The sequence below is a fragment of the Lissotriton helveticus genome, chromosome 3_1 (assembly GCF_964261635.1).
Source record: "Lissotriton helveticus chromosome 3_1, aLisHel1.1, whole genome shotgun sequence".
Lineage (NCBI taxonomy): Eukaryota > Metazoa > Chordata > Amphibia > Caudata > Salamandridae > Lissotriton > Lissotriton helveticus.
Window position 1 is genome coordinate 299925156 of NC_136061.1, and position 132158 is coordinate 300057313.

The 132158-nt window shown below is 48.2% G+C and overlaps 1 protein-coding gene across 1 annotated transcript; it reads right to left on the bottom strand.

The window, feature by feature from the left end:
- Window positions 1-28815: 28815 nt before the first annotated feature.
- SMG8 (SMG8 nonsense mediated mRNA decay factor) lies at window positions 28816-109788 on the bottom strand. Its single transcript, XM_078679845.1, has 4 exons — window positions 107800-109788; window positions 89349-89494; window positions 85725-86600; window positions 28816-29612 (listed from the first exon to the last, which is right to left on the bottom strand). Exons 1-4 carry the CDS (start codon window positions 109673-109675, stop codon window positions 29415-29417), a joined length of 3096 nt encoding a protein of 1031 aa, XP_078535971.1. The 5' UTR covers window positions 109676-109788; the 3' UTR covers window positions 28816-29414.
- Window positions 109789-132158: the final 22370 nt, after the last annotated feature.

Consider the following 132158-nt stretch of genomic DNA (forward strand, 5'->3'; position numbering starts at 1 on the left):
ATTGGACCACCTACTTCCTCTACGGCAGAACCCAGAGTGTCCGCCTCCCCCCATTCTGTTCCAAAGCCTCTGAGATCATCTGCATCGTACCCCAGGGACCTCCCTCAGCCCAACGCTGTTAAACATTAACATGGACCCGCTTGCACACGTAGCCCGACAGCACGGCCTCAACATAATCTCCTACGCCGATGACACTCAGCTGAGCCTTTCCCTCACCAAGGACCCCATCACCGCCAAAGCCAACCTCCATGAAGGAATGAAGGCCGTAGCCGATTGGATGAAGACCAGCCGTCTGAAGCTGAACTCAGACAAGACGGAGGTCCTCATCCTCGGCTCCAACCCTTCAGCCTGGGATGACTCCTGGTGGCCGACGGCACTGGGGGCAGCCCCGACACCCACCGACCACACACGCAACCTGGGAATCATCCTCGTCTCAACGCTCTCAATGACCAAGCAAGTAAACGCCGTCTCCTCCTCCTGCTTCAACACCCTCCACATGCTCCGCAAGATCTACAGATGGATCCCGACAGATACAAGAAAGACAGTCACCCAGGCCCTCGTCAGCAGCAGACTAGACTATGGAAACGCCCTCTACGCGGGAGCCCCGACCAAGGTCATCAAACGACTACAACGCATTCAAAATGCCTCGGCACAACTGAGCCTCGACGTACCACGCCACGGCCACATCACCCCCCACCTGAGAAACCTGCACTGACTCCCCGTCAACAAGAGTATATCCTTCAAGCTCCTCACCCACGCACACAAGGCACTCCACAAGACCGGCCCAGCCTACCTCAACAGACGGCTCTCTTTCTACATCCCCAACCGCCAACTGCGCTCTGCCAACCTCTCACTCGCCACCGTCATGCGCATCCGAAGAACAACCACCGGTAGGAGATCCTTCTCCTACCTCGCCACCAAGACATGGAACTCCCTCCCACTGAGCCTACGACAGACCCAAGACCTGCTGACCTTTAGGAGGATACTCAAGACCTGGCTGTTCGATCAATAGCCCCCCCCCCCCCCCACCACCCCCCCCCCACGCGCGCGCCTTGAGACCCTCGCGGGTATGTAGTGCGCTTTACAAATGTTTGATGGATTGATTGAGCCATTGAAAAATCGCAAGAATCTCCCGCACTACTGGAGAAACGGACAAGCAGGAGAAAGCAGCCACAGGATTGCAGCTGTCACCCTGCTGTCCAGAAGTGATCTAGCACAGACTCCACCCACCTCATCACCAAGGAGCCTGCCTCCATCAGAAGGCATGTCCATCAGGAAAGCCAGCAAAACTACACTTGTGCCCATGGCAGGGAAGCAGTCCAAAGCGTCCAGAGGAGTTCACAAACATACATGGCACAGTCTCCAACCATTGGGAAGCCTTCATGACGAGCAAGCAAATTCTCACACGCTGTATCCCACAGTGCATGGGTATAGCAGACTCAGCAATCAATAAGCAACCATTCAGCAAAGCTTCAGAGAACACAAGTTTAGCTAGGGTGTAAATTCGCTTGGATTTGCTGCCAAACGGAGCGGAAGGAAAATCGTTCAGGTTGACTTTGCTGACAGAAGCTTGGACCACAAGACTTACAGGAGCAGGATGTTGTATCAAAAAGAAAGAATCCAGAGAAGCAGGCCTGTTCTGGTGAGCAATCGGGTGGATTACTGGAAAACCGGAACAAGGCTTGGACCAAGCCACAGTCCTTTTGTTATTGAATAGAAGCAAGTGCTCTGAAGTCGAAGGCCAGGGTTGTAACATTTCCATTAACAGATTTCCATTAGTGCCAATGTATAGGCAGTTGTAAGTCCAGGATGACCACAGTCCTATGAACTACCACTGCAGAAGAGGCACTCTCCTCTATGCATGGACAAAAGAAAGAGCTACGGTTATTTTCGGTTGAGGTATCTAGGCCAGCAGGATTTTGTAAAACTAAAGTCGAAGCACAAGGGATGGGGGGCGAAGGGGGAGCAGACAGATTTTAGAGTAGTGTCAGAGAGCAGGGGAAGGGCCAACTGGCAGAATCCCACCTGGGGACCAAAGTTATGCCAGAAAAAACAGAAAGCTCTTTGAACAACTGCAGCATGGCCTCCCTGAAGGACTCAATGTATTGCCATGTCGACGAGGGGCCGGAAAAGTTGCAGAACATCAGGACTAGACTTAGGTACAAGGCTGATGATGCAGGTGGATTCGGCCCTTTGGCGTGCCGACTGGGTCACCCATGTCTGAAGAGGAAGCAGCGAGTAGGGGACGAGCTTCTTATGCGTCCATCAAGACTTATCCCCCGACTGTTTTGGATCTACCTGATGATGGTGAATGAGACTGGTCGGCGATCAGGAACAACCTCTAGACTTCAACCAGTCTCTCTTCTTGTGTTCTGCACAGTAATGCTTGGAGATGTGCTCCCTGGTGGCCTTCAGCTGCATCAAGAAGCATTTGGAGCTACCTTTAGAGAATGACAAAAATGGGGGCGAGGGAGCATACATCTATCAGAATCCCTGACCCATGAATATGGAATGCTCCTACACCAGTGCAGAAACCTGGATCTGAGCAGCTTTGATTCAGAAAACCTCAGGAAACAAAACTACTGAAGATTGCCTTTGAATACATTTAAAGGACACAGAAAAAGAATTGGTCCAAGAAGACTATGGGGCGTACTGCATCACAAACCTGGTAATCCAAAGTGAAAATGCAACAGATTGACATCCATCCACAGCTTTTTAACACGTGGCGCAATCCAGGAGACATGGATTTGTCTGAGAATCAATGCAGCACAAAGCAAACATTAAAGTGAACAGGCCTCTCCAAAAAGTCGTTCCACACACAGCTGCCTAAAAGGCAGTCTACAAATCTCCTGTTCTCCCTGCAGCCACAACAACCTGCCCTTGACCAGTGGACATTCAGTAAAACCTGCAGGGACATGGTGAACAACGAGGAAAAAGTCTTCATCTTTTGAAAGAGGGGAAAGTCGGAAAAAAAAAAAAAACGTAATGTGAAGTTTACTGGAGCCATGTCTCACCCAGAAGGAGATGCCGATAGGCTTAAAAACACGGACGTGGGAGGAATGGCAACCAAACGAATGGGTAGAAAACTGCAATAGGATCACCAACAGCCTTCCACAAAAGGGAAGCAATAGATATATAATGTGGATTTCATGTAAGAGACATACCTGGAATCTCTCGGACACGGAGTATCGATCAAAAAGGACAGACAGCATGAACACTACAAGCAAAGCACAGCAGACCACTCTGGCTCCAACATAACCGAAGCCAGGGAAGCAAGAGGAGCGCCACAACGGGGCAGGGGAAGCCAGAAACCACCAGGAATCTGCTTTGAATCACAGCTCATCTGGCGGCCCGAGTAGTCATCCCACCTCCACCTTGTGCGTTCCTGAACTATCACTATCTCCCTGGCCAGCCCGTCTGCGTCTGTAAACAATGGGATGGCTACAAAAATATATTTACTGGCTTGTTAACATAACTTGCAGGATGATCCGCTCAGCTGATCTTCTCCAGCTTCAAATATATTTCTAGGCAACGATATTGTTTCCCATATTGGTGCACCCAGAATTCCGGATAATATTTAGGTGAAAGAATTCTGCTCCCTACTGGCCGTCATATCATGACTTTTTTACCGAATACTAAAAGTCATTTGCACTCCCCGGGAATTTTAAAACAATGGGTTTGCTTGCTGTATTGCATGTTGTATTTGTAGCTGGTAATCCAATCGGATGAAAAGCAGTGTAATTAAATGAGCTCGCTCAAGTTATTAAAAAGGAGCCACTCGGCCAGTAACCTTTTCACTTCTTGAATTTAAAGGGGATAAGCACTAAAATAAGGTAAATGCAATTCATAATAATTAAGTTTCCTGTGACTCTACACTCTTTGCATGTATGGACTTTCTGCAGGTGCTTCTCACATTCTGTATAACACTCTGAAAAAAGTGTGGTGGAGTTTTCGCTTAATAAGGTAACACATAAAAGTATTTTAATATCAATGCCGGGGGGCGTGGCCAAGCAGCATGGCCGACAGGACGTGAGCTTCACCAGCTCCGTCCCGAGGACCCGATTATCCTGTCGAACAGATCCTTACAGGGCTTTCCGAGCGGGTGTGGATGGGCTGGATCCTTCCCTGACTCGTTCGGTACCCCCACATTGCTGAGACAACTTCAAGAACCCCCGCGATTGACGCCAGAGATCGGAGCGGCGGGCTGGGGGCTCCAGTCTGAACTACGCGAGGCCGCGGTCTGGCCTACATCCTCCGTGGGCCTGGGACGGTGCCTGGCGACCGGGCCTGAGAGGCTGACGGCTGACCTGGGGCCCGCAAAGCCGGAGCGGTGCGGGCTGAGGGCTCCAGCCGCATCTACGCGAGGCCGCGGTCTGGGCCTACACGGGAGTGTGGCAGTGCGGGAGGCCCGTCCGGAAGAGGTGCTTCCCTGGTCCGAGGCCAATTGCATCCTCCGCAGACCTGGGACGGTGGCTGCCGGACGAGACAGAGTGGCTGACGCCTGACCTAGGGCCCGGCGATTCCCGACGGCCCGTGAGGGGAGTTGCGGCGCCCGCCCCTCCCCCTCCGATCCATTGCTGCGCTGGAGCTGCGGGTTGGGCGGCATTGCCCCGGGTGAGTGCTTCCCTGATTCCTGGGGCCCTAGAGGACTGACGGAGAGCCGAGGCGGTGCGGTGACCGAGCCTCGCTTCTGCCCTTGCTGGTGGCCCTCGGAGGCCGGCTCTGCGCTAAAGTGCCCGTGCGGCCCAGGTGGGCTGATCCTCGTTGTTGGAGGGTGTGGAGCTTGCGGCCTCCGCCCTACCCTGGACAGTAGACCAGTGGCGGCTCCTACTCTGGGGTCCCGCGGTAGCGGTGAGACCTGCGGCGGCCTGAGGTGCTGTGCCCCGGGGGTCGCGAGTGGTTTGGCGCCCCTCCCCCTCCTGCACGCCGTTTTGTCTGGGTAGCGCGGCGCCTTCCTACATAAGCAGCAGCGACATATGGCCTGCGGTGCCCCTGGCCCACGTTGAACTGTACTTCTACGCTCTCCTGTGGGGGCACCTCTGGAGACTTGCAAATTCTTCTGCCGCCTTTTGACGGTGAAGGGACCCGCTCCGGGTGCGCTGGCTGGCCAGGGCACCTGTTCGCCTGTTTCGAATGGATTGTCGGCAATCCCGCCGCCTGGTCCGGTGAGTGCATCGTGAATTACTGCTTGCCCATTTCTGCACTACCGTGGGGGGTGCCGGACTCCCGCCCTTATAGGGGGGACTGCGCAGGGACTGCCTTGGCTCGCCCCGACTGCTCCCCTGCCTGGGTTGGACACCGCTCGGATTGCGACTGCCTGGGGCCACCCACTGTCCTGTCATTTCGTCTGGTCATCCCTCCTTTGGACCGCCACTGGGCTCTACACCTAGCCAGTGGGACCTGGCCGGAATTCTTTGAAACGCCTTGGGAGGGCCCACGGTCTACCCCTCTAGATGGCGACCCGCAAGGATAGGTCCGCGAAATCCTCCCAACCCAACACCATTGTCCAGTATACTACTCCACGTCTGCCATCTCAGAGGATCACGCCGCAGACGGGCCCGGAGGATGGAGGGGATGGCCCGCCAGAACCTTACAGAGCAGAGATCCTGAAGGCTATCCAGGGATCCCATTCTGCCTTGGAGAGGCAGATCGAGACTGTATCCATAGATGTTAATCTGCTCCGGACGGATCTCCGTAAAGTAGCGGACAAGGTTTCAGATGCGGAGGGCAATATTGCCCAATTACAAACTGAAGTGGCTTCCTTGCAAAAGTCAGTTGCGCACCTGACGTCCACTACCCGTGCACTGGAGAGAAGAGCTGAGGACGCGGAAGGCAGGGCCCGTCGGAGTAACATCAGGGTCCTGGGCCTGGAGGCGGGAAACGCTGAGCGCTTCTTGGAGACCTGGATCCGCACCCAGTTGTGCCCGACCGGATTGTCCAGTGTCTTTGTCATTGAACGTGCACATCGGGCCCTTGTTCCCCCTCCACGGCCAGGCGAGCCTCCTAGAGCCCTAATCGCAAAGATCCTGAACTACAAAGATCGTGACTGTATTCTAAGGGCCGCAAGGGAAATGGAGTCCCTCACAATCGAAAATAGCCGAGTTTCCATCTATCCTGATTATACTCAACAGGTGCAGGAGCAGCGGAAGTCCTACTTGGGAGTTAAGCAGAAACTTCGGGAAATGAAACTCCAGTACATGCTCCTCTACCCAGCCAAACTCAAGGTGCTCTCCCAAGGCCGCGCTCACTTCTTCGAGTCCCCGGCAGAGGTGTGGGAGTGGCTCGAGATACGGGGAGATGATCTACCCCCTGGTGAGCGGGGCGGCCCCCGCGAGACCTGGGGGACCCGGCCCCAGCGGCGCCGTCGAGGCAGAGGAAGACGCCGATCCCGATCCCGTGGTTCTGCTGAGCCTCGGGTGACCGTGGGGGAGGATGGAGCACTTCACATGAGAACATCATCAACGGGGGTCACCCCGAAGTCCCCTGGGGCACCTGCCCCTGGTGAGGTCCTGGTCCCGGATACTTTGCAGGAAACCTTGCCTGATACGGACTCCACTGCTCCGGTGATCCCGGAAACTGGCCTTTCTGAACCACAGCTTGAGTGAGCTCTGATCTCAGGTATTTATTTATTTTATTTATTTATTTATTGGTGTGGGGCCCACGAGTCTATGGCGGATCGTTGCCCAGCATAGGAACTGTATTCAATAGACATCCCCGGAGACTGTCCTGCAACATTGGGTCCTCGGAGAGCTGGGGGGGGAGGGTGGGTGGGTCTGATTGGTTGTGTGTGAGTGTGGGTTGAGTGGGTTGTATGGGGTGGCTGTGTACGTCCTTGCACTGGCAGGGGAAGGGCAGGGTAGCGTTTTTGGTTGTTGCTGTCCTTTTGCTCGCGGTGGGGGTGGGGAAACTGTTTTTGAAGGGGTTCTGAGTTTAGAGTTCGTGTGGTTGGGGGAGCTGTGGTGTTGGGGGGTTCTGGGGGGGAACTGTTCTTGGCATCGAGTGTACTGTGGTTCAGGCCCCTGGGAGGCTGCTTGCAGATGCTAGACTTGGTTGCCCGGATGGGCAAGCCCGATACTTATGGGATACAAATGTTTAACTTGGAACGTGCGGGGCTTGGGCACTTGCACCAAGAGACACAGGGTACTGTCCTTTCTCTGCCGCCATGGAGTCTCTGTAGAGTGCTTGCAGGAAACACATCTGAATGAGGATGGTGCCCTTAAGTTGGCAAAGAAGTGGAGGGGTCAAATGTTCCATTCCTCCTTGTCTACCTATGCTAGGGGGGTCCTGATCTGGGTGGCACCCGGGGTTCTCCTGGCGGTCCAGTTTGTTGAGGCAGATATTGAGGGCAGATAAGTACTTTTGCGGGTGAAGCTGGATGGGAGGGACTTCCTGCTGTTGAATTCTTATGCACCCAATGTAGATGACCCGAGTTTCTTTTCCAACTTACAGGAGCTTATAGTGTCAGATTTAGATGCCCCCCTCCTCTGGTTTGGAGACTTTAACTGTGTGCTGGATCCGCTGCTGGACAGGCATCCTCCCCGCGCAGGCACGAAACCTCGGATGGTGGCACGTCTCCGTGAGGTGATGGATAACCTGGGTGTGGTCGATCTGTGGCGCCTCAGTAATCCGGAACTGAAACTGTACACTTGTTATACCCCCACGCACAATACTCATAGTAGGCTCGATAGAGTCCTTGCTGCTAATATCGATGCTTCCCTTGTGTTGTCGGTTACTCATCAGGCTAGGTTTTTGTCCGATCATTCGCCCGTAACGTGCGTAATGCAATGGGTGACCGGTCCTCCCGTCCGCGGACCTGGAGGATGCCGGGAGATCTCCTACAGGATCCGGTAGGACGGGAACATGTGGAGACGACCCTACATACCTACCTGGATCTGAATTGGGGAGATGACAACGTGCCTTATGCGACCAAGTGGGACGCTCTTAGGCGGTTGTGCGGGGCGCATGTAAGGGCCTGACCTATGGGGTCCGGAGACAGCTGCTCCGTGAGCTCAAGTGTGCTGAGGAGCACCTCTGCCAGTGTCAATCCTTATCGGAGCCCGATGGGTCAGACCTAGACTCTGAAAGGACGGCCCGTGAGGGCGTTCACGATATCCTCGCCCGGCTGGATACGTTTACTCTCGGCCGATATCGCCAGCGACTTCACCGTGAAGGGGACAAATCAGGCCGCCTATTGGCCTGGATCCTCCGTAGGGAATCGGCACCTGCACGGATCGTGGCATTGAGAAACCCCGCTGGGGACCTGGTGCACTCTGAGGTGGACCTCCTTGCGGTGCTTCGCACGCATCTACAGATGGTGTATACCGCGGACCCCCTAGTGACGGAGGCGTCGTATCAGCCATACCTTCGAGGCTTGACTCTCCAGACCCTCTCTAGGGAAGATGCGGAGGAACTAGACGCGGCGGTGACGCTCCAGGAGGTCAGAATGGCGTTGGCCGCCCTACCAACGGCTAAGACGCCCGGTGGAGACGGTTTCCACCGGAGTTTTATCAGGCGTTCGCAGATACCCTCGCTCCCTGTCTCCTCCAGATTTACCATGACGCCCTGGAGCGTGGCACACTCCCACCCACCATGCGACAGGGTGAGGTTTGCCTGATTCTGAAGCCGGGTGGGGATAGCTGTGATTCAACGGCCTACCGGCCTATCACCCTAATTAACACCAATGCAAAAATCCTCACTAAGATCTTGGCCACGCGGCTGGCACCGCACATGACGCATTTAGTCCACCAAGATCAGTGCGGGTTCATCCCGGGCCGCAACACCGCCATGAACCTTCGGCGCTTAAACCGCGTTCTCCATGAAGTACGTGATAGAGAGGATCCCCAGGTCCTGGTGTCGAAAGACCTGGCTAAAGCCTTTGATACTGTCAGCTGGGGGTACCTTTTGGAGGTGCTTCGAATGGCTGGGGTGGGACCCCTCTTCTGCGCCTGGATCCGAATCCTTTATAGTGCGCCTACGGTCAGGGTCCGACTCGGAGCGGCCCGATCCAAAGAGTGGCAGCTGGGCAGGGGCACCCGTCAGGGGTGCCCCCTGTCGCCGCTCCTATTCGCACTGGCGATTGAGCCCCTGGCGGTGTCGCTCCGAGCGGAGATGGCCCCCTGGGGGATACAAGTGGGGGATACAGTGCACTTGGTCTCGTTGTACGCCGATGACGCGCTGTTCTACCTGACCTCCCCCCGGGAATCGCTGCCGCTCCTGTTGCAGCACTTGGATCCCTTTTGGTGCGGCCTCTGGTCTGAGCCTTAATCCCGCGAAGTCCTTGATCTTCCCCCTTGCGGACTGTGGTGAGCACCCAAGAGTGGGTTTCCCGTCCCTGGGACTTAGGTGGGAAATGGAGGCCTTCCGCTACTTGGGAATCCAAGTGGCCGTGTCTGATGAGCAGTTGCTGGCCCGGAACGCCGACCGAGTGCTCAGTTCCCTACAACAGTCCGTGTCCTTTTGGAATACGCTCCCACTCTCTCTCATGGGACGGTTGGCCGTCTCGAAGATGGTAATGTTGCCCAGAGTGTTGTATACCTTGCAGAATACCCTGTGCCCTCTCCCTCCTCGCATATTCAACAAACTCAATACGCTGCTCACCTCCTTGCTTTGGGCGGGCAGACGCAGCAGGGTTGCATTGCGCACGGTGGTCAGACGTTGGGAGGAAGGAGGCCTAGAGGCCCCGAGGTTTGACCTATACTATTATGCGGCCCAATTGCTACCAGCCGCGCGCTGGTTTGCGGATACGGACAACTGGGAGTTGAGACTCTTGGCGGGTAGAGCGGATGAGAGGACCCTACAGTTGGCCCTGATGCGGGGTAGGGGAGCGGATGACTCCCTGCCATATATTGTTCGACACACTGCCGGACTTTGGCAGCGAGTAGTGGAGAGAGTGTTGAGGCGGGCCCCATTTCATAGGGAGTTACCGGTGTGGATATTGGCACCGGTGACGTTGATGGAGGAACACATGTCGTTCCGGGAATGGCGTGAAGGCGGCTGTGACACTTTGGCGGATCTGTATCCCGACGATTCTTTCGTGACCCTGGAAAGGGCTATGGAGGCCTTTGGTCTCACTGGGGGGACAGTATCTACATTATAGAGCCCTACAGGAAATGGCGAGGGCGACCTGGCCGCAATATCCGGAGGCGCCCCAGGTGTCCCATACTCTGAATATCCTATTGTCATGCAGCGGGGGATGGCGACTGATAACGCTGCTCTATACGGCTATGAGATGTGATTCGGCCCCCCCCCCCCGTCCCCGTCCTGGGCAGCGGATCTAGGGGTTGCCTTAGACCCGGGACAACGCAAACGAATAGGGACACTTACCAAGAAGGTGTCGTGTAACGCACGCTTCAAACTGATTCATTAAAATTTTGTACATCGCACTTACATAACCCCAGTTGCCTTGCACCGCATTGCCGCAGATAAATTGGATGCCTGCCCTAGATGTGGTACAGTCAGAGCCGGATTTCTCCATTTGGCTTGGGAGTGTCCGCTGGTCGGAGACTTCTGGAAGGCAGTGGTGGTCCACATCAGGAAGATCACGAGCCTACTTATTGACCTAGCCCCACTTCACTGCTTGTTGGCCCTAGTCCCCAAGCCTAGGAAGAGGAACCTCTCATATAAAATGTTGCAATTGCTCTTGGTGTTGGCTAGGAGACGGGTGGCTATTATCTGGATGGCACAGAGGGCACCAGACATGTCATTGTGGCTCCGAGATGTGGGGGAATGGACATTGGCTGAGGAGACGCACATGCAGCATACGCGTAAGGATGAGCGACTGCAAGAGGACTTACTCGCATGGCGAATGATGTGTGCTGTGGGGTCAGTTGGCAGCGATTCCGATGCAACTAGTGCTGAATTGTTCTCCTCTGCGGACTCGGGACCCAAGGACAGGGAGGCGGGGGGTGGGGAGGGAGACTTGGTGTTGGGGCAATGCCCTGCTGACCACGCACAAGGTTCCTTATTGTCAGTTTTGTACGATTGCTTCGCATCCCAAGAATTTGACTCTTGTATCTACTGTTATATCTGCACCTGCCGGAGCTGTCCTGGGATTATGGAATGTGTATACTTGTTTTTCCTTTCTACCGATGCCAATTTTGGGGGGGGGGATTATGTTGTTCATTTAGCTGGAAAAATAAAGTTTAAAAAAAATATATATATCAATGCCAATTTTCAGATCAAGCAGCATCTTGAAGCACCCGCCTGCTGATGTCACTAATTTGACTGAATCAGTTAGGAAGTATAGGTGGAAGGTTGAGCTGGCCTTTAGCACAGCAGGCCGGGACATCGCTTACTTAGTGGGCTAGCTGGACTATTCCTTTAACTGCACATCCCACGATTCGGAACTAGATGGTCACTGCAATGCCATAGATTTGCGCAAATACTTGGTCTTCTTTTTCATTTTTCGATATTTCACCTGTTGTATCCCCAAGCAAATCCCGTTTGTGCATAACCGGAAAACCTGCATTCCCTAGTGATAATCCTTTTTTGTGTTATTTAAATACGGTATTCTCAAACAAGCATTGGCAAAGCCAATCAGTCACACCTATGCAAAAGCAGCTTTGCCAATATATTTTAGCCATGTTGTACACCAGCGTGGCTGCTGTTCAGCATTGCTAAAAGTTAGTGGGTTAAAGGAGAGTGACATGGAGTGGAGTGTCATAAAGTAAGGTGTTGTGGAGTAGATTGGAGTGTTATTGAGTGGCGTAAAGAGTTGTGGAGTGGTGTACAATAGAGCTGGGTGGATTGCCATAGTGTGTTGTGGAGTGTCATGGATGGAGTAGTGTATCATACAGTGGAATTGAATATGCTACTTACCAGTATGCATCTGTTCTTGGCATGTAGGGCTGCGGACATTCATATCTATAGCATAGATCGCCGCCTAGTGTTGGGTCCGGATGATTGCACATTGTTGTCCTGGAAGAGTCTTCGAAGTATCACGAGATAGGTGGCTCCTCCCCTGGACTACAGTGCGCATGGGCATCGACTCCATCCCCAGATTTTTTAGCCATTGTGGCGAAGATGGAGTGTAACAGTGTGAGCGATGACCATGCTAAGAGTAAGTTTGAATTCTGCAGCCGCTACAGGCGCCGGGGAGGAGGGCGGGCGATATGAATGTCAGCAGCCCTACATGCCAAGAACAGATGCATACTGGTAAGTAGCATATTCAGTTCGAGGCAGGTGGGCTGCTGAATTCATATCTATAGCATAGAATATACAGCAGTCCCTCCATTAACGGCGGCCGCCTGTGCCAGCTGCAGACGTTTGAAAAAGTGTCTTAAGAACAGCCTGCCCTACAGCTGATTGCTGCTTGGAGTGCACATCTACACAGTAGTGTTTAGTAAATGTGTGTGGTGTAGACCATGTGGCTGCTCTACAAATGTCTTCCAAAGGGATATTACCAAGGAAAGCCATGGAGGCCCCCAACTTGCGGGTGGAGTGGGCTCTGGGGGGGACCGTTAAAGTGCGCTTAGCCTTGTGATAGCAAATTTGAATACACTTAACGATGCACCTGGCTATACCTGCTTTGGAAATGGGGTTGCCTTTGTGCTGGGCCAAAAAGGCAACAAAGAGTTGTTGTGTTTTCATAAAATCCTTGGTCCTATCGATGTAGTACATCAAAGCTCGTTTGACGTCAAGAGTGTGGAGCATTCTTTCGGCTACTGTCTCTGGGTTTTGAAAGAACGCAGGCAGTTCAATGGTCTGATTGACATGGAACTGTGAAACCACCTTAGGAAGAAATTTAGGGTTAGTGCGCAGCACCACCCTGTTCGAGTGAATTTGTATGAATGGCTCTTGTACAGTGAGCGCCTGGAGCTCACTAACACGTCGCAGAGACGTAATGGCTATTAGAAAAGCCACTTTCCATGTTAAAAACTGAACCTCGCATGAATGCAGAGGCTCAAAAGGTGGGCCCATCAGCCACATTAAGGTTCCATACAGGAGCTGGCGGGGTCCGGGGAGGGATGACCCGTTTTAGTCCTTCTAGGAAGGCTTTAATGGCAGGCACTCTGAAAACGGAGAGATGCTGCCTGTTTTGGAGATAAGCCGCTATGGCGGATAAGTGTATCCGAATGGAAGCATATGCCAGATTGCATTTGTAAAGATGTAACAAATAACAGATGATGTTGTGAGTGGATGCATCTAGCGGGTTGATGTGTTCTGTACAGTAAATGACAAACCGCTTCCATTTTGCTGCATAGCAAGCTCTGGTGGTGGGTTTTCTTGCCTCCCGTATGATATCCATGCAGTCGGGAGGCAAGTTAAGGTAGCCAAATTCTAAGACTTCAGGAGCCAGATCGCCCAGGTTGAGCTGTTGCGGGTCTGGGTGCTGAATGTCGCCATGGCTCTGCGTCAAAAGTCTGGGCGTGAGGTGCAGCCTTTGATGCGGTACCACGGAGAGTTCTAGAAACGTGGTGTACCATGGTTGGCGCGCCCACGTTGGAGCAACCAGGGTGAGTGTCATCGAGTGTTGCTTTAGCTTTCGTGCCACCAGCGGTATGAGAGGTGCTGGGGGAAAAGCGTACGCAAATCTGCCTGACCAGTACATCCATATCGCATTGCCCTGCGACTGTGGGTGAGGGAACCTGGCGGCAAAGTGTTGGCATTTTGCGTTTTCCCTTGTGGCAAACAGGTCTATCTGTGGATGACCCCACTGCTGGAAGTACGGGTGGAGTACTGATGGATGTATCTCCCACTCGTGCATTTGGTGGCTGTACCTGCTGAGCAGATCCGCCATCTGATTGTCCTTGCCCGGGAGGTGTTCCGCCATGAGGAAGACGTTCCTCTGAATGGCCCACTTCCACATGCTCTGAGCCAGATGAGACAACTGTGGAGAGTGTGTACCTCCCTGCTTTTGAATGTAGTACATGGCTGTCATGTTGTCCGTCCGGATCAACACGACTTTGTTGCACAGATGTACTTTGAATGCTTTCATTGCCATGAAGATTGCCATCAGTTCTAGGTAGTTGATGTGCATCTTCTTTTGCTGCGTTGTCCATAGTCCCTGCACCGTGTAGTGGAGTACATGAGCTCCCCAACCCGGGAGAGATGCGTCCGGCGTCAGGATAATTTGTGGCACAGGCTCTTGGAACGGTCGGCCCTTGCAAAGGTTGTGTGGATTCCACCAATGCAGAGAGTTGTATGCCCGACCGGTCACCAACACTAGGTCTTTTAACTGTCCTTGAGCCTGATTCCACTGACGTGCCAAACACTCTTGAAGCGGACGCATATGTAGCCTCGCGTGCGGGACTATGAAGATGCAGGAGGCCATCATGCCTTTCAACTGCATGAACACTCTTGCTGGAAGCGAGTGTTGCGGTCTGAACTTCTGGATCAGCGACTGAATGCTGTCGATCCTCACAGAATTCGGCTGAGCCGTGGCTGCCTGAGTATTTATTGTTGCGCCCAGATACTGCCGCACATGGGCTGGCTGAAGGTGCGACTTGGGATAATTTAGTGAGAATCCCAGATTGTGAAGAAGGTGAATGGTGTGGGACATGTTGACGGCGCACTGCTGGGCCGACTTTGCTTGGACAAGCCAGTCGTCCAGATAAGGGTAAACGTGAACGTTCTGCCTCCTGAGGTGCGCAGCCACTGTCGCCAGGCATTTCGTGAACACCCTGGGCGCTGTGGTCACCCCAAAAGGTAGGACCTTGAACTGATAATGCCGACCCTGAATGGTGAATCTGAGGTATTTTCGGTGTGATGGATGTAGTGGAATGTGAAAATATGCATCCTTGAGATCCAAGGTTGCGAGGAAGTCTCCCTGGTTGAGCAACGGAAGAACTTGCTGCAGCGTCAGCATGTGAAAGTGTTCCGAGAGAATATACTGATTTAGGGGTCTGAGGTCCAGTATGGGTCTGAGGGACCCGTCCTTCTTCGGGATTAAGAAGTACAGGGAATACACTCCTGTGCCTTCTTCCTCCACTGGCACGAGCTCGATTGCCCCTTTTTGCAGCATGACAAGTACCTCCTGCTGCAATAAGTGCAAATGCTCCGTGGATATAGGACGGTGTTTTGGTGGCATGTTGGGTGGAGTGGATGTTAACTCCAGACAATAACCGAACTGGATAAGTTTCCTGACCCACCTGTCTGTGGTGATGGATTTCCAGACTGGCAGGAACTGCTGGAGTCTCCCCCCGACAGGTGTGGTATGGTCGGGGGGCAGCGGCAGGGCGTCACTGTTTGTTGGTGGCAGAGGAACGGGAGTTGTTATTTCCGCGGCCTCTGCCCTTGGCACTGTTGCCCAGATAGCCGCCTCTACTCTGCTTGGTGTAAGAGGACTGCGCCCCACCTTTAGTGTATTGCGTTTGATGGGACATCTGGCCTCTGGAAACACCTCTATTGCCTGAGCGACGAAAAGTACTGCCCCTAAACTGTTGGGACTGGAGAGCTCCCATGGACTTTGCAGTCTCGGTATCCTTTATTTTTTCCAGGATGGTATCCACCTCAGGACCAAATAACCTATCAGGGTTTACCGGCTGATTGAGGATGGTGGTTTGTATCTCTGGCTTGAAACCAGAGATTCTGAGCCATGCCGGACGTCTCAACATCACACTGGTGTTAATGGCCCTGGCCGCGGTGTCCGCCACGTCCAGTGCACACTTAATAGAAGCGTTGGAGATGAGCTTCCCTTCCTGAATGAGCATCTCCGCTGCCTCTTTATACTGATCAGGTAGATGTTGTAACAGTGCCTCTAGTGTGTCATAGTGTGCCCTGTCATATCTGGCCAAGAGTGCCTGAGTGTTCGAGATACGCCAGATATTGGCTGCTTGAGCTGCCACCCTCTTCCCTGATGCCTCCAGCACTTTAGATTCCTTGTCAGGGGGAGGAGCATCACCAGTGGTTTGCGAATTCGCCCTCTTCCGGGCATTAGACACGACCAGAGAGTCCAATGGCAACTGGCCCTTGATGTAGGTAGGGTCGCCAGGTGCCGGCTTATATTTCTTTTCAATTCTAGGGTTGATCACCCTGGCACGTGTGGGTTCTTTAAAAATGTCTGCAGCATGTTTCAGAACCCCTTTCAGCATTGGGAGAGTCTTGACAGTCTTTTCTGCCGTGGAAAAGGTATCAAAGAGGAAGTCCACTTCAATAGGGTCAGCGTGCAGCTGGACGTCATGGTTTTTAGCCGCCCTCTCAATTAGAGCATTAAATGCCGCAGAATCCTCAGTAGGAGAGGGTTTTACATTGTACACCTGAGTGTCCGGGGCAGTTTGCGGATCCCCTGGGTCCCCTGCATCTGCCCAAGAGTCCTGGTGATCCTCAGGATCAGTGTTGGCAGGAAAGTTATACTCCTCGTCATCACCTTCCCCAGCCTCCACATCTGAATAAGTGAGTGAGGGTGTAGCAACTCTTGGAGTCCGTGGAGCAAGTGGCTCAACCAGAACCGGGGAATCCGTAGAAGGCTTCTTGCGCTTCAAAGGAATCGTGTAGGACTCCAAAGGCTGTGTTGCCGTGATCTTTCTCTTGTAGAGGGTAAGTTTACCGGTGTCGGCGTCGATAAAGTGTTCCGACTGCTCCTCCATCAAGGGTTGTCGATGCTTCAAGCTCCCAAGCTGCTGAGAAGGCTTCGACCCTGCAGACCCTTGCACGGGCGCTTCGGCGACCGACCTTGGTGCGAAGGCCTTCGGTGCCAACTTCGGCGGCAACGTAAACAGGAGTGGCGTTGAAGACTTTGGCGTTTTGGCAGCCTGCTTCGGGTGGAAGCATCCTTCGGATCGACCGCTGAAGCCTTGTTCCTGATGCGATGCAGTGAGTCCGACACCTGCTTCGTAAAGGAAGCGGACGGTTTCGTCGACCCGACAGACGTCCTCGGCCCACCAGCGTGTGAAGACTGGAGCGTCCATGTCTTGGTCTTCTCCGGCAGAGGTACAGGATCAGCCCTCTTAGGTGCGCCGTGTCCTCCTTCTGCGTCGACGGCCTTCGGCGCCGACGTCTTTGGGTCGGCGGCCTTGACAACTGGGTTTGGGGCCACCGTCTTCGGCTCGACGCCCTTGATCGATTTTGGATCGACGCCCTTGACCGACTTTGGCTCGACGCCTTTGTTCGGCTTCACCGGGTCGACAGCCTTCTTCGGCTTCGGCTGCCCCGACATCTCGGAAGACGAGGAGGCGGCCAGAGGGACAGACGTCTTCTGTTTCGACGGCGTCTCCATCACTTTCGTTTGTCGACACCGAAGGTTTCACTTTCGGTTTCGTTTTGACCAACGGCGGCTCCGCAGAAGTGTCCGTAGCCGGGCCCGTAGGCGAGGCCGTGGATCTGGGTGTAAGGTCTTGGGTAAGGCCGTGTGGCGATCCCTCGACCTGAGCCTTAGTGATTGTTCAAACGGGGCATAGCTCTTCGTCTGAGCTATCTTCCATGGCCCCATAGGCCTCATTGTCGTCTCCTACCTCGTCGACGACTTCTTCTGCCTCGAGCGCTTCGACGTCCGCGTCGTAGTCGATCTCCTCCGCTGGAGGTGAAATCTGCAAATGAACTTCTTGTTCGTCTGCTTCTTCTCTCTCGAAGATGTCCACCGGTGCCGGGGCCGACTGCTGGGCCTACAGGCGCGCCACGCGCCGAAGTCGAATCGTCTTCTTCGATCGAAACCAGGAACAAGCCATACAGTTGGCTTCATCGTGGTCCGGCGACAGGCACTTGTTGCACACCGGGTGGACGTCGATGTGGGGATACTTCGATCCACACACGGGACATTTCTTGAACGGGCTCCGTTCCATGATGTGTCGTCGAAAGTCTTGTTGCGTCGACTGGGCCTCGAGCACCGAAGAGCCACGCGACTCCTCGGGATGTCCGACTCGGGAACTGAGCCGGAACAGAGCTGGGCACCGAGCGCAAAACAATACCGACGGTATAGGAAAAAAGGCCTTCAGGCCTTAAGAAAAGTCTATATCGATTCCGAACTGGAGATAACGAATATACATCCGAACCCAATGGCGGAAAAAAACAATCTGGGGATGGAGTCGATGCCCATGCGCACTGTAGTCCAGGGGAGGAGCCACCTATCTCGTGATACTTCGAAGACTCATCCAGGACAACAATGTGCAATCATCCGGACCAAACACTAGGCGGCGATCTATGCTTATAGATATGAATTCAGCAGCCCACATGCCTCGAACAGAGAGTTGTAGAGTTGAGGGGCATAGAATATAGTGTCAGAGTGGAGTGCCGTAGAGTGTTAGGGAGTAGTGTCGAATGGTGTAGAGGATATTGCTTAGAGTGGAGTAGATTGTCACTGAGAGAAGTGGCTTAGAGTAGTGGAGTGACGTGGCATAGATTGGAGTAGTGTGTCGTAGAACAGAATTAAGTAAAGTGGTATGGAGTGGCCTACAGGCAGAGACTCAGAGTTGAGTAGTGTCACATAGTGGAGTAGAGTAGAGTTTAATGGAGTAAAGCAACAGAGTGGAGCGTCATACAGTGGCGTAAAGCACAGTGGTGTAGAGTAGATTGGCGTAGAATGCAGTGGTTTTGAGTAAAGTGGTGTAGAGGGCATTTGCATAGAGTGCAGTGACAGTACAGTGGCGTAGAGTGCAATGGCGTAGGGTGGAGTGGCGCAGAGTGGTATAGAGTGGCGTAGTAGAGTTTAGTGGTGTAGAATAGATTGTTTCAAGTATAGTGAAGTGGAGCAGAGTAGAGTGGTGAAGGATAGAGTGAAGTGGTGTAGGGTGGCGTGTACTGGTACAGAGTAGATTTGGAGAGTGGAGTGATGTACAATAGGGTGGCGTAGAGGCCACTGGTGTAGAGTGCAGTAGAGTGGCTTAGAGTTGAGTGATGCAGATGCAATGACATAGAGTGCAGCGGTGTAGAGTAGCAGAGTTCAGTGGCGAAGAGTGCACTCTTGCAGATTAGTGTGTCAGAGTGCATTGCATAGGGTGCGGTGTTGCAGGGTGAAGTGACACAGAGAGCAATGGTGTAGCGTGCAATGGCAGAGTGGAGTGTTGCAGATTAGAGTAGAGTGGAGCAGAATACAGTGGTTTTGAGTAGAATGGCGCGGAGTGGCGTAGTGTGATGTAGAGTAGAGTGGCGCAGCACAGAGTCGAGTAGCATAGAGTAGATTATTTCAGAGTAGTGAAGTGGCAGAGTGGAGTGGTGCAGGGTAGAATGGAGTGGTGTAGAGTGCACTGGCATATAGTGAATGGTGCAAAGTGAAGTGGCCAAGACTGGAGTGGTGTAGAGTGCAGTAGAGTTGAGTGATGCAGATGCAGTGGCATAGAGTGCAGCAGTGTAGAGTAACAGGATTCAGTGACGAAGAGTGCACTCTTGCAGATTAGTGTGTCAGAGTGCATTGGCATAGGGTGCAGTGTCTCAGGGTGCAGAGAGCAGTGTCACAGAGCGCAGTGGTGTAGCATGCAAAGGCAGAGTAGCATATAGTAGATTATTTCAGAGTAGAGTGAAATGGAGCAGGGTAGAGTGCACTGGCATATAGTGGAGTGGTGCAGAGTGAAGTGGCCTTGACTGGAGTGGTGTAGAGTGCAGTGGCGAACAGTGCAGTTGTGCATAATAGAGTGCATTGGCATAGTGGGGCAGAGCAGAGAGGTGTAGAGTGAAGTGGCATAGAGTACAGTAGCGCACAGTAGATTAGAGTTGCGTTCAGTGGACTGACAGAGTGAGTGGCATAGAGTGCAGTGGCACAGAGTAGTGTCGGAGTAGAGTAGAGTAGAGTAGAGTGGCGTAGAGTGTTGCAGAGTAAAGTTGTATGGAGAGCAGTGGTGCAGAGTAGAATAGAGTGGCAAAGAGTTTACTGCAATGGTGTAGAGTGCATTGACGTAGAGTATAGTGGCGTAGAGTGTTGTATAGTATAGTATAGTAGTGTACAGTTTAGTGGCAAAGAGTGTATTTGTTTTGAGTAAAGAGGCATAGAGTGCAGTGGTGTGGAGTAGTAAAGAGTACAGTGGAACAGTGCAAGCTAGATTGCAGTGGCGTAGAGTAGAGCGTCAAAGAGTAGCTTGTTTCAGAGTAGAGTGAAGTGGTGTAGATTGCCACAGAGTGCAGTGTCATAGAATGCAGTGGTGCAGAGTGGATTAGTTTAGAGTAGATTGGTGTAGAGTGGAGCGATGCAGAGAAGGGTGGAATAGAGTGAAGTGGCATACAGTGCATCGACAAACAGTCCAGTTAGAGTGGCATAGAGTGGTGCAGAGTAGAGCGGCGTAAAGTTTAGTGGCCGAGAATGCAGTGGAGTGGAGCAGAGTGGAGTGATGCAGAGTAAAGTGGCACAGAGTGCATTGGCATAGAGTGGTGTGGTGAAGAGTATAGTGGAGTGGCGCAAACTAGATTGGAGTGGCGTACAGTGGAGCTGCATAGAGAGTACATCGTTCCAGAGTAAGAGCACAGGGGCATAGAGTGACAGAGTGTAGTGGTGCAGAGTAGATTAGAGTGGATTAACGTAGAGTGCAGTGGCATACAGTAGTGCAGAGTAGAGTGCAGTGGCATAGAGTGGAGTAGTGTAAAGTAGAGTGGTGTAAAGTTCAGTGGCGGTAGAGTGATGCAGGGCAGAGTGTAGTAGCATAGAGTGGGGTGATGCAGAGTAAAATGGGCGTCAAGTGAATTGGCACAAAGTGCAGAGTAGAGTGCAGCTGCAGAGAGTGCGAAGGCGTGGAGTGGCTTAGAATGAAGTGGTGTAAAGTGCGGTGTGCATAGTACAGTGTATTGGCACACTGGCTGCCAGCACGGATCGGGGCAGTGGTGGGAGGTAAGGGGGTGGAAGAAAAAAAGTACTGCAATGCAGTGTTGTGATTGGTCTGAGCACAGTGGATGGGCACTTAGACAGGTAGTGGGAGTCTGGGCATGTTCTCCACCCAGGCTGAAATGCAGCCTGGGTGGAGAACACGCGAAGTGCACATGACTGCTTGGCCGGCCCGAGATGGCCGGACAAACATTCATGCGCACTTGGCGTGGGCAAACCACTCCTCCGCCTGCACGAGCAGCCCAGTCCCACCCGCCCGCAAAGGTGTAGCAGCAGGAAAACATAAAATGATAACATGGAGTTATCATTTTATGTTTCCTTTATTTCCTTGTTGCAAAGCAGTGGGGGACGCTCCTCTGCCTTAGCGGACGAGGCGCCACTGCATTGGCATAGAGTAGAATAGTGTACAGTAGAGAGGTGTATAGTGAAGTGGCATAGAGGGCACTGTGACAGTGCAGTGGTGCACAGTAGATTAGCGGGACGTAGAGTGGGTTGATGTAGAGTGCAGTGGCATACAGTGCAGTGGCATAGAATAGAGTGGTGCAGGGGTATAGAGTGCACTGGGGAAGAGTAGAGTGTCGTAGAGTGCAGTGTGGTAGAGTGGCGTAGAGTGTTGCAGAGTAAAGTGGTATGAATTGCAGTGGTACCGAGTACAGTGGAGCAGAGTAGAATACAGTTGCATATAGTTCAGAGCTGTAGAGTGCAATGGTGTAGAGTGCACCGACGTAGAGTGTAGTGGCGTAGAGTCTAGGAGAGTAGGGCGTAGTGGCGTACAGTGCAGTGACGAAGAGTGTATTCATTTTGGGTAAAGTGGAGTATAGTGCAGTGCTGTAGATTGGTGAAGAGTACAGTGGAGTGGTGCAGGGTAGATTGTAGTGGCATACAATGGAGTCACATAGAGTAGATGTTAATGTTAAATAGTTTTATTAAGCATTTGAATACCCAGGGGTGTCTTTGCACTGGCTACAAATGCGGCATGAAGAGTCAGGGAGGAGGAATTTATAAAGAATTGAATAAACAAGTATTGAGGGCCTTCCTGAAAGTCAAGAGATTAGAAGAATTTTTGATATGCAGAGAAAGCTCATATCAGGCTTTAAAAGCTCCCAGCACATAGCTGCGACCACCCCAAGTCACACATTTGAATCTGGGCACAATCATGATTGGCAGAAAATTATCTCAAGGGTCTGTTAGTAGAATACCAGTTGAAATTAGTTTTTAAGAACACAGGCCCTAGATTGTGTAGTCGTTTGTATACGATGCACAAAGCCTTGAAAGTAATGGTCTGCCTGATGAAATGAAAATAGTATTTGTAGAGCGAGATAGCTACCCTGAGGCGTCCCAGCGCGGTAGACAAAACGTGTGCAAGGAGAAGGCAGAGTGTGGAGAATTAATTGAAGGAAAAGGAAGGTTTTTAAAAGTTTGCGGAAAGACAGCAGGTTGGACTCCGCTCGCAGCGAGATAGGAAGAGAGTTCCACAATTTGGCTGAATTATAGGAAAAGGAGCGCCCGCCACATCTAGCTCTCTTGACATTTGGGACATGGGCGAGATGGACTGTAGCTGATCGGAGCGGTCTGGAACGCTGATAGGGGGAGATCGGTGAATGGCAGATATCCGGGCCAGTTTTCCAGAGGGTTCTGTGAGCGATGCACAGGACCTTGAACTGAATTCGCTCCATGACTGGGAGCCAGCGTAGGCTTTTCAGTCCAGGTTTGGTAGATAGTGGGCAGGGAATTTGAAGAAGGGTTCGGGTGGCAGAGTTTTGTATGATCTGAAACTTGTGAACAGTGGATTGAGGAGCCCCCAGGTAATAAAGCGTTCCCGTATTGTAAGCGGGACATGATGAGCCCTGGACCATAATTTGTCTTGCCTGAAATTGGAGCAGGGGAAGGATTTTGCGTAATAGTCTGAGCAAGCCATAGCAGGAGGCGGATAGCATTACTGCTTGATGGTTGAAGTTGAATGATTGATCCAGCCAGACTCCCAAACTTTTTATTTTGCTTTTTGGGGGTGGAGGGGTCCGAGACAGGCAGGCCATAGCAAGTTAGTATTGAACGAAGGAGTGTGTCCCGGGAGCATTCAGCTCAGTTTTTTCTCTATTCAGTTTTAAGCAGGAACAGGTCATCCAATTAGCCACCTCCTCGAGACAGCCGCTTAGATTGATGATGCGGCATTTGGCTGGTTGAGAGCCACCACTAGCGGAGTGTCGTCGGCATAGGTGATAATTTTTATGCCTAAGGGACGGACGATCTCAGCTAGGGGGCTCATATATACGATGAATAGAGTGGGGCTCAGGGAGGAGCCCTGGGAACGCCACATCTGAGCGGGGGCTGGAGGAAACGGAGTCAGCCTCAAAGACTTGGAAGGAGCGATCTACTAAGAAGGACCGAAGCCAGGTGAAGCAATATATCGTGGTTTACAGTTTCAAACGCGGCATTTCGAGCTAAAAGAATAATTGCCGCGTTAACTTCCTGGTCAAGAATTCGTCTGGCCTCCTCCGTTACTGAGAGGAGGGCAGTCTCGGTGCCTGGCTTCGGACAGAACCCTGTTTGGGAAATATCGAGTAGATGGTTGGTCTCCAGAAATTCAACCAGTGTCACGTTAAATGTGCTTCTCCAAGATCTTACTCAGCCAGGGTAACAGGGAGATTGGCCTATATTTGCTGGGATTATCCTGGTCGAAAGTGGGCTTCTTTAAGACTGCCCTGACTATAGCATGCTTTCATGAAGGGGGAACAGTGCCTGATGAGATGGAGGCATTAAGCAGATCCAAGACGATTGGAAGAAGGTTATCTATAGCCAGCAGCAAGGCTCACGGAGGTACTGGGAACAGGATTTGACCTTGTGCATGAGGGAGGTTAGATTACTAGGGTCAAGAGGGGGGGGGGAAGGAGTCCAGGTTAGCTGCTAGTCCTGGTCCAGAACTTGTGGGGGACGCCAGGGCCAGGACACACTGGGAGAGGGGGTAGGAAGTATAGATACTTTGAATTTTGTGTAGGATAAAGTCTGCCAAATTGTTACAACATGTTTTGGCGTCTTTTGTATTTCGAGGTTACTGGGGAATTTTAAGCAAAGTTTTAGCAATACGATAGATTTCCTTAGGGGCACAGGCAGCGGCTTTAATTTTTTCTTCATACAATGTTGCTTGGGAAGCTTTGATATCATCCTTGTATATTTTTATTGCTTCCCTATACATGGTTTTACTGAGTGGGGAGTACTCGGTTCACCATTTTCTCTCCAACTTCTTAGTTGCGTTTCAGTTCCCGAACTTTGGGGATGTACCAGGGAGAGGATGGGCTGCTGCATTTGGCATGCGAACATTGCAGAGGGAGCACCGTGTATAGGGAGCTGTACATCCAGCTATTGTATTCATCATTTGCTTTGATGGGGTCAGGGTTGGTAGGAGGTCTGGAGGCTTCAAGGGCTGGGAGCCAGAGTTCCAGAGGGAGTTTTTACAAATTACGTTCTTTACAGGTGTTTGGGATGGAGGGAGAGAGCAGATTAGGGATAGCCCAGGAAAGGGGATCAGAAAGTGATCTATCCAAGGGAGCGGGCAGGGAGTTCCAGAGGAGAGTTGTAAGCAGTGGCTGAAGACCGGGTCGAGTAGATGGCCTTTAGCATGAGTAGCTTCTAGAATTAACTGTTTGAGTTGTAAGACCGCCAAGCTCGCGGTTAGAGCAGCCTGAGCAGGTTCCTCAAGAGTTTGAACACTGAGTGGTGTTTAGGGAGCTTGAGTAGGATACGGGCAGTGGCATTTTGCAAAGTTTGGGATTTGTTGAGCACATGTAGAGGTGCATTCAAGTACAGACCATTACAGTAGTCAAGCCTGGATAGCACAAGGGAGGTCAACGCTGTTTTCCGAAGATGTTGTGGGATGAAAGGAAGTAACTTCTTTATTAGCCCAAGGATGTAGAAAGCCTTGGATGTAACCACATCAGAGGATGACCATTTGTCATTATTCAGGACACCCCGTTTGCAAATTTTGCTGACAGGAGTGGGAAGCGGGACCTAGGTCTTGGGGCCACCAAGAGGGAGTCCAAAACAAAGGCTGAGATTTGAAGAGCAGGACGGTCTTTACTGAGTTAAGCTGTAACCAGTTCCCAGACATCCAGTAGCTGACAGCATGCATACAATTTCAGAAACTAGTCCCTGTGCCAGACTGCTCACTGGACAGGGAGACGACAATATATTGTGGAGGGCTGCCCCATGTCGTGATTACATGAGGCTTTGCATCTCAGCACCCTGCTATTTAATATCAACACTAGTGCTTATTTTCAAGGACAGCCTTTCTTTGCGCTCCGGCATTGGGAAGGCTTGAAGGCTTTGCATCAGCTACTGGCTGTGCTGCTGCCGGCCGATTACCATGGTAATGTATTCACACGCACTTTTACTCGAGAAAACATCAGTTCTGTCAAATTACATATTACGGAAGCACTGCTCTGTATACTTGCAAATATATACCCTCAGCCCCAATTTTGCCTGGTATAGTTATACGGTGCAAGCCAAGATTGAGTGCAACATAGCTAAATGATTAAACGAAAACATTTCTTAAAATAAATACTGCAGTATTCTCGTTACATTCACTCTTAGCTTAGAACAAGCACTGGCAAAGACAATCGGTCTGGTGTTGGCTGCCAGCCTTTAGGGTACGTCAATGCTTAGGTTGTATTGTCTGAGTTTGTAAATCTTATTTATTAGGGAGTAGCCAAGTCTCTTCGAATATAAAAAAAAATCGCCCTTGGAAGATGCAGCTTGAAATTTGGTCTCCGTTTTTGAACGTCCAGCTAACGTGACAAAATAAGAACAATAGTTTAAGGCCTGTTTACAGAAAGCGAGTGGGGAGAGTGGTCTGCATTCCTCTTTCCTACAAAGGCTCCCACTTTGAAGTCAGCGAAAGCAGAGTACAACAAGGTGCTCCCTGGAGGAAGACCGCCTGTAATTTCACCTCTGTCTTTGAATGCACAGTAAACGCAACATGATAAGAACAAACTTTAAAGGCCTGTTTACATAAAGAGTTTGTGGAAGAATGCAGTAAACACTGTTTAGGCAATGGGAGGGACAAAGTGAACCTGGAAAGCCAAAAACAAATAAAGCCTGCAAGTAGAAAGCCAGAATATGTGAGCTACAAACCACAAAGCCAATGATAATCAACGGGCAGAATGCATTACCAGTTGAACTTTCTGAAAGTCCCCAAGATGTCTTTAGCGAACCAAAAAGACAGCTTTTGTTTACTGTAGTAGCATTGGAGATTCCTGCATCACTGCGGTAAGAACCACCTATACACTAGTAGATACTATAGTTTGGTCAATGCGAGATTGTCCTTTAAAGAAGTCTCTTTTTTTGGTTACGGAACAGGATGAATTTCAGCTAATAACAGACACAGTTTACAGAGCACAGAGCCTGTGACTGCAGCGCTCCCACCATGCTTATTAGTTCTCTTACAGCTATCAGCCATGCAGATGGTGCAGACTGAATTTAGTGGGATAGACATCTTTCAAGATTCATTCCCTTCTGCAGAACAGAATCTGTAACTTTACCTATACGTCGCATCTCATGCCAGCTGTCTGGGGGAGACTGGAGGGCTCTTCTTGAAGTCCTTTCCTAGTCAATTTTGTATGTACTAATGCTTGCAGGTCTGGCTACATCCTGCGGCTTCCAATATTTCTCCTAAGCTGACGATACTCAAATCCTCTTTGGGCTTGAAGATTTCTTCCAATTTTATCAGTCAGTTTTCCTGTTATATGCCTCTTTTGCCCCTCATGCTGAGCTGAACTAACTGGCTTGTTTTCTGGACTAGCCCAGCATTTTCCCTTCAGTGACCTCAACAATCGTTAAAGTACACTGGCAGGCTCTGCCAACAGGGCGACGCCCAATGTGTACTTCCACCAGTCCTCAATCAGGTTATGTGGCAAATGGCAGTAGAAGCAATTACTAGTCCAAGGGAACAAGCCTTCATAGGTTTTGCCTGAGACAGAATCGCTTGCAAGACATTTTGTTTCTTTGTCACTCTCATAGGCTTGCTACTCTCTGAACTGGGGTGGCAGAGTGGGCTAAAGAACGATGATGGATCAAACCCAGATCTTTTGACTGGGTGTGAGTGTTTGATTGGTTCAGATGCTCCGTCCATCACCACCCCCTTTTGTACCGCTTTGTTCGCCATACGTTGTCAGGGTATGCTCAGACGTGAGTCCCTTGCTCACTTTGCCACTGGATTCAAGCAAGCCTGGCTAACGACGGCTGAAATGCCAGAAACCTGTCCTAGGAAGCTTGTTTCCGGTCCAGGGAAGGCACGGCCTGGCAGTTCGGGCTGGACTGTTCCCATGAGGCACAGGGTCAGACTGATTTGCATATGCCATGTCTGAACTGGGGTGGCAGAGTGGGCTAAAGAACGGTGATTGATTAAACCCAGATCTTTTGACTGAGTGTGAGTGTTTGATTGGTTCAGATGCTCCGTCCATCACCACCCCCTTTTGTATTGCTACTCTTTGGTAGGCACGCGCAAGCTTGACTTCCTTTTTTTGTGTTTGGCTTTTTCCTGGAACATGGCCCAAGTACTGGTCCCGTGGCCTGAGACCTTCCTGTGCTCAAGATTTTGAAGCTGATTTTTTCTTACTGCGGGAGCACTCCATTAGAGTGCATGCTGCTTGTCCCCTCCCATTGTCCTTGGTGCTGCTTTCCCCTCCCACTGTCTGTTGTGGTGCTTGCTCCCTCCCGCTGTCTGTCGTGTTCCTTACCCTCTATCCCCCTCTTACCATGGTCCCCATCCCCTCTAGCTCTGAATTTCTAGCCCTATCCCGCTAATGTCCTCACATTGTACTGTTTGCCCCGTCTCCCTCTAATGTTATGTTGCTTTCCGATTCCGACTTTCCTACGTTGTGTTGGCTGCCCTGTCCTCCTCACCCCATCTAGCGCTGTGTTTGCCTGGTCCCTCCTGCATTGTATTGCTTGCTCCGCCCTCCCCATCAAAATAAAAGTACTAACTTGCAGTCAGCATGCATAGGAAAGACCAATTAGATCAGGCAATGCTTTTTCTTTATTTGTACCTGGTCCCCTGTGCCATACTGGCTCTCCCTGGTTAAGGATCCATCCACTCCCAACAACAAGAGTCCCGTGGATTTGATTCTAAGAGGTGCCTTCTTTTCTAGGGCTCTGACAGAATCACCACCTCCTATGTCCCAATAACAAACCTAATCCTTAGGAAGGAAAAATCCCTCATCCTACATAGAGTCTGGTGAAAATATAAGATCAGTGTCTAGACCCTTTAGGAAACATTAGCAATTGGGCTGATGTTAAAAACATGTATATCACAGAGCACCATGGAACTACAAACGTGTGGGTTGTATCTCAGCTCCATAAGGTATGCAACTAAACCTAATCTACATACTGGTCACTAAATACATGTCCTTGAAGTGATAGCACTGACTCTGCACTGATAGAATTGTGTTATTGATTTTTTTCATGTTTTTTCTGTTTTTCTAACCAATACCACCTCTTAAAGTATTACAAGTTAGAACGAGACATGAGCCCAAATGGGAGCAACTTGGTTATCTAACTGGAGGGCGATAGTAGAGGTGGCCCAGCAATACCGATGGTAAACCAGAATGCACGCATTGAAAACTGCCTACTAACCGCTCACTGCCCTAGGAAAAGCCTCACAGTCTGGTGGCAATCACTTGTTTGTTCTTCACAAATAAAATGTTTTTCAGGTAATCAAGTTTTCTCTAAAAGTCTGTTAATAACTGGAATGAGCTTTCTACTGTGATTCAGGGCACCATTTGGGGTACTGAAGATCATCTTTACTTTTATGAAAGAGATTAAGACCCTCTTCGAAGTGACATTGTAATTGAAGCAGTAACAATGAAAGTGTTGTTCTGAAATGCCTTATTAATGCTTGGGACCCACTTGCAGCACAGCAAGATACACAAACATAAAATAACACGAAACAAAATACTGCCAAATTAATTGCCTCAGAGATGTACAGTTCCCACATGCTTCATTCTCCCACCAAGCCTTGCCCATGAATACTCATGGACACCTCTTTCTTCCCAACTGTGCACCCTTTTATAGGGCACTGCATCAACATCTCCCCCAAGCCAACAAAGCTGTGCACAATGAACAAAGCTGAAAATGGGTTACTATGCTCGTCAACCTAGATTCAATTCTTTTATTGGGTATATCTAAGCAGATAGCCCCGATTCTTTAACATTTTCTGTTCCTTGATTCAAGGGTATAAAACGTATTTGCCCAGCCACACCTGTTTAATTTGTAATTGAAACAAACTTGGCTGTAATGACGGCTTACAGATCTCAACAAGTCCTTCAATACTGACAACAAGTGCAAAGCTTCCCTGATTTCTGGATAAGCATAACTGGAAAAACTGGCTTCTCTGAAACTTCAGAAACATGGTAGGTCAAGTTAATGAGCGTCTAGTCATGCTGCTATGCGACATACTCCCTCAACATGTTCTCCATTGCTAAGAGCGAGCTCCAATACAAGACAGTGGTCAAATGTCAGATGACCGATATCAGTTTCAATGATACACAAAACTTCATTAACCGAAGTATTTTAAAGGAGTTCCCGTTCACTATGGTAATTTTTGATACTTTGACCCTTCGTCTACTTGTAATGGGGGTCAGCAGCAACCAATCAGTGATTTCTGTGCAAAAACATCAATCATAATCCATAATCTGGCTTATACAACCACAGCCAGTCTGCGCCATGACAGCGGGCAGGAGCCTCACTGGGTTATGGCCTTGACCACCCCACGGAGTAGCTTGCAAGACAGGAGATGCTGGTTATCTTTAGGCGGGTAGCACGGTCCCGCTTCAGTTACATAGGAGTAAGGGAGACGCAGCACCCAAAGGCCATCCGGAGGCAGTGTTATTTCTTGTTTTTCCGGGAAGAAGACCGGACAAGGCGGCGGTCCAGGCTGCACCTGAAAAAAAAAAGCACACCGTTAAACATCGAAGCCAAAGAAACAAAACACCTGCCCTTCAGAACAGCCCCCATTCTCTTAGTTGGAGCAGGTGCGTTTTAAATGAAGTCTCTTTCACCCAAAGTTTTTTTGAAGGTCTGAGGGCAAGAATGCTCTTTTATGCAGGATTCTCATGTTTACCAACTACACAAATGGCATTAATGCTAGAACTAATAACAATGCAACCAATTACATGATTGCCAAACATACAATTCTGGTTAGCTAGGCCTTACTAACGTGTAAAAGTATCCACACTGTGAATATCCAAAATAAGGAAAGAAGTTAATCTGAAGATTATCTGGAGTTCCTTCACTTTTGACACACACTCCAAGCCAGATATAAATGACAAATTATGTTAGTAATGGTCCATTACAGAGTGGCTTACGGCTGATCTTTTTTTTAAGCTTAAAACAAAGTTCTGCTATCAGCATGAGCTTCTTTTAACCACAGCCTGGCAACCCCCCTGTAATCAGTTAAGCTCCCCCTATGGGGGGGCAGCACCCAGTTTGAAGACCCCTGCCCTAGGGGAAGGTTAACATGCCCCGTAGCCAGTATTAGCTATTTCCATATGGCGTGGAGACTGCTAACCTCGCTACTCTAGCCCAAGGCAAGAGGAGCGTGATGGGCCGATTCAGATTCTTGGAGGGGGACAGTGTGGATGGGGGCCTCTGGGTACCCTAAGTGCTCATTAATAAAGCTTGGAAACAATGACCTGCCTCTTATCAAACATATATTCCTACAAACACTATATTCATGCCAGGTCTGTGTGAGGCCAACTGTGTGTGGCCAAGTATTTTTGGCTGCTAGTGGGCCTGTATTATGGTCTGGTGGGTCACTTTTTACTGATTGATTCACTGATATTACCCCAAATATAACCTACAGCAAGCACAAATGCATACAGTCTCCCAAAACTTGCAAAACACCTACAAACTGCCCCAATTTGCAAATAAAGGCCACTTTTATTAGCTATCTGGTTAACTATTGGGGCCACTTTTAATTAGATACCAGATCTTGTTCGCGCTATATAAAACTTTATAAATAGATAAAAATAAATAATCCTATTTTCTGTCCCAGTTTTGTCCTGCAAGTTCGTTAATGACCTAGAACTCAGTGACCATTTGTACTGAAAGGGCTCTACAAGTCCAACACATTTACATTTACATTAGCAAACAACCTGAAATATATATGTTTGAACGTGATCACTAGTTTAGAGAATGCACCAAGAGGTGCTGTAGGCCAACCAAAAGCTTTGAACTACCACTTACTGGCGAACAACAGAAAAAAGAAAGTACAAGCAATACACCTGGGACACTAAAACAAAGAATACATTGAGCTAGTAGACATACAAGAACCAACTTGTGCTCTGCTCGTCTGATAATGCTCATTTTGTACTCTAGTTTTCAAACAAAAACTGGGAACGTACAAAGGGACAGGATAAAGGAAATCACAACTCTAGAGAATGTTCACTGTGCCTCAGTCTAGTCAAACAGCAGCTACCGATGCTCAAAACATAACGAGTAATATAACTCCGTTCGGCAGGCCATAATCTAACAACCAAACCACAATCACGAGCACACACACAAAAAATTCATTTACGATTCAAACTAAAGGTAGATGGAGAGAGAGCACTTCGTAGAGATATATTGGTAACGCACAAGACATAGGATTGAAACCCGGCATTAATACTTAGCTTTTCCAGGTCAATAGAATGAGCTCCAATAAGTGAAAATTACCCCATTCATTAACGCATCAAGACAGAACTACACTTTCCAAACGTTAATCAAACGAACAAAACAATAGAATTTAAGATCGATATGGGCAGCACTGACAACCGAAGACCTGCCGCGCTATTCACCCTGACCGAGACTGCAACAGAACATGCTCCTTTGTGGTGTGTTATTATTTGAATGTTTAATGTGGATTCTCAACACCGACTACTTCTAGCAAAATAATCTGACGTGCACTTGCTGAACTAGTTTTCTTGGGAATTGGGGGATTCAGCTCAAGGAAAGGATGAAGTTACTTTTATGGTGACTTATTCACTTCAAGTGCATTTTTCATGAACTTTCAGGGATGTGGTATTCCTATAGCCTGACGCCCAGGACATATTGTTTGGGGTCAAGGGCAACCAGTTTTCATGTGTATTTTGTCCTTGGGACAAGTAGGCTCAACCACCTGCAGCACAAACACTTTGGCTGCCAGTTTGCAGTACCACATTATGGATCAGGGCAGGGCACTGTCTGCAGTTAAGATAATATTTTTGCCCATATACTAATGCTGTTCAAACATGTATTTATGGTCATTAATTGAAAGCCTTTATTATCAGGGTGAGCACTCAAAGTAAATGTAAGCTCCGACTGCACTACAGACAGTACTTGCAGTATAAAAATGTGTACACACGTTTTTAAAGTTTAGCAAAATAACGCTATGTATAATGCTCCTAGAATGCTCACTGATTTGATGCAAATATTTGCAGAATCTTGAAAGCAAGATTGATGATTCTTTGCTTTCAAAACAAAATGTTTATAAAAAAATGAAAGCAGGAATTTTGCTAAACTACTGTAAAATTTTAGGTACCATTTCTTTGCAGCATCATTTAGTAACGTGTTGATGCATGCTAGTATTTCCCAAAAATATTCATAATGGAAAGCCAGTGTAACCAGTTTCAATAAGATTATGGGAAACAAAAAGAAACAAGCATTGGCAAAGCCAGTAGGTCTGAAATTGGTGGTTTTTAGTTTTGTCAATGTGTGACTTGTTTTGGTATGGTTTTTGTAAAACCTTATTGGTGTAGGAGCTGCCGGGCCATCACCATTATAGCAAACATTGGTACAAGCAAAAAAGGTTTTTGGTCTCAAAAAGCACACACTGCCACAGTAGTTACTGGCACTGAACAAAACTAATGTGTGTGCTGATATATTCCTTGTGAAAGAGCAAAATGCTGTCACTCACAGTGAATCCAGCCGATAACATAGAGTGAGACAGATTTTGAATAAACACAAAAGGTCACGGTCAACCCCAGACCAAATTAGGGGCCCAAATATTAAAGAAATTCTCAAAAGTGCACCCATGGTATATGTCCTTGCATTAAGTGCAGCTATAGGTCTTTCGTGAATTCCCAAGAATTTACAGAAGTATGACAAGAAATAGTACTCTCAGAAAATATTTGTGAACTGCATTTTAGCATGAGCAAATATGCATGTTTAGATTTGCTCATGCGAACATCTGAGTGTCTGCAAGTTTACTTTCCCTCCAACCACTTTTTTCCCCAATTCTGGAAGAAGATTAATGTTTGCAATTGTCAGGAGTAAATTTCCAACATTTCTCAGTATGGGAAAAGATTAGATAAGAGTTGTCAAAAACCCTTAAAACATGCATGTTCGTAGGTTTGCACAGACTCAAAAGGGCATTCTAACCCCCGAACTATTGATTACCACTACCTTCAGCCCCATTATGTAGATCTGCGGAAACGTGGCAACATAAGGGGATTGCAAGTATTCAAACACTACTAGGGGATGAGCCCTGGCATAATCAGAAAGGCTATATCAGAGCTCTTTTATCACAAGAGTGCTGCCATAATTTGTTGTTGCACTACATGGCACCGAAGGGGCAAGTGGATTTTGTTCCTGGACAAGATTTATGAAGCAACCTGCCTCATGGACAAGTAGATATTTTCCACACCCCTGACTTTATGTTGGAGCAGGTAACTGCTTGGCAGTTCAGAAAGTAACGTGTACGTATGGTATGCAGTTGCGCTTCCCTTTCTTTGTGAGCATAAGAGTGCCCCTATCAGTTCGCTTCTTGTACTTTTTGGCCAGTTGCAGTTGGGCATTGACATTGTGGAAGAGGCAGCTAAGAATAGTGAATCACAACAGCAAGAATCATAGTGGCCAATTCATTGCAGCACAAAATAGAACAACGTACCGCAATAATAAGAAAACTGAAGTCAACAGAGATTTGCATAACCCGATCAATGGTGAGTTACGAGAATTAAAAATCATTTAATAAAGAATGCTATCAGGCAGCATGTTACCCTGTGCGGAGAAGAGAAAAGGCATGCAAAGAAATGAACAAAAAAATGTAAATTAGGAGATGCATACATGGAAAGAGTGGATAACTCCTGTTTGTCAAACAAGAATAAAAACAGGGCTTGGTGCACAGAAAAGAGAGTGAAGTTAAGGGACAGATGGAACTAATTGAACACAACACAAGAGTTAATACAAGCATTAGCAATGCCAATAGGTAATTATCTATGCACTGTCCAGCCAGATCTAAAGAACAAAATACTTTCCTTCGGTAACGCTTTATCTGGTAGAAACCATCTGGCCGCAGATTCCATACCTGGCGGCGCTGTTCAGCTCTGGGTTGGCATCCTCCCCAGAACAGATCAACACGTTATCACCCTGGTGTGCTGCAATCAGTTACTTTCTCGAATTTCCACAACAGGAGCACTGAACTATAATGAGCACTACGACTGGTGTGACAAGATAAAGCCCTGAGAAGGATGTCCCTTACACTGTATTAGGTTCATGGAGCGGGGAGGATGGGATGGTTAGCAAGCAATCTGCGGCTAGACAGTTTCTACGAGATAAGGCATTACTGAAGGTAAGTAATTTGTTCATCTGATAGACTTCTAGCAGCAGATTCATTACCTTAGATATATACCCAAGCAATACCTACCCGGAGGTGGAACTGCAAAGCCCGTTAAATTAGAAAGTCCTGCAGGGGTGAAGTGCCCGTCACAACGAACCTGACTGTCCAGCCAGTAGTGCTTCGTGAACGTGTGCAGTTAAGCACGAGCTCCGGCCTGACAAATGTCCAGGACTGGGACACCACACGCTAATGCAGTGATCACAGCCTTGGCTCTGGTGGAGTGAGCCTTCAGGAGGTTACTCTTTGGCTAATGCATAGAAGAGCTTAATGCATAGAATGATCCATCTCAACATGGTCTGTTTCTGCTCGCCTTCTCTTTCTTAACTCTGCGTAGCCCAGGAAGAGTTGATCGTCCACTCAAATTCTTTTGTGTGGTCAAGGTAGAATGACAATGTTCTTTTTGGTCAAGACCGTGGAGTCAATCCTCTTCCTTGGAGGGATGAGGCAGCACAAAGAAGGTAGGCATGGTGATATTCAAGCGTACATGGAAGAAAGTCGCAACCTTTGGAAGGAAGTAGGCACGTGTCCATAGAAGAAGAGGTTGAGAGGGCACAGGTCTAGGTATGGACAAAGTCCTCGTTCCTTCTTTGGCACTAGAAAGCAGCAGGAATAACAAGCACAACCTACTTCTGATGCAGGCACCCTCTCTATAGCTCCTTAGGTAAAGAGAGCCTGCACTTCTTGACAGAGAAAGGAGAGATGGGCCTCCGTAAGCCGACCGTAAGTGGGTGGTATGGATGGCAGGGTAGTCACAAAGGGAAGTAGCCCCTTTGGATAATCTGTTGGAACCAGCGGTCTGATATCACTGACCGCCAGTAGGGCAGATGGTGGCGTACCCTTCCTCCCACTGAGTGCCCATGATGGTCGGAGGGGAAACTAAAGAGGCTTGGAAGCTGCGATTGCTGTAGATGTGGGGGTTTGATTGATCCAACAGCTGGCCGCCTGTCCCACATTGTCTAAGGGACCCACACCCTCGGGACCAAACAGGCCGGGAAGCCTGTGGACTGTGATGGCTAGGAAGGAATAGGCGCAGCCGGAGACCCCTTTCGTGGCCACGGAAGTGGCAGAAGATGGCTCGGTGTTGGCAAGGGGGCATAAACAAGCCCATGGACCTGGCCATAGCTCTGCCGTTAAAGCAATCCAGCACTGAATCCGCCTGTGCTCCAAAGTGCATGTCCATGAGGGAAGCCTGGACATCACCCAAAAAGCCTCTTGTTCTGAGCCAGGCGTGGCTATGCAATGCCACAGACAAAGAATTCGCTCTGCCCAGCAAGTCGGTCAAGTTCGAGTCCACAACTTAAGGTGAACTTAGCTGAATCACGCCCATCGGCAATAGTCTGGAAAAGTACGGCTTGGGCCTCCTCCGAGACCATAGGCAGCACTTGCGCAACCAAGTCCCATATCGTATGGAAATAACGACCCCAATAGGCACGCATGCAGTGCTAGACTGGCAGAAGAGAAAATTCTCTTGTCAACGTTATCCAGCCTCTTGGACTCCTTATATGGTGGAGTGGTAGGGAACGCACCAGGATTCATTCTGGACATGGAGGCTTTGACCACCAAGCTCTCCAGGATAGGGTGCTGGGTAATAAAACTGGGGTACACAGCAGTGGGGCGATGGCAGAGGGCAATTATCCTATGCACAGGAGCCCATGTGCAAGGTTTGGACCAGGCCCTGAGTAGTACATCTGTACGGGCTTCATTGAAGGGTAGTTGTGGTTCAGAAAGGGAGACTACCAGCTAAAGAACCTTCATCAATATGTTTGTTTTTACTGCATCAGTGGCCAATTATAGGTCTAAGACCTCAGCCACGCAATGCACTACCATTGTAAAAGAGGCTCCCTACTTAGTAGCCACGGTAGGAGGTGGGACAAGGTAAGTGTTAGTTGTGGTGTCTAACCCAGTTGACTCCGCCAGTTCCTCATACCAGTTGATCTGTTCCTCTTCTAGGAGCTGGTAACCATAAGGGTCCAATGACCTGTCTCATTCGTCTCCCTCTCCAGGGCTATGAAACAAATAAGGTACCCGCACTGTTCCGGCAAGCCAGGAACCGGTCAGTGCTACAGTCGGTAACGAGTTGGGAATACTGATGGGGTTGCACCCCCCCACCCCTCCCCCCCAGAGGGTGTTGTGGAAGGTCTTTGTCTCACCGGCAGCTCCGCTCCAGATCCAGCAAAGGATTCATGTGGGCGAAGGGAGGTGAAGGCCAACCCACCAGCATGGAGATGCAACATCCGCATCCTTGGACTGCCGGAAGGTATTGAGAACTCGGACCCCCTGACCTACACGGAGTCATGGACCAGCTCTTTCACCCCCGAATCGGAACGCTCGGCATTCTTCTCTATTGAAAGAGCCCACAGGGTCCCCGCCCGGAAACCTAAGCCAGGTCTCCCTCCCGGTCCCATGCTGGCCAAGTTCCTACACTTCCGAGACCGCGATGCAGTGCTTCGAGCGGCCCGGGCAGCGGGTCCCCTGCAGGTAGAAGACCAACAAGTCATGGTGTTCCCAGACTATGCCCGTGAAGTCCAACAGCAGAGGTCCACATTTCTGGATGTTAAAAGACGCCTCCACGCGAACGATATCCAATACTCCCTACTGTTCCCGGCTCGCCTCAAGGTACTACACAAAGGAAAGGCCCTATTCTTCACCAATGCGGATGAGGCACAGGATTGGGCCGAGTTCCATTGCCCGCTGATCCCAAAAGCCAGGCCCCAACGGGAACACACCAGCAACTCGCGCCGATCCCGGCGACGAGGCACGAAACGTACCCAGGCGGGCTCGTCCAAAAGCCCAACTTCCTCCCCCTGGGGATCACCCGACCGTACGCAAATCATGCGGGAGAGACGAGACACTTTGAAAGCGGTGACAGATTTACATCTCTCTCCCCTAGCACCGGACCTTGAACGCCAACCGCATCTGTTCACCCCTGAGAAAGACCAAGACAGCGATGGCACAATGTCGGGGTTAGGCCCGATTTCTTCCCCTCTCATTGTCACACACATGGTGGACGCTACCCTGGTTGGACAACCTGGCGCCCCTTCTTGAAGGGAGGACTAACTACTACTGTATCCTCTTTTCTTGATCGCTCTATGTGCTATTTGTGGACCAATGCTGCATAATTGATTAACTGTGTGCGCTCGCGCGCGAGAGACACATCTCCTACAAAAGGCCGATCCGCGCACAAGCCCAGCGGTAACACATGCTGCCACCCCCGCAGAATCCGGTTATATTTCTCCCCTAGTGGGACATTGGTTTGGATATGCCACCCCGGTGATATATTCCTTGTATTGGGACGGTTTCCCACCCTTGTTTTTACTCCCGACAGTTCCCCTACCAAACCTTTGGAGGCATGGCGCGCAGGAGCATACACGAGACACACAACCACATTGCCCTCGGGGACTGCTACAGGGGGGCTCCGCTCGCAAACACAATCCCTTAGTAATGATGGCTCCACGTTCGGACGTTAATGTCCTCACACTCAATGTACGGGGCCTCCACACGCCCAGTAAACGTTACTCTGTCTACTCCTACATAAAGCGAATGTCAGCTAATATTGCTCTATTACAAGAGACACATATTAATGCTACTGAATTAGGCAGGTTACAAGCCAAATGGCGAGGGACCTTCTGCGCCACAACATACTCAGCATTTGCGCGTGGCGCCTTAATATGGATTAATATGGGTTAGGCCAGGAACCCCTTTCCGTACACTTAGACGGGTGGTGGACAAGGAAGGCAGATATGCACTACTGGAGGGGCTCTTGGACGGACAGGGGATCCTCCTGGGTAGCATTTACGCCCCTAACACTGAACAAGATAAATTTTGGGATCACCTCACAGGAGTATTGGCCCAGTTCACTACAGTCCCGTGGGTCTTAGGGGGCGACTACAACTGCACGTTGGACCCTTCTTTGGACCGTTCCCACCCCCCTCCTGCGCGTTCCCCAATCCCCAGGCTCAGAGCGTGGAACACACACTGGGCGCTTACCGACCGCTTGGCGACACTTATATCCCCATGCCCGCATTTACTCATTCCACTCGATACCCCACAACCTCCGGGTCTGCCTGGACAGATTCTTATGCTCTGCACCGATCCTCCCTAAACTAATCTCCTCAGACTACCTGGGTCGGATCATCTCGGACCATGACGCCCACATACTGCGCCTGACCTGGCGGCCCCCACACCCGCCCGTCCCCACTTGGCGACTCCCTACAGACTGTTTGACCGATCCGGTGTTCAGGGACTCACACAAAAACAGCATACAGGAATACTTCTCACACAATGCGAACACGGCAACATCGGCACTAGTAGAATGGGATGCGTTCAAGGTGGTGGCCCGAGGGGAATGCATCAAACAGATCGCAGGGGTTCGCCGCACATTGGAACAGACACTTTCAACCACGGAACAGCGTCTAGCTGCACTCACTAAACAAACCAATGACTCGGAGGAGCACGCCGTGCTCACAGCTAAGGCGAAGTCAACATATCAGGCAGCCTGTGCTGATCTCAGGAAATATAATTTCAGGGCCTATGCCGCCAGAGTTCACAAAGACAGGGACAAAACAGGAGCGTTGTTAGCCTGGATGGCGAGGCAAGACACCGAGATCAAACCGATCACGGACATCATCAACCTAGAGGGTGTGCTTGTGCGTTCTCAAACAGAGATCCTCCTGGCGTTCCAACGCTATTATGCACAGGTATACGGGGCCCCGACACAGCTCTCTCCGTTGTTTGTGGACCACTTCCTCGATCCACTGTCGCTGCCCACGATATCGGATGCAGACAAGCGTACGCTCGACGCTAAAATAGCACCCTAAGATTTCACCCGCGCATTACGAGCCCTGTCTCGTAATAAAGCCCCGGGCCTAGACGGCTTCCCGTTAGAATACTACTTGACATTCTCCCCCCTGGTGGTCCCTCGCCTGGCTCAGGTGTTTGCAACAGCCCTTGACCTGGGAGTGCTGCCCAGTTCCCTGCGAGAATCAGTGATCGTTACCTTCCCCAAATCTCAGAGACCCGCGCCACATGGGGTCGTATCGCCCCATCACGCTCCTATCAGCGGACTGTAAGGTCCTCGGGAAGATATTGGCCGACAGATACGCCCAGGTCATATGTCCACTGATCCACCGTGACCAATGCGGCTTCGTTCCTGGGAGAAACACCTCTCAGAACATCCGCCGGGTCTTCCATGTCCAGGACCAGGTGCGGGATAGATTTCCTCGCGCCGCCTGCCTCATTTTAGATCTAGAGAAGGCATTCGACACCCTCACCTGGCCGTACATTTTCTCGGTCCTACGCCGTCTCAACGTTGGCCCGATACTCACAGCATACACGCGCCTCCTATATACCGATCTGAAGACACGTGTCAGGATTGGGAAATACATTTCCCCTGCATTTGAGGTCCGGCGGGGCACCAGACAAGCTGCCCTCTGTCACCTCTACTTTTCGCCCTAGCAGTCGAACCGCTAGCGATTAGACTGCGCCAGGAGGGAATACATTGGGGCATCCCGCTTGCGGATGTTACACACTGCGTCTCGATGTACGCAGATGACCTCCTCATCTATGTCCAGGACGTCGACATGGATCTTACCCCCATAGGGGTGGCGCTCGCTGAATTCGCAGATGCATCGGGGCTCCGAGTAAATTGGGACAAATCTACCATCTACCCCTTCCACCCGGAATTGCCACCACGGGACGTTGAGCTGTGAACCCATAGACTTGCATGGTCCGCGGAGGCCCCCCATTACCTCGGTGTCCGTCTGTATCATTCTCCGACCGACATCTTCGATGGTAATCATCGTAGAACACTAGCTAGCCTCCGCCCGACTGTTGCCTTCTGGACCAAGATCCCGCTCGCCCCGATAGGGTGGATAGCCCTGGCTAAAATGATAATGCTGCCCCGGCTCCTCTATCATTTTACCAATTTACCGGTGGTGCCACCTGGGTCCTACTTCCGGGACCTCAACTCTCTCCTGGGCACCCTTGTTTGGGGCTCGGGTCGACACAGAGTGGCCCTGAAAACCCTCCAACTCCCCACGACACAGGGCGGACTAGGAGCTCCCTCCTTTGAGTCATACTTCCTAGTGGCGCAGCTCCAATGGCTGTCGTACTGGACGGCGGACCGACATACCCAGGAGACCGGCATCCCGAACGGTAGAATTACGAACCCGGAGCTGATCCGTCTTCTCCTCCCGGGCACCAAACCACGCCGAACATATCCCCTCCAAGTCACGATAGCGCGTCGATGCATGATGCGGATCCCCCGGATATCTCCCGGGAGGATTCCGTACTCCCCGTCACTACCACTGGTTGGCTGCCCCAGACGGGAACTCTATTTCTCGGCTCCTATGCTGGCGGAATGGACGCACTGCGACATCACGGACATGGAGACACTCTTTGAGGAGGGTCAACTGAAGTCGTTCGACCGGCTGGTCACTGAGTTCGAACTCCCCCCAGGTCAATTCCTCAGATACCGACAGCTGCTCGAGGGTTTCCGCCCATACCATAATCTTCAGGCCGGCGATCCAGTTATACACACTATCTTGCGCATGGGTGTGGGACGCCACTTAATCACCTGGCTCTATAAATCGATCAGAGAACTCTCGTACGCCCCCCCTGACAGCCCTACGGGCCACATGGGAGGAAGACATCGGACGCGCATTACACGACTCGGAATGGACCAAGGCGCTCGAGGCCCCGAAACGAGTCTCCAGGAACGCCCGTTTCAAAAACATCCAATATTACATACCACACAGGGCTTACCTCACACCGGCGCGACTGCAACAGTTTTACCCCACAACCCAATTCCTGTGCCCCAGATGTCATTCCCCCGATGCAGACTTCCGCCACATGTTTTGGAGCTGCCCTGACCTCCAGTCTCTGTGGCGGACGGTACACGACACACTGACAGATCTCACGGGCCACACAACTCTAGCCTCTTGGAAATCCAGCGCACTAGGTATTTTTCACATATCTAAACGGGCCCCAACGCACAAACGCTTTGTGTCCTTGGCGCTGCTATTGGCGAAAAGATGTATAGCTATGCATTGGCGATCCCCGGAAGGTCCCCCCATAGCGGCATGGACAGGGACAGTCTGTAAATGGGTGGCGGCCGAAGAGGACGCCCTCCGGGAAGAGGAGGCCAAGGGAGCGCGTAAACATCCCATTTCTTTGGAATGGGCCATGCTCCTCCATGGCTTCCGGCAGTCCATGCGCGCTGATGTCCCGCCTACGCCTACCCCCCTCTCCCCCTCCCTCTCGAGTGAGCCCATAATCCCTGACTGCCACTGCTACCATCTTTGCCTGTGCCGAACCCGGTACTCCACGCCCCCGTCGACACAGCCCCCCCCCATGCCGATCGTCCCGCTACCCCGGTACATGAGACAATTCCACCCTCTGACCGCTCTACCCCACTGTGAGTGAATACTGCGGACCCCCCTGCTACCCATTGCTCGACATCTGTCTCCTCCTGCTATGCTCTTGCTACCGCCTACATGCTCCCCCCACAGTTCTGTCCCCCCAGTTACCTGGCACCACCACTTTGCGAACTGTACAGACCCCGATCCGACGACCCCCATGGCGGGGACTCGCATGTCTACTGTTCATCTCCTTCTCCTATGCGGAGTTTAGTTCCTGTATCCTAGCCTGAATAATTGTTTGAATGGTCTGTGATGTTCGGTGGATGAAATGCCATATTGATTAGGTTTATACGCAGAAAAGTTGCGCGAATTGCTGACCGCGGCTGAATGTTGACGCCACGCCAGCTGATGATTCATTCTCTTTTCATGCTTGATGATGCAACAATAAAAAACAAGTTTAAAAATAAAAATAAAAAATGAAGGTTCTTTGCAAAATTGAACATTAGAGTAGTGCAAAATCAGAAATATTCAAGTCCAAGCGGGTGGCAAAACCAATAGAGACACTGACCGCAATCCTAGAAGCATAGGAAAGCCTTCTGGCACCCCCCCCCAATATCAAGGGTTTTTATAGGAAATCTTCATGTAGAAAGTGTAGATTCATTCTGGTGTGAGCAAAAATATCACATTATTAGTAAATCGAGGCACGGTTTTATTAAACGTCATACTGCCTTAGCACAATGCCACTACATGAATAATGATTCTCCTGCATGCTAATGTCGCCAGGAATGGAAGGACAGATTATATAAACAATACCTAACTATTATGAACGAATAGGGCACAGGGCTTAACTGTTTGCTGTAGAAATAACAAAAAGTGACATGTGCTGGGGAACACTCATTTTGAAAAAGATGGCCCAAGTTGAGGCCTAGTTTACAGGATCTAAAACCTACTTCTACATGTCACAGGAATTCAGTTTCAAAGACAATAGCACTATATGAGTGTGTACATGTATAAACGAAAGTAAATTCACATTAGGTACATTAAGAATGCACAAAAATATGAATGCACAAAAACTCTTACAGTAAAACTTTCAAATGATAACGTGTTTTGCAATATAAACTGTAGAGCAGTATAATGTTCCTCTAAAGTTTCATGTGAAGGAAAGAGGTAATGGGTTAAGTCGCTACAAAACTGAAGCGAAACAGAGGCTCTTCAAGGGTTGGACACGACCTCAAATATAACTGCAGGACCAATCCCTCAAGTCCCGCATAGAAATACAAAAGACTAAAACCTCAAAAATCGAGCCTCTTTGATGGAGTAAGTCGTTCAGGCAGAATTTCTAGCATATATACACACAAACAGTGTATCGATTTGTAAATCTGTTACACTTTCAGGTAAAGATATATTCCAAAGAATGCTACAGCGGTACTTTCTTTAAACATCACACATACGGAGTGTGATCATGGTACACCTGCTAGGGAATGTTTTACACTTGCATGATATATCTGAATTATTTTAACAATACATCTGGCAATGCTAACCTCAGAGATGGGTTTTCTCTGTGACAAAAGCAACAAAAAAAATTGTTTTGTCTTTCTGATATAATTAGTGCACTTAACCAATCCATTGAGCTATGAACCCTCTTCACCATGGCTTTAAATGGGCTGGGTCCCGTCGGTGCTGAGCACCGGCAGTTTTTAAAAGGGGGCCCAAAACAGGTCCCTATCGGGCTCTGTTTTATGGCCTAGAACAGGCAGTCCGTTATTCTCGTTTTGCTCACTAGTGCACTGTAGCACTCAGCCCACTGACACCCAGAGCCCACGTTCATTGTGAAGGAGCTCACTCCCAGGGCCCTGCCCATGGCCAGCCCTCCTCTGCTCTGTAACTAGGGCTGCGCTTCTCAAGTCCACTTACACACGTGTGAACTAATGACACTACACTGCTGCAGAAGTCTCAGGATTGTGCAGACATTCTGGAAGTGGGACAACACATTAAGAAAACATTGATGATATTATCACATTCCCCAAATATTTGGAAGAAATCCGTGGGCCTCGCACTTATACTACACTTACAAAGTTCATTTGACAAATCTACCCATCACCAATACATCTGGTTACTGATTCAACTGTTCATGTAGAAGAGAGCAGGGAACGCCTGGCAAACACACATCAGTCATTTCCAGGAACACAGGAACATGTGCCATTTTGGCTGAACTCCAAGATTGCTACATTATCTTCCAAGAAGGAGTCCAAAATAAGCATGCAAGCTCATTGTACACACGAGCATAGTCTAAAACATGTGGTGACAAACAAGCAGTGACAAAGCCAACTGCTCCCGCCTATACTAGAGCTATTAGATTTGGCAATGTTACTAGAGCTATTAGATTTGGCAATGTTACTAGAGCTATTAGATTTGGCAATGTGTTTTGAAATGAAATGAAAGAAGGTACTTATATAGCGCATGACTGTCACCCTACGGGTATCCTGGCGCTTAGATTGGAGAAACCGTTATGGCAGTGGAGGCAGCTGTCAGAGATACAGTCTAGTTTTCGCTCCTAGGGAATAGCCAAGATTTCAGATTCTTCCTAAAGCAAGTCAGCGAGTCACTTTGTCTGAGATTCTGCGGCAGCTCGTTCCATAAGCGTGCAGCCACCACACTAAAGGCTCTGCCCCCCATCCTGGATTTCTTGAATCTAGTAGCCGTTATCAAATTAGCACTAGAGGATCAGAGTTTTCTCCTGGGGTTGTAGCAGGTGAACCTCTCTTGTAGAGGGGCGGGTCCCAGACAGTGAACCGCTTTGTAAACAATACAGAGAGATTTAAAACAAATTCTCTCCTTAATGGGCAGCCAATGAAGCTCGCTCAAAGCCATGGCTGTGGAGGACCTGCGCTGTCTATTAAGCACCAACTTTGCTGCCATAGACTGGACTCTTTGCAGCCCCTGCATAATATATTGCTGTGCACCTAGATATAGAGAGTTACAATAGTCCAGTCTGCTTAGAATTATACTGCTAACTTCCAAGGAGCGACTATCATTTGGGAGAAGCGGGCGAATCTTCCTTAGCATGCGTAGCAGGGAGAGGCAGACTCTGATCGTTTTATTGGCCTGTGACTCCATTTGGAGGTTTCCATCCACCCAGACACCCAGGTTGCGCACCGTTTTTGCAGGAAACAGTGGTTCATCCTCAGGGGTAAGCCTGAATTCTGTTGGTAACGGACACGACACTCTTGTGGCCGGGCAGAACACCACCTCTGTTTTGCCCCCTTTGAATTGAAGAGTGTTTTTCCTAAGCCAACCAGCTGTCTGGTGCATGAACTCCTGAAAGGTGTCCATGGACACAGCTTGTTTCCCTTCCAGGGAGAACACCAGTTGAGTGTCATCTGCATAGTTGACTGGGTCAATTCCATAGGATTTAATAATGGGGAACAGGGGGCGCAGGTAGATATTAAAGAGGATGGGGCTGATCGCCGAGCCCTGTGGTACTCCATGATGTACTATGGTTTTGTCAGAGGAAAAAGGCCTCATGGACACCGCCTGTTGTCGTCCTGACAAGTAGGATTGGAACCACTGTAGGGCCCTTCCTTTAACCCCAATACTCTTCAATCTTTCCACTAGCACTGTGTGACTCACCGTATCAAATGCGGCTGACATATTTAGTAGTACCAGTACCGAGGAGTTCCCATTGTCAGCTCGCATTCGAAGATTGTCAATCACTGATGTCAAGGCGGTCTCAGTGCCGTGTCCTGGGCGGAAGCCAAATTGGTCCTTGTCCAATAGCAGATTATCTTCCAGATAGCGTGACAGGATCTTACTGACTGACTTTTCCAGTATTTTTATGGGATAGGGCAAGAGGGATATGGGTCTGAAACTCGCTGGAATTGTGGGGTCCAGAGAGAGTTTTTGTTAGCTGGGGAGTCACCACTGCCTGCTTCCATACATCTGGCACCTCTCCTTCCTCCAGGGACTGACAGCAGATCTGTCGCAGCCAGGGAAAGGTTTTCTGGCCAAATGACTTCCAGATTTTATGTGGAAGGGGGTCTAAGGGAGATCCTGAAGACACGCTTTGGGCGAGATGGTTAAAGGAGTCCTCCGTAGGAATGTCGAAGAATTCCAAGGAGGTATCGACATGGAACTCTTCATACACCCTCCTGGCAGACACATCCTGACTGCTATGGTCTGTGGACCGGAGTTCCCGTACAATTTTTAGAATTTTCTCTTCAAAGTGAGAGGCAATCTCATCACAGAGTTGCTGCGATGCGACCACCTTGTTGCTCATGCAGGCTGGGCTGGAGAGATCCCTGAAGATATTAAAGAGTGCCTTTGTGCTGTTGGGTGCGAGCAGAATGGATTCGGCATAGAAATTTGCTTTGGCTCTGGCAATAGACTCTTTGTATCGAGACTGTAGAAGTTTCAGGTCTATTTTGTCTGTCTCAGAGTAGGCCCTCCTCCATTTCCTCTCTGCCTTTTTGCAAGTTATTCGTAGCAGTTTCAGCTCCTCATTGTACCAAGGGGCCGACTTCCTTTTCCTATTCTTGAGCCTTTTTATTGGGGCTAATAGATCCAGAGTGTCTGTCACATAGGTGCAATAGGTCTGATGATTTTCTCCTATGGAGATAGTGGGATCGAAAACGCTCTGTTTCGGAGGCGGCATAGAGGTGCCGCTTTTCACCAGTTTAGACCATTCTCTTCCCCTTAGGAGAGTTTCCCTACGGTTCTTACCATCTTCTGTTCCAGGGAGCATAATACCAAAATGGATAAGGAAGTGGTCCGTCCAGTTTTGAGGCAGTACCTCCACCACCTTCGTCTCATTTGGATTTGCAAACAGAAGATCTAGAGCGTGCCCTCTTAAATGGGTCGGCTGATGGACCAGTTGATGTACATTAGAGTTCTCGCATGTGTGCTTTAAGTCCCTCAGATGACTGTCAGGCTTATCACTATCCCACAGGTTGAAGTCCCCTAAGACAACCATTCTAGAGTGGGTTAGACTCAAGTTGGTAATTGTGTCAAATAGGGCTTGATAATGGGTGTCTGAGCCTGGGGGTCTATAGCAGACCACTCCTGTGAGTAATCTACCTTTCGCCTCTTGAAGTGAAAAGCCCAGCATTTTGACTCCTATGGCAGCATCTACGTGTAGAGGTGCAAAATTCCACTTTTCCTAAAAGATTAACCCAACCCCTCCTCCTCTACCAACAACCCTTGGTTTGTGGAGTATTTTATATCCCTCGGGGCAGGCAAAGCCCATTTCGACCGAGGAGTCGGAGCTAGTCCAGGTTTCTGTTAGAAAGAGGACATCCAACTCCTTATTCTCTAGCAGATTAAACACCTCCTGATGATGCTTTGTCAGGGATCTGCTATTGATCAGCCCACAGTTCAAAGTCTCTCTATCTGTCCCTTTGGCAATAGAGGGTAAGCGATTGCCCCTCTCATCCCTCTGACCAATATAGAGTAGTTCTTTCCTGGAGTATGTTATCCGGTTCTGGTGTGGGTGACCTCGGGCAGCATAACTGGCGCTAGGCGCGGCAGGAGCGCGGTCGGGCGCAGACGGGCTTGCCTCTGGCACGCCCGCTGCGCGCTAGCATTCCCTGTCTTAAATAGTCAGGCAGGTAGTAGAGCCCAACCACTAGAGCCCAGCCCTAGAGGAACCGTGGTCCTACACCCAAAATGGTGCTTATGAGAACCGTGATTCCCCGATTCCCGCTAAAGTAGCGAGATGTGAATGAGCAAATTTTAAATGCAGGTAAGCGAGATCCAAAGTATTTTTAAAAAGTGAAGCAAAGTTCAAAACAATTCAGAAGAACGATATTTTTAAAATAGTGTAGCTAATTAGAATAGTGGCAGGCGTTTTCAGCAGCTACTGTCAGTATTTCACAGCAGCGTTCCGAGCAGTTAGATTAACTCCAATCTTTATGATCGCGCGCTAGCATTCCCGGTCTTAAATAGTCAGGCAGGTAGTAGAGCCCAACCACTAGAGCGCAGCCCTAGAGGTACCGTGGTCCTACACCCAAAATGGCACTTATGAGTACCGTGATTCCCGCTAAAGTAGCGAGATGTGAATGAGCAAATTTTAAGTGCAGGTAAGCGAGTTCCACAGTATTTTTAAAAAGTGAAGCAAAGTTCAAAACAATTCAGAAGGACGATATTTTTAAAATAGTTTAGCTATAGGGGCTTAGACCATGCCCCTAATTGGATAAGCCACAGCCCTTTAACCCCTTCCATGCTCATGACGAGCTAAGCTCGTCATGAGTTGCGCCGCTCGCATGCTCATGACGAGCTCAGCTCGTCATGTAACGCGGCTTTTTTAAAAAAGCCGCACAGCGCGAAAAAAGCCGCTGCACGCATGCGGTTAAGAGGTTTGCCACGCCCCTTTTAGAGCACCCCCAGTTTTTTCTACTTAAAGCCCTGCTCTTCACAAACCTAAAACATGTGGCTGGAAGACCATAACATGCCCTAGACATTGGACGATATGAAAAAACAAGGCAACATTTGGTTAAAAGAAATGTAGGCAAGAAAGAAAACCAACTCTCTCTGTGTACCTCTTAGAATATTTTATCCACTGCCAATGTTGGTATTCCACAGTCTGTGCAACTATGTTATTGCCACTAAAATTATTAACTCCCTTGTTAACAAGTTGAGCGGGCATGAATGTAATAATTCAAAAGGTGTACATATTACAATGGCCATGAGTGGGTTAACTCTATTTAGTCCTTCCCAGACATTCATCACAGGTATTCTAAAAAACAGAATTATGTTAATTACTTTGTAAACAGGCTGCTATTGCTTCAGGATGTATCCTTATTGACACATAAGCCAATCTCAACCTTTGCACTGTCAATAGAGCCATACCAACATTCCACACCGAAGCCTGAAGTGGACTGATGATGTGTTTAGCTAGCAAACGTTTTTCCATTTTGCTGCATAACATGACAAGACTAGGTTCCTTTTGAATGCCTACACCAGTCTTGGGGCATTTGTAAATACCCACATTTTAAGATCTCGGGTTCCAAATTGCTAGGTTGCGCAAGTGCTCGTTTGTAGGCAAGATATGACCTCCTTTCGACTTAGCAACCATGGACTGCACGTGCGAGGAGTACCACTGCAATTAATGCTTTCTGCATCTCTGTGACGAGATCGTATTTCTCAAGGGGAAAGGTTACTTTGAGATAAATAAACTCACACTTTTGAAACACAAAGCATTATGACAAGATTGTATTATAGTAGTGAAGCCATCCAGAGAAAACAAGTCAATAGTACATCATTAGCAGAATCTACTTTGTATGAATTCAAGCTTCATTGATTTAATCACCTTAAGACCGTACCCCTTTTCATTCACTCACTCGTTACCACCGGTCTGCGGTTGGATAAATGGCGTAAAAGTTATAGAAGTAAAGTTCGGTACTAGTAGTCTCCCTCTTTGTTTGGTTTTTATTCCTTTCAGTTCTTGTAGCTTCTTGAAAATGGTGTTGCTGTTTTTCAATGGCTATCTAAGAGAGATTGATGGTCTGGGTGACATTCTGGTGAGGATGTTCTACCATGACCTGTAATTCTCCTTTGACTATTGTCTTGTGTCAGGAACAGAGGTGTATTATATGGAGTGGTTGTGCAACCTCACCATGTAATACACTTACCAACACCTTTAGGACCCGTGGGCTTCGTCTGCCAAACCCTAAGCCCTATCTGGGGAGCTGAGGCACAGAGCAGCCAGGCCTACACAAAGTAACAAGTGTAAAGCATTTAAACATTACCAAAATAATTGAAGAAATTGACACATGCATCAAGAAATCGACACCAATTTATAAAAACAGACTGCATTTTTATAAGAATTTAGACACTAGGACTGTAAAGATCCACCAGACAGTTCCAGAGATGAAGATTTTACACGCAACAGTAAAGCAAAGTAAATTCACTCAACCGTGAACAAGCCTTGACAAAGCCAATGAATTGGACACTTTGACACTTACCTAAGCCTAAGATTTCCTTCAAAACGTGTCTAAGTGATTGGTTAGAAGTACTTGTGGTGACCATCTCCAGCAGGGAGCTGGTCAGAGGGACCAGCAAGGTCTTCAAGAACAGTTACTATTACAGAAGAAACATTTCTTCTGCAATTCTAGGCACTGTAACCATGTTGAAATGGATTCCTGTGGAATTGTCCTGATGCAAGGCATGAAGGATGCTGAAGAAGCTCTAGGGATGCTGTGGATGTGATGTGGTTGGCAGGGTTTTTCCTGCAGGAATTCTGCGATCCACAAAGATGGTGAGGAATTCCTCTTCAGTCTGTCTGAAGTCCAGTCACCACTGAACTACTAGTCGCCCGTTATCTCAGTCACAGGCCAACCCTTTCTGAGTCGATAACTTGCCTTCTGACGGTCCCAGCAACTGTCAGACAGCGCACTCGTGTTCAGCGAACTCAGAGTCAGGTCTTGGCCCTTAGTGCTGCACAGCGGCAGTGGCAGCAGCTTCAAGAATCCAGGCTACCAACTTGCCCCAGCAGGCTTTTTCAGCTGTTGTCATTGCCCTGACCTTTGAACAGGGAGCCAGTCAGCTGGCTCTTGGAGTTATCTTCGCTTGACTAGGCTCTGGAGATGGCTTCTCCATGAGCAGGGCACAACAGGGACAGTCCCTCTCCTCGCTAGCCACTAGGTGCAGCAGTTGCGGTCCTAATTGCCTCAGCCTCTCTTTGTTGGACCCTCGGTGCAGCAGGACAGTCATTCTACCAAGTCGGTCAAGAATTGGGGTCTGGGTGCAGGGGTGCCCCCTTTATGCTCAGAAAGCAGCCTCAGGTCAGGATGCGGCTGGCACTCAATGGGCTACCAGGTTCCCTCCCACCTGGTGATTACTTCCTGTGGGTGTGGTTTCTGGCTGTTACAGAATGCAAGCAAAACAACAAGAGAGAGAGGGCAAAGCGATTGGAGCCCCTCTTAGTCCCCCTGAACTGTCTATATCAAACAACAAAAGAGTGTATCCGTTCTGAAGAATGAAGAGTTTGTAAAAGGAATCACTCTAGTTAAAAAGAAGAACCCTCACTCACCAACCTAGTTGGTGACATGCTTCATCATAGGGTTCCCACCAGAGAAGCCGACTGCATCTCTGGTGTGCTACGATGCCGGATTACAGTGGAGCAGGTTGTATTTGTGTGACACTAGTGAGTGTAATAAGTGCAGAAAGTGATTTAAAAAGTGCCACTGTTTCATCCCAAAAAACTTTTAATGGTGGAAAACTCAGCACTGTTAAAAACAGGTGAGTCGGATGTCCCTAACTGGTAATAATTGACCAGATCCATCCTAAAATAAGAAAAAACGTTTGGTCAACATGTTTCATCTTCTGGGAGTATTACATGAAGCATTCGTCAGGACCAGCGAGACCACGGCGGTATACGCACGCTAAGGTGTACCCTAATCTTTGGTGGAATCAACCGAGCAAACTCACAGTTAAATAGCAGCCTTCAAGCATTTCTCAAAAGCCGTGGATATCTGTAAAACAAGAACAGAAGGCAATTTGCAAAGCACATGTTACACTTGAATGAATGTACTTAAAAAACGCCAACTCTCTTCAAAAATGCCGCATGTTGGACAGGCCACATGAAGGGCCGCTCTCCCCCGGCCCAACCAGGCCCGAACCAGCCACGCAAGTACCACACACCACCATTGCACGTCCACCGTCCCCGCAGGGACCCCTACACTCGAACCTGTTGACCGCGTAGGCCGACCCACTACCGGCCTGCGCGCCCATCCTGGGCGCCATCTTGGACACTCCACCACGAGGCCGCCTGGCCCCCGATCGACCTCAACCCTGGGCCTGGCCAGGCCTCAGACATCCCGGCACCAACATCCACCCAGGAGGTGAGCGGGCTACTTGGTCAGTCAATGGGAGCAGGAGGTGTCGATGGCTCTCCCCCGCCAAGTGCCGCTCGCCCATCGCCTCCCCGGGCGCTGGCTCCACCCCCCTGCTGGGTGTCTGAACCCCCTCATCCCGGACCTCCCGACCTCCAAGTGCGAGGGTCCGGACATCAAAGCACACCAGCCCTATAACTGGGGCAGCTCCAGAGCAGGACGGGAGTTGTATCTTGGAGTCGAGAGACGCAAAGAAGAACTCATCCTTGACGGACTACTGGCGCTGCCGTAGCTCTGTCTTGTGCACCCTCGTCTTGCCTGCTGGCGCTGCCGCGGCTTTGGGAACCACCCTATCCTTCATCATCGTCGGGACCTGCTGGCGTGGCCGCGGACCGTTTGTAACTACCACCTTCATCGGGACCTGCTGGCTCTGCCGCGGACCGTCGTCTTCCTTCATCCATCTCGGGACCTGCTGGCTCCGCCGCGGCCCGTTCATCTACGCCACCGAGCTCGAGGATTGAGAGCTATTTTCCATCTTTTTGGTAACAAGACTGTCCCGCTACCCTTTTCCCAACCAGAGACCAGAATAGAGGGGACCCCTGAGTCCAGACCTCCTTGTACCATTCTACCGTACTCGAAGAATTGTCTATAAAGTATCGTTGAACTTTATCATTGTGTGGTGTCCGTCTGTGGGGGGGAAGTTACTTGTCTGTACGATTCACTGGAGACGGCTCTCCCCGGAGACCTCTCCCCGTATCCTCGGCCGACCCTCCCGGTCCGTCCAACATTGGTGGCCAGCGACGGGATCCGAATCACCGCATAAACCGTACAGAGAGTAGCTCACCCCACGGCGAATCACGATGTCAACTAAAGACAGCGGATCAACGGAGAAATTCCAGATGGAGAAATTGGGCGAGTACAGCCATCGTGAACTTAAACAGTTCTGTATCGAATTAGGTATCGCTACCACCGGACTAAATACCAAAGATGACTTTAAGCAGGCCCTGGAATCTTGGGCAGAAACCGGGGCTGCCGGAACCCCCGATCAAGACATCGCAGCACAAACCCCCATGGCCCCTGAAGAACGAAGAACGGGTCTCTCGCCAGACGAGATCCAGGAACGAGAAAGAACCCGACTACACGAGCTGGAAATGGCCCGGCTCAAAATGGACGTTGAACTAAAGTTGGCCGAACAGAAAATCAACTTAGAGCACCTGCGTCTCCGAGAAGAAAGAGAGGAGAAACAGAGACAAAGGGAGCTCGAGGAAAAGAAACTGGCATATGAACATGAGCGGAAATTAGCTGAAATCGACCTACGCAAACAGAATAAAGAAACAGGGATGCCCGAGCAACCCCACACTCCAGGGGCAACAGAGAAGAAGGTACACATCCCCAAGGATGTCGTTCGAGAATACTTCCGAGAGGACGACATCCAGCAATGGTTTAAGGCCTATGAAATCGCTATGACTGCACACCGGATCGATAGAAGCGATTGGGGGGCCGGTCTGTGGGGGAGATTCCTCAATGAGGGCCGCGACGCCCTGCTGCAACTCCCGGACCAGCAGATGACCTCCTATGACCATATGAAAGCTGCACTCCTCACCCGCTATGGCCTCACACCCGAGATGTACCGTCAGAGGTTCCGAGACTGCACCCGCATCCCAGGTACAACTTGGGTGGACTATGTCAATTACTTTAGCCGAGCCTTCGAGGGCTGGATCAAAGGAAGCAAGGTCACAACCTACGAACAACTGTTCAATCTTATGGTATGGGAGCATCTGTCGAACAATTGCTTCATTGAACTTCGCCAGCACCTCCTCGACAGCAAGTTAACGGATCCCCGGCAGCTCGCAGCCGAAGCAGACCGGTGGGAGATCACCAGAGTGAGTCGAAATGGGTCCTCCGAACAGAACCGGAACAACAATGGTCAGCACCGTCCCCGAGGAGGTGGAGGCCAAGGACGCGGAAGAAGCAACGCTCCGGTCACCCCCACTACCAGCCCCACCCCCCCGGCCAACCGGGGCAGCACCCCAGCGCGACCGGGACATCGAGCCAATGTTACCTGCCATCGATGTCAACGAGTCGGACACTATGCAAACGACCCAAACTGCCCCCAGTACCAGAGCCCAAGACCCCGCCAAGTAGCCGCTGCTGCTCTGGGGGAGGAACGGATCTCAGAGGAACAAGAAGAATATGAACAGGAACACCAAGAATGGGAGCCAGCCGCCATGGCTCTCGCCTGCCTAGGGGGGAGAGACATGGTCCCGCGGGTCCCCCTACCCGCTAATACCCAGAAGTACAGCCAATGGGTGGGCATCAATGGACGCCGGGCTGAAGCCCTTCGTGACACTGGGGCCAGTGTAACAGCCGTCCGCTGTCACCTGGTGACCCCCGAACAATACTTACCAAACATTCTCTGCCCTGTACGTTCAGCCGATAACTCAGAAAGTCTGTGTCGGATGGCCTGCGTCCCCTTCGAATGGGGAGGGGTCTCCGGCATGTTGAAGGTGACGGTCCGAGATGATGCCCCCATAGACTGCCTCCTGGGTAATGACCTGGAAAGCTCTCCATGGGCAGCAGTCGAACGAAAGGAGCACCTGGGGATGCTGGGCGTCCCGGACTGGGCGTGCGTCACCACCCGGTCCATGACAGCCCGTGCCAACACCCGCCCAGAGGAACTCGAATGGCCGGCGCCACCGCCTCCGGTCGCCCCCGCCGAAACCACCGACCGTGACGTCCCCCCCGAACCAGCTCAACCTCCAGACCTCGCTAACCTCGACCAGTGGCCTCAAGAGGGGGGGCCCACGCAAGAACAATTTCGCCAAGAACAAAAGACCTGTCCCTCCCTCGAGGGACTCCGCCAGCAAGCGCTAGCCCAAAGCGCAGGGGATACCTCCGGAACTCACTGGGTCTACTGGGACAATGATCTGCTGTACAGTGAGTGTGAGAAGTTGGCCTGGTAGGGGATGTTTCCAATTCTGGAACCACCTACTACCTGACCAAACAATCCCCTTATGGTGTCTGGTTGTAAGTCAACCTTATTAGACAAGCTATCCTAGGGGTAGCATGGACTAAGCAGCCTAAAGGCTTAACTTAAGAGGTCGTGTTAAGCGAGCTGTTTTACCACATACAATCCTGTAATACCAAATGAAAGGACACCACACAAGTATATATTATAAAAATATATGTGTTTATTACTAAAAACAATCCCCAGTATTCTTTATGAATAAAGGGGCACAAGCGTTAAATCAAAAGCACTGTTTAAACATACAAAGTTGCACAATTATGGATGAGGGCAGGGGGCCACTCAAACCATATACTAAACAAGTGGTATAAGAGAGGCCACTCGAACAGTGGTTAGGCCTAGGGCCTAGGGAATCGCTGGGAGCAGTCAGGACAAGCAATGCTGAAGTCGGGAATGGCCCTCGGGATTCGGGAGATGTGCGGAAAGCGCACGCATGCACCAATGTTAACCAATGGTGCGTAAAAGTCAAATAGTTAAAGTTTAAGGACACTTCCGCTGAACCTAGAGGAACAAAACTTAACACACAGACCCTAGAGGTGTGCACCAGTGTGGGAACACCGGCGGAGCAAAGTTACCTCACCCACAGGAAGTGGGTGCACAGGGTCGAAGTGGCGTCGGGTTTTGACACGCAGGCTCTTGGTGCTTGAAGCTGAAAGGGCTGCAGGCAGGGTGAAGACGAAGTGTCCGGTGGAGTCCAAGGGTGGACTCAAGTTGTAGAGTACCTGAAAGCAGAGGGGACAGAGTCTGGGTCACTCAGCAGTGACCAGGGTGGAACCAGGACGGAACCAGGCAATGTCGGGCGCAATCAGGTGGTCGTCGAGGCGCTTCTCTTCGCTGTCACGTGGGCTCTGGGGCATCTGCGACGTCCAGGAGCAGGTCACGATCTGTCCCACGCAGGCTCTCACCGTCGGTGCAGTCGGCTTCCGGTTTGGAGCAAACAAGCCTTGGTAAGAGCAACCCACGCGGGATTGGAAGATGGCGTCTCACTCGGACCAGGAAGGTCAGAGTCGGGGCTCCCTTTCAGGGGAGCTGGTGTGGATCTGGAGCAACCAGAATCACGAGTCTTCTTTTGTAGTTCGTCGGCACAGGGACCACAAGCCAGCTGGCAAGTGACCGGGCCAACGCGTTGAGCCAAATCGTGCCAAAGGGCCCCACGCAGCACTCGTCGAGTGTGGAGGGCTGAACTTCGGCTCAGGAGTAGCTCAGGGTGGGGGCTTCTCAAACCCCGGTGTACAGCTTCGAGGGTCACTCGTGGGCTGCACGGTCAGCGTCTCGTGGTCACTTCAAGATGGCGTGCCCCACGCTTCCGGTCGCCTCCACGGGTCTCAGCTTTGCAGGGACTGTGGATCGGGCTGTTAGAAGCTGGGCAAGCTTGATCTCGTCGATCTCAGTCGCTCGAGTTCCGGCGGGAACTGCAACCAAGTAGACGTCGAGGGCTGGATGGTGCCTGCTGCTGCAGGGTGGTCACTCCTTGACCACAAGGGAGATTCTTCGGGCTTCCACGTCGAGATGGAGGGCGAAGGGTCCAGAATATCGTTTCAAATGTTTCTTCCAGGAAATCTGATGTGCATTGGCACTGCTCCCACTCTTATTCGAATCTGGTGGGCGTGATTACCTGCTAGGTCCCCTCCTATGGGTGGGACCCAGGAAGTGGGTGGATACACCCCCTTCCTTTGATCCAGGCCGCCTTGGCACGAGGGCTGGAGTGCCCCAGAACCGGTTTGGCCGGATTATGCAAGGGGCAGCCTTGTGCGCCCCAGGCAGTGTCTGGTTTCTTTCAAACCTCCCTGCTACAATACACTATCTCCTGTCTGGAGGGCGGTGACACCCTCCTGTGACAGGAAACCCTTTGTCCAGGACCCCCTTGACTGGGTTTCGGTCAGCTCCAGGGGTACAGACATTTGTCTGTGGCAGAGGCATCCATTTTGTGGATCTTAAGGCCTTTGGAGAAATCAACCGCATTAAAGTGAAGTAACATGTCTTACCCCTCTAGAGGGGTGGAATGCCATCCCCGTCGCCAGAACTGGCGAGGGGATGGTATTCCAAAGCGTATGACACCTTACACGACATGTTTTGATAAAGCCAAACCAGAGTTGCTAAATAACCGCGAGGATTATAAGGCACTTAATAGTATATGGTATGGCATTATCCTGAAACAGCTTAGGGATTTGTTCCCGACGGCTGCAGACAGGCTCAGCTCATGCTAGAGCTCCATCTCACATAAAAACCATGCACCCAGCCTCCAGGATTGGTGAGGCCTGTCTATAGGAGTGGCTCACAGGTTTACATGTGTCCAGATATAGGTTTAGACATAGGTATACTATATCTAAGCAAGGGGTGTGTACACCACCTTACCCCAGCTGAGTGATCAGCCAGTTGTGTCAATTTAAGAACCAGCCAGGGGTGGCAAAAGATATGCTGCAGCCCCTGGTAGGCCTTAGTGGCTCCTGTGCCCTGTGCACCTATAGTGCATTCTACAGGGGCTGACAAGGAGTCCATTTCCAATTGGTATGTACCTAGGGTACATGGAATCCATTTTACAGAGAGAGCAGATGGCCTGGGGCCCTGATTAGCAGGGAACCAGGTCAACTAAGTCAAAAAACCAGCTAAACACAGGCAAAAAATCTGGGGTAACCATAGTCAGGTAGCCACCTTCCTACATAACCCCCCCCCAAACGAAAGGAGATAAGGCTATCCTTGGCCAGGTAAGCCTATATTGCCTGAGTGGCCATATAAGGAAGTACCTGCACTAGCATGGGTACCCCCTGTCTCATGGTCCACTAAGCAGTCCCTCACCCTTTGGGTATTAGAGGGCCTCCACCATAGGGAATCACTACCTTGGGTGTGTTTATGCAAAGTTAAAGGCTGGTTTGGATATGGAGTATTGAAGTGAGGCTCTACTAATTTAGGGCTTAGCTTCCTCCAATTATCTTCCACCATGTGTGCCTTTCTTTCTTTAACTGAGTTGCACTGTGCTCTCAGGGTCAACCTCTGGCTACCTAAAGCTGGAGGCTGGGTCCCTCTGTTTGGCTTGCTGGAGGGACAGTTCAGGTTTGGGCCCTTTGGGTCCCAGGTTTGGCTGTGCCCAACAGAATCCATCTGGGGGAGGTCCCTAACTGTTTTTAAGGGGGCTCCCTCAGGAGTTTTTAAAGTTTTCACCTTACTAGGGCTACTAGTTTTGGTGCACCTAATCTTTTGATGGGGGTGCTTTATTTGACAGGGGGCCCTCTGGGTCTCACTGTCCTCCTTGTCCTCTGCAGCCCTGGGCTGGCTAAGGCAAGGGAGAGAGGGGCAGGTTACCTGCTCCAGACTGGGTCCCACCTGAGAAGGGTCCACTGACATCAGAGGTTCTGTCAGGCTACGCCCAACCACCTCTGGGGCAGTTCCTTCATCAGGGGTAAGATCAGTTCCCTGAGGAGGCTGATCCTGTCCTAAAGTCTGGTGAGGGGGAGATTTCTCTTCCTCCTCCATGCTCTCAGTTTGTGTGGAGTTATCCATCATTTCAGGTTTCACAACACACGTGTCAGTTTGAGTTTGGGCTGTGGCCATCACAGCCCCACCAACCTTTTCAGGAGGAGACTCAGTTTGGGTTTCTGCTGTTATCATAACAGCTTTGCTATTCTGTTCAGGAAGAGCTTTTGCTAAAGATGGGGCAGGGAGTATCTCCGCCCTACCAACCTTTTCAGGAAGGACATCTTGAATTGGGGCTGTAGCCATTACAGCCCCACTAACCTTTCCATTGGAATTTACCATTCTAGAATGGATTTCCTGTTCAACCCCAGCCCAGGCTGAGATTTCTAAATCATTACCCAGTAGACAGTCTACAGGCAAGTTTGGGGACACTGCCACTCTCTTTGGGCCAGTGACACCTCCCCAGCTGAGACTTACTACTGCCATGGGATGATTTGTTTGGATGCCATCAATGTTTATTACCTGGTATGTGGCACCAGGTAAAAGTTGCTTAGAGGGGACTATGCCATCAGCCACCATGGTGATGCTAGCCCCTGTGTCTCTAAAAGCTTCAACTCTTAAACCATTGATGATGGGTTCTTGTCTATACTTGCTCAAAGTATTTGGGCAAGCAGAGAAGTTGGCAAACCCCATGCCAGCCTCATAAACAAGATCATTGGGTGATGGGGACCTGGATAGGCCAGGGTCCACCTGATTTCCAAAAGTAAACCCACCCAGATTCCTGGGTGTGCTTCCACTTCCTGGGGGATTACTGCTGACAGTAACAGGAGGTGTTGAAGCTGGCTTTGGAGGTATATTTTCTTTATTGTTATTCTTGGGACAACAGCTGTCTGTTTTGTAATGCCCCACCTGTTTACAGGGATAACAATAGGGTTTTTTCTCAGTGGAAGAAGTGTCTTGGGACCCACCCCCATCCTTGGAGTTTTGGGGCCCTGGGGAAGTCTTTTCTTTACTTTTATCCCCACCCTTATCTTGAGGCTTGGTAGACTCCTTCTTCTGGTTACTGTCCTGATTCTTAGGCCTAATCCTGGTTCTGACCCATTTGTCTGCCTTCTTTCCCAATTCTTGGGGAGAGGTCAGATCAGAGTCTACCAGGTGCTGGTGTAAGAGCTGGTTCTGACAATTACTTAGGATCTGCTCCCTCATAATCAAATTATACAATCCTGTAAAGTCATGTACTTTGCTGCCATGTAGCCAACCCTCCAGAGCCTTAGTAGCACAATCTACAAAATCAGTCCAGTCCTGAGTCTGTGTCTTCTGGGTGTCTCTGAACTTGAACCTGTACTGTTCAGTGGTTAAGCCAAACCCATCTATTAGAACACTCTTCAGGACTTTGTAATTGTTTGCATCCTCATGTCTGACAGTGAGGAGCTTGTCCCTCCCTTTCTCTGAAAAGGAGTACCATAAGATTGCTGCCCACTGTTCCTCAGGAACCTGCTGTACCATGCAGGCTCTCTCAAGAGCAGTCATCCATTTGTGGATGTCATCCCCTTCTTTGAAGGGGGGCACAATCTTTGTCAGGTTTCTACTATCATAGGACCTGGGTTTCTCTTTAGGAATATTGCTGCCACCAGTGGCATCTAAGCCACACAATTTCTGCTCTCTTGCCAAGGCAAGTTTAGCTTGAGCCAAGGCTACCTCCTCCCTCTCTATCTGGAGTTTGACAGCCCTCATTCTGGCCCTATGTTCTAACTTTTGAGAAGCATTCATGCCTCTCTGTGATTCCCTGGAGGCACTAGAAAGATGAGAGTCTCCTGAGGGAGATCTCACTCTTCTGTTGCCTGGGGGAATCATATGTTGGGTTCTGGGGAGGTGCTGGCCCTCTCCATTCCCCAGTAGGTCCAAGTTGGCCTGGCTAAGCCTACCAACTGGAACCTGGCTACCCTGATCCTGTACTTCTAAGTCCTCAACTTCTGAGTCCTCATCCAAGTCATCATCATCCTCCTCTTCAGGGGGATCAACTGCAGGGGGGTTCCCTTCAGTTCCTGTATCTAGGGAAGCTGCTTTTGCCCTCTCTAAGTCATCCTGTTCTAGGAGTCCTATCAGGATTAGGCAGGTGGGGCTTCTGCCCCTTTTTAACCCTCTTGCTTTGCACAAGACAATCAAGTCTCTGCGGGTTAGTTTGTCATATCCAGAAGTTGCCTGGGTAGGGTCAACTGTCACAGGACTAGACCCTGAGGCCTTTCCTGTGTCGGACATGGTTACTAGTGAGGTGTAAGTGGTGCACTTACCTACACTAAGTGTTTTCCTACTGGACCTTGCTAGTGAGTTGTAGTCAGGGGTGTGCTACTCCCTTCAACCTACAACTACTAAGTTCAGTAGAACTTAATATGCTAAGCTTTTGATTTTATATGTACCTAGAGGTACTTGATGTGATCTTTCAATTTGATATAAAGATTGCAATGGTAAAACAACAGCAAGCTCAAATCCGCACCGCTGCTCACCAATGTGAGAAGTTGGCCTGGTAGGGGATGTTTCCAATTCTGGAACCACCTACTACCTGACCAAACAATCCCCTTATGGTGTCTGGTTGTAAGTCAACCTTATTAGACAAGCTATCCTAGGGGTAGCATGGACTAAGCAGCCTAAAGGCTTAACTTAAGAGGTCGTGTTAAGCGAGCTGTTTTACCACATACAATCCTGTAATACCAAATGAAAGGACACCACACAAGTATATATTATAAAAATATATGTGTTTATTACTAAAAACAATCCCCAGTATTCTTTATGAATAAAGGGGCACAAGCGTTAAATCAAAAGCACTGTTTAAACATACAAAGTTGCACAATTATGGATGAGGGCAGGGGGCCACTCAAACCATATACTAAACAAGTGGTATAAGAGAGGCCACTCGAACAGTGGTTAGGCCTAGGGCCTAGGGAATCGCTGGGAGCAGTCAGGACAAGCAATGCTGAAGTCGGGAATGGCCCTCGGGATTCGGGAGATGTGCGGAAAGCGCACGCATGCACCAATGTTAACCAATGGTGCGTAAAAGTCAAATAGTTAAAGTTTAAGGACACTTCCGCTGAACCTAGAGGAACAAAACTTAACACACAGACCCTAGAGGTGTGCACCAGTGTGGGAACACCGGCGGAGCAAAGTTACCTCACCCACAGGAAGTGGGTGCACAGGGTCGAAGTGGCGTCGGGTTTTGACACGCAGGCTCTTGGTGCTTGAAGCTGAAAGGGCTGCAGGCAGGGTGAAGACGAAGTGTCCGGTGGAGTCCAAGGGTGGACTCAAGTTGTAGAGTACCTGAAAGCAGAGGGGACAGAGTCTGGGTCACTCAGCAGTGACCAGGGTGGAACCAGGACGGAACCAGGCAATGTCGGGCGCAATCAGGTGGTCGTCGAGGCGCTTCTCTTCGCTGTCACGTGGGCTCTGGGGCATCTGCGACGTCCAGGAGCAGGTCACGATCTGTCCCACGCAGGCTCTCACCGTCGGTGCAGTCGGCTTCCGGTTTGGAGCAAACAAGCCTTGGTAAGAGCAACCCACGCGGGATTGGAAGATGGCGTCTCACTCGGACCAGGAAGGTCAGAGTCGGGGCTCCCTTTCAGGGGAGCTGGTGTGGATCTGGAGCAACCAGAATCACGAGTCTTCTTTTGTAGTTCGTCGGCACAGGGACCACAAGCCAGCTGGCAAGTGACCGGGCCAACGCGTTGAGCCAAATCGTGCCAAAGGGCCCCACGCAGCACTCGTCGAGTGTGGAGGGCTGAACTTCGGCTCAGGAGTAGCTCAGGGTGGGGGCTTCTCAAACCCCGGTGTACAGCTTCGAGGGTCACTCGTGGGCTGCACGGTCAGCGTCTCGTGGTCACTTCAAGATGGCGTGCCCCACGCTTCCGGTCGCCTCCACGGGTCTCAGCTTTGCAGGGACTGTGGATCGGGCTGTTAGAAGCTGGGCAAGCTTGATCTCGTCGATCTCAGTCGCTCGAGTTCCGGCGGGAACTGCAACCAAGTAGACGTCGAGGGCTGGATGGTGCCTGCTGCTGCAGGGTGGTCACTCCTTGACCACAAGGGAGATTCTTCGGGCTTCCACGTCGAGATGGAGGGCGAAGGGTCCAGAATATCGTTTCAAATGTTTCTTCCAGGAAATCTGATGTGCATTGGCACTGCTCCCACTCTTATTCGAATCTGGTGGGCGTGATTACCTGCTAGGTCCCCTCCTATGGGTGGGACCCAGGAAGTGGGTGGATACACCCCCTTCCTTTGATCCAGGCCGCCTTGGCACGAGGGCTGGAGTGCCCCAGAACCGGTTTGGCCGGATTATGCAAGGGGCAGCCTTGTGCGCCCCAGGCAGTGTCTGGTTTCTTTCAAACCTCCCTGCTACAATACACTATCTCCTGTCTGGAGGGCGGTGACACCCTCCTGTGACAGGAAACCCTTTGTCCAGGACCCCCTTGACTGGGTTTCGGTCAGCTCCAGGGGTCCAGACATTTGTCTGTGGCAGAGGCATCCATTTTGTGGATCTTAAGGCCTTTGGAGAAATCAACCGCATTAAAGTGAAGTAACATGTCTTACCCCTCTAGAGGGGTGGAATGCCATCCCCGTCGCCAGAACTGGCGAGGGGATGGTATTCCAAAGCGTATGACACCTTACACGACATGTTTTGATAAAGCCAAACCAGAGTTGCTAAATAACCGCGAGGATTATAAGGCACTTAATAGTATATGGTATGGCATTATCCTGAAACAGCTTAGGGATTTGTTCCCGACGGCTGCAGACAGGCTCAGCTCATGCTAGAGCTCCATCTCACATAAAAACCATGCACCCAGCCTCCAGGATTGGTGAGGCCTGTCTATAGGAGTGGCTCACAGGTTTACATGTGTCCAGATATAGGTTTAGACATAGGTATACTATATCTAAGCAAGGGGTGTGTACACCACCTTACCCCAGCTGAGTGATCAGCCAGTTGTGTCAATTTAAGAACCAGCCAGGGGTGGCAAAAGATATGCTGCAGCCCCTGGTAGGCCTTAGTGGCTCCTGTGCCCTGTGCACCTATAGTGCATTCTACAGGGGCTGACAAGGAGTCCATTTCCAATTGGTATGTACCTAGGGTACATGGAATCCATTTTACAGAGAGAGCAGATGGCCTGGGGCCCTGATTAGCAGGGAACCAGGTCAACTAAGTCAAAAAACCAGCTAAACACAGGCAAAAAATCTGGGGTAACCATAGTCAGGTAGCCACCTTCCTACAGTGAGCAAAGAATCGCGGAGCTGGGGGCCAGCCGAGTCCTAGTGGTACCCCTCCGTTTTAGAGACTTTCTGCTAAACCTGGCCCACGATGTCCCCCTGGCAGGACACTTGGGTCAAGACAAAACCTATAGCCGCCTGGTGACCCACTTCTTCTGGCCCAAAATGAGGGACAATGTACACCAGCATTGCCGATCTTGCCCCACGTGCCAAGCCAGTGGGAAGAGCGGCCGCAAACTGAAAGCCCCCCTGCAACCTTTTCCCGTGGTCACCACCCCGTTCGAGAGGGTCGGAATCGATATCGTAGGGCCCCTGGACCCGCGCACAAAACAAGGCCATCGATTCATCCTGGTGCTAGTGGACCACGCCACCCGCTACCCGGAGGCTGTTCCCCTGCGGACTGTGACAGCCCCGGTAGTCGGCCGGGCTCTGATGGGGATCTTCTCCCGAGTGGGCTTCCCCCGGGAGGTCGTCAGTGACAGAGGCACGAACTTTATTTCGAAATATATGAAATCTCTCTGGCAACAGTGCGGGGTTACCTACCGGTTCACGACCCCCTATCACCCTCAAGGAAACGGACTCGTTGAGCGGTTCAACCGCACGCTCAAAGGGATGATCGGGGGGTTGGAAGAGCCCCTCCGTCGCCAGTGGGATGTACTGTTGCCGTGCCTTCTCTTCGCATATCGAGAGGTTCCCCAGAAGTCCCTGGGCTTCAGCCCATTTGAACTGCTATATGGACACCCCGTGCGCGGGCCGCTCAGCCTAGTTAAGGAAGGCTGGGAGATGCCCCCTCTAAAGAACCCACCAGATGTTTTCCGCTACCTCCTAACACTCCGCAACCAGACCCGGCGATTCCGAGAACTAGCAAAAGCCAACCTAGAGGCCAGTCAGGAGGACATGAAAAGGTGGTATGACCGGAATGCCTCCTCCATCGAATTTGAACCTGGGCAACAGGTATGGGTGATGTCCCCCACCGAACCCTGCGCCCTACAAGACAAGTGGACAGGGCCCTTCAAGGTGGTCGAGCGCAAGGGTCCGGCTACCTATCTCATCGACTTGGAATCTTCCCGGAACCCCCTCCGGGTCCTCCACGCTAACAGACTGAAACCGCACTTTGTACGGACAGAACTCAGCCTCCTGATGGCCACAGACAATGGGGCTGAAGAGGACTCCGAGCCCCTCCCGGACCTCCTACGAACGCGGGAGAAAGACGGTTCCGTAGATGGGGTCCGACTCTCAGAGGCCCTCACCCGAGAGCAACACCAGGAGTGCCAAGTTCTCCTGTCACAATTCGCCAGCCTGTTCTCCCTCACCCCAGGTGTCACTTCCTGGTGTACGCACGATGTGGACACGGGGGACAGCCCCCCTATCCGCCACCGGGCCTACCGCGTGCCAGATCGGGTACGGGCCTGCATCCAGGAGGAAGTAGCCAAAATGCTCACGCTCGGGGTCATCGAGCCCTCAGACAGCCCCTGGGCCAGCCCTGTAGTACTGGTCCCCAAAGCAGCTGCCCCCGGCACCCCCCCAGAACTCCGGTTCTGCGTCGACTACCGGGGCTTGAATGCGGTCACCAGGACAGACGCACATCCCATCCCCCGGGCAGATGAACTAATCGACCGCATGGGAGCTGCCCGCTACCTCAGTATCTTCGACCTGACGGCGGGCTACTGGCAAATCGGCCTCACACCCCGGGCACAAGAACGTTCTGCCTTTTCCACGCCCGATGGCCATTACCATTTCACAGTCATGCCCTTCGGCATGAAGAATGCCCCAGCAACGTTCCAACGGCTCGTCAATCAGGTCCTGGCGGGGCTCGAAGGATTCAGCGCCGCCTACTTAGACGACATCGCTGTATACAGCAACCAGTGGTCCGAGCACCTCCACCACCTCCGAGCAGTACTGCACGCCCTTCAGCAAGCTGGCCTCACGATCAAGGCCAGCAAATGTCAAATTGGGCAAGGGTCTGTAACCTACCTCGGGCACCAGGTGGGAAGCGGCCTGGTGGCCCCTCTGCAGCTAAAAATTGCCGCCATCCAGTCCTGGCAGCCCCCCACTACCCAGACCGAGGTACGAGCCTTCCTGGGCCTCACGGGCTATTACCGAAGGTTCGTGAAAGACTATGGTACTATCGTGAGGCCCCTCACAGAGCTCACGTCAAAAAATCAGCCCCAGAAAGTCAACTGGACCCCAGAGTGTCAAGCTGCATTTGAACAATTGAAAGCCGCCATGTGCTCCACCCCTGTGCTCCAGGCCCCCGACTACAGCCGGGAGTTCATCGTCCAGACGGATGCCTCCGACCATGGCATTGGGGCAGTCCTGTCCCAAGTGAACACCGAAGGCCATGACCAGCCGGTGGCCTTCATCAGCCGGCGACTCCTACCACGGGAACAACGCTGGAGCACCATAGAGAGGGAGGCCTTCGCGGTGGTATGGGCCCTCAAGAAGCTCCGGCCCTACCTTTTTGGCACACCCTTTCGGGTACAGACCGACCACCGACCCCTGCAGTGGCTGATGCAGATGCGGGGGGAAAACCCGAAGTTACTACGCTGGTCCATCTCCCTACAAGGGATGGACTTCACAGTTGAACATCGGCCTGGGCCCGATCACGCCAATGCAGATGGCCTGTCCCGGTTCTTCCGCCTCGACGAGAAGAGTCCCCAAGAGAATGGGTAACTCTCCCCGCCTTCAGCTGGGGGGGACGCATGTTGGACAGGCCACATGAAGGGCCGCTCTCCCCCGGCCCAACCAGGCCCGAACCAGCCACGCAAGTACCACACACCACCATTGCACGTCCACCGTCCCCGCAGGGACCCCTACACTCGAACCTGTTGACCGCGTAGGCCGACCCACTACCGGCCTGCGCGCCCATCCTGGGCGCCATCTTGGACACTCCACCACGAGGCCGCCTGGCCCCCGATCGACCTCAACCCTGGGCCTGGCCAGGCCTCAGACATCCCGGCACCAACATCCACCCAGGAGGTGAGCGGGCTACTTGGTCAGTCAATGGGAGCAGGAGGTGTCGATGGCTCTCCCCCGCCAAGTGCCGCTCGCCCATCGCCTCCCCGGGCGCTGGCTCCACCCCCCTGCTGGGTGTCTGAACCCCCTCATCCCGGACCTCCCGACCTCCAAGTGCGAGGGTCCGGACATCAAAGCACACCAGCCCTATAACTGGGGCAGCTCCAGAGCAGGACGGGAGTTGTATCTTGGAGTCGAGAGACGCAAAGAAGAACTCATCCTTGACGGACTACTGGCGCTGCCGTAGCTCTGTCTTGTGCACCCTCGTCTTGCCTGCTGGCGCTGCCGCGGCTTTGGGAACCACCCTATCCTTCATCATCGTCGGGACCTGCTGGCGTGGCCGCGGACCGTTTGTAACTACCACCTTCATCGGGACCTGCTGGCTCTGCCGCGGACCGTCGTCTTCCTTCATCCATCTCGGGACCTGCTGGCTCCGCCGCGGCCCGTTCATCTACGCCACCGAGCTCGAGGATTGAGAGCTATTTTCCATCTTTTTGGTAACAAGACTGTCCCGCTACCCTTTTCCCAACCAGAGACCAGAATAGAGGGGACCCCTGAGTCCAGACCTCCTTGTACCATTCTACCGTACTCGAAGAATTGTCTATAAAGTATCGTTGAACTTTATCATTGTGTGGTGTCCGTCTGTGGGGGGGAAGTTACTTGTCTGTACGATTCACTGGAGACGGCTCTCCCCGGAGACCTCTCCCCGTATCCTCGGCCGACCCTCCCGGTCCGTCCAACACCGCAGTTGCAGGCAGTACTGTTCTAGAATGGTGAAACAATTGTGCCAATTACATGCATAGTTGTAATGTCACTACACGTTGTTATCAAACACAGAAGAATGCATATTTAATTCTACGCACTCACGTGTATTTACAAAAATAGACAGGTGTATTTGCCTGCAAACCAGCACGGGTAGTACCGGCGGTCATTATATTAAGAGAACAGGACTAATCCACCAACATGAAGATGTAGGAGGATAAGGCAGACTGTGCATATCAATGTGAATACCAGCTTTTAAAATCATGAGAGAACACAGGGCTTACGTTAAAAACTGAGTAACACCACTCCTTGGGTTCTGGTGGGTGGCAGGACTCCTAATCAAAATCTGTGAGGGATTAACGGAGGACAACAGCATTACAGTTAAAAAGCCTCCAAGCGTACACATTGTTAAATTATGTATGCCGACAAAGAACAAAAACTCACTTACTTAGTAAGAGTCAACCGCCCGCGTGGTACCTGAACGATCCCAACCGACCCAGAGATGTGAAGGCACTATTGCGGGAGTTTAAGTAGAGAGTGTTTGCCCCCGGGAAAAGTGTTTCCTGCGTCATGCCGCATTTCCACATCACGTGACCTCCCAGGGTCATGTGGGCTACGCAGCTGACGCCACGGATCTGAAGGTCGCAAAGGGGCCTAAACGCTACCCTTCCTTGCCGTTTATCGAGTCCAAAAATCGTAACTTTATTGATAGTTGCAAAGATACAATTCCACTGGTGAAGCTTTACATCGAGCACCTTTGGCATTCAATGCACTCTAGTACCTTCTATTGGATGAGAGACACCTAGATGCGGTTCTAGAAGGTGGCCTCAGAGCTGGTGCTGTGGTTGAGGCAGCTCATACTCAGGCATTCACAGTTTGGAGGCCAATCTTGCAATTATTCGAATTTCGTTCATTAGGTGTAGCATCCCTTGCTTTGTTTTGTAGATTTAGGAGCTAGATTTGCCCATAATTGATCAACTTCATCCAAGTCAATCATGGATGAATCATATTCTTCTTTTCTTCCCAATTTATTGTCTCATCATATTTTTCTTAAGCTTTTTCAGGTGCATCAACAAGTCAGGTTATTTTTTTAACTTAGTGAAGTGAAATACCTGGCAGCTTTCCCTCATTTGGCAAAGAGTGTTTTTACATCAAAATATCAGAAATGTCAAAACCTGGATTTGTTGCGATACCTTGGTAAGCATAACGTAGAGTCTATCATGATAGATAGAAGTAAACTTTGTTTTACAATAAAGGCGCTTTTCCATGTTCTTTCAGATGAGTCATTGTCACACAGCCTGCCATTAAGTGGTTGTGTTGAAAGCAATCTTCAGAAATGCATCTTCTCCAGCATCAACGCATGTGCCTTGTTAACGATTCAATATGGTTTTCAACAAGTGTGCAGTCTTACTATGGTCACAATACCAAATCTAAACCCAATGGTGGATAACGTTAATTGATAGTAGAGTTTGTGTCCTGATACACTGTGGTTTCTGGGAACGTGATCAGAAATCATTCGATGCACATTTGAAACCGATACTAGAGTTTTGGAAAACAAGCATTTGCAATGCAATAGGTCTCACATTAGTGAAAGTATAATGTTTGATAGATTTATTTTTTTGGCCAAAAATATCCCAGCAGTAGCATAGGTAATATTAGAAATTCAACGAAGCAAGGAAAGGGTGCAGTACCACAGACTGTTACTAGGTTTCCCTGTGGAGTTGCAAAGGGGTCTCCATTAGCCACATAAGGTACTGCACGCTTAATGCAATATCATTAGCAACGCCAATAGCTCAAACCTTCACTAATGCAAGGCAGATTGCAGTGCAATTACTTGTTATTAATCCCTCCTGTGTATCCTCCAGCGTTGTATTGTAGTTACTTAGCGTTTTGTTGTATATTCATACTTTATTCAATATGGCTACTTGGTGTCTGTAGTCCTTTCTTAGTGTTTCTATCTTCTAACCTAAGAGTGTTCTTTCTGTGATGTGAACATTCCAGCCTTGGCAGTTGATGGTCTAGTCAGCTGTGGGGTTTACTGCTCTGCTGTCTTATCTTGTGTAACTTAATATCCTGAAGACGTGTCTTGCTGCCTATCTAACCTATTTACATTTTGCCGACATCTGAAGCTGACCAGACCACAGGAGCAGACCGGAGGCAAGACCAGCGCAGCATGAGCAAGACCTCACTAAGAAGAACCCACCTAACTGCGGCCTGTAACAAGAAGAACAAGCATTTACAATGCAATGGTCTCTGCAGTATTAAAGGTGAAGCTATTGGCATTGCTCATTATTTATTTATTTTTTTAAATCATAAATAAATGGCATTGTCATTTACATTGCCAACAGCTTCATCACGTGCATATGCAAGACCTATTGCATTAGCACCCACGCACACAGCAAGTAGTAGAGAAGTCGATAGTGAGTAGGAGAGAGTTATTAGTAAAGAGTATTAGAGAGCACAACAGAGCTATGTGAATAATAACAGCTGTGAGCCCGTGCCTGAGGTGCATCATCTGAGCTGTGTGAATAATAACAGCTGTGAGCCCGGGCCTGAGGTGCATCATCAGAGCTGTGTGAATAATAACAGCTGTGAGCCCGTGCCTGAGGTGCATCATCAGAGCTGTGTGAATAATAACTGCGTCAGCCCCGTGCCTGAGGTGCATCATTAAAGTTGTGTGAATAATAACAGCTGTGAGCCCGTGCCGGAGGTGCATCATCAGAGCTGTGTGAATAATAACTGCGTCAGCCCCGTGCCTGAGGTGCATCATCAAAGTTGTGTGAATAATAACAGCTGTGAGCACCTGCCCGAGGTGCATCATCAGAGCTGTGTGGTGGTGGGTCCTGGGTGCAGGAAACGGGGATGCGGCGTTTCTTATAATGGTACAAACAGAAACCGCAAATTAAATGCATCACTATAAAAACCACTATCACTGATCCCTAAAAGACCATCTCTTTTTGGGTGGTTGGGGCCAACATGTCAACAGTTCCACAGAAGCAAGAATGCACACAGATAAAACAATACAGGCTGTGCCTGTGAAAAAAGGGCACACGCATTGAGGGAGAGGGAACCAGGAGACATATGCATTGTGAGAATATTTCTTGCACTCAGAGGCCGCTAACCTCTGCAATTCCTAGCTTTACGTGCAATAACAGGCAGCTTGGCTAAACTGGAGCTATAAAACACACAAGGCCGTTGGCTCTGGAAAGTAAGACAACATCTGGTTTGCACATTTCACTGCATGTTCTGTGCCAACAAAAACAAACCTCTTCCAAGGCTCTAAAAATAGTCTGCGAAATGTCATTTCTTTTTTAAGCTGGAAAGATACACTCGTAGTACACACAGGCGTTGCAGGGTCGAGCGCACGGGCTGAAATGCGGTGAAGCACAAATTCGTCTACGAAAGAGACAAGCTTCTGAAGAAATAGGGCTTCATAAATGTATAAGCTATGCTCTCGACTACTGCCATCATCAACGTTTTACTGTATCTTAACGAATAATCAGTATGTTTAAATGTTACAATGACGATTGCCACCCGAAAGATTAAATCAATGGATATTAAGTTGGAAAAATAAATGTCCAACCCAAAATCTATGCCACGTTCCTGTTCTGCGGCTGTGCCGAAGTGGTCAGGAGTCAGTTTTTCCCACAAAAAAGTGACCAAAGATTTTCCGTTGGTTCTAAAGTATTCAATGAATGCTGTAATCTAAAGTGACACCGCTAAACCATCCCTGGAAAAACAAACTCTGTTTCCCGGTCAGTCCTGGGTTTTAGTCTATGGCTTGCAGAGATGTCAACATGCCTTCTGCCACCTTAAAACAGATCATATGGTAATGAAGCCACAGAACAAGTCAGCAGCGACACCATTTCATCTACCATTCTTACACGCATGTTGCCACATCGACTCCCAGCTCGGATATGAAAACGAATGAAGCATCGTTCTCTTAGTGAGCATCACCGGTTTGTTTGTAAGACACGATGAACTACAATAAAAATAAAAAAATGCCTTAACACGTCTCTGTACACGGGAGAAGAGCCTCTGACGCACACGTGCGCAGCAGATGCCCACCATAGAAGCGAAGCTTTTATCAGCGCCGCGCGCCTCTCTGCAGACTCCCCCTGCATTCCAGAGAGGCGCGCGACGCGATCCAGACTGCCATGCAATGCCGTGGAGACAAGACCTGGCCGCGCGCACAACGTTATCCTATGTGGAAACGCTGCGCGCGGCCAGGTCTCGTCTCACTTCGTCGTTCTCAAAGTCCCGAGACGCCGACTATAGTTCTCTGGCGAGAACGCGCTTTCAGCGCGTTACTAGCCAAGACCTAAAAACAACTAAAAACCGGAGTAACACAAGAAAGCTTGATGAAATTAGACGCAAACTACAAGGAAAAATCAACAGAACAAGCCGCAAGTTAATCCTATGAAATGTGTGAAGATAAGCATAAAGCAACTGTGAGTAACAGAGAAATTTCAAAAAGACATCGTGCCACTGCAGAAAGAAGCTTGAGGTGAAGAAACTGTCGTCTCAAAGAAAATCTCCTTTAAGGAAAGAAACTGATAACTCTTAATTCTGACAAGTATTCCCCAGTTGCTGCCTGAACAAGTTAAACGGAAGAAACAACAAGAAAGCAATTGCTAGCCCACGTTTTCACTTCTTGTTGAGTACCTCGCTGAGTTGCTTTCAAAGAACTCAGCTGATTCACACGCTAAATTGTATGCTCAGTTTCGGGTGCCTCCTCCCTCTTGGAACAATCTTCCAATGTTTCCGCTCCCATCTTAATATTGTTTAGTGTTTTTTCACTGATTTGTGTGTGTTTTTAAAGCACTGCATTATGCAATGAAACCTTTAGTGATGCACACACTCCGTCAAATCAGAATGAATTGCATTTGCACCTCATTGTGCATCATTGCGCCATCCTTTTTGTTTTCTTATAGTAGTGCACAACATTGGTGCAATCAAGCAATATCACAGTAATATGGTGCAGGGCGAGGGTGTACAGCACAAATCTGGACAGTGCAATCCTGCAAAAATAAATTCTGCTTTAGTGCAGGAGAAAGATTGCACCTCACCAAAAACAGCACAGGTTTGAAAGGTGGAGGAGGTTTCCAGCCGCCAGTCCATCTTTCAAAACCAAGATTTCTGGCCTGGGAGGAATCCCCCTGCAGACAAGTGCACTGTGTGACCGCACCAGCCTTTCAGGGTGGGAGAGGGAGAAGAATAACTGACTGCGCACCACTTTATATGTGGAATACAATCGGTGTCCCTTCGAATGGCCTGTCTGGCCCAGCTCCTGTGTAAGAAGTATGGCACGAGGCAAGGCACCCCTCATGTGCATGGAGCCAGACTCCAACGTATACGAGACAATCCATATGACAGAAGGGGCCAGAAAGCGCCAGTGACCCCTTCCCTAAACCTAAAGTGCCTCCCCCGATGGGGGGTAAATGCAGCACACATGCCAGTTGTGCACTGGGGCAATTTATGCAAATAATCACTGTTAGACCTAGGTTTTTCTAGACTACATAGGGTAGCCTGGCACAGAGCAGCATCAGCTAAACCCCCTCGAGGCTTTGTGTAGTGCTTACAATCTCACCCACAGTAACCCAGTGAATGACCAACCAAAATAATGACACCACACCAGTTTAGAAAAATACCGGTTCCTTTTATAAAATTCTTTGATGTATCTTTCTTTTCTTTAGAGCCGGGTTTCAGTTTCAGATCATTTAACCTTATCACATTCAATTATTGGTTCATCGCAAAATTCATTTGGCAATTTCAGTATTTCTCTACCCCCAAGTATGAAGGTCACGTTGAGAAATCCCTACAACTTAGAATTGCAATCTCTTACATTCCCCATCTATTCGGGTTGATAATTAAACAGGCTTCTTTACAATAAATCATATCTGGTACATTACATTTCGCCAGGTGCAGCTCCCCCGCACAGCTTCATACAATCACGATTAGGCTCTGGTGCGAGTAATTGAATTACTGGAGAAGACAAGCAAGATATTACATCCCTGAAGAACAGCTCTCAACACCCTACGAACTTATTAAACCACTGAGCCCATCAGAGTAAACACAGGTGCTGCCAGCCTTTCGGATATCGTGTCCTCCACCCTCCAGGATGTTCACCACCAATCACCTTTTGTTCCCCCAGAACTCTCTGGTGATCCCCACTTGGTTCGCTACCTCCCGTTTCCCTGAAGCCCCTCGGCTTCCAGCTTACTCTCCCTCACAAGTTCCGTTATGGGCAGGTAGTTTCTCACATGGATCACCCCCCTCACTGAGAGGATTGTCTCGGGTTTGCTATATCTCCTAAATGAGTGTCACACAGGTAATTTGCTGTCTCCTTACGTGTCCCCGGTTGTTCAGCTACTTGGGGTAAGTTCCGGCAGGGACTCGTTTGCTCCTCCCCGCCCGACCACTCTCCCACGCTTACTTGTGGTGTCTTGGCTTCTCTGCCCACTTGTGCTGCGTTATACGAGTGTCGGCGGCCACTGTCTCTCCCTTGAACCGCTGCTCCGTTACCGCTGCCTCAGTCCGCCGCTTCGAGCCGCTTCCTGATCCTCGCAGACGCTCTCCTCAGGCACGAAAGCTCCGCCCCCATCCGGCCTCCTCCTGCAGTCTCCCCGCCTCTTCCGACGCTACCTCAGGTTCCTCCGGATGGCAACACGGTTCAGCTGGGCTCTTCCTCCTCTTCCGATCCCACGACAGGGATCCCACACGGCAATGGCGCTTCCTTCGGGTAAGGTCAACAGCCGGTTCCGCCGCTTCTCTTCACAATGTGGACTCCGGGCTCATGTGCTGCAGTCGCGGCAGTTTTAACTCCTTGACCCCTGATTCCTTTACCATTCAGAGTGTCACTGTGTCCAGGTTCGCTTCCACTGCACACGTGCCTTCAGGGCAGGACTTCACAGGTCACTTGAGAGCCACGCTGCGAGAGTCACTGATGGTTATAAAACTTACCACGTAGTCTTCTGTTTCTTAATATGGTTGCTGTGGCAGTGGGGTTTGGTCAGCCTATGAGGGGTCACTTCCCAGTAGAGCAACAGCCGGCCCCAAAGGTCGATCTTGTCACTACTAGTGTGATATCCTCCTCCTCAAGTCGCCTCTCTCCGCACTGGTCAATTCCAATATTGTCCCAAAATGGCTCCCTGGTCACCGGCCTTTTATAGGCTGGCCTCAGACCCCTGGAAGCTACTAGTTGGTTCTGGAACCTTCCTCATGCTAGCCTATGGGTCTGCCACCCTTAGGTGACCGTTATGGCAGTTAGTAGCCACCATTTTAGGAATCATGTTCTAACAGTTGCTTTCTGTGAGGAAAACTAGGCCTTGGTAAAACAATAGGCCCAAGAAACACCTAGCCCCCACGAGAACACTGGAAAAATTCTGGTGGACATTAAAAAAAAGAAAAGACATAACTGGATTCACTGGAATGCCAAAGGGGACAAAATAAATAATTGTGAGGGAACTCACAGGGGCAGACAGGTCTAACACGCGTCTCCCCCAGCTGAAAGTGGGGAGAGCTACCCAACCCCTTGGGAGTTCTCATCACTAAGGCGGAAATACCTAGAGAGACCGTCTGCATTGGCGTGGTCCACTCCAGGCCGATGTTCCACCCGGAAGTCCATTCCCTGTAGGGAGATGGACCATCTCAACAACTTGGGATTCTCCCCCTTCATCTGCATCAGCCAACGAAGGGGTCGGTGGTCAGTCTGAACCAGGAAGTGCGAGCAAAACCGGTATGGACGCAACTTCTTCAGAGCCCAAACCACCGCAAAGGCTTCCCGCTCTATAGTACTCCACCTCTGTTCCCTGGGGAGTAGTCTCCTGGATAGGAAGACCACGGGTTGATCCAAGCCCTCATCATTTAGTTGCGATAACACTGCCCCAATGCCATGTTCTGATGCATCTGTTTGGACAATGAACTCTCTGGAAAAATAGGGAGCCCTAAGTATTGGAGCAGTACACAATGCTTGTTTTAAAGTCACGAAGGCTCGCTGACAAGCCTCCGTCCAGACTACCCGTCGAGGTAAGTTCAGTGAGGGGTGCCACAATGGTGCCATACCCCTTCACGAAACGACGGTAGTAACCAGTGAGGCCCAGGAAGGCTCGGACCTCAGTTTGGGTCTTGGGGGGCTCCCAAGCCATGATAGCCTCGATCTTCGCCTGGAGGGGCTGCACCGTCCCTCTGCCCTCCAAGTGGCCTAGGTACACCACCGACCCCTGACCGATCTGACACTTGCTGGCCTTGATTGTCAAGCCAGCCTGTTGCAGGGCCTGGAGAACAGCTTGCAAGTGTTGCAAATGATCCTCCCAGCTACTACTGAAGACAGCAATGTCATCCATATAAGCAGCAGAAAAAGCTTCCATACCAGAAAGGACCTTGTTCACCAGCTGCTGAAAAGTGGCAGGGGCAGTCTTGAGCCCAAAGGGCATCACGCAGAACTGGTAGTGACCCTGAGGCGTGGAGAAGGCTGACCTTTCCTTTGCTCCATCAGTAAGGGAAATCTGCCAGTACCCGGAAGTAAGGTCAAATGTACTTAAGTATTGGGCAGCTCCCAGCCGGTCAATAAGTTCATCCGCCCTGGGGATCGGATGAGCATCAGTCTTTGTTACTGAATTTAGTCCTCGGTAATCCACACAGAATCTTAATTCAGGTGTGGCGCCCGGTGGGGCAGCTTTTGGTACCAAAACCACCGGACTGGACCAAGGGCTATTGGAAGATTCAATCACTCCTAGCTTCAACATCTTGGCTACTTCACCATGGATGCTGGCCTTCACCTTGTCTGACAGCCGGTAGATCTTAGACTTCACAGGTGGGCTGTCTCCTGTGTCCACATCATGGGTACACAGGTGGGTCCTTCCCGGGACAAGGGAGAACAGTGAGGAAAATTGCTCCAGGATCTGGCGGCAATCTCTCTGCTATTCAGGAGTCAGGGATGGTGAGAGAATCACTCCCTCCACCGACCCATCCTTTTCCTGAGACGAGAAAAGATCAGGGAGTGGCTCGCTTTCCTCTTCCTCTGCTCCATTGGTCACCATCATCAAGACGACCTCGGGCCTCTCATGGTGTGGCTTGAGGCGATTGGCATGAAGCACCCGGTGGGGCTGTCTCGGGGTCTTAAGGTCCACCAAGTAAGTGGCCTTACCCTTTTTCTCCAATAACTCAAAGGGGCCTGTCCAACGATCCTGGAGGGCATTTAGCTCTCCAGGTTCCATCACCCACACTTTTTGTCCAGGCTCCAGTTCCACTGGGTGAGCATTGTGGTCATACCACTCCTTCATTACTGCTTGGCTGGCTTCCAAGTTGTCAGAAGCTTGCTTCCACAACTTGGCCATTTGGCTCCGAAAGGCCAGCATGTAGCTCACCACGTCCTGGGGAAGCTTCCTGGGAGTCTTTTCCCATCCGTCCTTCACCAGGCTGAGAGGACCCCGTACAGGGTGCCCATACAGAAGTTCGAAGGGGCTGAAGCCCACTCCCTTCTGTGGCACTTCCCTTTAGGAAAACAAGAGACAGGGTAGGAGGACGTCCCATTTCCTCCGCAGGCTCTCAGGCAGACTTCTTATCATGCCTTTCAAGGTCTTATTAAACCTTTCCACAAGACCATTGGTCTGTGGGTGATAAGGAGTGGTAAACCGGTAGGTAACACCACACTCCTTCCACATAGCCCGCATATACACTGATAGGAAGTTGGTCCCCCTGTCGGACACAACCTCCTTGGGGAAACCCACTCGGGTGAAGATCCCCATCAGAGCCCTTGCCACTGCAGGTGCAGTAATGGTCCTCAGAGGAATTGCCTCTGGGTACCTTGTGGCATGATCCACTAGAACCAGGATGAACCTGTGACCAGCTGAAGTCGGTGGATCTAATGGCCCTACAATGTCGATGCCCACCCTTTCAAAGGGGGTGCTAACGACTGGAAGTGGTTCCAGGGGAGCTTTCAGCTTCACCCCTGTTTTCCCACTGGCTTGGCAAGACACACACGTCCGACAGTAGGTATCAGACGCCACTCTCATCCGAGGCCAGTAAAAGTGGGGGACAAGCCGGGCAAAGGTCTTGTCCTGACCCAAGTGACCTGCCAAGGGTATCTCGTGAGCCAGTTCTAGAAGAAAGGCTCTAAAACATTGAGGGACCACCAAGGCCCTGGATGAACCATGTCCGGGTGCCTTGGGCTCACTGTAGAGGAGTCCATCCTCCCAGTAAATCTGGTAGTTCCCTACAACGTTCCCTGCTGCCTGGGCTTTGGCCTGTTGCCGCAGCCCCTCAAGAGTAGGACACTCCTTCTGAGCTTTGCAGAATTCCTCCCTGGAACGACCTCCCTCCACATGCCACTCAGCAGGGATGGGTAGGTTCTTCAAGGAAGTAACATTCTCCTCCGTGGACTCCAGATCCACCTTCGCAGGTGGCCTATCTATCTCACGAGGTAGAGATGTGGAGGCAGGTTCCTCCTGCCTACTGTCCTTCTCTTCTCTGGCAGCTGGCTGGGCCATTGTTCCAGGCTCCAGCGTAAGCGAACTCCCCCTCCGGGTAGTCGCGGACCTTGTGCTGACACAGGCCCAGTCAGGTGTACCCAGCATCTCAGAATGAGTCCGGTATTCCACCTCCCTCCAAGCATTGTGCTCCATGTCATTCCCCAGCAGACAATCAACTGGCACGGCAGGGCTTACGGCAACTCGAAGTGAACCTGCAACCCCTTCCCACTCAAAGGGAACCTCGGCCACGGGGTAGTGGCCCATTCTGCCGTCAGCCATCGTGGCGGGGTGGAGTACATTGGGAATCACCTGCTCTGGAGACACCAGTGGACTTCTCACCATAGTCATACTGGCTCCTGTATCTCTCAGAGCTTCCCCGCTCTGGCCATTGATGGTGATCCACTGCCCATACTTGGTAGTATTTGGGGGCACCTGAATCTTAGGAACCATCTCCCGTTCTCCCAGGGAAACTAAGGTGACACCCGCCCACTCACACCCCTTATCTAAGGGCAACTCCTCCCCGAGTGCTACACTGGCTACTCCCGGGGCTTTGCCTCCGGTGGGAGGGGGTGGTTTCTTTGGGCATCTGACATCTCCCTTATAATGTCCAACACCACCACACTCAAAGCAGTGGACAACCCTTGGCTGCTGGCTTTGGCCAGGATGAGGGTTTCTGGGCGGGTTAGCCTTAGGGGTGAAACCTGTTCCCTTTCCCTGGAAACTGTTTTGGGGACCTTTAGAGAACTCCCGCTTTTTATCTCCCCCCCCCTCTTTCTTCTGGGGGGTGCCCTGTCCGGACTTCTGAGAATCCCCTCCAGTCCCCTTCGAGGACACCCGGGTACTAGCCCAGATGTCCGCCTCCTCAGCAAGCTTCCTGGGGCTGGTCAGCTTGCTGTCCACCAGGTGTTGTCGCAGCTCGGGAAAGCATTTCTCGAGTAGGTGTTCCTTGAGTATGAGGTCATATAAACCTTCATAGTCCCCTACCTCGCTGCCTTTCACCCAATCCTCCAATGCCTTTCTTGCATAGTCCAGGAAATCCACCCAGTTCTGGGTGCTTAACTTGTGGCTCCCCCTGAACTTTTGGCGATACTTCTCCGGGGTTAGCCCAAACTTTTTGATTAACGCCATCTTCATGGTGGGGTAGTGGGTCTGCTTCTCTTGTTCTAGTGCCAATAATGTATCCCGACCAGTGGGAGGCATATACTTATATAATCCACCCCCCCAGTGTTTCTTCTGAATCCCATGGGCTCTTAAGGAGACCTCAAATTCTTTGATTTCGCTGCCACCATTTGGAGTGATGTTAGGGGCCTGGAATTAGAGTTCTCGTAGCTTGAACTCGTGTTCCAACCTCTTCCTTTCAATCTCCAGCTTGGACTCATGTTCCAACCTCCTCCCCTCCCTCCTTTCTTCCAACTCCATTTTTGCTATTTCCCACCTTAACAGTCTTTCCTCTCTCCTGTCAGCTAACTTGGTTTCTGACAACCCTCTCGATGAGTAGTAATCAAAAAAGGAGGGAGAATGATCAATTGATCCGGGGGGCACAATTACCACTAAGAATAGTGGAAGGTCCAAATCCAGCTGGTGCCCTCAACAAGTGTGGGTCAACAAAAAGGGATGCTGGGTTGTTCCTTAGGAAAGGAAGGAGTGCATGTGGCTGGCGTGACGGTGGTTGTAGAAATCGCACCTAGGGGCATCCATTATGTTGGATGTATTTGCCTCACACACCCTTGCAGGTGTCATGCTTCATCATCGGCGTTGCTCCTCGTCGGGGAGGCGGTGCAATCCCCGACGGGCTCACCTCTGTGAGGGGCTCTTTCACGGAGATCTTTTTGTCCAACTGCCTTATGGTGAAGTGAGGGTATGTGGGTCATGTGATGTGTAGCCTGGGTGGTGATTAAAATGTAGTGGAGGGTACTGAAAAACACTTTATTCTGGTGGTCCCCCACTGCAATTAAAAACGTGAATCTAATCTTGGTGCCAAAAAGTTAGGTATAATGGCCCCAGATTAGATTAGTTTGGTCGACATGTTTCTCGTCTGGGTGGAGTACCCGCGATTCTTCAGGACCTACATATGATAAAAAAATAAGGTCTACAAATAATCAAGCAAGCATGCTAGTGTCATGTGCCTAATCCCAAATAGTGGATATTATTACCTCTGTGGCTATATCCAATGCCTAAATTGGGAGGTAAGAACACAGGGTTAAATAACATATTGTAAGCGCCAGATTAACTCCATATTCCAATTTCTAATATACACAAAGTGTCATGCTCAGGAAAGTGACTTATTCAGCTCCAAATTACCGTGAGCCTATGTGTGGCAAAGTGGAAAATTCAATCACACCAACATTATAGTGAGTTGCAGATTAATTTAAACAAAAGAATTAATAAAGCAGTAAAAGCATCAGCAGTCATCATTATGATCACTTCTCTTCTCATAAGCAATAGGGGTTTAATTACTGGAAACAGGACTAGATTAATAGAAATCTAGGTAAATAGAAAAAGCAATTACACCCATCAGCATAAAAAACATGAATACAGGGTATATTGACCCCCTGTATTCATGTTTTTTATGTTTACATGCACTTCCTTCAGCCATACCTGACGGTCTCCACCCCGATGTACTGCCCCGCCGAGCCTTGTTGTGGCATATAACTCTAGACCAGTAGGTGAGTCGGGGCACTTCCACACTGGCCCCCCGTACGCTGATGGGTGTAATTGCTTTTTCTATTTACCTAGATTTCTATGAATCTAGTCCTGTTTCCAGTAATTAAACCCCTATTGCTTAGGAGAAGAGAAGTGATCATAATGATGACTGCTGATGCTTTTACTGCTTTATTAATTCTTTTGTTTAAATTAATCTAACTGCTCTGCAACTCACTATAATATTGGTGTGATTGAATTTTCCACTTTGCTACACATAGGCTCACGGTAATTTGGAGCTGAATAAGTCACTTTCCTGAGCATGACACTTTGTGTATATTAGAAATTGGAATATGGAGTTAATCTGGCGCTTACAATATGTTATTTAACCCTGTGTTCTTACCTCCCAATTTAGGCATTGGATATAGCCACAGAGGTAATAATATCCACTATTTGGGATTAGGCACATGACACTAGCATGCTTGCTTGATTATTTGTAGACCTTATTTTTTATCATATGTAGGTCCTGAAGAATCGCGGGTACTCCACCCAGACGAGAAACATGTCAACCAAACTAATCTAATCTGGGGCCATTATACCTAACTTTTTGGCACCAAGATTAGATTCACGTTTTTAATTGCAGTGGGGGACCACCAGAATAAAGTGTTTTTCGGTACCCTCCACTACATTTTAATCACCACCCAGGCTACACATCACATGACCCACATACCCTCACTTCACCATAAGGCAGTTGGACAAAAAGATCTCCGTGAAAGAGCCCCTCACAGAGGTGAGCCCGTCGGGGATTGCACCGCCTCCCCGACGAGGAGCAACGCCGATGATGAAGCATGACACCTGCAAGGGTGTGTGAGGCAAATATGTCCAACATAATGGATGCCCCTAGGTGCGATTTCTACAACCACCGTCACGCCAGCCACATGCACTCCTTCCTTTCCTAAGGAACAACCCAGCATCCCTTTTTGTTAACCCTCTCGATGACACACTGCTGCCCTCCCTTGAGGTTGCCTTGGGGCTGATTGACATCTCACCCACCCCCGGGGGACATTCCGCAGTCCTATCAATGACAGTACCTCTGTCCGATTCCTCCTCCTCCACCGTTCCCTCCGTGTGTGCTTCCACCCATGCTCGCAGACTAGTACGGAGCTCCTCTCTTTTGGCCCCTCGCCTGACAAACACTGCCGTCTCCTGACAGAAATCCTTGAGCTGTGCCACAGTATAGGTCTCCAGCTCTGACATTTCGAATTCCATCTAGTCAGTGAAAAGTGTGGACAACCACCCCAGAGTAAGTTACAAGGATAGGAAACTCTGAGGGTCACCTCCACCCACCACCAGGAGTAAATTTGGAAAAAACAAAAGTAGTAATTAGGAAGTCCGCCAGGAGAAAACTCCAGGTGTAGGCCTGTGGTAAGCACTGTGTTACTAATAAGTGGTTGTAAGCACAAACCCGTTATCCCACCGCTGAAGCGCCAATTATGTTAGACCTAGGTTTTTGTAGACTACATAGGGTAGCCTGGCACAGAGCAGCATCAGCTAAACCCCCTCGAGGCTTTGTGTAGTGCTTACAATCTCACCCACAGTAACCCAGTGAATGACCAACCAAAATAATGACACCACACCAGTTTAGAAAAATACTGGTTCCTTTTATAAAATTCTTTGATGTATCTTTCTTTTCTTTAGAGCCGGGTTTCAGTTTCAGATCATTTAACCTTATCACATTCAATTATTGGTTCATCGCAAAATTCATTTGGCAATTTCAGTATTTCTCTACCCCCAAGTATGAAGGTCACGTTGAGAAATCCCTACAACTTAGAATTGCAATCTCTTACATTCCCCATCTATTCGGGTTGATAATTAAACAGGCTTCTTTACAATAAATCATATCTGGTACATTACATTTCGCCAGGTGCAGCTCCCCCGCACAGCTTCATACAATCACGATTAGGCTCTGGTGCGAGTAATTGAATTACTGGAGAAGACAAGCAAGATATTACATCCCTGAAGAACAGCTCTCAACACCCTACGAACTTATTAAACCACTGAGCCCATCAGAGTAAACACAGGTGCTGCCAGCCTTTCGGATATCGTGTCCTCCACCCTCCAGGATGTTCACCACCAATCACCTTTTGTTCCCCCAGAACTCTGGTGATCCCCACTTGGTTCGCTACATCCCGTTTCCCTGAAGCCCCTCGGCTTCCAGCTTACTCTCCCTCACAAGTTCCGTTATGGGCAGGTAGTTTCTCACATGGATCACCCCCTCACTGAGAGGATTGTCTCGGGTTTGCTATATCTCCTAAATGAGTGTCACACAGGTAATTTGCGGTCTCCTTACGTGTCCCCGGTTGTTCAGCTACTTGGGGTAAGTTCCGGCAGAGACTCGTTTGCTCCTCCCCGCCCGACCACTCTCCCACGCTTACTTGTGGTGTCTTGGCTTCTCTGCCCACTTGTGCTGCGTTATACGAGTGTCGGCGGCCACTGTCTCTCCCTTGAACCGCTGCTCCGTTACCGCTGCCTCAGTCCGCCGCTTCGAGCCGCTTTGTGATCCTCGCAGACGCTCTCCTCAGGCACGAAGGCTCCGCCCCGTCCGGCCTCCTCCTGCAGTCTCCCCGCCTCTTCCGACGCTACCTCAGGTTCCTCCAGATGGCAACACGGTTCAGCTGGGCTCTTCCTCCTCTTCCGATCCCACGACAGGGATCCCACACGGCAGTGGCGCTTCCTTCGGGTAAGGTCAACAGCCGGTTCCGCCGCTTCTCTTCACAATGTGGACTCCGGGCTCATGTGCTGCAGTCGCGGCAGTTTTCACTCCTTGACCCCGGATTCCTTTACCATTCAGAGTGTCACTGTGTCCAGGTTCGCTTCCACTGCACACGTGCCTTCAGGGCAGGACTTCACAGGTCACTTGAGAGCCACGCTGCGAGAGTCACTGATGGTTATAAAACTTGCCACGGAGTCTTCTGTTTCTTAATATGGTTGCTGTGGCAGTGGGGTTTGGTCAGCCTATGAGGGGTCACTTCCCAGTAGAGCAACAGCCGGCCCCAAAGGTCGATCTTGTCACTACTAGTGTGATATCCTCCTCCTCAAGTCGCCTCTCTCCGCACTGGTCAATTCCAATATTGTCCCAAAATGGCTCCCTGGTCACTGGCCTTTTATAGGCTGGCCTCAGACCCCTGGAAGCTACTAGTTGGTTCTGGAACCTTCCTCATGCTAGCCTATGGGTCTGCCACCCTTAGATGACCGTTATGGCAGTTAGTAGCCACCATTTTAGGAATCATGTTCTAACAGTTGCTTTCTGTGAGGAAAACTAGGCCTTGGTAAAACAATAGGCCCAAGAAACACCTAGCCCCCACGAGAACACTGGAAAAATTCTGGTGGACATTAAAAAAGAGAAAATACATAACTGGATTCACTGGAATGCCAAAGGGGACAAAATAAATAATAATTGTGAGGGAACTCACAGGGGCAGACAGGTCTAACAATCACCAAAAAGGCTCATTTGGCTAAAAATCTGTGCTTGAACCAATGTTTATAGGTTGAAATTCCAGTGTGCCCACTCAGCCCTTCATCCTTCAAAAGTTGGTAAAATAAGTACTATTGTTTTTAGTAGCACTAGACATCTATTTCCTTTAACCGCATGCGCGCTAGCGGTTTTCCCGCTGCGTTTTTTAAAAAGCCGCGTTACATGACGAGCTCAGCTCGTCATCAGCGTGCGAGCGGTGTAACTCATGACGAGCTGAGCTCGTCATGAGCGCGGAAGTGGTTAAGTAGTTTCAAGTCAGCTCCTCAGGTGCAATCGTTTGCTGTTTAAACCTACGGGGCAGAGGGCATGGAGTACATCTCTGAGGTGGATGCACAAATGATCCCACACCCAATCCGCAAACAGAAAGCCATTGTCAATACAAACCCTCCATTACATTCGCATTTCCGAAAAGTCCTTCCATGTTTTTTTCCTATTAGAACAGATTCAAGTTAGACACAGAAAGCAGGTCATGGCATGTTCGTTATTAATACAGCACTTGCACTGCCGTCAGGCCAAGGGCCAAGAAGGAAATGCAGGACAAAGAGGCGAGGGGGCTTGGATGAGAGAAGGGTGTAGGGGAGGTCAATGAATTTAATCTTCTCGTCCGCACCTCTCCTGGGCACTCAAATGAATACAAACACACCGAAAATAAATTCCCCAAAAATTCTCTGAGTGTGTAGAATCTATAAATATGAGAAAGTGCCCCTTTTTAATGGCCCTTTAGAACTTTCCACGACGCAAGGGTGATAGGTTCTATGTTCAAGTAAGGTGGTGCAATCGGGCACTGCCACGAGACAGGCATAATTAGATGCTCGTTCACCTCTGATGTCAGAGCAGGGCGATGAGCGGAAGTGGGAACATCGTTAGGCAGACGTCTGAGGAGGCTGCAGGGCTGACAATCTCTGCAAGGTCTGTCATTAAAGGAGAAAGTGCTATTTTGGCCAATTTGACACTCTAGGTGGCGCATATTTTGAGGGCATTTACTGAAGTAATAATTCTGAGAACCCAATAGCTTTTTATACGGGAGAATGCAATGAAGTCAGCTTTGGACAGTGTAATCTCAATTCCAAGCAAGTCAACCGTGCATGCAGGGGGGCAAAAATGACACAGGTACACAAAGAGGAGTGGTGGGGGCGGGCACACGGAGACAAGGAGGCAAGGCAGCTGCCACCCTGCTTGTCGTTGCTCGCTCCCGTGGCAAAACGCCATGGGAGTAAACCTTTCAGAAGAGGTGGGACAAGCACCCACCTTTAGCCATTTACAGGATTTTAATCTAAAAAGACACACACAAAAGCCAATCGAATGCGTGGCAGGAGTCAGACCCACACAGAGTAGCTACACGAAGCCTTGCAAAACAGCGCATGTGCGCTGCGCTAGGCTCCTCCTAAAAAACAACCTGCATCATTCTGAAAACAACCATAACCATCAGGGCAGTGCACAGCAAATGATCTATAACACCATATGCTGCAAACTAGATACTACAAACTTCGGTTTTAAAAATATTCATTTTCTCTGCCTAAGATGGATACTGTCCTACTGTGATTTGAATATGTGGAGTCGCCTAACTGCAAGCTTATTGTCTTAAGTTCCGTTACAGGTGCGCACAATTACACTGCAGTGCAGTTCACTAATACACTTAGTTTCTGCCCAAGCATATACTCAGTATTCAGCTTTTTGTCTTTTCTGCAAGTAAAATTGATACAGCCTTTTCAAGAGCACCACATTTCCAATCATCATCTAATGCGGATAAACACCAATTAATCATTACTCACATTATTAGAAGTGCCACCTCCAAACACTTTTATTCTTATCATCATCTACTCCTAGTGACTCACAGAAGGATGGTGAGTTTAAAGCTTTTTGTTGCTACACCAAGCTTCTGGTCTTGTGCTTATTCTAGTACCTGTAGACTAACTGGGTCAATTGTGAACCAAGACTTCAACTTCCAGAACGCAGCGTTGTCAACTGAAAATATGACCTACAGGTACCTAATAGTTTAAGCATTGTAGACAGTAATGCACAACATTCCATCCACGATTTGGGAACACATTTGAATAATAACATTTTCACAATATTGTGTGACCAAAAGATACTTACAGGCAGATCTGTATAGTACAAGATATCTTACCTGAGGTGCAAGTACGATTTGTAATGGAGCATCAGGCACCACAACGAAAATCCTCATGAGCTGAGCATAGTGTGGTTTGAGGCCTCGACCCTGGGATGGCGACAGAATATAAAGCGGCATGTCCGTATTAAGCGCTTTAATGGCAGATTCCTTTGGCCCGCTTCCCATGACTTTCATTATTTTGTCAGGTCCAGAAGACATGACTCTTCTGCCACGAGAGTCTTCATACTCGAAGCCTACAAAGGCCCGGGCAATATCGTCCCTCCTCCTTCCTCTGCCCATGACTACAGCATTTCGCTTCCCTGGTACAGCCTTGTTTGGAGCCGGCCAAGAATTTGTGTCTAAATCTCCCTCTTCTTCAGCCCGTGTCCTGATGACAATGTCCCATGGCATCAGGTAGTTAGTCCCTGGAATGAATCCCTGCTGATCCAGTCCTGTATGAAAATTGTATGACTTGGCAGAGCCAAGTTTCAGCAGGGACCAGCTGGAGAATTTGGGCAGCAGACCTTTGGGGCAATTAGAATGCAGCATTCCAGGCAGATACTCTATGGTAGACACCTGTCGATCTATTAAACTTGGTCTTTTCTCGCTTTTGGCTTCCACCCCCTGCCCATGGGCTTCTGCGTTATCACCACCAGCTTGCGGATCTGCTGGGTAAGTGCCCAAACTTTCCATTGACTGCCCTAAGCTGAGAGCAAGGCTCAAGCTGGTGCTCTCCCCCTGAGTCTGAGGCTCCTTTTCTTTCATTTTCTCAAGCTCTACTTCTTGGATGGACTCTGGCTCCTCGTCTTTGGCCGGTGCTGGATCCGGCGTGCTGGGCTGGAATATTGGGAAATTGATGTGGTCCAGTTTCCCGCAACATTTTTCCTCTAGCAGCTGTAAAAAAAAAAACTTTCATCAAAACCAATATTTGTAATCTCTAAGAGAATTGACAAAGTTGAGACATGAAGGCAGCAAGAAAATGACAAGCTATAGTTAATAACTGGCAACTAAAACGTGTCTAATAAATTAATAAACTATAAAAATACAAATTTGGCATTCTAAAATACCTTTTGTTTTCTACAGTCGGGTTGTTTTTCACAATTCCTTATTAAAGGGTGATAAAGAAACTTAGTTTATATTTCTACCCTCTAAATTCGGGTATTCATGTATTTCAACACAGTCAACAGATACACTACTGTGCAAGGGAATACAAAGGTAGCTTGAAGCCTAGGATGAGTATGCTGTAGAGGTAAATTAAAATCTCAGTAGGGTCTTGTGCAGGAGTGAAGAGAAGAAAAAGACCAGGACTGTGATAATAGCAGCCGCCCTAAATGACGTCACATTTTTACTTACTATCGACATGAGTAGCTGGTGGAAGGTTGCACATGATGGGTAGTTAGGTTGTAGAGGCACGCGTGTTCATGGATGTGCGTTATCCTTTTAGAGTGGTGAATTACACCATTTAGGGCAGCATGTGCACGAAAATGAAAATACTTTTAGTTTCTGGTCTTTGGGTTGGGAGCCACAATATAAGTCATAGGCAAACACATTTCAAAAGTGGTTGCAAGACTGACTACACGGTTGAAATCCAGATGTATTGTAAAGAATGTAAGTTTAATTAGGAATGCACGCTTGCATGGAGGTATATGTTATAGTCGATTTTTTCCTCCTTGGGTATTTGAGATCATCATTTTTGGCGAGACTGAAATAGGCACAATCTTATTTTTTTCTGGGAGTTTAATTTTACAGAATCAAACTGGGTTTTATTTTTGATATTTCCTCTTGTTATATGCACAGTATAACACATTAGCTGAGCTGTATGAATGCACTCGACATTTGAAATTCACACTCTTATGCTATTTGCTAAGAGCTTTGACTGATGAGCTGAATATATTTTTCTCGTTCTTTACAAAGCACCGTACAATCTAATGGAATTTTCCCAACATAGTGGCTTTTATTTCGGGCCTCGAAAAATCTTCTAAATGTTACCTGCGCTAGAGCATTATTTAATTGAACACACAAAGTGGACTCACTCAATTCAAAGTGAGCTGTAAGCAGTATCCATACTAAAATTATTCATTTAAAATAATAAATCATTATTCCTGCCAGGAGAGCACCATATCCTGGTCAAAACGCATGGCGGTTGGCTAGTTAGGAGTGGAGGAGGGCGAAAATGTAACTCTGTTCTCCTCAGGTGAGAAAAGAAGCTGGGCGGACCCAAGGTCAGATGGCAGACGAGGTCAGTGAGCACTAACTTAGTCAGGCCACCTGGTCAATCCGGACGGTGGGCGACAATGTGACTCAGAAAGCACCCCTCCCGCTGGTAGGACCGGGAGAGGCTGGTCTCTTGCTGCTCAGCTGATGAACCTGCACAAAACTTTCCTAACAAAAGTTATTCCGATTTGGGCCCAGCCTCACCACTGCTAGATCGATCAAGGAAGGCAGGAGGGTTAAATCTGCAATCCATAACTTACAGAAAAGCTATTCAAATCACAACTCGTACACCAAATGCAATGCTTAGGAACTTAAATAATTTATACCGATAAGTAACAACCCTTACAACATCAACGTAAATGAAGACTAGAACATACTTCAACCATTCACTGGTGTCTCTTTCCATAGTGATAAAAGGATTAGAATTTCATCATTTCATTCTAGAATATTAGAATGTAATCATTCAAATTATTCACAACATATTATTTGCATAGAAAATGTATCTGGGCCATGGTGCGGGGTTGCATGTCACACAAGGCAGTCAAATAAGAGTGTAAGCATAGGGGATGACAGCAGCTGGACAATCTTTTCCTTGTTTCTTCCATAACTAATTCAATTACAGTTCATACCAGACCCCAGCAAATATTGGAAACCTTTAAACTAATGTAACAGACTAACATTCTGACACAAACTGACCCCAACAAACACACTAGAAGCAAGGTAAAGAGACCTGTAACACATCTGTACAGACTGATTCGGTACTGGCGAGAGTACAAAGATGCAGAAACCTCTTCATATTACATCAGAATCAAGAATACTAACAGAAAAAGCAATAGATACATGTTGAAAACAAAAAAGTCTGTCAATGATACAGGATATGAAACTAAAGAGAATATCAACAGCAAAATTCTAGAGAATAATAATAAACAAATAAATACACAATTGGAAAACATCGGGATACTAGGAGAAAGAGAAAGTAGAAGTATGAAATATGAATGCAAGTTCTAAAATTCGTAGTAAGAACATACAATGAAATGGCCCCCACTAGGTGATAGTGTTATAGTAAATCCTGGAAAGGAAAAACTCACACAGAGACTCGGGCTCAATAAGGGACTGAACAACAAGGTTTCTATCTAAACAGACTGGAGTACTCCCAAAATAGCAAGGAGCTGAGAACTAGGATTGGATTTGCAGTCCCCACTAGCTCCTCCCTTTGCAGAGACTGTGTTCCCAAACATTTGAAGTCAATGTGCTTGTACAATCTTAAATTGTCCAGTCAGAGTACATTTCCATTTCAAGTGCGGATATTATTTTTAAGATTTGTGTTATGTGATTTAGGTTATCCCTTCCTTGGCAAGGCATTAAACTCAAAGGCTGACCAGTTTTAATAAAAACCTTCACTTCATTTGAAAATAACCACCGTCATACCTGGTAGAATTCATAATTGGCTGCTCGGATATCAAAGGGGTCGTCACGAGGAGCCTGCTTCCGTCCACAATTGCAGCTGCCTGTTGATCGTGCTCGACTGTTGTGATAAAGTATTGGGGGGTTTCTTTCGGGTTCCGTTTTCTCCCCTAGAAACAAGACACATTTTTGACAAGATTAGGGATTTTCAGCCTTTTTAGGCTACTCTGTTGAAAAAAATGCAGAACTCAATAAAGAATGGTGATCAAAAAGCAGCCATTTTCTCAGTCAGAAGAGGCAATAATACACTGAAGGCAGAGACACAAAGACAGAGTGGAGAGAGAAAAAGAAAAGGAAAAATACTATATAGTGGGTCAGGTGATATACAACATCAACATGAAAAAGGAAGTTGGGGTTAGAGGGCAACAAATGTCTGGCTCCCACGAACAGGTCAACATCAGAACCTCTGATGCAGTAGGATGCTCAACAGTGGGACATCCAATCTCCGAGTCCGTTCAGTTGTGCTGCAGATTCAAACCATCATCTGCAACTTAATCATATAGTTGAAGCAGGTTTTTGCACTTTCTCCATTTCATGCTTGGGAGGTACCAGAGGTGAAGATGAAACCTAAGGATGGAACTATTTTTGCCACTGAAACAGGCTGTTGTGAGCGATTAAATTGATGTGGTGTAACATATAACTGTAGAATAAAGAATTCATGCATGCAATACTTCACAATCTTTTATGGAATGTTCTTTGAGGTTTATTCCAAACCTGATAGTAGAACAAAATTGTATTAAAGGAGGCTAGCATTATGCATAAACTTTCATTTACTTCCTTCTGAGCAGCAACCACTAAAAGTTCCATCTACCGAACACAAACTACATCACAATGAAAACATTACTCTCAAGTCCATATAAATCTCCCTGAATTTCATGTTCTTCCTCTTGTTTGCTGCTTCTGACCAGATAAGTATTACTCAGAGCTCTATGATATTGTTGACTTTTTTTTATAGTGATAATTTTTATCTAGGATTGTATTGTTTATATATATTTTAACAGTTTATAAACCCAATGTATGTGTTTGAGGGTTCATTGGTTATGAAATATTAATGTACCATGTTGGTCCTCATGACCAGCGACTATACTTCATGAGGTTTGTGTTACGGGGTTAAACTGTTTAGTTTACGTTTTATTTCAATTTTCCGCATTGTTAAAGCAGATTGTGTAAACCGCTTAAAAAATATCGAATATGCTACTTACCAGTATGCATCTGTTCTTGGGATGTAGGGCTGCTGACATTCATATCTATTGCATTAGATCGTCGCCTAGTGTTGGGTCCGGATGATTGCACATTGTTGTCCTGGAGAAGTCTTCGAAGTATCACGGGATAGGTGGCTCCTCCCCTGGACTACAGTGCGCATGGGCATCCTCTCCATCCTCAGATTGTTTTTCGCCATTGTGGCAGAGATGGAGTGTAATACAGTGAGTGATATCCATGCTAAATAGAAATTTTGAATGCTACAGCTGCTACAGGCGCCGGGGAGGAGGGTGGGCGATATGAATGTCAGCAGCCCTACATGCCAAGAACAGATGCATACTGGTAAGTAGCATATTCGGTTCGAGGCATGTGGGCTGCTGAATTCATATCCATTTCATAGAATACATAGCAGTCCCTCCATTAGCGGCGGCCGCCTGTGCCAGCTGCAGCAGTCTGAAAAAGGGTTTCGAGAACAGCCTGTCCTACAGCTGCCTGCTGTCTAGAGTGTACATCTACGCAGTAGTGTTTCGTAAATGTATGAATAGTGGACCATGTGGCTGCTCTACATATCTCCTCTAGTGGAATGTTCCGTAGGAAAGCCATGGATGCTCCTAACTTGCGTGTGGAGTGTGCACGTGGAGGAATCGTTAAAGTGCGTTTTTAGCTTTTTCATAGCAAATTTGTATACACTTAATGATCCATCTGGCTATTCCTGATTTTGAAATGGGATTGCCTTTATGCTGTGGAGCGAAGGCGACGAACAGTTGTTTCGTTTTTCTGAAATCTTTAGTTCTGTCTATATAATACATGAGGGCCCTTTTCACATCTAATGTGTGTAGGCATCTCTCTGCAACATTTTCTGGATTTGGGTAGAAAACCGGCAGTTCTATGGTTTGGTTCATGTGGAACTGCGAAATCACCTTAGGCATAAAAGTGGGGTTTGTACGTAAAACAACTGTTTGGGTGAACCTGTATGAATGGCTCTTGAATGGTTAGCGCCTGGAGTTCACCAACTCTTCTGAGTGAGGTAATGGCTACTAGGAAAGCCACTTTCCAGGTTAAAAATTTAATCTCACATGATTGCAGAGGTTCAAAGGGTGGCCCCATGAGTCTTGTGAGAACCAGGTTGAGGTTCCAGACTGGTGAAGGTGGAAGTCTTGGAGGGATTACTCTCTTGAGTCCCTCAAGAAAGGCTTTAATTGCAAGTACTCTGAATAGGGATAGGTGCTGCCTGTTTTGCAGGTAGGCCGCTACTGCAGATAGATGTATGCGGATGGAACTGTAAGCCATATTACATCTGTATAAATGCAACAGATAACAAATAATGTTCTGAATAGATACATCTAGTGGGTTAATGTCATTATTGTTGCAGTATATGACAAACCTTTTCCATTTCGCCGCATAACATGCTTTAGTCGTGGGTCTTCTTGCCTCCTTTGTGATATTCATGCAGTCTGGAGGCAAGTTGAGGTATCCAAATTCTAGGACCTCAGGAGCCAGATCGCCAGGTTGAGCTGTTGCGGATCTGGGTGCTGAATTTCGCCATGGTTCTGCGTCTTAAGTCTGGGTGTTAGTTGCAGCCTTTGATGAGGCACCACGGAAAGTTCCACGAGCGTGGTGTACCATGGTTGGCGTGCCCACGTTGGAGCAACCAGGATGAGTATCATTGAGTGTTGCCTCAGTTTGCGTGCCACTAGCGGAATCAATGGCGCTGGGGGAAAAGCGTACGCAAACTTGCCTGACCAGTTCATCCATATCGCATTGCCCTGCGACTGCGGATGTGGGAACCTGGCGGCGAAGCTTCGGCATTTTGCGTTTTCCCTTGTGGCGAATAGGTCTATCTCTGGATGACCCCACGGATGGAAGTACGGCTGGAGTACTGATGGATGTATCTCCCACTCGTGCATTTGGTGGCTGTCCCTGCTGAGCAGGTCCGCCATTTGGTTGTCCTTGCCTGGGAGGTGTTCTGCCATGAGGAACATGTTCCTCTGAATGGCCCACTTCCACATGCTGTGAGCCAGGTGAGACAACTGTGGAGAGTGTGTTCCTCCCTGCTTCTGTATGTAGTACATGGCAGTCATGTTGTCCGTCCGGATCAACACGACTTTGTTGCACAGATGTACTTTGAAGGCTTTCAGTGCCATGAAGATTGCCATCAGCTCTAGAAGGTTGATGTGCATCTTCTTCTGCTGCGACGTCCATAGTCCCTGCACTGTGTAATGGAGTACATGAGCTCCCCATCCCTGGAGAGATGCGTCCGTTGTCAGTATTACCTGTGGTACAGGCTCTTGGAACGGTCGGCCCTTGCAAAGGTTTTGTGGATTCCACCAATGCAGAGAGTTGTATGCCCGACCGCTCACCAACATTAGGTCTTTTAACTGCCCTTGAGCCTGGTTCAACTGACGTGCCAAGCACTCCTGAAGCGAACGCATGTGTAGTCTTGCGTGCGGGACTATGAAGATGTAGGAGGCCATCATGCCTATCAACTGCATGAACACTTTTGCCTGAAGCGAGTGTTGAGGTCTGAATTTTTGTATCAGCAATTGCATGCTGTGTATCCGCACTGAATTTGGCTGAGCTTTGGCTGCCAGAGTGTCTATGGTTGCGCCCAGGTACTGCCGTACGCGGGCGGGTTGAAGATGTGACTTGGGGTAATTCAGTGAGAATCCCAGATCGTGAAGGAGGTGAATGGTGTGGGACACGTGGCTGGCACACAGCTGGGCTGACTTTGCTTGAATAAGCCAGTCGTCCAGATAAGGGTAGACATGTATGTGCTGTCTCCTTAGGAGTGCCGCCACTGTCCCCAGACACTTGGTGAATACTCTGGGTGCCGTCGTCACTCCGAAGGGGAGGACTTTGAACTGGTAGTGTTGATCCTGAATGGTGAACCTGAGATACTTTCTGTGGGAAGGGTGCATGGGAATGTGGAAGTACGCATCTTTGAGATCCAGTGTTGCGAGGAAATCTCCCCGACTTAAAAGCGGTAGAACTTGCTGTAAGGTGAGCATATGAAAGTGCTCTGACAGAATGTAATGGTTCAGAGGCCATAGGTCGAGTATGGGCCTGAGAGACCCGTCCTTTTTTGGAATCAAGAAGTACAGAGAGTACACCCATGATCCTTGCTCCGCTAGAGGCACGTGCTCTATGGCTCCTTTTTGCAGCATACTGACGACCTCTTGCTGCAATAAGTGTAAGTGCTCTGCGGACATAGGACGGTGTCTTGGTGGAATGTTGGGTGGAGTGGCTGTAAGCTCTAGACAATACCCGTACTGTACAATATCTCGTACCCACCTGTCTGTGGTGATGGATTTCCATACAGACAGGAACTGTAGTAGTCTCCCCCGACAGGTGTTAGATGGTCGGGGGGCAGTGACAAGGCGTCACTGTTTGGTATTGGAAAGGATCTGGAGTTGTTGTTTCCTCTTCCTCTGCCCTTGATGTTATTTCCTCTATATCCACCCCTGGGATTTTTATTGAAGGTGGATTGTGTACCTCCCTTGTTATACTGCGTTTGTTGGGTGTTTTGGCCCCTTGAGGGTCCTCTGTTATTGGAGCGACGAAAGGAACCACCCCGAAACTGCTGCGACTGCAGAGCTCCCATGGATTTAGCAGTTTCCGTGTCCTTTTTGATTTTTTCTAGGATGGCATCAACTTCAGGGCCAAACAAGAAGTCAGTGTTAACTGGCTGATTAAGAATGGTGGTCTGTATTTCTGGTTTGAAACCAGATATCCTCAACGAAGCATGTTGCCTTAGCATGACGCTAGTGTTTACAGCCCTAGCTGCAGTGTCAGCTCGGTCTAGTGCACACTTGATAGAAGCGTTGGAGATCAGCTTCCCCTCCTGAACCAACAGCTCTGCTCCTTCCTTGAATTGTTCTGGGAGGTGCTCTAATAATGTCTCCAGAGTATCGTAGTGTGACCTATCATATCTGGCCAGAAGCGCCTGAGTATTAGCAATATGCCAGATGTTTGCAGCCTGTGCTGCCACTCTTTTGCCAGATGTTTCCAGTATCTTTGACTCTTTATCAGGCGGAGGCGCATCTCCCGTTGTCTGCGAGTTTGCCCTCTTTCTTGCATTTGCAACCACCATAGAGTCCAAAGGCAATTGACCTTTAATATAGGTAGGATCCACGGGCGCCAGCCTATGCTTCTTTTCTATTCTCGGGTTAACTACCCTTGCTCTAGTATTTTCTTTGAAAATGTCCTTGGCGTGTTTAAGAACGCCCATGAGCATTGGTAGTGTCTTTACACTTCTTTTGGAAGTTGAGAACGTGTCCACAAGGAAGTCCACTTCCACAGTATCACTATGAAGATCAACGTCATGATTTAACGTAGCTCTTTCAATCAGAGCGTTGAAAGCTGTAGTGTCTTCAGTTGGTGATGTTTTGACATTGTAGACAGTAGTATCAGGGTCATGTTGCGGGTTGCTTGGGTCAGCAGGGTCTGCCCATGGGTGGTTCTGATCATCACGACCAGTGTCCATCACATCGTCATCAGCATCATTATTATCGTCACATGCCCCTGCATCCAAGTATGTAGGGGAAAAGGATTGAGGCTCCTGCTCATATGTTTGCAAGTGTTCGACCATCACTGGTGACGCAGGTGATCCCCTCTTTTTCTTAAGAGGAATCCTGAAAGACTCCATGGGTTTTTCTGGGACTATTTTCCTTTTGTAGATAGTCAGTCTCCCCGTTTCCGAGTCGATGAACTTCCTCGGTTCTTGTTCCTCTGTCTCGTTTGCAGGCCTGTGGGTCAATGCAGGTCTGTTTATGGGGTCAATGCTCTCTTTTGGCTCGAACATTTTCGGCCTCACTGGCGGTGGTAAACCGTATTTTATTGGCGTCGACGAAGCGGGCGCGGTGACCAGCTTGGTAGTTGTGACTTTCTTCGGTCCCGCCGACAAAGCCTTGTCTCTGATTCTTTGAATCGACTCCCCGACGTGTAGGGCCATGTCTTGGGCCTTATGCTCCGCATGCGCCGCGTCTGCATCTGACTTTGAACCGACGTTCGTCCCCGGTCCCGTCATTGATCGAGGATTGGAGCTCTGTCTCGATTCGAGCTGCGTAGCGGCTCCCTTCGGCACCGACGTCTTCGACTCGAAGATCTTCACCGTGGCCTTTGGCGCCCCGCTACTCGAGTCGAGGGCCTTCTGGAAGCTCCCCGCATCGAAGTCCCTCATTTGTTTCGTCGGCCCTGAGGGTTTTGAGGTCTTGGCGCCGACTAGAGCCAGTTGCACTTTCGGTTTCGACTGTGCTGGCTTCGGTTTCGTTTTGCTGAGATCAACCAAAGTTGGTTTCGAAACCGATGGCTCATGATAATGTTTGAAGCCGGGCCTTTTTGCGGGGCTGTTGAACTCAAAGGTAGATCTTGGGTAAGGCCTTGTGGCGATCCCTCGACCTGAGCCGTATTGATATTATGTCCATCGGCCCCCGTATCGACGGTTGGGCCTAGCTCCTCTGAGCAATCTTCCTCGGCCCCAAAGGCCTGAACGTCGACGTCTCCTACCTCGTCGACGACTTCATAATTCTCCTCGTCTTCCAGATACTCCTCTCCATCGGCCTCATAGCCGGATCCATGCACGGATCCCTGTTCCGATGATTCATCTCGGTCCGGTATCTCGACGACTTCTTCGTCTCCAGTCCCGAAGAGATTATCTGGTTCCGGCGCAGGCCTATTCGATTGCAATCGAGCCGCGCGTCGGGTCCGAAGAGTCTTCTTTGATCTGAACCGGGCACAGGCCATACATTGGTCTTCATTGTGGTCCGGTGACAAGCATTTGTTGCACACAGGGTGGACGTCGTCGTGTGCATATTTTGAGTTACAAAGCGGACACCTTTTGAAAAGGCCTCGACTCTCCATCATCGATTAAACTCGATGTGAGAGGTGAATGAAGCCGTCCGATAGTCGATGTCCTGTAGATAAATGTTATCGATACCGATCGAAACGATACCGACGCTCGCGAAAGCCTTTTGGCTTTGAGAAAAGGTTTCCTAACTTGAGCTAAGATTTGAACATCCGAACCCAATGGCGGAAAAAAACAATCTGAGGATGGAGAGGATGCCCATGCGCACTGTAGTCCAGGGGAGGAGCCACCTATCCCGTGATACTTCGAAGACTTCTCCAGGACAACAATGTGCAATCATCCGGATCCAACACTAGGCGGCGATCTAATGCAATAGATATGAATTCAGCAGCCCACATGCCTCGAACATATATATATTTAAAAAGGCCTTACTTGGCGATTTGTGTGCTGTGCTTGTGAAGGCATTTCAGCTCCGTCTCAGCCGAGCAGTGCAAAAAAATACTAGAACTCTCTAGCATGGTACGCTGCTATATTAAGTGTGGCCATCAGCACCAGGAGTGGTTTGGCTTCACTCCATTGGGAGGAATGTAGATGAAGCACGGTGGTTTCTGTAGGAATTGCAGCTTATTTTGGAGAAATGCACGAAAGCATTTGAGCAGGGTTGAAATCAGGTGTTCGGTTACTGGGCAACACGCAGTGTCAGCAGTTGATTTCTGAAGCAAGTGTAATATAGGAGTATGGTGACAGTGGGAGATTATTCAAATGAAATTAAAAGGGAGAGAAAATATATATTTTAACAATTTATACTGTGATAGAGGGATAAAGTGAAGACAAAGCCACAATGTCGAGGAGGATTTAATCCAAAGATTGTCTATCAGGAACTGCAACAAGCAGTTAAAGCGGAAGTTAAAGAAGTATTGAAGACCAAGAGAACAGTTTACAAAACTTTAAACCACTTTACAGAACTCTAACCTAGATATTCTCAAAGAAGGACAAAGAGATATCAATGAGTATGATGATGCTTTATTAAGAACTGAAGGAAGGTTATAGTCCTATTCCAGGTATAAGTTTTATACAGGGACCAAATGGAAGAACAAATGTTTGATGAATTCCTGACTTCGCTCACAGCTCTTTCTATGTCTCGTAACTTTGGAGCCATGAAAGATAATCGGATACCAAAGTATTGCTAATGTGAGAAATAAAAAAAGAGAAACTGTGGGTGTTGGGCGATTTATGACCTATACTAATAATAGCAATGAAAACCTTTTTAAGGTGAAGAAAAGTGTTATTGGTGAGGTAGTGGTAGCCGCGTGTCTTCGTTCAAATTTTGTGCTGCGGTGGGGAAAGACTAAGAATTGTGGAAAGGTGGGACATTTTGCTAGAGTGTTTGAAGAAGGTAAATAGAATAATACAAATTTCAAAGCAAAAGTGGGCAGTATGAGTGCAATGTCTTTTTACAATGAGTGAAGGAAGAGACCAGCTGAATTTCTAATGCTTTGGGGTGATGCTGGCTCCTAATTGTTTTTAAAAGAAGGAAAGAGTTCTGCCAAATGTGATAATAAAAAACAACCCGCTGGACAATCGGCATGCATAGTAACTGCTTTAGGCAAGATATTTGTGTATATGGAAAATCCTGTTCTCCTCGAACTCTAATTACAAAGCAGTTATTCTTAAAACAATTTGGAAGGTTAATAAACTTAAAGAGTTAGAGCCTTCAAAATGATCTACATTAGCTTTTAATGGGTGCACTACTGATCCGATTAAGTTTTACACAATCAACTTGGTATTTAAAGAGCTGTAATTTAGACCTTCATCTTTATGAAGCACTCAAATGAGTAAATGTGTTGCAGTAGAAAGACCAGGGATAGCTAGGCAGAGTGTTGAATCCCTGAAGTAAAGGACAGGTGTTAGTGGTAAAAAACTGAAATGTGGGCAATGGTCAGTTTTTTACAAAAACTTGGGAGAGTTGAAGGGGTACACACACAATAGCACTGAAAGATGGTCCTTGACCGATGAGAGACAGAAACTGAGGGCAGCTGAAGATGAAAATTAGTGAGGTCCTGGATACATTGCCTCCCTTAGTTTTGGCCAGCAAATCATATCACATATTGAGGCTAGTGTAGATTAGAGCGTTACATATGAACATTTTAAATCAACTGTCATCCTTTAGCTAACATTAACAAATTAGTTGTAACTCTGGACAGTGCAAAATTGTATTCCATCATGGATCTTCATTCTGCCTACCATCACGTAGTGTTGGTTCGCAAACCTCTCAATCCTAGAGCATTCCTCACATCACAGGGACTGAACCAGTATAAGAGGATGCTTTTTGGGTTAGCTTCCATGACTTCTGTATTTCAAAGTACTATGGGCCAGTTTGCGATTACTAAATAGAAACTTTCTGCAAATAGCTATTTGGTAATTACAAACACCCACGTACAAATATTTTACTCAAATTACTTTCCTATTTTCACTATACTAATTCACCACTAATCCTTTCTGGGTTCTAAGTAGCGTGTAACTTGCCAAAAAAAGTGATTCAACACCACATCAAGGGTAGCAAGTGCTATATAAAGGCAAACCTTTTCCCCTCTTCTATCCCTCTACTATCCTTCTCAATCCAAATAACTGACTAACATATACACCACTCAAATTACTTTCATATTTTCACTATACTAATTCACCACTAATCCTTTATGGGTTCTGGAGTAGCGTGCTACTCGCCAAAAAAGCACTCCGACGCCTCGTCAGTGGTAGTAAGTGCTTATAAATGCAATTACAATTTTGCAATCCTTCAAATGTGTATACCAACAAAAAACTGTCTCTGTGTCCGTGCAACTCAGTGTCCCAATCACATCTCCCTCCATCTGTTATTCTTTTGTGAGCCGTATACAGAACAGCATAAAACGATATTAAGACCACTGTTGAGAAATGTAATGTTTCGGAAATGTAAAGAGGCACAGGAGTATTTGCAGCTACTTTAGACTGGCAGGTGTGTCAAAGCATTTATAATTTCATCATGATCTCTGTACTGCAGGAGAATTGTTGGGAAATAATGATTGCATCTTTTGAGCATTCTTTTTACTAAAAATTGTCTGGTTCCATTTATTTGCTAGTACTTATATGGTATTGTAGCATACGTGTTTTGTATTTAACCAAAATGAGAGGAAAAGCTATTTTACGGATTGTTTTTAATGCACAAAGACGTTTTTACCTTTTATTGTATGAAAGTCTTCTGGATATATAGTATGCTGGCTGTTATTTTTATCTTATGAAAATTATTGCATTTTTAAATTCCTTGTATTATATATATATATATATATATATATATATATATATATATATATGCTTTTATGGTTTGTCTCAAACCGAATAAAGACTTTTGAACTGAACTGTGTGCTAACACAGTTTGCAATTCCCAGTGGGTCGCAAATAGACCTACCTCATTAATATTCAGAGTTAGGTCTCGGTTTGCGGCTAATTGGGAATCGCAAAAATCAAAGGGATGGGGGACTGCTGCAGTCTGCAGACCACCATGTCTGTGATTGCCTTTAAATAAAGCAATTATTATTTAATTTTTTTATGCAGCCTGTTTTCCTTAAAGGAAAACGGGATGCGTTTCAAACAGAAACATGAAATGCTTTCTTTTTACTAACATTTACAAACAGAAGGGGTCCTTTTGGGACCCCTTCCCTTTTGCAAATCGGTTACCACCTACTTGAAGTAGGTGATAATATGCAAATGTTTTGCAACCGCATTTTGTTCGCAAAACATTCACACATACCATTGTGATTCGGTATTAGGAAGGGACGCCCTAAACACGCCCTTCCTAATACTGAATCGCAACCTTGATACGCGATTTGCGAATAGGTTACCAAATCGCAAATCGGCCGTTGTACATTAAAAATCAAATTTTTGCAGTCGCAAACGCCCCGATTCCGTGAATTGTGTCATTTATGACCTCAAAAAAGATTTGCACATCTGGCCCTATGTTTCAACTGTTCAGGGATATCGTAATTTTGAATAAATGTTTCTAAGATGATAGTCGAATATTCCCCAAGAACAAGACAGAGACTCATTGAAGTAGTATATACAACTTTGAAGGAAAAGGTGCTTACGTTAAAAAAAAGAAAGAGCAAACTATTTTGTGATAACGTTGACTATTTGGGTCACCCCACTTCAGGTGATAGGAATAATAATCTATTGTGGAAGTTAATCTGGAATTGACTGCTTATGACAAAAAAGAAAAGCTATGTTGTTCTCAAGATTGTGTGAATATTATAGCAAGTTTATTAGTAATTTTACTGAAAAAAAATTTAACCACTCCAACAGTTGGTGCATAAAGGAGATGAGTAATAGGGAGCATCTGATAGAGTCAAGAAGGAAATTGCAAATGCTTTGATACTGAAACCTTTTTGTGAGGATAAGCGATGCATTGTCAAATTAGACACTATTTCGTTTGGTGTAGGAGCGGTGCTTTTTCAAGTTGCAGGAAGTGAATGCGGATTTCGCTAGGAGGACTCTAATCTGTACTGAAAAAATACGCGAAGTGACTTTTGACTTGGGTGTGGGCAATGGAACACTAAGAACTACATCTGGGGTAGTTTAGTTTAGCAAACAGGCCACAAACCACTGGTGGGAATTTTGTCTCTGGGTGGAGGCTGGAATTCTAATTCATGTATTTGCAGTTTGATAACTAGTCAGCAAGAGTACAATTTTAATGTTGGATTTGGTCCTGGTAAGGTGAATGGGACATCAGAATGCTTGCCTACGCTGCCTTTGTTAGCATTCAGGGAGTTCTGTAGGGGTTTATGGAGAGGACCACTGTGGCATCTGTTAAATCTTGAGTGGAGAAGGCATTGCCAAACCACAAAGAAATACCTGGTGATGTCTTGCCATATTTCTGATAACCTGGACGGATGAAGAAGATTTATTCTCTGAAGATGGGATGTGTGCTCCTCCTTTAAGAATACGCGATGATATACTGAGGATAGGTCATGAGGGTCATCTGGAGCATGGAAAAATGCTGCATTAGAAATTTTGATTGGCCTGGTCTTGACTGGTACATCGTTTGGTGAGAGAATGTTCCAAATGCAATTACAGCGAAAAGATGTTGAAAGCCAAACCAGCTCCTCTTGCACCAGTTCCCCAATCCGAAATGTTGTTGGAGAAAGTAGCATTAAATATTTCAAGAACTTGTAGGAGGTTGCCAGTGTTCCCTTGTTTTGACAACCTCAATTCTAAGTAGCCAGAGGTTGCAATTGTCAACCTTCAGTGATTTACTTTTTTTTTTTTAACAGATGGTTTCTAGCAAAGGGAATCAGAATTTTCAAGCGGCAAATAACATGGAACAACACGTCTTTCAAGATGAAAGTGTTCTTAGCTATGTATGACATGCTGGTTTTGATTTACGGTATGAAGTGGTTGCTGAAAAGATGGTGAATAAACAGATCTGCGTGTTGTTCAAAAAGGATTGCAATTTTGGTGTGCGTCTGCCTGATTTTGTGGTGGGAAAATGGTTGAGGGTCCCAAAACTCAGTTTTATTAGAGAAGGGTGTTCCAATTTTAAGGTGAAACTGCGTAATGTTTTAATGCAAGATGGAAGTGTGTGGAATGTCAGCAGAGTGGTTAAATGTGCACTAAAGTGTTGTGTTTCCACCAATAACTTGCTACTCAACTTCAGAAATACTATGTTTTCAGAGTGTGGGATTGCCCTGCAGTTTCTCCATCAATAGAATTTGTTATGACAGTTGGATTAAAAGGACCATGCTGATTAAACATACAACTGTTTACTCTTGCTGTCACGAGGTTTAGAGTACAAAATCTGCGTGGGCCTGACCGTGTGTACCACAGAGGGTGCGAGACTTCAGGAACCGCACTTCAGCTCGATTTCATCACTGTGGTACTACTGCCCAGGTAATGCATAGGTAGTATTCTTATGCCCAGCCAACATTTCAAGTACAGGCGAACAAGTGTTTTGTGGTCCTACGGGGTTTTGGACTTTTGGGTTGGAAGATTTAGTAACCTTATAGTTGCCATTGCTCTTATTACTTTAATATCTTGCATATTTTTCAAATTTTAGAATCCAAGCTGTGTACTGGGGCCAGCATGGAATTCCATCTTTTCACTGTGGTTCTTTTATCTGCCACAATCCCAGGGCCTTTCGTAAGCTCCTGTTTGAACTGATGTACTCTTGCAAAAAATTGGTGTTTCAATGCACCTGACTGGTAATGTTTTTCTTTCTACCACATATTGACGACCATGCTAAGTGCTGTGCTTCCACCCGGACCAGAGTTGTACACTTAGAGGAGTATTTGGTAAGTACGTGAAAATGAGACAGTACGTCACTGATCGTTATGGTGAAAGTGCCAGGTGAGATTAGTTACTGTGTTGTTCTCGAAGTGATCCAACAGCTACCATCAACAGCTTTCTTTCTACCAAATGAGGTTATTTACACTTCTTGTGTAAGCGCATTTCATTTACACTGTACTGGTCTTATTATTTATTGCCAAATATGCGGTCACGTTTCTTTCATCGACTGTATGCAGCGCTGATCCTTCCCAACTTGCCAACCACACTTCAGTTCCATCTTGCAGAACAGGTGAGGCACACAAGGAGTAATTGTTCACCAAAGGTTCAATCATTTTTTTAGCATCTGCTGCTGCAGTAAAACACAAGTCATGGGACTCTCTCTGCACCCACTGACCAACAACAGCATCAAAGTGACTCCTGCCCAACTACAGGAGGCACCCAATATGGACAAACAATGCACTGATAACAAACATAGCAGCCTTTTTAGAATTCCAAGTTCCAAGATATATGTTTGAATCCTGTGCTAGGGTACAGCATTGCAACGTAGTAGGCAGGAGGAACCTGAATCTGAAAGCAAAGCTAAAGGGTTTGATGCAGAGGTCAAGGTAGCTGCTATTGGCTGTGTGAAGTGGGAATCACTGCTGATTTAATTGGAGGCGCAAAGGCAGCAGGTCAGATATGGTACTGTCCTACTCAGGAGCCGGCATTGCACAATGTATCTTTGATTCCAGATTCAATTCCCGCCTGCCTACGTCACAAAGCTGTCCCAAACCAGGGGATTCCTCATATCTTTGAACCAGGCTACCCAGGAAAAGTCAGCTTATGCTACAGCCCCTTTCACAAGCCGGCTGTCCACGAAGATTATTATCTACTTCAGTAATTGCTGCGTCCCATAGCACTCCCTGTGGGGAGATGAGTACAATTGTAATTCTTCAATAGGGGCACTAAGTGATACCCTATCTGCACTTCCACCCACTATTTAGGATTGCAACACTTGATTCCCCTCCCCTATACCAGATACTGGGCGCTCTTGCTACCGCCCTGGTGATGACCTCAGTTTAAACTTGGTTGAAACGCTATCGACATCAGTCCTATGTAGACTCCAACCATAGTGTTAAAAATGTTGTACAAAAGGAATCATATGTCTTTTTAATAGTGATGTACAATTTCTTTTGTTCATTCCATCACCCCTAACTGCACCTCTTCTTCACTAAAAGCATGAGCACCAATCCTCTATATGCAAACGAGTATACATTGGATTTAAAACATGCAATGAATAAATTAATTGCAAAGGAACATATCTCTCTCAGCCAGTCTTCATTATATGCTTTGGTATTTCAACTTGGATACACCCTTGGTCCTCGACTACAAGGAACACGTTTTTTTTGCTGTATAGATTCAAACCCTTGTAAACAATTGTTTCTTTAACATAGTGAAATCTGCACAATTATCAAACAGCATTTTAGAAATAGAATGTGCGCTATAAAAGTGCATTTCACACCAAGCTGTATTTATGTCCTGGGAAAATGTGCTTAAAAATCCTCATTTATTCCCTATTTCTTTCCAAACCAGTCAAAAGAAAGATGACAAGAGTAGCCACTCTTACTTGAAATGGATTTGGCTTTTTTTTTTTTTATTTGCTTCCTTGTTAACCACATAACAGTTTAAAATCTACAGGAATAAGTTGAAGCTATATCACTAGCCAGCACTCACACTCTAAAAATCGTTCATGCACCACTGGGTGGAGAGGCTTGGTGAACACTCAGGCCGATAGGCATAAAGTCTCCGCCTTCAAGCAACTGTGTCTGTAGGCATCTAACCTGCTTTTTAAATTGACCGGCATATCTGTTTTCATTTGGAGTGCACAGGCAAATCTACTCACCCACCTGCTAAGACAAGGCAGATTTTAAAAGGGCGAGCTATATTTAGGGCCTACTCGCCCGTTCTGGGAGCTGACAAAGACCGGGTGTTCTGTTCACTCAGAAAGTGAAGGAGAAATAAAGATGCCTTTAATTATTGCTTTTATCTTGTCATATTTGCTCTGTGTTCAGAGACAGAGATCAGAAGTTAGTTTACATCTTCCTACAATTTTTTTTATTTCTCTAACTGCAGAGTTCCAGGATTTTATAAAGTGAACTGTCTGACCTGCTGTACAAAGAATGTGATATGAAATGCTCTAGAGATTTTCACAAATTCTTATTCATACACTATTTAGTTTTATTAGTAAAACTGTACGTAAGTGGAATGTTTTTGGCCATTTCAATGGGTAAATTACCGTCTGTAAACAGTGCGCTACCCCGGTATGCTTTAGTAATCTATTCATTAAAAGTACGCTTTTAAACCAACTGAAAAACACCCCAGCCCTGATGGCAATGCTATTAGTGAACGAAAAGGCAAGTCAGGGATCACGTGTAGCCTATATAAATGGGCTGGATTATTATTATACATGAAGCAAACATTTAGTCTATTTAATCAAACAAAAGTGTGTGTGTTTTTTTTATACAGCAGAAAATGCTCAACTCGCATTTGAATGTACTCTCAAATCTGATAATTGAGAAAAATGCGGCACTGTAAATTCAACTATTTGCCTAGGATCACATAATTTGAGATCAGTTTACAGGTCAAGTTTATTACAGTTCGGTCGAGTAGATTATTCAAGTTACGAGACCTGCAGGTCTAGTTACATTTTATGATTTTTCGAGGCCTGAGTGCTGGTTCAATGATAGCATGATCACTGAATAAAGCAATGCGAGTCTGCCAATTTATTCAAAGGGAGACTGGAATACATGTGCGGTAAGCTGTCAGGCAGCTGAACTGCTGCATCTGCAGTACTGTCTTGTGGATCCACGTGTAATACCACCCACAAAGATCTTGATCTGCCAAAAATTGGCTCAACACTGGAAGAGGGTAAAAGGAATTTTTGTCCTGTTCCTAAGCACAAGCAGACCTGTGAGACTCACCCTTCAGCCCCCAAATGAACTTCTATGATATATAGATCGCTATGTAAAATCTTAGCGCATCCACATGCCCCTAGGACCTTCTAAAGGGAATAGTGACTGATCATTATTTCAGTATACTTAATATTGGTCAGATGGCTCCAAGGTATATATATCTGTACCGCCTAGACACATAAGAATCATGCTTGGGAGTGGGGGGAGGGTCATATCTCAGCCACATAAGGGGCAGACACCTACATTGTTTTTTAGAGGGAGGAGAAGGATTCTTACTTTCACTGCACTATTCAACTATCATGTAATAAAGACATACACTTCTTAATTCTAAAGACGTGCTTGATCTTTTGTGTTATTATTTGATCGAGACACCCTGCATGTGAATTCCTAACTCATATCTGTCATCTAAGATTGATACGAAGGCAATAGACCCAGATAAGGGAGATCTCTGTGCTTGGTGTCTCAGACCCATGTCAGCTATCATGTGGACTGGTCAGCAATATTAGTCCACCAATATTGATAATGATAACACCCAGGGTTGGAACCCTTATACTAAGTGTGGCTGATGTAGCCTTGAACTTGATAATACATTTAGAATGAAGGAGGTAAAAAAAGAGAATGCTAGTCTTGTTTTGCCACTGGAACGTAGATATTGATATAGGAATATTGTATTTGTCAAAGTAATTGTCATGAACTGCTTTACAAGTGAAATTGGGGGGTGTATATGCAGGGTCTCGAGGATTATGCACTAGTGGAAAACCACACTATGCTGCAAGGTTGACAAATGTCTGGGTCATAATCTGGAGCAGTATTATATGGTTATTTTAACCATTACTGACGCTTTCTAGGCAAAGCTGCACGTTATTTGTACCAGTTTAAGAGCAATCAGGAACTGAAAATGGGCCAATTAATCTTTGTAACGGGTTTTCTATTGCACTTTTTTTTAGTAACATTTGATATGTTCAATTAGAAACCATTTTTGAGAAATCTGCAAATTATGCAGCAGGTGGTGGATTATGTAGCAAGTAAAGCAAATCCATACTTTTAAGGAACAGTGTCACAGTCACAGAATCAAATATTTAAAGTGGATTACATGACATTAAATCTGGTAGCTTATGAAGGGCCAGTTTTGAGCTCCACAACTAGGCAACGGAATATAGATTAACACAAGAGATATATATTTCCAGGAAGCTTGCAAGGCCCAAAAATACTATGGTGTTCCCTTTCAAGATAGCCACTGCTTTACCCAGCTCCTGGTCATGTCAAACAACTAATAATGAAGACAGAATAAAAGCCAAACTAAACATGGCATTATGCACAGAGAAAGAGGACCAATATCATCCCAAGGATAGGCCCCAACAAAAAAGAGAAAGTTGGCCAACAGGGTAAGATATTTGAGAATCTTCCTACAGCTTCCCAAACGGCAGTGCACCAGGAGTCAATAGGAAGGGATTACAGTTGGGATTACAGTTGGACCAAACAGCCATGCTCAAGAGGCTGAAAGAGTAAATTATCTAGAATCTTCTCCAAGTAAAGAGGGCTCACTCCTTTGACTCACATAGCACGGACCTACTCAGGCAGCAAGCACATTGGTTCATGTTACAGTTTATCTAAAACACCAAACAAAAGTCCAGTCAGGTTTGTGGTCAAACAATGAATGGCATTAGACTAAAGCTTACTATATAGACCCACAAGCCGGTCCAACTTGCTGCTCAATCATGATTCAGTCTAGGTTTTACAAAGGATGTGCAAGGTGAATGAATAAAGCGTTCACTCCTCAAGACCCTCACCAAATAGAGGTTAACTACCAGAGAGTAAAGTTTTGTGTCAACGCCCAGCCAGGTCCCGTATTTAGCAGCAAAAGAATTCCAGCCACACCGGAGCTCAACTAACAGTAACAAAGGGACTGTAACGAGGAAGAAGGACGTGGCAGTATTTTATTTTAATACGGAGGTGAAAAGAAATTAAGGGAAATGCTTTGACATGGAAGTCAGCAGGTGTATCACCACGGACAAGTATCCCTTCATGCTTACTATTATTTAAACTTTTGGCACATCAGAAACTATTCCATATTGCAGAAAAACAAGTGACTTACAATTGATAATGCAAGCATTTCAAACCTACAGAGCTTTGTCTGCCAGCTACTTACCTGGTTTCGGGAGGAAATGAAACTTATGTACACAATGCTGGTCAGATAAGCTCCTCTCCTCACAGAGTTGATGTCCGCTGCTCCAGAACTTGTAACAGTCTTCACTGAGGTGGACGGCATACTTCTGAAAAGCTGGTCCACGGGCATGTTGGCTATATACACGAAGTGCTTGGGACAACTGGTTCTTATGAATAGTGGTTGTGTAATTATGGGGCAGGTTTGATTGGTATGCGCTGTGGGCCATAGGCAGTGCCTTTTGGCAACGGTTTTCAGAAAATTTGGTGTCAGCGTCTAGAAAACCTTCCAAGACTTTCATGTTGCTCAGGACTTTGGCAGTCAACCCTCCAACATAGGGCGCTGGCTCATCGTCCTTATTTTCAATCACAGCTTCGTACAACTTCAAAGCTACTGACATCCACTTTTGATAAGTGGGTAGCTCAAAGTGTGATGGTTGTGGGTTCCTGCCCACGCTATCATCAAAACCCTTTTTTGTCAACACAAGGTCCACGTGCTGGAAGAGAAACTCCTTGAGTGTACAGTCAACTAGCTGACCGGAGGAGCTCGTGTTACTTTCGATATTGAAAGACAGTTGTCGGCTATGCCTCATCATTTGAAAGCGCCGGGGCCCGGAGATGGGCATGGGAGACTCATTGTCCCTCAGCACACAATTATGCTTCAGTTGTTCCAACAACATGCCAACGGGGTCTTCATCTTGTCCTGGCACGATATAAACAAACGCCTGGTTGGCAGGGACAGTGAAAAGACAGTTGACGCTTTGGTTGGTCAGCACCCTGCTTTTTCGAAAAATCCTGTAGATCTGATCTTCTAAGGCATGCTGCAATCTTCTTTTGGGAGAGTGTTTTTTGGGCTTTTCGCCTAAAGAATCCGGATTTTTGCTCTCCACTTTGAGGGCACCGTTGAGCTGAAAAACGAAAAGGAGCCTAGGAGGGCAGGACCGGCAGTTTAGTTTCCAGTCCAGGCCAACCGAACAGTCCTTGATCGATGCCTTAAGGGAAGGCAAGAGCTTCTGGCGAAGGGTGTCAAGGGCCCGGAAGACTTTGTCATAGGTATTGTCAAAGGAGCAGGTGGGGTGGGCCAGCAGCAGGATGTGGCACACAGAGAAGAGGTAGAGCAAATTCATGCAGTAGAACTTCTCCTCTTGCTTCCAGAAGTCGTGGGCCTCAGCATGGGTGGTGTCGTCGCCCAGAGCCCTGCAGGCCTCCAGCAGCTGCTGGCTGTCACACACGGAGGTCAGGACCAGGAACAGCACCTTGCTATCCTGACAATGATAGGCCTGAATCAAGTTATAATCCTGCTCTTGATGCTCATCAATATCCTGTCCACCCGATTTCCTGTCATAATCATCCTCGTCTTCCTCCTGGTCCTCCTCTATATCTTCCTCTCCCGTCCTCTTGTTAACCCCCTGATATTCATCTTTATCTTGCCCCTCAGACAACCTGTTGTATTCCTGGTGCTCCTCACTATCCTGTTCCTCAGATTTTCGGGTGCTGTCCGGGCTCTCCTCCAACTCCTTTCCTGCAGGCTGCTTGCTCTGATACTGCTGTTGTTCCTGCTGTTCTTTTCCATCATTCTGCTTTGAATCAAGCCCCCCTGGGTCGTTCCCTAGCTGGCTCTGTGTCTCCTCCTCAAAGAGTCCACTCGGCTTTCGATGAAAGAGGGGAAAAACCTGGCGGTCGCAGAGAGTGTTCACCAGGTTTTGCTTCTCGGACATAAGTCGGGCCGACGCCTTGCCGAAGAGGCCCACCACGCAGACCTCGTCATCCTTGCAGTGTAGCTCCCTTACATCAGAGTTGAGCAGGTCTCGTAGGACAGAGGGGGCAGCTAAGTTCACACGGGGGGCCTCCCGGCAGCCCATACCGAGGCTGCTGAGGCCGCTGACTGCGGACGCAGTGCTTAGCTGAACACTGTCCGTGCTGAAACTGGAGAAGCTGATTTTCGTTCCGGATGCCGGGGAAGACAGATTGAAAACAGACCGCCTCTTCCGCGGCGTTTTTCTTTAAGATCATTTTAATGGATGGTGTCCGGGAAGGTGTTGGGTTATGAACCCTGCCCAACCTAGCATGGCCGACACTCTAACAACATACCAGCATGGTCGCCATCTTGAAATGGTAAAGTATTTTATTAGTCCTTATTTTAAAGTGCCGTTAAGGAGCGAATAACGTTTGTTGCAGATGACATTGTAAATAGCTATATAATTACGACACTTTTTATGGTGTAAAAACTGCAGTAATTAAACGTTTAACTTAGTAATATTATTTTGAATACTTCATATTTTTGAAACGTCGTGGACTTCACTTGTCCATCCATGACTTCGGTAGTGAAAGCTAATCCATTTATTTCAGTTAGCCTTGGTCAAATTTCCACAAGTCAATGTTGTTTGTCTCTTCTGTCTCAAGTATATCTTTACTATTTAGCTTAAAAAACATACAATTCAAAGCAAATCCACATAAAACAATTCAAGTAAAACAAACATTGGCACTGCTAATATTTTGGGACCTTATACGTGCTTAGCGATGCAGCACGTTCTCCTGGGAGCTGTGCTACCAGGGATTAAAGAGCTATACAATTTTTTCACACTGGGTCATGCAATCTGAGTCAGGAATACATGCTTGTCTCAGGAAGCATTTATGTATGGACACATTCCAAGACTTTTTAACGCACAGACAGAAAGACAAGTGCCTTGATCCCATGGATCCGAAAAACATTGGCTGGGGGAAGATCCTTCTCCTACCTCGTTGCGAAGACCTTAAACTCCCTACCTCTGCACCTCAGGCAATCACCGATACTGCCTCAATTCAGGAGAGACCTCAAGACCTGGCTATTCCACTGAACTGCAGATTCCCCTTAAGACTCCTATGGGTGAGAAGTCGCGCTATATAAGAACCCTGATTGATGCAAGTCACCAGCACTATAAAATTTTGTATGCAACAGTTCCCTGAACTATTGTCTGTGTTTGTGTTCATAGATTAGTCAAACATATCTTTTTAGACTTGGCAGTAATCTGTAGTGGACAAGGAAGATGTTTGTCTATATCAGGCTTCTCCAACAAGTACATTTTGAGCTACTGGTAGCTCTCATATGTGCAGCCAACGCTACTAAATTAGAAGCTTTTGCTTGATTTAAATAATATATGTAGATTAAAATTAAAAAGTGTGCAGTTGAGGAGAAAATGTTTGAACTTCAGAACTCAGAGGCCAATGTTTGCAGAAAAATGATTGCATTTTCAAAATATACGTAAAGTTGATATTTGAGTGAAAAAGGATACTTGCGGAGGCATTCCATCTATGGCTGCTATGTATTACTCACTTAGAGGCATTCCAAATTGATAAAGTAATTTTTTACATCTCTTCTGGCAACCCTACCTGAACCACTGAGGTGATCACTGCTAGTAATCTTGCATTGGGTGCCCACTAAAGTAATCTTGGATTAACAGTCACTGCTGAAACAGAAGTTCCTGGTGTATTTCATTGAACAGCTGTAGCTCTTATTATAGAAAAGGTGAGAGACCCCCTGGTATGTGTAAAGGTCAGAAATAGGGTGCCACTCGTGAAATTAGAACAACAAATAGATTCTCAGGGGAGATACACAGTGCTCCCTGGGATACTGGACAGGATACACATAGTACTTGGCAGTGTATATGCTCCAAATTATGAACAGGATACATTCCTTACTAATCTGAACACAGTTCTGGCAGACTGTGCAGATATCCCATGGGTTCGGGGAGGGGACTACAACTTCAATCTAGATATTAACCTAGACCGCTCTCACCCGCAGGTTTGGGGAGCTGTTCCCATTAAAACTGCAGAGTTCCTAAGGGCTTGGTCAGAGGGGTGGGCAATCGAAGATGTGTGGCGTCTCCAAAACCCTACTAATCGTGAATATTCTTTCTATTCTCCAACACACCAAATGCACACTAGACTGGATAGAATATTCTGCTCTTCATCTATCACACCTCAAATATCACAAACTACATACGTGTGTAAGACCTTATCCGACCACAATCCACTTGAAATCCTACTAGAATGTGGGAAGCTACCCTCCCTGGTCCTGATCAGGAGATTATGGCCACAGATGTTGGAAGACAATGTCTTCCGCAATAAATTAGACGTGACGATCAACAACTACTTCAATGAAAACACAAACTCAGCTTCATCCCGTTTAATAGAATGGGACGCATTTAAGAAGGTGGTGCAAGGTGCATCCATAGGTGCGGCAGTAGGCGCCCAACAAGAAATTAACAAGAGTCTTATGGCACTCGAAGGTTCCCTACAAGAGTTGGAGCAGACAGCTAATGCCGACCCTCCACTCACAAACACCTATAGGAAGGGAGGATTCAGCATGCTGAACTCCTTGAGGATTTACGCCTCATTGACTACCGAGCCTACACCCAGCATACGCATGCCGAAGCACATAAATCGGGCACCCTATTGGCCCGACTACTACGAGATACGCCTCCCCCTATATCAATACCGGAAGTGGCATTACAGAATGGCAACATAGTGTACACACAGACAGAAATCAACACTACATTCAGTGACTATGAGAAATTATACAGCATCCCAGAACATATACTGCCGGAGCAGATGGACGCATTCTTAGGAGGACTGATTTTCCCTAAACTGACAGAAAACACCCAGGAGGAATTAGACGCCCCAATTACAAGACTGAAATTAAGGCGGCCATCAAAGAATTCCCTCGTAATAAGAACCCCAGCCCAGACGGCTTACAGACGGAATTTTACTCTACCTTTGCTGACACTCTCACCCCACACCTTGCCTGTCAATACAATGCAGGCCAGGGGGGCCTGTCCCTCCCACTAACTACCATGCAGGCCCTAATTATAGCCCTACCTAAGCCAAACAGAGATCCGCGAGACATGTCAGAATATTGTCCCCTTTCCTTATTATCCCCCGAATACAAGATACTTAGTAAGATTCTGGCCCGCCGGCTCCTCCCATACCCTCCCAAACTCTTACACGAAGACCAATGTGGTTTTATACTGAGTCGCAATACCTCCCTAAATAAAAGGCGCCTACACTGTGTTATGGAAGCCGCTGCCAAGATCTCCTGTGACACTGGCTGCATCTCTCTTTTTTGTTTTTTTAAACTTCTTTTAATTGAGTACAAATACCATTAACATTTTGACGGCTTAGGAACACATGTGACAGTATTCATGCTCTCGAGTACATCTGGTTCACCTATTACAATTATACGACTATTATATTCTGTTTCTTCATATTTGGTTTGCTACAGTTCCATACTCTTAATACTCAACTCGAGTCCACTGATGACCCACTCGGGGCGGAGCACAAATGTTCCTTCTGTTAGTGTTCCACATGCCCCATATTCTTTCCTATTTTTTAGGGCATGCCGATGCATAAACGCCGCCCTCTCAGCCACCATTGCCCTATCCATGACTCCTCCCCATTTTTTTTTTTTTTTTAAGGGTTTTATTGAAGAAAACAAGAGAAATTTACATATATCGGGTGTCATACATAAAATACAATATAGCGATAGGTGAGCGACTAAATCAATACGGGAAATACAAGTCACAGGAGTATGCAAGTCAACCTAGTTAGGTACATTAAGGTAAAAGTACGATCAACAATCCAGCGAAGTAGCAGCCAACAGGGCTCACCCACCCATATTTCAGGATAATGAAGACCAAATTAGACACCCCGATACATAAGAAAATCGATACAGGATAAACGACCCATCTCTCGTAAAAGAAAAAAAAAGGGAAGAAAAAAAAAAGGCCATAGAACTAAACTAAGGCAAAATAACAAACCCCTCCCCAATGCCCCCACCCTGCACCCCTGCAATGGCTACGGCCCAACCCCACTGGCAGTGTGCCTGTCGCCCCGGAACTAGACCTAAAAGAAGGAAAAAGAGAAAGTGGAGGAGGAAATATCAAACAGACCCCCGGTCTCCCTTACCCCCCACCAGTAGCAAACCACCCCTACACATATCCAGAATAATACAATGCAACGATGAAAATCAGACGGGGGGGAGCTTGTAAGAACCACCCAACTCCCACGCCATTATAGGTTACAAATCCCGTATCAATTGAAGTCATAGTTCAAACCCATCCAGTCAAAGTCAACCCTGGCCGCTGCGATTCTTCATGCAAGCCCTGTCCGCTCGATCCGCCATTCCAATGAGAGTATCAAAATGTTGGGAAAGTTCAACGTCAGTACGGAAGGATTGAAGCCAGGATAAAAGTACACAAAGTCTAAGAGTCAAACGATGTTTGCTGACCACCAAAGATACGTTTCTAGAGCTTATTTGAACCAACCAGGAGAAAAAGGGAGACGGAACAATCCTACAGTCACTGGAGAATTCGCTCCGACATATACGATCATCCATGTCCATCTGGGGCGGCATCGGCATAGGGCAGGATGTACATTTGATAGTCCCGGGCTTGCTAGCAGTCGTTCGGGGGGGGCGACAAAAAATACCAAGTCTGGCTTCAGCGCGGGGCCCTCTGTCTCAGACAATTCTTGCTCCGCGGGTAAAACAGCTTGTTCCAGAACCAACAAAGGGTCGGAGTCCGGTCTCCGGCAGATGATATCAACCGTTACGACCATCCTCTGGAGGATGGCGGTGGCCTGTGAATGGAGCTCCCCAATGGCGGCCATTACCGTATGCAGCGACGGTATACATTCCACTCGCTCCATCGCCCCTCACGAAGCGACCGAGCAGGTCTCCGAACCCCGGAGGTCGACTACTCCGGGGCACCAGGCACAGGCAAATTCGGTGACAACTGTGGGCACTCTCAAAAGCGCGATCTCAACACCGTCGCCGCCAGCGAGGAACCAAGCCCATCGACCCCGGGAGCCCAACGGGGCCTCCGGGCAGCGGATCCCCGACCACAGCAACTGATGCGTCACGCCGCCGCAGCTGCGAGATAAAACTGCCACCAGTCCACCATCCAAAACGGACAAGAAACACTCCAATTCGGGAGACCGGACGCTACCCACGTCCCGCGGCCGATGTTATTCAACTCCAACCCGGCTGGGTGAGAAATCGAGGCCCCGGCTTCAACTCTGGGTTAGGCCGAGAATGGGACACGGCGTATCTTCGTCATTAAAGCAGCTAGAAATTCCGGGATTGCACCTTTAGAGTCAGGAACACCTCAGCTGCACGGGAGTCCGGTGAGAAATCAGGATAATCGTCAGGATTTATGAGCAACTGGCGGAGGTCTGCGGAGCTGGGAGCTAGCGTAGCTCCTCCCCCTCCTCCCCATTCTTGATATGTTGGTGCGGGTTGAGCCCCCAATGTTTGGCTATATTACGTTTTGCCAACATCATACCTAATTGTAACCAGGGGAGCTGGTTGGGGCGCAGATATGGGCAGCAGACGAGATCGTGTTAATAAGGGGTTTATTGAGGCAAGCAATTGATCAGAACAGTTTGCTTTCAAGTAATGGGAACGTCGCGGGGATCTGCTCCTGCTGCGTCTCCGGTGACGGACTTTCTCCTTCTTTCGGAATCCCTCGGGACTCTGTGGGGCTGGTTCCTCTTCCTCCGTGTCCGTCGCGGCGGGGCGGGAGACTCTCCCCAAAAGGCAAAGAGAAACAAGGGGCCGTGAGATCTCTGTACAGCTTAACTGTCACAAGGGAAGGGAGTGAGGGAGTCCACCGGTGCTCTATGGTATAACGTGTACTAAAGTGGGGGGGATAGGGTAACATGCACAGGGAAACGGGAACCGGGAGGTTTAGGCAACCCGTGGTTTGGTACCTAGTGTACCTCCAGCCCCCACCCAGCCCCGCAATCGGTCACGCACCTGGGTGAGCCACGCACCTCCCCTGGGTGAGTGGCTGGGCGGCTCGCGGGAACGGTGGCCTCCTGGCTTTCCTCCGTCCGTGGCAGACGCCGACTCTGCTCCCTGCGGGCGGCTCTACTTCTCTTCTCCCCCGGCTTCTGATGTTTCTTGCCGCTCTCTTTCTCCTCCGGTATCCTCCGCTCCTTCCTCCGATCTTCTCTTCTCTGTTTCTTCACGTCTCGATTCCGTCTTCTCCTGCACCTCCGTACTCCTAACTCTCTCCTCTTCCGACCTCCAGGTGAACAAGCACACCGGGGTTTCCGGGTCCACCCCTTTTGAAGGAAACGCGTAGTATGCCGGCTCTTCCCACTCCGCCTCTGTCCAAGAATTAAAGGGCCAGTCCTCCTCTTCCGTGGTATCGGTAACACCAGTCTCAAGGTCCTGTGGGGAAGGAAGAGAGAGAGAGGGGAGTGGTAAACAAGCCGTTTGGCCGCGCTCCTCAGACTCCGGCTCGCCCTGCTGCATTGTGGGACAGGTAGGCGGCGGGTACGGGCGTTCCCCCAGTACTCGCCGGTACACCCCGTTACACTAATGTTGCCAAATCCTGACCCGCATGGTTGAGATCTGTTGGTTCCCATATGTTTAAAATACATCTCTTGGGCTCTGGGGTGATCGTCACTCCACCCACTTGCATAGTTACATTCATAATTGTCTCCCTGTAGGATACTATTACTGGGCATTCCCACAGTATTTGATAGAAGGTGCTTTCCCTCCGCATTGTCTCAGGCAGAGTGGGTTGTCAATTTTCCCTATCTTATAAAGGGTTACTCTGGTATAATAAATACAATGAAGTATTTTCAGTTGTATTAATCTCAGTTTGGATAATATTGCCACCTCTCGAGGGGATGCTAAGGCTTCATGCCAATTGGTCTTGTCTATGTCCCCCATCTCCCCTTGCCCTTTTCCACGGAGGCCTTGTGTGGGATCTGGCTGATTGTTAATAATTTTGCGATAAGCGACGGGTGGCTCGTCCAGTCCCTGGAACTCTTCCTTTTGGCCCACCCCCCTCGGTTCTTCTCCTGTTCCCTCTTCTACGGTCAAGACCCTTGGCATAAAAATTAATAATCAACTCACCCTTCACTCACAAATTAGTTCTGTTGTTTCTTCTTGTTTTCTGATGCTCCGTACTATCCGCACTGTGTCCCGTTTTTTTCCCCTCTGGCACTTAAACTTATCATGTCTGCCTTGGTGATCTCCCGGCTAGACTATGCCAACGCCCTCTACAACGGCATTCCGGCATATAGTCTACGCAAACTCCAGCTTGTGCAGAACCAAGCAGCCAGACTAGTGTATGGCCTTCCCCGTTCTCACCACTCTACACCATTGTTGAAGGCGCTGCACTGGTTGCCTGTTCTGCAACGATCTCTCTTCAAGATTGGGTGCATGGCTTATCAGGCGCGACAGGGATCGGCCCCTGCCTTTATCTCTTCCCTCTTAACAGAGTATGTCCCTGTTAGACACCTCCGATCTTCTTCTCAGTCCCTTCTGCAGGTTCCTCGCTTCACCAGGAAAAAATGGGGAGGTTCCAATTTCTCAGTTCTGGCCCCCGCATTCTGGAACTCCCTGCCTGACCATTTACGAGCGACAAAACAATATTCTCTTTTTCACAAGGGCCTGAAAGCTTTCTTGTTTGTTCAGGCCTTCCCAAACTAATGATTCCCTTCATTTTCTGTTCTGCTAGCCGCTAAAAGCGCCAAGAAACCGTCATGGTGTATGATGCGCTATACAAGCTTTTTAAATTCAAATTCAAATTCATAAGTACAGGAGATGGCCTTTTAATCTATCTGTTCTGTCAGGACCCTATCCTCCAGGGGTGTGGCTTCAGGGAGTATAGTTCTCGTTGGGATGGCTTTCTCAAGCACATGCCTAATTTGGATGTAGCAAAAGGGTTCAGTTGAGGCCATCTCGTATCGTTCTTGGAGTTGTGGAAAAGTAACTATTTCCCCGTTCTGCCAAAAGTCCCCCACCGTTGAAATTCCAATTGAATCTCAGTGTTTAAATCCCTTACTGGTACCTAGCCTGCCCAATCGCTGAGTTTCCCAGAGCGGAGTCATTTGTGTTATCTGTTTGTCCCACCCCAGCTGTTTAAGTGCCTTGTGCCAAATTTGTATTGGGTGTGCTGTGGGGCCCATTAGTGATGTCTTCCGACTTTTATTATGTAGATGCCTCATGACTCCTCCCTCCCCTAAACTATTGCCGTCTGCGCAGAATGCTGGGTCTGCTTGTGGGGCGTGGAGCCAGTGATTTACTACAATAAGCTGTGAGGCTCAATAGTACATTTGTATATTTGGAAGGGCGATTCCTCCATCGTAACAACCCTTTACCAATTTCTTCATGTTGATTCGGGCATGTTTGCCATTCCAAAGCAGGGTGTTCATTTCAGCCTCAATCGCCCTAAAATAAGACGCGGGTACCTGGAACGGGGTGTTTTGAAAGGCGTATAGGAATCTGGGGAGTGCCATCATCTTAAAAAGTGTTGCCCTCCCGAGCAATGTGGGCGGAAGGGAGAGCCAGTGTCTTGGCAACGTCTTTGCAGGGGTGCCATGAGGTTTTTTCCATAAATTCTTCTGGCAGTAAGGTGATTTAAATTCCCAAATACTTAAAGCAGCCAACTGTAATTTGTATAGTGCATCCCTTTGGCAGCTGTGGTGGAGGACCGCGTAGGATGTAGAGGATTAATTTGGCCCAATTATTAGTATATCCGGAGAATTTGCTGTATGCTTCACAGATGTCCAAGAGGCTGGCAATGGAGCGTCTCAGGGAGGCTACATAAAGTAGTATATCATCAGTGTACAGGGAGATACGGTCCTCCCACCCCTCTGCCCATCTGAGGCCTCGAATGATAGTGTCCCACCTTATCCATGCTGCTAATGGTTCTAACACCAGAGCAAATAAAAGTGGTGATAGGTGGCAACCCTGACTTGTGCCACGTCCAGGGGGAAAGTTAGCTGAGATGTGTCTATTTACTACTACAAGTGCTAAGGGTTTCGTATATAGCAGCTGAACCCATGCGCCAAATTTAGGGCCGAAGCCTATGGGTTTCAAAATGGCAAACATGAAGGGCCACTCCACCATGTCAAAAAGCCATACGTGCGTCTAAAGATAGGATAGCTGCTGGTTCCTGGATCGTAGGAGTAGACGTGCAGACGTCGCAAGTTAAGTGCTGTGTTCCTACCCGGCATGAAGCCGGATTGCTCTGGATGTATACATTTAGTGAGATGGGGCATGAGTCTGGCCGCCAAGGTTCTGGCTAGTATTTTGGCCTGCACGTTGAGCAGCGAGATCGGCCGGTATGACGCACATTCCATGGCTGGCTTTCCGGGTTGATGAATGGGTACTATTGTTGCTATACGTTGGTCTCTAGGGAGTTTTCTGATTTTTAGGCTGTCTACAAACATCTTTAATAAATATGGGGGTCTGTTATGGGGTCTTCTTTATCCAGTTGTAACTGCGTCACCCATCGAGTAGCGCACTCTCGTTTATCTAGCCAAGTCAGAATTTTCCCCGCTTAGTCACCTACTTCGTACACTTTATGTTGGGTGGCTAAAAGTTTAGACTTTGTTTCCTCCCACAGATATTCTCTATATCCTTGCTTTTTTAAATAAAGGTCGTGGGCAGTGCCTGCGGTGGTGTCCATGGCATGTGTTCTCTCCACTTGATTCACCTCTTCTTCCAAGACTTATACCTGTTTGTTTTGTTCCTTTTTGTGGCCAGCTATTGTGAAATGACCTGCCCTCGAAGAACGGTCTTATATGTTTCCCATAGAACTGTTGGAGAGGCAACCGAGAGTTCGTTCTTCTGAAAATATCGTTGCGTTGTTTTGGTCGGAGTTTTCCCAATTTTAGGATTTTTGAAAAATTCCGGATATATAGGGAAGGTTCGGCGTGGAATTTTAGCTGGATGCATATACTTCACTGTGACTGGGAAGTGGTTGGAGATACCTCTGGGTAGGCGAGTCGCCTCTTGTAACTTTCCTAGACTATCTGCCAGTGTAAGTATGTAATCTATCCTAGATAGGCTATTGTGTCCCCCAGAGTGAAATGTATATTGCTGTTCCAAAGGAAATTTGTACCTCCATATATCTATGATGCTCTTTGCCTCAAGGAATTCAGCGAATCGGAAATGTGTACTACGCTGCTCTCTAAGTGGCATATGGTCGAGCCTATCATTGAGTGTGGCATTGAAATCGCTGCCTTTGAGGAGTTCTCCTCCAGAGAGGGCGAGGAGGAATGTGCTGAGGGCTGGAAGCCAGTGAGTGAAGTGCTGATGTATACTGAAACAATATTATATACCCGCCTATCCCATTGGCCTGTAATGGCTGTGAATCGTCCCTGGTCTTCCGTCCATGTTTTTTCAACTATGATTGGGAACTGTTTTCGAATCAAGATGCACACTCCCTGGGAGCTGGACGTGAATTCCGAATATGCTACCATTCGGTAACCCCATCTGTCCAAGGCTTTTCATGTATTTCTTACCAAATGTGTTTCCTGAAGAAGGGCTACCACCGGATGAGTGCCTTTTGAGGTACTGTAAAACCAGACCTTTCTTTATTTTATCCCCCAGCCCGTTAACATTCCACGATAGGAGTGTTAAGGGCGGGACCATCTGCTACAGGCACTGATCACTGATGTGCTAGTGGTCGCTCCGTCTACCAGTATTGTACCCCTCGTCATAGCTTATAAGTGCCAAATGGGACTCCTGTGTACTCTGTGTGGGAAGCTTATTGCGTAAACATTGAGTCGAGAACAGTCAAGTGTGCAAAACAAAAAACACATGTTAAAATAAAAACAAATACTTCTGTTCCCTTGAACACCCCTCTCCCAGCCTGCATGGCCGATTTAAAACTACCCGCCACCCCAACTGCGCAGAGTACTTAAATCCCATCCCTTGTATCTGTATGGGGGGAGAGTTTCGTCCGTTAACCCAACCAGGCACACCATCCTTGTGATGAAAGGTGTTGGCATAATCTGATTCGTAGTTCAGTACAATGAAGAGTAGGGGGGACCAAGTGAGCCAAACCAGTATCGGCCACCCTTAAAGTGTCAAGTTGCTTTATCATCTTGTCACATTCTCAGTATATAGAGCTGCTATAGTATCACTGGGAGAGTGTTCACAGGCCACCAATGTTCATTGGTAGGAGTATGTCCGCTTTGGGAAGTCTCTTAGCCATCTCTCATTGTGTGTCAACTCGAGCTGGTAGTCCTTGCCTGTCGGTCCTCCCACTTTTCTCCTCTTGTATGCAATGTCTCGCCCTGCCCTCCTGTTGCTCCTGGCTCCGTTGGTGTTCCGTCCTGCGAGTGCTGTGTTCCTCTCCTGACATTTCGTCTTGAGCCCAGGGCCTGGCGCCATCCCTCAAGTCCCTCCACCTTTACTCTCAATTTTGCCGGGAATAGCATAGAGTATTGGAGTCCACGTTTTCGGAGCTCCTTTTTTATCTCAAGAAATCCACGGCGTTGTTTCGATACTGTGGCCGTATAGTCTGGGAAGATTACTATGGTACTGTTGTCTATACAGAGCAGGGGGGGCAACCTGGGCCACCTGCAGAATCAGGTCACGGTCTCGGAAGTTAAAAATAAGGGCTAGGCTAGGTCGCCGGTGGGGGGCCCTGGTCTGGGCTTACCCCGCGGGACTCAATGAGCTCTCTTCAGAGAAATAGTTGGATAAACCCCGCGGCTGCAAGTGGTTCAGGACTAAGTTTTCAACGAATAGGTAGTGGCGTTTCCTTTGTTGTTTCCGGTACGCCAAGAAATCGGATGTTGTGGCTGCGTGACCGGCCTTCCTGATCACCAAGCTTGGCAGTCAGGAGCTTGTTGTCCGACACTAATTGCCGTTTTTGAAGGGCTGAAGTGTCAGTGGTGCGAATTTTCGTGTTGCTTCAACTTCCGCCGCTCTAGTGGACATTTTTTGAAAGTCTGCCCGAAGCAAGGATATGTCCATCGATACTGATCCAATACGTGAGTCCAGGGATGTATGGACATTATTCAAAGTGGTGAGGATGTCTTGCAGTGTCACTTCTGGCCCCTCCGTTGGTACAGGGCTCGCGGCTCGAGCTGCGTCACGGTCTGAAGGATTCGGTTGGGCTTTAGTGAAGGCGTATTTGTCCAGTTTAGGTTGTGGTGTCCCCCGCTGGCCTCTGCCCCCATCGCAGCAATTTTGTCAGCACAGTACGCAATGCAGTTAAGACCAGGGTGGTACTCACCGCCACCTGCCCGTGTGATGTGCAGTCACACGCGGCCTGTCGGGTTTCCCACCACTGATCCACCGGGCCACCTGCGTATCAAGTGTGAAGGATCGGGGAGAGGGGCGCTCTTGAGGGTGGATTCAAAGAAAGTGGAGGTGATTTGGAGTGTGTCGGTCTCCCAGAATGCTATGAAGGTGAGAAGCATCCTCGGTATGGTGACATACTGCAGCTGTTTCATCTGGAACCTGGCCAACCTGTCCAAACCACTTCGAACCTTGACAAGGGTGACATTCCTTTGGAGTGGGAAATACACGCATACATGGCATTTTGATAGGTAAAGGAAGCACTGCTGGCTGATGCAACAAAGGCACACTTTAACCATCGACGTCGGACAGAGTTGTGGTCAATGCGAGCCCTTTGAGTCTAGCGTTGTGTGTACCCATTGGGTAAACTAGCAGATCGCTCTAAGACACCAAAACCTTAGCTGCCCAAATTGAGCGAGAGGATACTGTGTATCCAGACAACATGATTGTCAAAATAGGGGGACTGAGTCCACACACACCATTAGAATTTGTTTGCCTAATTCCAAGCTAGGTCACAGTGCCCCCATCTGAATCCCTAGCCATACCAGGGTACTAGATGGTATCTGCAATTTCAGAACATGACCATTCTAATTCCCCAAGGAAATCGTGGCAACAGATCTATAGTTTCATTGTTACTCAGAAATGCCCAAGGGAGAAACAAGAATGATTTGAATTGGCATTTCAAGCATTTATTGAAACAATTGTATTCTTGTGTAAAAAGTGGGAGCTGCAATTTTAAGTAGGGTGAAACATAGCATTACAAGAATGGTGAACAAACTATACAGGTCAACCATTATAACATTATTGTGTGATTATATTTATGCTCTACCTAATTCTACCTACACCAGTGACAGCATAGTAGGAGTACCCCCTGCTTGATCTTTTGTGACAACCCAATCCCACCTACCTGTGTAAGATTTATCTGGAAGCCGATCTGGTGTAGAGCAGCCTATCATCCTTTGTATGATGAAAATTAGAGTCCACAGAGCTGCATGTCAGTCACAGTGCACAGCATTCCAGGATAATCACAGCAGAAGTGTTTCTCTACTGAAATGTGGCACAGAGCCTTTTACATCATAAAAGTTCTGTTCTAATTGAACTGTGTCAAAGATGCAGAGCTGATCTGGTTGTTTGTCTTGAGACTCCGAGCTGTCTCCAACCGGACAACCAAATGCAAAGGCATCATGTTCCAGTACCTAGCCTTGTACATAGTGTACAGGCAAGCCTGATAGTATGCATACTAGGAAATGTACTGCATACAGAATAATTTCTAAGTATTCTATCATGTAAGCGCAAAGCATGTCACCATTTAGAAAAAGATGTCAAGTTAAATGTGTACTTTAAAATATTGACTTTAGTGAGTGCCCATTTGAACCACACAACAGGATGATCGTGCAAGAGGCCTGTCTCAAGGCATTGCCACTCGAAGAAATCAACGAGGCGACCCTGCTGAACGTGAGCCTCTCCAAGGCGAACAACACACTCTCTGGAAAGCAGTGGTGCAACTTACTCGACGGATCGAAATTGTGGACACCCATGGAGCAAGCAACCTTGAGTCAGCTCTGAAGGGTCAGGGACGGATTAAGCACCTGTGTAGCAGGCCTGCTGCTAAGGCGATTGCAGATCATGATGCCCCGTGGTTTGTGGGCCAGAGTGGTCGGCCTGGCTCATCAAGGCCACCAAGGGATGGTCAAAACCAAAGCGAGGCTGCGGGACAAAGTGTGGTTCCATAGAATGGACACGTGGGGGGATAAGTACACACAAGGTTTGAGAGGCAACTTCAAGAAACAGAAGTAAGAGCACATTGCTTCATTAATCACAAGAAAAGATGAATCGAGAGGCCTGTTTCTTTATTTATTTTCAATTCCCAAAGGGCATTGCTCAGTTTGTCCAGATCCGTGCAAAGCTTGAATACAGCACATCTCTATTCACAGAGGGCAGAAAGGTTTTTCAAAGACATGCCACTTGATTTATATGGCCGTTACATAATGGAGTTCTCAGTTCTCAGGTACTCTGTGAGCCCGGTGTTGTGTTCGGCCCTCCAGTTACGCACATATTCGGCGTTCTTCAGAATCCATTCAAAAAGAATTTTTTGGCCCTGAAGAAGCCCATAACTGAGCGAAATGCGAGTGCTGCGTGGAGGTGTTTCCTTACGGTAAAGAAGACCTTAAATAAAAGAGTTACAACATTAAAGAAACAAACCTCTCGATTCATCTTTTCTTGTGATTAATGAAGCAATGTGCGCTTCTGTTGCGTGACGTTGCCTCTCAAACCAAACTGTGACAGATACAACAGGGTTTGAAAACCGTAGGTTTTCTGGGGGACATCCCTGTCACACAAGGAAAGAGTTGTGAAAAAAGCTTAAAACAAAGTCGAGGAAAAGGTCAGTGAAAAAATTACTGGAAGTAGCTCTCTCCGGATCTGCACTGATTTGTGCGGAAAGAAAAGAACTTATGTCAGTGGACTGGGGCGTGCCTATATTGGCAAAGAGCATGTTTCTTCCGCTGCGGCGCCAAACAATGCCACGTACCGGAGTGCAGATGTCCTGCTTGAAATATTCTGGATCTAGTCTGCTACCTGGGGATAATTCTAAGGTAAGGAATCTGTGGCTAGAAATCTCTTTTAGATATATGTGACTGAGTAAACCATTTGGGTCCACATGCCCAAGAGTGAATTTTACATGCAGCCAATGTGAGTTAAAATGCATTCAGAATGGCAAACACCACTGATTTTGTTAGCTCTTGCTTGTTGAGCAAGTTCTTCCATATCTTTGGTACCCATAGCCTTGGTTGCAGAGCCCACACACATGAAAAATAAATAAATGGAACAGTGGTGACTGGTAAACAAACGGCTAATTATGCATGGCAATGGGCTACATGTTACGTGTTAATCAATTATGCAGCAGACTCTGTTGCTGCCTGCTGGACTCACCTGTACAGCCGTCATTGAATGCTCCGGGAACGCTGAGGTGGTAGCTAGGGTTGTCTTTTCAGTCTTTCTCCTTGGAATGCTTATTGTGTTCTAATTCTATAGAATGTATCTAAGGTGTTGTGGGATTGTGTTGCTATGGAAATGTGTCAAAAGATTTATACTGTAATTATTTTGTAAACCGGTTGGAAGATGGCAGGAGCTTTCATGTTGCAATAAATGGAAGACTACAATTGATACATTTACGATTCCCTGCCAGGAAGATTCCCAACTACATATTTTGTCGATGACTGACTACCCTACGTGTCATATGCAGCTCCAACACCAGGGATATAGGTTTGCCTGATATATGGTAGTGTCTACCATTGCAATTTTGTCTCCTCTACCAAAGACGCTACTTTCAATTTTAATGCAAGCTTATTCTGCTCTGAATCTTGTCTGCAAACATCTTTAAACTGACACTTCTGTTAGATGAGCTTACCATGCACTGTGGACGATTTTCACATTAGATTTTGGGCACTCCTGAATAGCTTTCTGTGGTCTTCCCACGGATCCAGCTCTGTTGGAATATGGGAAATTGGCTGAAGTACATTGCATATGCCCTCATCAACGCTATATCATATGCTTCATTGATTTTCTTATTTTTTCAAATATATTTTTATTGCAATTTTTTGTATTCAATAGATTTCACTGTTATGCACACAAATAAAACCCAATGTACATGGGAGTAAATGCATACATATCATGTCTACATCAACACATATTCGTGATGTGATAAATAATAGATGGTACCCGCAAGGTAACAAAGCAGCATCCAGTCCATCATATGTTTTCAGGGTTGCATGGGTTGGGGTTGGTCATCGCCGTCTCCAGTGACAATACCATAATATCGCAACCAGGGACCCGACATTCTAGTAAACGTCCTCGGGCACCCCCTAGACATATACATTCAATTTCAGCTGCCATAGAGGGCTCCATCCCATTCTTCCACTACTACAATACAGGGGGTTCCGGTGCTTCCCAGTACTTAGCAACATCTCGCTTTGTCACCACAAGTCTCAAATTAATGAATAGGAGTTTGGCTCCAGGGATATCTAGATAGGTGGGAATTCCCAACAATAGACACTTAGGATCCAATGGCATTGTCACATCCAATATCTCATTAAGCTCCGTTATGATTACATTCAAGTATGTGTGAATGCTGGGGAAGAGTGCATATGCATGTGTAGTGTATGTATACATGACCCTCTCTCAGGCCCACATTGATGGCAACTAGCAGAGTCATCTCTACCAAAACTATGCAAGTGGCCCTGTCGTAAAAGACCCTGTGAAGGATTTTATATTTGATTAGTTGGCGACGTGATTTAATTTCAAATTCCCTGGGGTGCATCAACACCGCCTCCCAATCCAGGTCATCAAGGCTCAGCAGTTAATTTCCCCACTGAGACCTCAGCTGCATTAAGGTGCCAGGTCTATTAATAATTAATGTTTTATACATCCATGACACAGCCTTCATTCCTCTTATTTCCCCCATGAGTAACCTCCCTTCAAGTGGTGGTTATTCCGGCATAATACGAGTCTCAAGTCTCTCTGTCATCCAGGCATGTAAAAGCTGGAAATGTTTTAAGTGTTGTGTAAAGTTGAGTTGGTAGTCTCTTTTCAAGGAGCTAAGAGCGTCTCCTCTTCGTGTCCCCTAATTAAGAAATTAGAGCATATCCCAGGCCTTAAAACCTTGTAAATTCCTTTAGGGGTGTCCCCACCCATTGTGTTCCCCGGATGACTTGCACATTCTCTCATCCACTTTTCCACGCGTTTTCATGCTTCAATAGTTGCCTTGGTTGAAGGCAGTAATTTCTTCACCCCCTTTTCCACCATATAAATTGTGTATATAGGAGTGGGGGTGGAATTGTGTTCACTCTAACGCGTACATGGGGTGATCTTCCGGCATATGTCCCAATCATTCATCGCAATCAAGTGAGTCGCCCAATAGTAAGCTTTAATATCAGGAAGGGCAGTACCCACCATATATTGATTTCTCAGTAGGTAGTGCAACTCCACTCTTGGGTGACCACAATTCTACAGGAACATACGGGTCAGCCCTTCTAATCTGGCAAAGATCTCCACCGGAGGTTTATAATAATTGTTCTGCAACACATATAAGAGTTTAGGTAACGTTATCATCTTATACAGTGCAGCTTTATCCAAGAGTGTCAGCAACAACAACTTCCATGTTTCCACATCTTTGTGGAACTCTGCCAAGACCCTGAGAATATTACATTTGAGACTATTCTCCTTGTTTATAGTTAAATATATACCCAGATATCAAAAACGCTGTTTAGCTATGTTTAACTGCCCAGTGTTGTCGTACCTGCATGGTATAAACTGGATGAAATCCACTTGATCCTAAATCCAGCGTGTGCCCCGTATATATGAAATGTACAAGAGTTCTGGGAGTGTCTTTCGTGGGTTTGTGACATATAATAAAATGTCATTTAGGGCTAATCGTTTGTCTCCCAACGCCTCTTCTTGTTCCCTGAATACTGTAAGGCCAGGGTGTGGGAGTATGATATATGCCACGGGTTCCAGCACCAGGACCAATAGTAGCGGGGAAAGAGGACATCCCTGCCTCATGCCCCTCTCAGTGGGGAATTCCGCTAACAGTTCACCATTTACCCTCACACAGGACTTGGGGTCTTTGTAAAGCAAGTCTATCTTTGCCTGATACTTGGGACCAAACCCATATTTCACCAAGACATGTCTTCGAAAAGCATTAAATGCCTTTTCCGCATCAATGGACTACACATAGGGTTCTTCTCTGTGGTGTATTGTTTCAAGTCAATTATATAAGCGACGGAGATTGAATGTCGTTGACCCCTTGTTGTCATTCAAATGCAGCGGGGGAGGGGGGCGCGGGATCACCGTACCACCCTGCAAGGCAGAGTCTTCGAGTTCGGAAGCATCAGGAAATGAGGGGGGGTGAGAAGACCCGGACTAGCCCCACTGTCTTCCTGGTGTGGCTCCCACCAGTTCCCCGCTCTCACAGACTCTGTTGATAGACTACACTCGCCTACCCAACCGGAGGGATCAGAGCTCTCTGCCAGGTCAGGGATGTTTAGGCTCCTTGGCCGGAGTCTCGATGGCAGCCCACGGGCCCACCTGTAGCTCTGACATGGATCAGGCAGGTCTCTGCTCCCCACTAAAGGTATGCTCTCGACACAGTCAGGTCCCTCTGTCCAATAAGGCCCCTCACCTCGGGGCTACCATTGTGCAGGCGGCACTTAGCAGTCTCTCCTTTACAGTCGCTTCTGGTAAGGAATCAGCAGCAGCAGCTTCGTCTCAGATCACACAGTAGGCATCCACCATGCAATTGGTCGGATGTCGTGATGGGAGCAGGATAGAAGTATGGATTGAGATACGGGCCGACGTAGACAGTTGTTGGCCATGCCCCCATACTAATTAATTGATTTTCAACTTCCACTTTGGACTTGCTGAGCGAGCAAAAAATGTATTTCTGTCAAAGAGAGCGCAGGAGAGGGTTTGGCTTTATCCCCAGGCAGCTGAAGCAAATGTGAGGCTCAGATTGTGGATAGGTAAATTGCACCGTTTTTTACTGCTGAATGTATTTTACATCCTCATGAAGACATTTTGGAAAGGATACATTTATATAAGTTTACACACTTGCCATTGCATGGTCCCTCTGAATTAGATTCTGCCGTTGTTATATCACTCGCTTTTTAGGTCTCGCCTGTCGATGCGCATGCGCATCGAGCTTGCGAGACTATGGGGGTGTGGAAAAGTAAATTTTGTCATGTTCTGTGTCCCTACGTGTCCTCCATCTTATGTTATGTGTGCATGATTAAATATGCATATGTATCCCCATGTTTGATTAAAGACGCAATTACAGTTGTGTCCATCTCTAGTATGCCAGTTTCCAGTTCTCGTGAAAGCTACGAGTATTAGGCCTATGTAAAGTTACGTTGCCACGTTTCTCAGTGTGCACGTTATTTCATTGTAAAGTCCCCGTTTCTAGGCCTCAAAAGGGCCCGGACACCAGATTCGGCTCCTGTCTCCTGAGCCTCGCTGAGGAGCGATACAGCCCCCACCTGTATCCTCGACCCTTCACTTACTTCCTGCCTTACAGTGCCCGGCTCAGCCTGGCTCTGCCTACGAGTCTGCCAAGAGTATGTTATGATTCTAGTTCTCAGTCCAGCCCTCCTTCTCTGCATTCCTAAGCTACTGAATCGCATCAATAGTTTCCGTCATTGTCTAGCCTTTACGTCTCCATGTAAGAGAAATACTGCATTTAATGGTCATTTAATATTCTTCATCACGCACTACATGTAGAATAATGCATGCTCCAGTCTTAGAGTCCGTTAGCCTCTCCCCTCCTGACTCTTAGTTTATATCAACATGTTCTCTAAACATCAGATACTAGATACTGTTTAGGTACATGTCGCCCTGACTCTCCAGACTTCAGTCTCTGCTCCTAGCACAGAGTTCATAGCCCCCAGCTTCTCCTAGTAACACGTCATTGTCAGTTTGCGCGCACCATTAGGTTAGAGGTCCCGGCTCCTTAGGTAGCCCCCTCCATGTTTCCGCCCCATTTATGACATATTCTGTTACGTTTGCATCACATGTCTATGTATACGCCCCTGTTACACCCATTTTCACCCTTATCTTTCGCGACTGCTATTGACCACACCCACTGCTCCGCCTACTGTAATTCATTGTAATGTAACTGTTTTACTATATATGCTTGTGTATTGTTATTAAATGTTACGCCAGTCCTTTCCCCAGAGCGTGCCGATTCTGATCCTGCCCCCGGCAGCGCTGCCATCCTGTTCCCGTGCAGGTTGTCCTGTTCCTGTCCTTTATGCTGTATTAAACCTGCAAACTCCTACTACCTCGAATCTTGACTCTTATTTATTGAGCTATCTGTTATTGCTATGTCCAGTAAAACCTAGATCCGGTATTATTTATTTATATACCACATAATGGCGCCCGAATAGGGACTTGCCCTTTCCCCACGCGCCGGTGAAGCCACGCCGGCCCCCTGACCCTCTGCAGCCGTGACGGAACCATACCGTGCACGTGCAGATATTTCTGCTTCAAGTATCCCTCAGGCCCACGGAGGAGACGGAGGTGGCGGTCCAGCATCCAGACGAGGCGGTGGAGGAACGCGGCGAGTCCCGACCAGAGCCCAAGCCGAGAGTACAAGGTCCGAGGTATCCGGAGGCCCACCCGTAACAGAAGTTCGAAGTTCGTCCGTCCGGCGTCGAAGCAGTCCAGTCCAGTCCGAGGCCTTCCGTTCTTGCTGCCCGGTGAGTACCATTGCTGGGGTAGTATCTAGACAGGGTCAATCTAATTGACTCTGGTCCGTGGGTTGGTGGTACACAGACCCACAAAACGAAGTGTCCACTTCGGTGGATGCGGGTCCTGACGTGTCTCTTTATGAGACCGGTAAGTTTCGTACTGTTTCAGCAGTGCATCTAGTTTCTGTTCTAGTCAGTTCTGTTCTCGAGAAAATTCATGTATTCTGTTTTCAGTATTCCAGGTAGTATTCTGTTCGAACTGTTATTTTAAATATTCTTCATGTATTTTAATGTCGTGGTATGAATGTGAAGTAATTATCGTGTTCATTGTGTATTGTATTGTGTCTAGATTACAGTTCAGTCATGCCCTTATTCTCGAAATTACGTCAGTTAAAAACTAGAAAAGGTCTGCTAGAAGCAGCAGTTCCTGTCCCGCCTAGGGACAGTCCAGGTCATTTTATGTATCAGAAGCATGGCATAAGTGCCATATTATATCTAGATTTATGGGTAGAGTATACCAAAGAGTTAGAGGAAAAGTATAGATGGCCCGTATCAGGTACATGGGATGCCGAGTGCATCATGAGAGTAGAAGAAGCATTATGGAAAAAGAAAGCCAGACAGTCACAGAAAGATGCCATCGAGTTATGGCGCAAAGAATCTCATAGAAGAACCGAAAAAGAAATCAGAAAGTCAGAACTAAGTAGAGAATCCTTAGAACGAGCCCAGGAAAGGGAACTAATCGAGATAGGTGAACGAGTTAAAACAGAACAGTCAGACAGACAGAGGCATGCCCTCATCAAGGGTATGTATCCTCTTCTTGCCGAGGGCTTGCCAAAAGCAACCCCGGAGGCATCCAGTAATTTTCCGCCACCATTAGTTCCGACCAAGCTACGTCACAAACCGACCGCAGCTGATATTTTCATCTCGTCCTATTTGGACGACACAGTCCCGGAATATGCAAATCCTGTTCCGCCAGTCCCTGTAAATCAGGCAATTCCTGCTCCCCCAGACACCGGGGCACCTCTTGCAGTACCTGCTACGGTACCCCCGGTCCAGCCTACATTACAATTTCCCGCCGCGCTGGTACGAAGAGTATCAGTCGACGATTCCAGTTTAGGGGCCGCAGGAGGAGGTCCTCCTGGTACCCCGCCACCGCACCAACGTAGAACGTTGGCCGAGTTACATGAATGTGCGTTACAGCGTACGCCCAAATTTAAGTCCGTTGCAGAAATCCGACGAGCTCTCACTGAATGCCGCTATGATCCAGTTGCAGGTGATGATAGTACAGTAATATATTCCATCCGTGTAAGACGGGTGACCGGGTATTTGGACACCCTACCAGATATGAAAGGAGATCTAGACAGAATATATCGTTTCATCCGTACAGGGGATGATCCAGAAAGTATTGGCGAAGCCATGTCTCAAAGGAAAGCTGAGATCCAGCTCATGTTATTAAAGTTTCTGATTAATTGTCTAATAAGAGAACAAGATTACCCGACTAAAGATCAGGCCGAAATGAAAATCCTGACAAGGTGGAGTGATAATATAGCCGAGGGTAAACACAAGACTATCAGTAGTATAGAGAGTATGTACAAGAAAATTCGTAAGGAAATACTAAAGTTACACGAACAACGTAAAGCAGCACAAGTAAGCGAGAAAGAAAATGACTCTACCGAAGAGGTAGAGGACGAGAATCCCACTAGAATAGCGTATGTAGGAAAATCTAGATTTCCAGATCGCCATTTGCGCCTAGAACACAAGTCAGTTTTACATCATCCAGCACCAGAACAAGGTTCTCTGGAACAAGTATTTCAAGCTACCGATCACATTCTGAAATCACGAATCGGTTACAGTGAATTAAGTACTATGCATGAACAAGAACTAGCCCGATCAGCAGTCCGATGGATTACTGATTCTACCACTTTTCCAGACGAAATAGTGGCACAAATGTTCCTGAAATTGCCCCCAGCCGAGCAGCGACTGGTGGGTATGTATATGATCCAGCACCTC

Bases quoted from the DNA above. Each gene is read 5' to 3' on its own strand.
- SMG8 (XM_078679845.1), bottom strand. From the start codon at position 109,675: ATGGGCTGCCGGGAGGCCCCCCGTGTGAACTTAGCTGCCCCCTCTGTC. The intron at 89,495-107,799 runs GTAAGTAGCTGG...TCTTGTTTCTAG, and splicing joins TCATTTCCTCCCGAAACCAG to GGGAGAAAACGGAACCCGAA. The intron at 29,613-85,724 runs GTAAGATATCTT...TTTTTTTTTCAG, and splicing joins AAATCGTACTTGCACCTCAG to GTGCAGCCTGGACCGCCGCC.